At 44.6% G+C, this 144,179-nt stretch overlaps 1 protein-coding gene across 3 annotated transcripts; it reads left to right on the top strand.

The window, feature by feature from the left end:
* The first annotated feature begins 45,786 nt into the window (after positions 1-45,786).
* On the top strand, positions 45,787-112,823 carry LOC140195650 (epiplakin-like). Of its 3 annotated transcripts, none has more exons than XM_072254346.1 (3): positions 45,787-45,964; positions 68,400-68,509; positions 99,179-112,823. In XM_072254346.1, the coding sequence occupies exon 3, from the start codon at positions 99,260-99,262 to the stop codon at positions 105,611-105,613; it is 6,354 nt and encodes a 2,117-aa protein (XP_072110447.1). In that variant the 5' UTR covers positions 45,787-45,964; positions 68,400-68,509; positions 99,179-99,259; the 3' UTR covers positions 105,614-112,823. The 3 variants fall into 3 exon arrangements, with proteins under 3 accessions (XP_072110447.1, XP_072110444.1, XP_072110446.1); XM_072254343.1 differs by having other exon boundaries at positions 68,400-68,522; XM_072254345.1 differs by lacking the exon at positions 45,787-45,964 and adding an exon at positions 66,114-66,252 and having other exon boundaries at positions 68,400-68,522.
* Positions 112,824-144,179: the final 31,356 nt, after the last annotated feature.

The following is a 144,179-nucleotide window of genomic DNA, read 5'->3' as shown; positions in this document are numbered from 1 at the left end:
AAAGGGTTACTGATTGAGGAACGTCAGGCAGCTCTTGGGCTGTGTTCCCTGGAGTTCAGGAGAATAAGGGGGGATCTCATAAAAACATTCCAAATGTTAAAAGGCATGAACAGATTAGATATGTCAAAGTTACTTCCCATGGTAGGAAATTCTAGTAGAAGAGGGCACAACTTCAGGATTGAAGGATGTTAAATATAGAAACACAGAAAACCTACAACACAGTACAGGCCCTTTGGCCCACAGAGTTGTGCCAAACATCTCCCTACCTTAGAAATTACTAGGCTTACCTATAGCCCTCTATTTTACTAAGCTCCATGTACCTATCCAAAAGTCTCTTAAAAGACCCTATCGTATCTGCCTCCACCACCATTGCCGGTAGCCCATTCCACACATTCACCACTCTCTGAGTAAAAAACTTACTCCTGACATCTCCTCTGTACCTACTCCCCAGCACCTTAAACCTGTGTCTTTTAGAACTGAGATGTGGAGAAATTACTTTAGTCAGAGGGTGGTAAATCTATGCAATTTGTTGCCATGAGTGGCTGTGGAGGCCAAGTCATTGGGTGTATTTAGGGTAGAGATAAATAGGTTCTTGATTACCCAGGGCATCAAAGGGTATGGGGTGAAGGCTGGTGAGTGGGGATGACTGGAGGAATTCGATCAGACTATGATTGAATGGCAGAGCAGACTCGATGGGCTGAATGGCCTACTTTTGCTCCTATATCTTATGGTCTTAAATGTGGCAAATGTTCAGGGGATACTTGCGAGGCATTCTGCATAGGTACGTTCCAATGAGACAGGAAAACATAGGGTAAAGGAACCGTGGTGTACAAAGGCTGTTGAAAATCTAGTCAAGAAGAAAAGAAAAGCTTACAAAAGGGTCAAAAAACTAGGTAATGATAGAGATTTAGAAGATTAGGAGAGCCAGAAGGAGCCATGAGAAAGCCTTGGTGAGCAGGATTAAGGAAAACCCCAAGGCATTCTACAAGTATGTGAAGAGCAAGAGGATAAGACGTAACAGAATAGGACCAATCAAGTGTGACAGTGGAAACGTGTGTATGGAACCACAGGAGATAGCAGAGGTATTTAATGAATACTTTCTTTTGTATTCACTAAAGAACAGGATCCTGGTGACTGCAGGGATAACTTACAGCAGATTGAAAAGCTTGAGCATATAGATGTTAAGAAAGAGCATGTGCTGGAGTTTTTAGAAAGCATCAAGTAGGATATGTCTCTGGGACCATATGAGATGTACCCCAGGCTACTGTGGGAGGCGAAGGAGGAGATTGCTGAGCCTCTGGCAATGATCTTTGCATCATCAATGGGGATGGAGAAGGTTGCAGAGGGTTGGAGGTTTGCAGGTTTTATTCCCTTATTCAAGAAAGGGAGTAGAGATAGCCCAGGAAATTATAGACCAGTTAGTCTTACTTCAGTGGTTGGTGAGTTGATGGCAAAGATCCTGAGAGGCAGGATTTATCAACATTTGGTGAGGCATAATATGATTAGGAATAGTCAGCATGGCTTTGTCAAAGGCAGGTCGTTCCTTACCAGCCTGACTGAATTTTTTGAGGATGTGACTAAACACATTGATGAAGGTAGAGCAGTAGATGTAGTGTATATGGATTTCAGCAAGGCATTTGATAAGGTACCTCATGCAAGGCTTATTGAGAAAGTAAGGAGGCATGGAACCCAAGGGGACATTGCTTTGTGGATGCAGAATTTGTTTGCCCACAGAAGACAAGGAGTGATTGTAGATGGGTCATATTCTGCATGGAGGTTGGTCACCAGTGGTGTGCCTCATAGAACTGTTCTGGGACCCCTTCTCTTCATGATTTTTATAAATGATCTAAATGACGAAGTGTGGGGATGGGTTAGTAAATTTGCTGATGACACAAAGGTTGAGGGTGTTGTGGATAGTATGGAGGGCTGTCTGAGGTTACAGCGGGACATCAGTAGGATGCAAAACTGGGCTGAGAAGTGGCAGTTGGAGTTCAATCCAGATAAGTGTAAGGTGGTTCACTTTGGTAGGTCAAATATGATGGCAGAATATAGTAGTAATGGTAAGACTCCTGGCAGTGTGGAGGATCAGAGGGATCTTGGGGTCCGAGTCCATAGGACACTCAAATCTGCTGCAAACATGAGAAAATCTGCAGATGCTGGAATTTCAAGCAACACACATAAGAATTGCTGGTGAACGCAGCAGGCCAGGCAGCACCTATAGGAAGAGGTACAGTTGATGTTTCGGGTCACGACCCTTCGTCAGGACTCAAGTCTGCTGCGCAGGTCGACTCTGTGGTTAAGAAGGCATATGGTGCATTGGCCTTCATCAACCATGGGATTGAGTTCAAAAGCCGAGTGGTAATGTTACTGCTGTATAGGACCCTGGTCAGACCCCACTTGGAGTACTGTGCTCAGAATTGGTCAGCTGACAAAGGAAGGATGTGGAAACTATAGAAAGGGTGCAGAGGAGATTTACAAGGATGTTGCCTGGATTGGCAAGCATGCCTAATGAGAATAGGTTGAGTAAACTCAGCCTTTTCTCCTTGGAGCGACGGAGGATGAGAGGTGACCTGATAGCGGTGTGTAAGATGATGAGAGGCATTAATCATGTGGATAGTCAGAGGCTTTTCCCCAGGGCTGAAATGGCTAGCACGAGAGGGCACAGTTTTAAGGTGCTTGGAAGTAGGTGCAGAGTAGATGTCAGGGGTAAGTTTTTTTTTTACACAGAGAGTGGTGAGTGCGTGGAATGGGCTGCTGGCAACAGTGGTGGAGGTGGATATGATAGGGTCTTTTAAGAGACTCCTGGACAGGTACATGGAGCTTAGAAAAATAGAGGGCTACGGGTAACCATAGTAATTTCTGAAGTAACTACTTGCTCAGCACAGCACTGTGGGCCGAAGAGCCTGTATTGTGCTGTAGGTTTTCTATGTTTCTATGTTTCTGAGAATGAATCTGATAGGAGAGGACAGTGGAAGGTGCTCGAAAGAGAAATGAGGCAGGTCACCAGAAAGAGATGATGGGCGAATGAGGGGTAGAGAAGAGGTGAGTGGAGAGATGGAATGGGGAATGCAAAAAGAAGGTATTGAGAGGGGCAGAAATTACCAGAAGCTAGAGAAATTTATGTTCATTCCCTCAGATTGCAGGCATTGTTAAAGAAAACTCTAAAAATATAGGATTTAAGTTCATTTGGAAAGCCAGGAACTGACCAGGGATTATCTTCATAAAACCACAAGACACAGGAGCAGAATTAGACCATTCAGCCTATCAAGTCTGCTCCGCCATTCTATCAAGGCTGATCATGGATCCCATTCAACCCCATACGCCTGCCTTCTCACCATATCCTTTGATGACCTGACTGATCAGGAAATGATCAACTTCTGCCTTAAATATACCCACGGACTTGGCCTCCACTGCAGTCTGTGGCAGATCATTCCACAGATTCACTACTCTCTGGCTAAAAAAAATCCTCCTTACCTCTGTTTTAAAAGGTCACCCCTCAATTTTGAGGCTGTGCCCTCTAGTTCTGGTTACTCCCACCATAGGAACTATCCTCTCCAAGAGCTGGACAGGTGATTGGCAAAAGGGATATGAGAGGATCATGGGACAGGAGGCCAGCTCTTGGCTCCATCACTCCCCCTCCTGTCTTCTCCTATCATTTTGGATCTCCCCCTCCCCCTCTCAAATCTCTTACTAGCTCTTCCTTCAGTTAGTCCTGACGAAGGGTCTCGGCCCAAAACGTCGACTGTACCTCTTCCTAGAGATGCTGCCTGGCCTGCTGCGTTCACCAGCAACTTTGATATGTGTTGCTTGAATTTCCAGCATCTGCAGAATTCCTGGTGTTTACGATTAGCCCTGGGGTGGGCTGAGACCGGTGATGTGTGAGCAACGATTGTTCGCACAGAGAGTAACCTAGAGAAGAGATCAGCATTGAACGTCAGGGTGAGCTCTGCTTGGGGAAGAAGCCTGGAGCCAAGACTGCTCTCTCTCATATCGGGTGGGGCAGCTCTTGATATCTGATACCAAAAAAAGGTGCAGCACTTTAACTTTCCTTTCAGCAGATGACAGTGATTTGAATGGAGCAAATGATGTTTATGTGGTGCCACTCCAGAGAATCTGAGAGGGTGTGGCCAGCTACAGGGAGTGGAAGCCGCAAAGTCTATTTGCCTGTCTGAATTCACGAGCACAGGTTTAAAGAACCTTGTTTTTCAAGAGATATTGAAGCCCTGGTTAAGGATTAAAGGAGATGCATAGCAAATACAGGCAGGTGCACAAATGGGGTGCTTATGGAGTATCGGAAATGCAAGAGAACACTTAAGAAAGGAATCAAGAGAGCTAAAAGAAGGCATGAGGTTGCCTTAGCAACATGTGAACGAGAATTCTAAGGGATTCTACAGAAATGTTAAGAGCAAAAGGATTGCAAGGGGCAAGATTGGTCCTCTAGAAAATCAGAATGGTAATCCATGTGTAGATCCAAAAGATATGGGGATTGTCTCAAATATTTTTATTGCATTCGCTTTTCCTCGAGACGGAGACAGACACAAAAGAAGTGAGCTATAGCGCCATTAACTTCATGGACCCTACACAGCCAACAGAGGAGGAGATGTTTGCTGTCCTGAGGCAAATTAGGGTGGATAAATCGCCAGGGCCTCACAAACTATTACCTGAGATCCTGTGGGAGGCAAGTACCAACATTCTAGGGGCCCTAGCAGGGATATTTAAAGCACCATCACTACCGCTGAGGAACGGGAGGACTGGAGGAGAGCTAACGTTGTGCCGCTCTTTCAGAAAAGTTCTAAAAAGAATCCAGGAAATGATAGGCCAGTGAGCCTGATATCATGATGGTAAAGTTTTTGGAAGGTATTTTGGGGGCTGGATATGTGAGTATTTCAATATAAATGGTCATATTTCCATCAGAAGTTGCCTTACAGAGAGCAACTAAAATAATCACTTGGAAGAAAAGATGAAATATGAAGGCAAGCTAGCAAATGATAGGAAAAGCTTTTTCAGGTATATAAAAAATGAGAGAGAAATGAGAGTGGATATAGAACTGTTAGAATATGAGGCTGGAGAAATAATAACGGGGAAAAAGAAGATGACGGATAAACTAAATGAAGGCTTTTGACAAGGTGCCACACATGAGGCTGCTTACCAAGTTGTAAACCCATGGTACAACACATGGTTAGAGCACTAGCTGATCAGCAGAAAACAGAGTGGGAATAAAGGGATCCTATTCTGGCTGGCTGCCGGTTACCAGTGGAGTTCCATAGGGGTCGGTGTTGGCACCACCGCTTTTTACAATACTGTATATACCAATGATTTGGACTATGGGATTAATGGATTTGTGGCTAAATTTGCCAATGATACAAAGATAGGTGGAGCAGTTATTAGTGTTGAGGAAACAGAGAGCCTGCAGAGAGACTTAGATAGTTTAGGGGAATGGTCTAAGAAGTGGCAAATGAAATACAATGTTGGAAACTGTATGGTCATGCACTTTGGTGGAAGAAATAAACGGGCAGACTATTATTTAGATGGGGAAAGAATTCAAAATGCAAAGGGAGTTGGGTGTTCTTGTGCAAGATATCCTAAAGGTTAACCTGCAGGTAGAGCCAGTGATGAAGAAGGCGAAAGCAATGTTGGCATTCATTTCTAGAGGTATAGAATATAGAAATTACTTTAGTCAGAGGATGGTAAATCTGTGGAAGTTGTTGCCACGAGCAGTTGTGGAGGCCAAGTCACTGGGTGCATTTAAGGCAGAGATAGATAGGTTCTTGATTAGCCAGGGTATCAAAGAGTATGGGGAGAAGGCAGGGGAGTGAGGATGACTGGAAGAATTGGATCATAGAAACATAGAAAGATAGAAAACGTACAACACAATGCAGGCCCTTTGGCCCACAAAGCTGTGCCGAACATGTCCCTACTTTAGAACTACCTAGGCTTTACCCATAGCCCTCTGTTTTTCTAAGCTCCATGAATCCATCCAGGAGTCCCTTAAAAGACCCTATCATTTCCATCTCCATCACCGCCGCCGGCAGCCCATTCCACACACTCACCGCTCTCTGAGTAAAAAACTTACCCCTGACATCTCCTCTGTACCTACTTCCAAGCACCTTAAAACTGTGCCCTCCCGTACTAGCTATTCAGCCCTGGGAAAAAGCCTCTGTCTATCCACACGATCAATGCCTCTCAATATCTTGTACACCTCTATCAGGTCACCTCTCATCCTCCGCCACTCCAAGGAGAAAAGGCCGAGTTCACTCAACCTATTCTCATAAGGCATGCTCCCCAATCCAGGCAACATCCTTGTAAATCCCCTCTGCACCCTTTCTATGGTTTGCACATCCTTCCTGTAGTGAGGCGACTAGAACTGAGCACAGTACTCCAAGTGGGGTCTGATCAGGGTCCTATATAGTTGCAACATTACCTCTCCGTTCTTAAACTCAATCCCACGATTGATGAAGGCCAATACACCGTATGCCTTCTTAACCACAGAGTCAACCTGCGTAGCTGCTTTAAGTATCCTATGGACGCGGACCCCAAGATCCCTCTGATCCTCCACACTCCCAAGAGTCCTACCACCAATGCCATATTCTGCTACCATATTTGACCTACCAAATTGTACCACCTCACACTTACCTGGGTTGAACTCCATCTGCCACTTCTCAGCCCAGTTTTGCATCCTATCAATGTCCCGCTGTAACCTCTGACAGCCCTCCACATTATCCACAACACTCCCAACCTTTGTGTCATCAGCATATTTACTAACCCATCCCTCCACCTCCTCATCCAGGTCATTTATAAAAATCATGAAGAGTAGTGGTCCCAGAACAGATCCCTGACACACACCACTAGTCACCGGCCTCCATGCAGAATGTGACCCGTCTACAACCATTCTTTGCCTTCTGTGGGCAAGCCAGTTCTGGATCCACAAAGCAATGTCACCTTGGATCCCATGCCTCCTTACTTTCTCAATAAGGCTTGCATGGGGTACCTTATCAAATGCCTTGCTGAAATCCATATACACTACATCTACTGCTCTACCTTCATCAATGTGTTTAGTCACATCACATGATTGATTGGTGGACCAGACTCGATGGGCTGAATGGCCTACGTCTGCTCCTATTTCTTATGGTCTTATTGAGTTTCTGGGAAAAATGAGGAAGGTGCAGAATGGATGTATCACAAAAACAAAGAAATACTCAAATGGAAAATAGTACAAACGTGGCTGACAAGTTTAGTCAAAGCTAATGTAAAAGCAAAAGAGAGGACATACAACAAAGCAACAATTAGCAGGAAGACAGAGGATTATGAAGCTTTTAAAAACCTACAGAGAGCAACTAAAGGAATCATTAGGAGGGAAAAGATGAAATATGAAAGCAAGCTAGCAAACAATATCAAAGTGGATAGAAAAAGCTTTTTCAGGTATATAAAAAATGAAAGGGAGATGAGAGTGGATATAGAACTGCTAGAAAATGAGGCCGGAGAAATAATAACGGGAGACAAGAAGATGACTGATAAACTAAATGAACGCCTTTGACAAGGTGCCACACATGAGGCTGCTTACCAAGTTAAAAGCCCATGGTATAACACAAAAGTTGCTAGCAAGGTTAGAGTATTGGCTGATTGGTAGAAAACAGTGAGTGGGAATGAAAGGATCCTTTTCTGGTTGGCTGCCAGTGACTGGTGGTGTTTCACATTATTCAGTGTTGGGACCACTTCTTTTTATGCTGTACAGTATATCGATGCTTTAGGTGATGGAATAGATTGCTTTTTGTCAAGGTGCAGGTGATATGAAGATTATTGGAGGGGCAGGTAGTGTTGAGAAAACAGGTAGGCTGTAGCAGGACTTGGACAGATGAGGAGAATGAGCAAGGAAGTATTATTGGCAAAATTAGCTACAAATCCATTAATCCCATAGTCCAAATCATTGGCATATACAGTATTGTAAAAAGCAGTGGAACTCCATTGGTGACCGGCAGTCAGCCAGAATAGGATCCCTTTATTCCCACTCTCTGTTTTCTGCCAATCAGCCGATGCTCCACCCATGCTAGTAACTTCCCTGTAATTCCATGGGTTCTTATCTTGCTACGCAGCCTCATGTGTGGCACCTTGTCAAAGGCCTTCTGAAAATCCAAGTACACCACATCTACTGCATCTCCTTTGTCTATACTGATTGTAATTTCCTCAAAAAATTGCAGTAGATTAGTCAGACAGGATTTTCCTTTCAGGAAACCATGCTGGCTTTGGCTTATCTTGTCACAGCCCAGAACACCAAGGCAGTCTTCCATGTGGTGGTGGTGGCATCCATTAGTCTTGCGAGACCATGGATCTGCGCCTGAAAAGTCTTGCCAAGGCTATTGTTCATTTTGTTACATGTTGACTTTTTCCACCTCTAACAGCACTCACCAGGGGAAATCATTCCTGTTCATCAGAGAACTGCCTACACTAGATTATCCCTTTCCCTCCCCTGCTGCAGGCATTCAGCTCAGTCTCTGTGGCTGATGCCCTGAGTAGCCAGGTCACTTCGATCATTCAGCACTCTCACTCCTACCAACCCCTGCTCTCCCGAGAGAAGTCCAGCAGTGAGTGGGCTACGAGCCACACCTGAAGCAAAGGGCCCTTTTGTCATGAGTCTGAGCTGGGAGCAGGCAGACGTGGTCGGGTTGTCAGAGGAGAGGGTGTGGAGAGAAGTAACGTGTGCTGGTATGACATGTGGGACAAGTGATTTGTTTTCCAGAGTCAGCCTTGGGCTGTTAACCTTTCTTTCTGCTGATACTGCATTTATACAGGTGGGAATTTGCTAAATAGGGCCGAGTGATCAGCAGAGGATTCAAAAGAGGTGAAATAATTGAGGAATATTGGTAGCTTGGTTTGACTATTTGGAAGTTTGGTGATTAATGAGCTTGGCAAAGTGTTTGTAGATGGTTTGGCTCCAATCCAGAAGCCATCACCAGTGCACAGTTGAGGGTGTTGTCTCCTCAGATTGTTGGCTTGCATACACCTCCACGGGAGTCTGCAACATTTTGCCAAGCTCAGCAAACAACCAAACGTCCAAGCTGAAATCATTGCTTGCAAAAACTCCACAACTCCATTGTGTCAGATTGCAGCTGATAAGATTACAATAAGCGTAGACTGGCAGCCAATGTCTTTTTCCCCCAAGTTAGAAAAGTCTAAAGCCAGAGGAAATGTATTTATGTTGTGAGGACAAAAGTTCAAAGGAGATATGAGGTGCAAGATTTTCTTTATACAGAGAGTGATGGAGATGGGAATGCTCTACAAGGGTTGGTGGTTGGGGCGGCTACAATGTAGGTGCTTAAGAGGTTGCTTGGTAGACACATGAATCTGCAGAGAATGGATAAACATTGTGCAGGCAAAGGGATTCGTTTAGTTAGGTATTTTTGCATGTAAATCCCAGGAGAGAGCAATTTCTGAGATTCTCAAGCCACACTATCTGGCACCATCAACTATTCCCTGGTCAAAGTCACTTAGATCACATTTCTTCCCCATTCTGATGTTAGTCTGAACAACAACTGAACCTTTTGACCGTGTCTGCATGCTGCCACGTGATTGGCCAATTAGATAATTACATTATCAAGCAGGTGTGCAGGCGTACCTCATGAAGTAGCCACTGAGAGTTAGACATGGACCATCGAGTGGCAGAGCATAGTGCAGGCCCATTGGTCCATAATATCAACCTATGCAAACCTACCCCACGATGAATCTGCCCTCTTTCACTCCATCCCTGATGAAGGGTCTCAGCCAGAAAGGTCAACTAGCCATTCTCTTCCATTAATGCTACTGACTTGCTGAGTTCCTTCAGCATTTTGTGTGTCTTTGCCTTCCCTCCTGCACAGCACAAAACCCTGACTTTTCTTGCATTCATGTGTCTATCTAAGGGTCTCAAAGTGTCCTTAACATATCTGCTTCTACAAAGGTTCAAGGTTCATTTATTATTAAAGCATGTATACAACTTGAAACACACACAAAATGCTGGAGGAACTCAGCAGGCCAGGCAACATTTCTAGAAAAGAATACAGTCTGAGACCCTGTGGCAAGACTGGAGAAAGAAAGATGAGGAGTAGATTTAAACAGTGGGAGAGGGGAGAGAGAAACACAAGATGATAGGTGAAACTGGAAGGCAAGGGTGGGGTGGGGCGAAGTCAAGATCTGGGAAGTTGATTGATGAAAGAGATACAGGGCTGGAGAGGGAAGAATCTAATAGAAGAGGACAAAAGGCCCTGGAGGAAAGAAGAGAAGGGAGGAACACCAGAGGGAGTCAATGGATAGGCAAGGAGATGAGGGAAGGAAAACGGGATGGGGAATGATGAAGGAGAGGGGAGGCCATTACTGGAAGTTTGAGAAATCTATATTCATGCCATTAGGGTGGAGGGTACCCAGATGGAATATAAGGTGTTTTTCCTCCAACCTGAGTGTGGCCTCATCACAACAGTGGAGGAGGCCATGGACAGACATATCAGAATGGGAATGGAAAGTGGAATTAAAAAGAGTGGCCACTGGGAGATACTGCTTTCCCTGCTGGACAGCGTGCTGGTGCTCAGCGAAGCAGTCTCCCAATCTGCGTCAGGTCTCCCCGATATACAGGAGGCCACACTAGGAGCACCAGACACGGTATATGACCCCAACAGACTCACAGGTGAAGTGTCACCTCACCTGGAAGACTGTTCAGGGTGCTGGTTTGTAGTGAGGGAGGAGGTGTAGTACTTGTTCCACTTGCAAGGATAAGTGCCAGAAGGTAGATCAGTGGGGAGGGACAAATGGACAAGGGAGTTGCATAGGGAGCAATCCCTGCGGAAAGCAGAAAGTGCTGGGAGGGAAAGATGTGCTTGGTGGTGGGAGTACGTTGGAGATGGCGGAAGTTGTGGAAATTATCCGCTGGATATGGAGGCTGGTGGGGTGGTCGGTTGACTGTGCTATTTTCCATAGATGCTGCCTGGCCTGCTAAGTTCCTCCAGCATTTTGTGTGTGTTGCTCAGATTTCCAGCATTTGCAGACTTTCTCTTGTTTGTGATTGGTATACAACTTTAAATTTGTATTCTCCTGATAGACACGAAAACAAGAAAAAACATGATCATCATTCAGAGAGAAATATGAAACCCACACCCCATACAAAAACAAACAATATCCCGATCATACCTACCCTAAAAACAACCTTCCCCCACACAAAACAAAACAGGAGCATTGTCCCCCAAAAAAGAAACCCTCCCCTGCTTAAAAAACTAACAGAACACAACACAAGTGAAAGTTGGCTACAGGAGGGGCAGGACTGGCAGCTTAATATTCCAGGGTTCCGATGTTTCAGATGTGATCCAGGCATAGGAATGAAAGGTGGGGGAGTAGCATTGCTTGTTAGGGAAAATATTACAGCAGTGCTCAGGCAGGACAGATTAGAGGGCTTGTCTACTGAGTCCTTATGGGTGGAGCTGAGAAACAGGAAAGGTATGGCCACGTTAGTGGGATTGTATTACAGACCACCCAATAGTCAACGAGACTTGGAAGAGAAAATCTGCAGAGAGATAGCAGGCAACTGCAGGAAACATAAAGTTGTGGTGGTAGGGGATTTTAATTTTCCATACATTGATTGGGACTCCCATACTGTTAGGGGTCTAGATGGTTTAGAGTTTGTAAAATGTGTTCAGGAAAGTTTTCTAAATCAATATATAGAGGGACCAACTAGAGGGGATGCAATATTGGATCTCCTGTTAGGAAATGAGTTAGGACAAGTGACAGATGTCTGTGTAGGGGAGCACTTTGGTTCCAGTGATCATAACACTATTAGTTTCAACTTGATCATGGACAAGGATAGATCTGGTCCTAGGGTTGAGGTTCTTAACTAGAAGAAGGCCAAATTTGAAGAAATGAGAAAGGATCTAAAAAGCATGGATTGGGACAGGTTGTTCTCTGGCAAGGATGTGATCAGTAGGTGGGAAGCCTTCAAAGGGGAAATTTTGAGAGTGCAGAATTTGTATGTTCCTGTCAGGATTAAAGGCAAAGTGAATAGGAATAAGGAACCTTGGTTCTCAAGGGATATTGCAACTCTGATAAAGAAGAAGAGGGAGTTGTATGACATGTATAGGAAGCAGGGAGTAAATAAGGTGCTTGAGGAGTATAAGAAGTGCAAGAAAATACTTAAGAAAGAAATCAGGAGGGCTAAAAGAAGACATGAGGTTGCCTTGGCAGTCAAAGTGAAGGATAATCCAAAGAACTTTTACAGGTATATTAAGAACAAAAGGATTGTAAGAGATAAAATTGGTCTTCTTGAAGATCAGAGTGGTCGGCTATGTGCGGAACCAAAGGAAATGGGGGAGAACTTAAGTAGGTTTTTTGTGTCTGTATTTACTAAGGAAACTGGCATGAAGTCTATGGAATTAAGGGAAACAAGTAGTGAGATCATGGAAACTGTACAGATCGAAAAGCTGTCTTGAGGAAAATTAAAGTGGATAAATCCCCGGGACCTGACAGGGTGTTCCCTTGGACCTTGAAGGAGACCAGTGTTGAAATTGCAGGGGCCCTGGCAGAAATCTTTAAAATGTCGCTGTCTACAGGTGAGGTGCCGGAGGATTGGAGAGTGGCTCATGTTGTTCCGTTGTTTAAAAAAGGATCGAAAAGTAATCCGGGAAATTATAGGCCAGTAAGTTTAACGTCGGTAGTAGGTAAGTTATTGGATGGAGTACTAAGAGACAGAATCTACAAGCATTTGGATAGACAGGGACTTATCAGGGAGAGTCAACATGGCTTTGTGTGTGGTAGGTCATGTTTGACCAATCTATTGGAGTTTTTCAAGGAGGTTACCAGGAAAGTGGATGAAGGGAAGGCAGTGGATATTGTCTACATGGACTTCAGTAAGGCCTTTGCCAAGGTCCCACCTGGGAGGTTAGTTAGGAAAATTCAGTCGCTAGGTATACATGGAGAGGTGGTAAATTGGATTAGACATTGGTTCAATGGAAGAAGCCAAAGAGTGGTAGTAGAGAATTGCTTCTCCGAGTGGAGGCCTGTGACTAGTGGTGTGCCACAGGGATCAGTGCTGGGTCCATTGTTATTTGTCAATCTATATCAATGATCTGGATGATAATGTAGTAAATTAGATCAGCAAATTTGCTGATGATACAAAGATTGGAGGAGTAGTAGACAGTGAGGAAGGTTTTCAGAGCCTGCAGAGGGACTTGGACCAGCTGGAAAAATGGGCTGAAAAATGGCAGATGGAGTTTAATACAGACAAGTATGAGGTATTGCACGTTGGAAGGTCAAACCAAGGTAGAACATACAGGGTTAATGGTAAGGCACTGAGGAGTGCAGTGGAACAGAGGGATCTGGGAATACAGATACAAAATTCCTTAAAAGTGGCGTCACAGGTAGATAGGGTCATAAAGAGAGCTTTTGGTACATTGACCTTTATTAATCAAAGTATTGAGTATAAGAGCTGGAACGTTATGGTGAGGTTGTATAAGGTATTGGTGAGGCCGAATCTGGAGTATTGTGTTCAGTTTTGGTCACCAAATTACAGGAAGGATATAAATAAGGTTGAAAGAGTGCAGCAACACACATCAAAGTTGCTGGTGAACGCAGCAGGCCAGGCAGCATCTGTAGGAAGAGGTGCAGTCGACGTTTCAGGCCGACACCCTTCGTCAGGACTAACTGAAGGAAGAGTGAGTAAGGGATTTGAAAGTTGGAGGAGGAGGGGGAGATCCCTCCCCCCCCTCTGCATTCCGCAGGGATCGCTCCCTACGCGACTCCCTTGTCCATTCGTCTCCCCCATCCCTCCCCACTGATCTCCCTCCTGGCACTTATCCGTGTAAGCGGAACAAGTGCTACACATGCCCTTACACTTCCTCCCTTACCACCATTCAGGGCCCCAAACAGTCCTTCCAGGTGAGGCAACACTTCACCTGTGAGTCGGCTGGGGTGATATACTGCATCCGGTGCTCCCGATGTGGCCTTTTATATATTGGTGAGACCCGACGCAGACTGGGAGACCGCTTTGCTGAACACCTACGCTCTGTCCACCAGAGAAAGCAGGATCTCCCAGGGGCCACATATTTTAATTCCACATCCCATTCCCATTCTGACATGTCTATCCACGGCCTCCTCTACTGTAAAGATGAAGCCACACTCAGGTTGGAGAAACAACACCTTATATTCCGCCTGGGTAGCCTCCAACCTGATGGCATGAACGTCGACTTCTCTAACTTCCGCTAATGCCCCACCTCCCCCTCGTACCCCATCTGTTACTTATTTTTATACACACATTCTTTCTCTCACTCTCCTTTTTCTCCCTCTGTCCCTCTGAATATACCCCTTGCCCATCCTCTGGGTCCCCCCCCCCCGCTTGTCTTTCTTCCCGGACCTCCTGTCCCATGATCCTCTCGTATCCCTTTTGCCAATCACCTGTCCAGCTCTCGGCTCCATCCCTCCCCCTCCTGTCTTCTCCTATCATTTTGGATCTCCCCCTCCCCCTCCAACTTTCAAATCCCTTACTCACTCTTCCTTCAGTTAGTCCTGACGAAGGGTGTCGGCCTGAAACGTCGACTGCACCTCTTCCTAGAGATGCTGCCTGGCCTGCTGCGTTCACCAGCAACTTTTATGTGTGTTGCTTGAATTTCCAGCATCTGCAGAATTCCTGTTGTTTGAAAGAGTGCAGAGAAGGTTTACAAGGATGTTGCCGGGACTTGAGAAACTCAGTTACAGAGAAAGGTTGAATAGGTTAGGACTTTATTCCCTGGAGCGTAGAAGAATGAGGGGAGATTTGATAGAGGTATATAAAATTATGATGGGTATAGATAGAGTGAATGCAAGCAGGCTTTTTCCACTGAGGCAAGGGGAGAAAAAAACCCAGCGGACATGGGTTAAGGGTGAGGGGGGAAAAGTTTAAAGGGAACATTAGGGAGGGCTTCTTCACACAGAGAGTGGTGGGATTGTGGAATCAGCTGCCAGACGAGGTGGTAAATGTGGGTTCTTTTTTAACATTTAAGAATAAATTGGACAGATACATGGATGGGAGGTGTATGGAGGAATATGGTCCGTGTGCAGGTCAGTGGGACTAGGCAGAAAATGGTTCGACACAGCCAAGAAGGGCCAAAAGGCCTGTTTCTGTGCTGTAGTTTCTATGGTTCTATGGTTCTATGGTAACAGATCATCAGCCCCCAGTCCCCCTCCCCTCACACAGCAGAACAGAATAGGAATGGGCTATTAATACGAAAACCGTAAGTCTGCAGTCCATAAGTCCATAAACACAGAAGCATGATAGCAGCCTACAATATCACCGGCATGCTTCGAAAGAGGTGGGCACTACATGAGGCCGAGAGGCCTACCTGTCTGTCACAGAAGGCCACACAGCTTTACACTCCTTCTCCAGCAGCGATCAAAACGAAGACAGTTGATGCGGAAACTCTCACTTGCTTCCTCTTTCGCCTCGATGTCTCAATATGCTTCAGCCACTCATGGATGCTTTAAATGGCAAAATGGAATTGAACATCGGCTGATGCCCCATCTCAAAGTTTCTTTGCCTCGAGGCCATCCAAGTACACGTTTGTTTCACAGAGACAGCAAAGCGCTGGAGCACTCAAGTAATCTCCAATCAGACCCTAGTTCTAACAATCCCGGAAACACATTTAAGGTGAAAGACAGGCTTAAGAGAAGTGAAAAGGATATTTGTGTGGGCTTTCTGGAAGATATTGAGCATTGCTCACTGGCACCAGCTTGGCACCAACACCCCAGTGAGACATAGTCATAGTCATAGTCATAGTCATACTTTATTGATCCCGGGGAAATTGGTTTTCATTACAGTTGCACCATAAATAATAAATAGTAATAGAGCCATAAATAGTTAAATAGTAATATGTAAATTATGAAATAAGTCCAGGACCAGCCTATTGGCTCAGGGTGTCTGACCCTCCAAGGGAGGAGTTGTAAAGTTTGATGGCCACAGGCAGGAATGGCTTCCTATGACACTCTGTGTTGCATCTCGGTGGAATGAGTCTCTGGCTGAATGTACTCCTGTGCCCAACCAGTACATTATGTAGTGATGGGAGACATTGACCAAGATGGCATGCAACTTAGACAGCATCCTCTTTTCAGACACCACCGTGAGAGAGTCCAGTTCCATCCCCACAACATCACTGGCCTTACGAATGAGTCTGTTGATTCTGTTGGTGTCTGTTACCCTCAGCCTGCTGCCCCAGCACACGACAGCAAACATGATAGCACTGGCCACCACAGACTCGTAGAACATCCTCAACATCGTCCGGCAGATGTTAAAGGACCTCAGTCTCCTCAGGAAATAGAGACGGCTCTGACCCTTCTTGTAGACAGCTCAGTGTTCTTAGACCAGTCCAGTTTATTGTCAATTCGTATCCCCAGGTATTTGTAATCCTCCACCATGTCCACACTGACCCCCTGGATGGAAACAGGGGTCACCAGTACCTTAGCTCTCCTCAGGTCTACCACCAGCTCCTTACTCTTTTTCACATTAAGCTGCAGATAATTCTACACACACCATGTGACAAAGTTTCCTACCGTAGCCCTGTACTCAGCCTCATCTCCCTTGCTGATGCATCCAACTATGGCAGAGTCATCTGAAAACTTCTGAAGATGACAAGACGTTTGGTTTCAAAGTGGAGACCGCTGTAATACTAAAGGCAGATGAACATTAACAAGTATCCTAAGAGGCTAAAGATCTTAAAGGTTTTAAAGATTAGCTTTATTTGTCATATGTACATCCAAACGTACGGTGTAATATGTCGTTTGCGTCAATTCAATCTGAAGAAGGATTTGAGCTGTCCACAGGTGTCATTATGCTTCTGGCACCAACGTCGCCTGGCCACAGGCAGCTAATCCCACCCGTGCGTCTTTGGAATGTTGGAGGAAACTGAAGCATCCCGAGGAAACCCACGCATTCACGGGGACAACATACAAACGACTTGTAGACAATAGCGGTAATTCAAACCCCTGTCTTATAGCTGGCACTGTACACCACCGACAAGAGTATCTAGACAGAAAATGGCACCCCTCAAAGAGCAACTTGGCTATCTTTGTATAGAGCTGCAGGAAATAGGCAAGTTCCTTAATGATAATTTGTCCTCAGTTTTTACCATTAAAGGGCTGGTCATGGAGATAATCTGCATTACAGCAGAGGAGATACTGGATGCCTTAAAATGGAATTGAGGTACATATCCCTTTAAAGACATCCAGTAACTCCTCTGCTGCAATGCCGAGAGAGCAGAGAGACTCAGAAAGGATGTACTGTACTTATATCTCAGAAGGATGCCCCATATCTCAGAAAGCAAGTGTTGTCACTGGAAAGAATCCAGAGGAGGTTTCCGTGGATGATTCTGGGAATGAAGGGGTTAATATATAAGGAGCGTTTGGCAGCTTTGGGTCTGTACTCACTGGAACTTAGAAAAATGTGTAGGGATCTCCTTGAAACCTACTGAATGTTGAAAGGACTGGATAAGGTGGATGTGGAGAGGATGTTTCCTATGGTGGGGGTATCCAGAACTAGAGGACACAGCCTCAAGACTGAGGGGCGACCTTTTTAGAACAGAACTAAGGAAGAATTCTTTTAGCCAAAGAGTGGTGAATCTGTGGAATGCTCTGCTACAACCATGGTGGAGACAAAGTCTGCAGGTATATTCAAAGCAGAAGTTCTTTGTTTCCTGATTGGTCAGGCATCAAAGGATATGGCGAGAAGGCAGTTGTATGGGGTTGAGTGGGATCCAGGATCAGCCTGGCAGAGCAGACTTGATGGGCTGAATGGACTAACTCTGTCCCTATGTCTTATGTTCTTATGGATCTACAAGGGCCTCAGCTGTGCAAACAGGTTGAGCAGATTGGGACTATATCCATTAGAGTGTAACAGAATGGGGGATGCACATAGAGAAATAGTTACAAGAGGCAGAGATAGAGTGTATGAGTACAGCTTTTTATCCCAGGGTTCGGCAGACTAGAACTTTAGGCATGTGATGAAGGGGAGAAAATTAATAGGAACCTGAGGGGCATATTTTTCATCTAGACGACAGTCATTAGATGAGACTCCAGAGGAAGTGGTTGAGCTGAGTACAGTAAAAATATTTAACAAATACTTGGACATGTACACGTTAAATGCCGATGTAGCAGTATTTCAGTGGAGTAAAGGATATTACAGTGGTGTGAGAGAGGAGTTTCCCAAATTAAATTGGAAGAAGATGCTGGTAGGGATGTCAGCAGAGTAGCAATGGTGTGAGTTTCAGGGGAAATTAGGAAGGTGAAGGATAGATGTATTTCATGAAAAAACAAATAATCAAATGGTAAAATAGTACAACTATGGCTGACAAGGGAGGTCAAAGCTGACGTAAAAGCAAAAGAGAGGGCATACAACAAATCAAAAATTAGTGGGAAGATAGAGGACTGGAAAGCCTTCTGTGGGCAAGCCAGTTCTGGATCCACAAAGCAATGTCCCCTTGGATCCCATGCCTCCTTACTTTGTCAATAAGCCTTGCATGGGGTACCTTATCAAATTCCTTGCTGAAATCCATATACACATCTATTGCTCTACCTTCATCAATGTGTTTAGTCACATCCTCAAAAAATTCAACCAGGCTCGTAAGGCACGACCTGCCTTTGACAAAGCCATGCTGACTACTCCTAATCATATTATGCCTCTCCAAATGTTCGTAAGTCCTGCCTCTCAGGATCTTCTCCATCAACATACAAACCACCTCATTAAGACTTACTGATATATGCTGCTATTTGCTAACTCCCCACTGATTGAGGAAGAGATTCCCAACACTTCTTACACTGAGTCAGGTGAAATCGGTGGGGGGGGGGGGGGTAGGAGTGCTATCTGTGGACAGCCTGGGTTTCAGAGGGACCTTGCAAGGGATGAAACAGGGCTCAGCCAAGGGACAGAGGGGTCCGAGTTGCAGGAGGGCACCAGAGATAGACCGGGGGAGGCCTCACCAGGTAGACCAGAAGTAACCCCAGTAGTGTCAGAACATGAAGATGAGATGAGGGGGTACAGAGGTCACAAAGAATCAGGAGGCCACTGGATAGGCTGGCCTATGTAGCACTAGGGGGACAGAGTGTGGCCCCTACCATTTTGGGGAGCTATGTCACTGCCTTTTACACCTGAGTTGGACTTTGTGCTTTGCATGAAGGGTTGGCAAATTATCTCAATGTCATGAGAACATGACTAAATTTGGTGGGGGAGAGTGTAACACCCTGGGAAAGGTTTCACTGCTAATGTAATGGTCTTTCTGTAGTAGCACTGCTAATGTAATGGTTTTCTGTAACAGCAGTGTTTGGGTTATGGTTAGAGATAACGGGAGCTTTGGAATGTGCGCCATCCAATGAAGGGAGTGTTTTTTTCTTGTGCGCCTGAGACCAAGGTGATCTGGGTCTTTTGTTCATCCAAAGATGGGGAGAGAGGATGCCAGAAAGGAGAGGTCATATTTACCAGAAAGGAATGGACTGGGAGTGGGGCCGGGAGTCAACAAAGCCTGGGGAAATCAATGGAGTACCAACGGAAGGGAAACCGTCAGCTCCAACTTGTGCACATTAGACTGTTTCATTAAAATGAGCCCTTTTCTTTTTGTTTTTCTTTACTAACCCTTTAGCCAAATTAAGAATTATAAAGCTAAATTGTTTAATTGAATGTGGTGTATTGTCTGTTATTTCGTGGTACTGATTTGTCACGGGGACAGATCACACGGTATCCACACAACAGGAGGTTTTGCACCTCAGATTCCACACATCACATATGTTATTATTTTCTTATTGTAACATCTGACATTTTTTTTATGATTTACACAATACTGTTGTATTACTGCCGCTGTCACTGAGAGGCAAAGAACTCACACAAAGCAGCTCTGCTCCCTGACTACGGCTGACAGCAATGAAGCAGTCAGTTCTGCAGTGTTCTGTCGTTCAGCTTCACGGAGAAGGACCACATCAAAGGCAGGTTTCCCTTTAAACCTGGTTGACTTGCATGTTCTTGCTAAGTAAATATTTCAGATCTTTGCACTGATCATTCTGCCCCATTTAACAAGTACTCACCTGTGATAATGCAACAACAGCGGAAAGGTTACCAGCACTGACAAGTAAAGTTATTTGTCAAACATATCAATCAACAGCACGTCTTTGAGGAAGGTTGCTCCTTGCCAGAACAACTCCTCCCTCAGCTGGACAACACCTGCCTGCTCCAAGCTCAGACCATGAAGAAAGGCCAATTACAAATAAGACCATAAGCGCACATGACATAGGAGAAGAATTAGGCCATTCAGTCCATCAATTCTGCCATACCACTCCATCATGGCCGATCGAGGTACTTGGAGACTAATGGTAAAGTAAGTCAAAGTCAGCATAGTTTCTGTGAAGAAAAATCTTGCCTGACAAATCTGGTAGAGTTCTTCGATAACAAGCAGGGTGGACAAAGGAGAGACAGTGGATGCCAGTGACTAGTGGCGTTCCTCAGGGGTCAGTATTGGGAATGCTGCTTTTCACATTGTTTGTGAATGAATTGGATAATGGAATTGATAATCAATTTGGGCCCCATATCTCTGAAAGAATATATCGCCAATGGAGAGAGTCCAGAGGAGGTTCACGAAGATGATTCCGGGAATGAAGGGGTTAGAATATGAAGAGCATTTGGCCTCTTTGAGCCTGTACTCACTGGAATTTAGAAGAATGTGTGCGGATCTCATTGAAACCTACTGAATGTTGAAAGAACAAGTTAGGGTGGATATGAAGAGGATGTTTCCTATGGTGGGGGTATCCAGAACTAGAGGACACAGCCTCAAAACTGAGGGACAACCCTTTAGAAAGGAGGTGAGGAGGATTTTTTGTAGCCAGTAAGCAGTGAATCTGTGGAATGCTGTGCCACAGACTGCGGTGGAGGTCAAGTCCATGGGTATATTTAAGGCAGAAGCTGATCATTTCTTGATTGGTCAAGGCATCAAACGATAAGTGAGAAGACAAGTATACGGGGTTGAGTGGGATCAAGGATCAGCCATGATGGAATGGTGGAGCAGATGCGATGGGCTAATTCTGCTTCTATGTCATATGGTCTTATGGTCTTATCCCAGATCCCACAAATTCACTACTCCCTGGCTAAAAACATTCCTCCTTACCCCTGCTCCAAAGGGTCACCCCTCAATTTTGAGACTGTGCCCTCTAGTTCTGGATAACCCCACCATAGGAAACATCCTCTCCACATCCACCTGGTCTAGTCATTTCAACATTCAGTAGGTTTCAATGAGATCTCCCCGCATTCTTCTAAATTTCACTGAGTACAGGCCCAAAGTTGCCAAATGCAATTCATATGTCAACCCCTTCATTCCCGGAATCATCCTTGTGAACCTCCTCTGGACTCTCTCCAATGAAAACACATCCTTTCTGAGCTATGGAGCCCAAAACTGTTGACAATACCCCAATTGCAGCCTGACTGTGTCTTATCAAATCTCAGCATTATCTCTTGTTTTTAATATTCTTTTACCCTTGAAATTAACGTCAACATTGCATTTGTCTTCTTTACCACGGACTCAACCTGTGAATTAACCTTCGGGGATAAGCTCTCCTAAGTCCCTCTGCCCCTCTGATGTTTGAACCTTCTCCCCATTTAAAAAACAGTCTGCACTATTGTTCCTTTTACCAAAATGCATGATCATACATTTCCCAACACTGTATTCCATCTGCACTTTTTTTGCACATTCTTTAATTTATCTGTCCTGCTGAAATTGCACTGCTTCCTCAGCACTACCGATCTCTCCACCAATCTTCATATCATCCACAAACTTTGCTACAAAGCCATCTATTCCATTACCTAAATCAATGACAAACAATGTGAAAAGCAGGGGTCCCAATACTGACCTCTGAGGAAGACCACTATTCACTGCAGCCAACCAGAAAAGGCCCCTTTTATTCCCACTCGCTGCCTCCCGCCTGTCAGTCATTCTTCTATCCATGTCAGTATCTTTCCTGGAATGCTGTAGGATTTTAACTTGTTAAGCTGCCTCATAGAAACATAGAAACATAGAAACATAGAAAATAGGTGCAGGAGTAGGCCATTCGGCCCTTCGAGCCTGCACCGCCATTCAGTATGATCATGGCTGATCATCCAACTCAGAACCCTGCACCAGCCTTCCCTCCATACCCCCTGATTCCTTTAGCCACAAGGACCATATCTAACTCCCTCTTAAATATAGCCAATGAACTGGCCTCAACTGTTTCCTGTGGCAGAGAATTCCACAGATTCACCACTCTCTGTGTGAAGAAGTTCTTCCTAATCTCGGTCCTAAAAGGCTTCCCCTTTATCCTCAAACTGTGACCCCTCGTTCTGGACTTCCCCAACATCGGGAACAATCTTCCTGCATCTAGCCTGTCCAATCCCTTTAGGATTTTATACGTTTCAATCAGATCCCCCCCCAATCTTCTAAATTCCAACGAGTACAAACCTAGTTCATCCAGTCTTTCATCATATGAAAGACCTACCATCCCAGGAATCAATCTGGTGAACCTTCTTTGTACTCCCTCTATGGCAAGGATGTCTTTCCTCAGATTAGGGACCAAAACTGCACACAATACTCCAGGTGTGGTCTCACCAAGGCCTTGTACAACTGCAGTAGTACCTCCCTGCTCCTGTATTCGAATCTTCTTGCTATAAATGCCAGCATACCATTCGCCTTTTTCACCGCCTGTTGTACCTGCATGCCCACTTTCAATGACTAGTGTATAATGACACCCAGGTCTCGTTGCACCTCCCCTTTTCCTAATCAGCCACCATTCAGATAATAATCTGTTTTCCTGTTTTTGCCACCAAAGTGGATAACTTCACATTTATCCACATTAAATTTCATCTGCCATGAATTTGCCCACTCACCTAACCTATCCAAGTCACCCTGCATCCGCTTAGCATCCTCCTCACAGCTAACACTGCCGCCCAGCTTCGTGTCATCCGCAAACTTGGAGATGCTACATTTAATTCCCTCATCCAAGTCATTAATATATATTGTAAACAACTGGGGTCCCAGCACTGAGCCTTGCGGTACCCCACTAGTCACTGCTTGCCATTCTGAAAAGGTCCCGTTTACTCCCACTCTTTGCTTCCTGTCTGCCAACCAATTCTCTATCCACATCAATACCTTACCCCCAATACCGTGTGCTTTAAGTTTGCACACTAATCTCCTGTGTGGGACCTTGTCAAAAGCCTTTTGAAAATCCAAATATACCACATCCACTGGTTCTCCCCTATCTACTCTACTAGTTACATCCTCAAAAAATTCTGTGAGATTCGTCAGACATGATTTTCCTTTCACAAATCCATGTTGACTTTGTCCGATGATTTCACCACTTTCCAAATGTGCTGTTATCACATCTTTGATAACTGACTCTAGCAGTTTCCCCACCACCGATGTTAGGCTAACCAGTCTATAATTCCCTGGTTTCTCTCTGCCTCCTTTTTTAAAAAGTGGGGTTACATTAGCCACCCTCCAATCCTCAGGAACTAGTCCAGAATCTAAAGAGTTTTGAAAAATTATCACTAATGCATCCACTATTTCTTGGGCTACTTCCTTAAGCACACTGGGATGCAGACCATCTGGCCCTGGGGATTTATCTGCCTTTAATCCCTTCATGAGTGACACCTCATCAAATTCCTTCTGAATACAAGTAAATGGCATTCACCGCCTCTCCTTTGTCCACGCAAACACGAGGAAATCTGCTGATGCTGGAAATTCAAGCAACACACACAAAATGCTGGTGGAACACAGCAGGTCAGGCAGCATCTATAGGAAGAGGTACAGTCGATGTTTCGGGCCGAGACTCGCCCTGCTTGTTACTTCCTCGAAGAACTTAAACAGATTTGTCAGGCAAGATTTCCCTTCACAGAAACTATGCTGACTTTGACTTATTGTATCATTAGTCTCCAAGTACCCCAGGACTCTTAATAATAGACTCCAACACCTTCCCAACCACTGAGATTAGGCTAATTAGCCTATAATTTCATTTCTTTTGTCCTCCTCCCTTCTTAAAGAGCGGAGTGACATTTGCAACTTTCCAGTCCTCTGGGACCATGCCAGAATCAAGTGATTCTTGAAAGATCATAACCAATGCATTGGTTATCTCTTCAGCAACCTCTCTCAGGACTCTGGGCCAGGTGTCTTATTCACCTTAAGACCTCTGAGTTTGCTTAACACTTTTCCCGTTTTAATAGCGGCGGCACTCACGCCTGCTCCCTTACACACATGGACCTCCGGCACACTGCTAGTGTCTTCCACAGTGAATTTGAATTGAATTGACTTTATTTCTTACATCCTTCACATACATGAGCAGTAAAAATTTTTACATTACATCTCCATCTAAATGTGCAATGTGCAATCATAGTAATTTATAATAAATAGAACAGTCAATGTAATGTAGAGTACACTCAAGTCAGCATGAGTTCATCAGTCTGACGGCCTGGTGGAAGAAGCTGTCCTGGAGCCTGTTGGTCCTGGCTTTTATGCTGCAGTACCACTTCCCGGATGGTAGCAGCTGGAATGGATTGTGGTTGAGATGGCTTGGGTCCCCAGTGATCCCGCAGGCTCTTTTTACACACCTATCACTGTAAATGTCCTGAATTATGGGAAGTTCACAACTACGGATGCACTGGGCTGTCTGCACCACTCTCTTCAGATTAAAGGTGGTACTGTTCCCATACCAGGCAGTGATGCAGCCAGTGATGCTCTCAATTGTGCCCCTGTAGAAAGCTCTTAGGATTTGGGGGTCCATACCAAACTCCCTTAACCTTTTTCACTACACAGTCGGTACGTACAGACCACATGAGGTCCTCGGTGATGTGGATGCCAAGGAACTTAAAGCTTTTTACCCTCTCAACCCCAGATCCATTGATGTCAATAGGGGTGAGCCCATCTCCATTCCTCCTGTAATCTACAACCATCTCCTTTGTTTTTGCAACATTGAGGGAGAGGTTGTTTTCTTGACACCACTGTGTCAGAGGGATAACTTCTTCCCTGTAGGCAACCTCATTATTGTTTGAGATAAGGACAATCAATGTAGTGTCGTCGACAAATTTAATTAGCAGATTGGAGCCGTGGGTGGTGACACAGTCATGGATATCCAGGGAGTAAAGGAGGGAACTCAGTACGCAGCCCTGAGGGGTACCTGTGTTGAGAGTCAGAGGGGTGGAGGTGAGGGAGGCCACTTTTACAACCTGCATGCGATCTGACAGGAAGTCCAAGATCCAGCTGCACAAGGCAGGGTGAAGGCCGAGGTCTCTGAGTTTCCTGTCAAGCCTGGATGGAACTATTGTGTTGAATGCTGAACTGTATTCCAAGAACAGCATTCTCATATAAGCATCCTTCTTCTCCAGATGTGTAAGGATGGTATGTAGAGCAGGGGCTGTTGTGTCATCTGTCAATCAGTTGTGTCGGTAGGCAAATTGTAGGGGGTCCAGTTTGGGTGGTAGCAAGACTGATGCAAAGTACTCATTAAGTTCTTCTGCTATTTCTTTGTCTCCCATTACTACTTCATGAGCATCGTTTTCCAGTGGTTCGATATTAACTCTCAGCTCCCTTTTACTTATTATATAACTGTAGTATTATCTTATTTATATTATTGGCTAGTTTGCCCTCATATTTAATCTTTTCCCTTTTAGATTTTTAGTTGCCTTTTGTTGGATTTTAAAAGCTTCCCAATCATCCAACTTCCCATTCACTTTTGCTACATTAAATGCCCTTTCCTTGGCTTTATGCAGTCCTTAACTTCCCTTGTCAGCCATAGTTGCCTACTTCTTCTGTGGGACATACCTATCCTGCACCTTGTGAACTATTCACAGAAACTTCAGCCATTTCTGCTCTGCCATCATCCCACCAATATCCTTCCCCAATCACCTGTGCAAGCTCCTCTCTCATGCCTCTGTAATTCCCTTTACTCCATTGTGATACTGATTTATGTGACTTGTGCTTCTCCCTCTCAAACTGCAGCATGAGTTCAATAATATTACAATCGCTGCCTCCTGGGTGTTCCTATACGTTAAACTCCCTAATAAGATCTGGGTTATTGCACAACACCCAATCTAAGATAACTTTTCCCTGAGTAGGCTTAAGCACAAGCTGCTTGAAAAAGTCATCTTGTAGGCATTCAAGAAATTCCCTCTCTTGCAATCTGACACCAACCTGATTTGTCCCAGTCTCCTTGCATATTGAAGTCCCCCATTACAATTGTGACATCACACTTATCCAGATCCCTTTGCAATCTCAACCCCACATCTTGGCTACTATTTGAAGGCCTGTATATGATCCCTCTACTGGCCTTTCTAATCTTGCAGTTTCTTAATTGCACCCACAAAGGTTCAACATTCCCTGATCCTATGTTACCACTTTCTAAAGATGTAATTCCATCTCTTACCAAAAGAGCCACACCACGCCCATGCCTTCCTGCCTGTCCCTTTGATTCAAACTATATCCTTCGATGTTAAGCTTCCAACTATGGCCTTCTAGCCATGACTCACTGATGGCCACAACATCATACTCAGCAATCTTTAATTGCGCCACAGGTTTGTCCACCTTATTCCAAATGCTACACGCATTTAAATACAGCACCTTCATTTCTACATTCTTTGCCCTTTTGAATTTTGCCTTTGTGATACAATTTAACTCTTTGCATTTGTGCCCAATCACTGGCTTTACCTTCATGTTACATCCATCATCTAATTGTAAACCTGCTGGCTCATCCTCAGCTCTATCATACTGGTTCCTATCAACCTGCCATATTAGTTTAAATCACTCCCAATCGCTCTACTAAACCTGCCCACAAATATATTGGTCCTCCTCGGATTCAAGTGCAACCTGTCCCCTTTGTACAGTTCTCACCTCCCCCAGAAGAGGTCCCAATTACTCAGAAATCTGGATCACTGCCTGCTGCTCCAATTCTTCAGCCACTTCTACCACCTCACTCTATTCCTATCCTCGCAGTCGCATGGCACAGGCAGCAATCCTGAGATTACTACCCTTTAGGTCCTGCTTCTCAGCTTCCTTCCTAACTCCCTGTAATCTGTTTTCAGGACCTCCTTCCTTTTTCTACCTATGTCATTGGTACCAATATGCACCACGATTTCTGGCTGCTCACCCTCCCTTTTCAGGATATTGTGGATGTGATCAGAAACATCGTGGGTCCTGGCACCTGGGAGGCAAACTACCACTCATGTTTCTTTTTTGCGTCCATAGAATTGCCTGCCTGTCCCCCTGACGAAAGAGTCCCCTGTTACTGTTGCCATCCTCTATCAGGAACCACCATCGGGTACAACTGATATGTGGATTTTTGCCAAGCAATTATTTCAGTTTTTTGCATCCCCTGCCAATCACTCAGCCCCGTATATCAAGTTCCCACCATTGTAAATGCAGCATCAGCAGGAGGGAAGGTTATCAACCCAAGGCTGATTCTTGTAAATGAATCACTTGTCCCACGTCATTCCAGCACACAGCTGCTCTGCGGAATGTTACTTCTCTCCACACCCTCTCCTCTGACAACCCGACCACGCCTGCCTGCTCCCAGCTCAGACTCATGACAAAAGGGCCCTTTGCTTCAGGTGTGGCTCGTAGCCCACTCACTGCTGGACTTCTCTCGGGAGAGCAGGGGTTGGTAGGAGTGAGAGTGCTGAATGATCGAAGTGACCTGGCTACTCAGGGTGTCAGCCACAGAGACTGAGCTGAATGCCTGCAGCAGGGGAGGGAAAGGGATAATCTAGTGTAGGCAGTTCTCTGATGAACAGGAATGATTTCCCCTGGTGAGTGCTGTTAGAGGTGGAACAAGTCGACATGTAACAAAATGGACAATAGTCACATGGAAGAGTGCCCTGGTGTTCTGGTGCTTGAGCACAGCCCATTCCTGTCATCTCATGGAATCAGCTGACCAGTTGGGCCTCCCTTATCAGCAATGAGACAGCCTGATCTGGATAACTAAGGTCAGAGGTGTACAATTCCACAGCACATAACATGCTCTTCAGCCCAAACCCTGTGCGGAACTAATTAAACTGGTAATTGAATGTCACCTAAACTAATCCATTCTCCCCATGGCATGTCAATAACGTTCCATTTATTGCACATTAATGTGCCAATCCATGAGGCTCCTGAAAGTCCTAATGTTGCCTAATTCCATCATAACCCCTAGCAGAGCATTCCAGGCTTTAACCACTCCGTGTGTAAAAAAATACATATGATTTCTAACCTACCACCCCACCAGCCTCCACGTCCGGCACATAATTCTCCAGCATCTTCCACCATCTCCAATGGGATCCCACCACTGAGCACTTCTTTCCCTCCCCGCCCCATGAGCATCATTTTCCACACATCCACATGGATCGATCCATACACAACTCCCTTGTCCATTCATCCCACCCCACTGATCTCCCTCCTGCCACTTATCCTTGCAAGTGGAACAAGAGCTTCACCTCCTCCCTCGCTACCATCCGGACCTTAAACAGTTCTTCCAGCTGAGGCAACACTGTGTCCGGTGCTCCTGGTGTGGACTCCCGTATATCAGTGAGATCCGATGTAGATTGGGAGACCATTTTACTGAGCACCTATGCTCCGTCTCCCAGCACAAGCAGGATCTCCCAGTGGCCACCCATTTTAATTTCACTTCCCATTCCCACCCAGAAATGTCCATCCATGGCTTCCTCTACTGTCGCGATGAGGCCACACTCAGGTTGGAGGAACAACACTGTATATGGGTAGCCTCCAACCTAATGGGATGAACATCAATTTCTCGAACTTCCGGTAATGGCCACCCTTTTTCACCATTCCCTCTCTCTTTTTCCCTCTTTCACCTTACCTCCTTGCCCGCCCATCACCTCCTCTGGTGCTCCTCCCCCCTTTTCTTTCTTCCATGGCCTTCTTTCCCCTCTGATCAGACTCCCTCCTTTTCCAACCTTGTACCTCTTTCACCAATCAACTTCTCTGCTCTTTACTTCACCATCCCCCACCCCAGCTTCCTGGTTTCACCTGTCACCTTGTGTTTCTCCCTCCCCTCCCACCACCATTTAAATCTACTCCACAGCCTTTTTTCTTTAGTCCTGCCAAAGGGTCTTGACCTGAAATGTCGACAGTACCCTTTTCCATAGATGCTGCCTGGCCTGCTGAGTTCCTCCAGCATCTTGTATGCACTGCTCTGGATTTCAAGCATCTGAAGATTTTCTCTTGTTTGTAGGTGATTTCTAATTCAGGAAGCATTCTATTAAACCTCCTCTGCCCCCTTTCCAAAGCCTCTGTATCCATCTTATATTTGGGTGACCAGAATGTATAAAATAGCTCATTACAAAGCCAGAGCTTTATAAAGCTGAGACATACTTTCCCAACTCTTGAACTCAGTCCCTCTAAATATTAAAGATGAACATGCCAATGCTTTTGCAACCAATTTATCAACCTGCATATGCAGCCACTTACAGGGATCTATAATCTTAGAACATGGGGTCCCTCTGCATATCAACTCTGTGAAGGACTTTGCTATTAACATGGAACAGTCTCTCTGCATCTGATCTCCCAAAGTACAACACTGCACACCTAGCTGGGTTAAACTCTGTCTGCCAGATCGCCACCCATATCCACAACTGATCTCTATCCCACTACATCTTTTGTCTGTCTTCTAAGTATGGAGAACATCTCCCAACACAGAGCTCCTGCTGGATTAGGTCTCATCGACCAGTACCCTGCTTTCTATAAGCAAGCCATTCCTGAGCCAACAGCCAAGTTACCGTGCAAACCACACATTTAGATTTTATGGATGAAGGAGCTTATCAAATACCTGTCTAAAATCCACATCGACAACATCCACAGCTCTACCTTCCTCAATTAACTCTGTCACATCCTCAATCAGATTGTGCAAGTTTCCAACACCATCCAAATTTCTTGCCTAGTTTAGAACTTGAACCTGTGGCCCAAATCCGTCCCTTTCCACAACTAATTTAAAACTAATATAAATTTGACCATCAGTCCCAAGGTGCTTCCCCCACTGTCTTCTCAGTCACCCAGCCCCATTACTCAAGAGTAGGTCGAGCTTTGCCCACGTCCCCGTACAGCCTGAGGAACCTGCCTGCATACAAGATATTGCACCCCATCTAAGCCCTGAGCACTATGGCGGTTGCAGTCTACATTAGTAGAGTTAAAATCCCCTATTATGACAACCATATAATCCCGTATCTTATTGCATTCTCTCTGCATATGTGCTCTTCTAATTCCAGTTTGGGGGTCTATTGTATTATGGTGGTGATGTTCATCACGAAGGCATGGTGATGTCATAACACTCTCCTGAGTGAATAATTCCCTGTTGCTTGTACGTTATCCGTACCCTTGCATTCCCTGCACATCTGTATAGTTTATAAACTACCTCGTAAACACCACCGATGCATTCGAATCTACCACCAGTACCGAGCCCCTTTCTAGCGTAATAAGCAGACTGAAAGGATTCATCTAATTAGCTGTCGTTAGCTCAAGTAGTTCAGCAAAATCGAGTAGGTCATAGGCCTATTGGTGGGCCGTCCTGTTGTGTGTTCTATATGCTATAACCCATCCAATGTCCTTCAAGTGTTCCAACTGTACCCGGACACTTCCGTCTGACAGCTCCGTCCATGTAACAAATATGGATTGTTTATTCTGGAATATCGTAGGCTGAGGAGAGGCCTGATTGAAGTATTTAAAGTTATGAAAGGCGCTGCTAGGGTAGATAGTCAGAATCTTCTTCCAAGAGTAGCAATTTCAGAAGCATTTCCAATGAGAGGGGAGATGCTTCAGGAAGATATGCGATGTACATCCCCAAAGGCTGTCGCAATTTTATATACGGAGATACGGTGGAGAGTACACTGAGTTTTTGCTTCGAAAACAGGATCGCAAGACCTGCTGTTGATTCAAACAAAAAAAAAAAAGCACACACACTTGATGCTCCTGGCCTGGAGCAGCGGGTCCTGAATGTACAGTCGGTGCTCCTGGCCCGGATGGCAGGTCCTGAATGCGGTGATCGTCTTGTTCGGGTTCTCACCCCGAGCTCCGCTCCAATGTACAACACCATCTCCCGTTGCAATTATCTTCCTCAGCCTGCTTGAAGGATAGTTGGGGGTGCGTGGCCTTTCTTACGTTAGTTCTCGCCGTTCGACACCTGACATCGGATTATTATGATCGTTTCCTATCATTTCTGCACTGTTATCCCTTGGTTCCGTTGAGCTGACTCTCATTTGTTCGCGTGGCTATGGGTATGATGACGATACAGTGAGGAGTAGTTTCTGATGTCATTCCCCTGCATTTTCCCAAGTAAGGCCAGTTTCAGCCTGATGCAACTGTCACAGACTGGGCCCGGGTTACTTCAGTTCGGACAAGGAGTTGTCTTCTGTTCATTCTTCTACCTCGTCAAAGGACATCATCGGAATAACTTCTGATGGAGAAAAGATCTCTGTTTTAGCAGATCAGTGAGAGGTGTTGATTACTTTAATCGAGCTGTGGTTAGTTCAGAAAACCAGTTCACAGCGTGGTGGCCACAAAACCAACGTCACAGATCGCCTTCCACCGCCTGACAGTAACAAAGTTATTTGTCTGCTCGTCCACTTCTCTCGACTTCTTCCAGTTCGTTATTGATTCAGCAAGTCAAACAAGATGGCAGCGGACCCACTCGTCTACGTAGTCTGTGTTGCCCGGCGAGCTACTCCCATCTGTCCGTGTTTGAGCCTCTGTGCCCACCCCGACCCCTATTTAGAGCCATAGAACCATAGAAACTACAGCACAGGAACAGGCCTTTTGGCCCTTCTTGGCTGTGCCGAACTATTTTCTGCCTAGTCCCACTGACCTGCACACGGACCATATCCCTCCATACACCTCCCATCCATGTATCTGTCCAATTTATTCTTAAATGTTAAAAAAGAACCCGCATTTACCACCTCGTCTAGCAGCTCATTCCATACTCCCACCACTCTCTCTGTGTGAAGAAGCCCCCCCTAATGGTCCCTTTAAACTTTCCCCCCTCACCCTTAACCCATGTCCTCTGGTTTTTTTCTCCCCTTGCCTCAGTGGAAAAAGCCTGCTTGCATTCACTCTAAATATACCCATCACAATTTTATATACCTCTATCAAATCTCCCCTCATTCTTCTATGCTCCAGGGAATAAAGTCCTAACCTATTCAACCTTTCTCTGTAACTGAGTTTCTCAAGTCCAGGCAACAACCTTGTAAACCTTCTCTGCACTCTTTCAACCTTATTTATATCCTTCCTGTAATTTGGTGACCAAAACTGAACACAATACTCCAGATTCGGCCTCACCAATGCCTTATACAATCTCAACATAACATTCCAGTTCTTATACTCAGTACTTCGATTAATAAAGGCCAATGTACCAAAAGCTCCCTTTACGACCCTATCTACCTGTGACGCCACTTTTAGGGAATTTTGTATCTGTATTCCCAGATCCCTCTGTTCCACTGCACTCCTCAGTGCCTTACCATTAACCCTGTATGTTCTACCTTGGTTTGTCCTTCCAATGTGCAATACCTCACACTTGTCTGCATTAAACTCCATCTGCCATTTTTCAGCCCATTTTTCCAGCTGGTCCAAGACCCTCTGCAGGCTCTGAAAACCTTCCTCGCTGTCTACTACACCTCCAATCTTTGTATCATCAGCAAATTTGCTGATCCAATTTACCACATTATCATCCAGATCATTGATATAGATGACAAATAACAATGGACCCAGCACTGATCCCTGTGGCACACCACTAGTCACAGGCCTCCACTCGGAGAAGCAATTCTCTACTACCACTCTTTGGCTTCTTCCATTGAGCCAATGTCTGATCCAATTTACCACCTCTCCATGTATACCTAGCGACTGAATTTTCCTAACCTCCCATACGGGACCTTGTCAATGGCCTTACTGAAGTCCATGTAGACAATATCCACTGCCTTCCCTTCATCCACTTTCCTGGTAACCTCCTCGAAAAACTCCAATAGATTGGTCAAACATGACCTGCCACGCACAAAGCCATGTTAACTCTCCCTAATAAGGCCTTCTCTATCCAAATGCTTGTAGATTCTGTCTCTTAGTACTCCCTCCAATAACGTACCTACTACCAATGTTAAACTTACCGGCCTATAATTTCCCGGATTACTTTTCGATCCTTTTTTAAACAATGGAACAACATGAGCCACTCTCCAATCCTCCGGCACCTCACCTGTAGACAGTGACATTTTAAAGATTTCTGCCAGGGCCCCTGGAATTTCAACACCAGTCTCTTTCAAGGTCCGAGGGAACACCCTGTCAGGTCCCGGGGATTTATCCACTTTAACTTTCCTCAAGACAGCAAGGACCTCCTCCTTTTCGATCTGTACAGTTTCCATGATCTCACTACTTGTTTCCCCTAATTCCATAGACTTCATGCCAGTTTCCTTAGTAAATACAGATGCAAAAAACCTATTTAAGATCTCCCCCATTTCTTTTGGTTCCGCACATAGGCGACCACTCCGATCTTCTGACAGTTTATTCCAAATCCGCACCATCCTTTGTGTGAACAAGAGGCCCCTGATGCCTCGTTAAAGGGCGGCACTGTAACATAATGGTGAGCGTAACGCTGTTACAGCACCACCGACCGTGCTCAGTTCTGCCGTAATCTGTAAGGAGCGCGTACAATCTACCCGAGACCCATGCCCAGGGTTCCTCCGACATTCCAAAAATGTACCAGAAGATTCATTGGTCCTTTGGTTGTAATTGGTGGCGCGGGCTCGTTGGGCCTGCTATCGTGCTGTATCTCTAAACTAAACTAATTCCCTCACCTCTGACCTTCAACCTCCACCCTCTTGTTTTATCGCACCCCATCTCTTCGGGAAAAGAACCCTTCAGACCACACCTAATTCTCCCTCTTGGCTCTTTAAACAGGATTAATCTCACACTCCTCTCCCTCCTTCTCAGAGCATTCACTGTCCCAGGTAGTGCTATCCCAGTCGGTCTCTCTCTCTCTCTCTCTCATTCTGCCTTGCCCACAGATCGACTCTGCTGGCCCGAATAAAGTAAAAATCCGCCAAACAACTTCGAATGTCGGCCATGTTTAAGGCAGATACCAAGCAGATGCAGGAAGCTGGGGTGCATAATAATAATACTAACTTTATTTATAGAGCACCTTTCATACAGGCGATGTAGTTTACAATGAGATAAAAGTACTAACATGAAAATAAAAGATAAAAAGAAACATGAAAATAAAAGACAAAAACATTACAGTTAAAAGCAAGATTACATAAATAGCGTTTGCACTGGTCTTTGTAAGTGTCAATAGAGTTTGCATCTCTTTTATTTATAGGCTTTGAATTCCAGTTCGGGGCGTAGTTCAAAAAAGCTCTATTGAGGGAGGATTGTTTAAAATTTAAGGTACCGGCAGAAGAATACCTGACTTGGAGTACTGTGTCCAGTTCTGGTCACCTCACTATAGGAAGGATGTGGAAGCATTGGAAAGGGTACAGAGGAGATTTACCTGGATGCTGCCTGCTTTAGAGAGTATGCATTATGATCAGAGATTAAGGGAGCTAGGGCTTTAATCTTTGGAAAGGGGGAGGATGAGAGGAGACATGATAGAGGTATACAAGATATTAAGAGGAATAGATAGAGTGGACAGCCAGCGCCTCTTCCCCAGGGCACCACTGTTAAGTACAAGAGGACATGGCTTTAAGGTAAGGGGTGGGAAGTTCAAGGGGGATATTAGAGGAAGGTTTTTTACTCAGAGAGTAGTTGGTGCGTGGAATGCACTGCCTGAGTCAGTGGTGGAGGCAGATACACTAGTGAAGTTCAAGAGACTACTAGACAGGTATATGGAGGAATCTAAGGTGGGGGCTTATATGGGAGGCGGGGTTTGAGGGTCGGCACAACATTGTGGGCCGAAGGGCCTGTACTGTGCTGTACTATTCTATGTTCTATGTTCTATGTTCTAGGGCTTTAAAAGAAAGTAAAAGAACTTTAAAATCAATTCTAAAAGATATAGGAAGTGAACGCAGAGCATCTAGTTTGGGAGTGATATTTTCCCTCATCCAGATTTTGGTTCAAAGTCTAGCAGTGGCATTCTGATTACTTTGGATTGGCCCTGGGATAGGCACAGACAAGATGGGCCGAGGGGCCTATTGCTGTGCTCCACCGTTCAATGCTCTCTTTCTGCTTTGCAGAATCTACTATTCTTCTTACCTGTTTCTGGACTAAAATGTGGACTGCAACCTCCGGCGCTGTAGCCACCATCTCCCTTTCGAAAATGCTGCAATTGTTCTTTGCAAAACAAAACCTTCAATTCGTATCCACATGTATCTAGTCTGGCAAGACCTCTTGGAGTATTCGGGCAACACACACAAAATGCCGGAGGAACTCGGCAGGCCAGGCAGCATCCAGGAAAAGAGTGCAGTGGACGATTCGGACCGAAGTACTCTTTTCCATAGATAGACAATAGACAATAGGTGCAGAAGTAGACCATTCGGCCCTTCGAGCCTGCACTGCCATTCTGAGATCATGGCTGATCATCTACTATCAATACCCGGTTCCTACCTTGTCCCCATAACCCTTGATTCCCCTATCCATAAGATACCTATCTAGCTCCTTCTTGAAAGCATCCAGAGAATTGGCCTCCACTGCCTTCTGAGGCAGCACGTTCCACACCTCCACAACTCTGGGAGAAGCTCCTCCTCAACTCTGTCCTAAATGACCTACCCCTTATTCTTAAACCATGCCCTCTGGTACTGGACCCTCCCAGCATCTGGAACATATTTCCTGCCTCTATCTTGTCCGATCCCTTAATAATCTTATATGTCTCAATCAGATCCCCCCTCAATCTCCTTAATTCCAGCGTGTACAAGCCCAGTCTCTCTAACCTCTCTGCATAAGACAGTCCGGACATCCCAGGAATTAACCTAGTGAACCTAGGCTGCACCTCCTCCACAGCCAGGATGTCCTTCCTTAACCCTGGAGACCAAAACTGCACACAATACTCCAGGTGTGGTCTCACCAGGGCCCTGTACAAATGCAAAAGGATTTCCTTGCTCTTGTACTCAATTCCCTTTGTAATAAAGGCCAACATTCCATTAGCCTTCTTCACTGCCTGCTGCACTTGCTCATTCACCTTCAGAGACTGATGAACAAGACTCCTAGATCTCTTTGTATTTCTCCCTTACCTAATTCTACACCGTTCAGATAATAATCTGCCTTCCTGTTTTTGCTCCCAAAGTGAATAACCTCACACTTATTCACATTAAACGCCATCTGCCAAGTTTCTGCCCACTCAGCCAGCCTATCCAAGTCACCTTGAATTCTCCTAACATCCTCATCACATGTCACACTGCCACCCAGCTTAGTATGATCAGCAAACTTGCTGATGTTATTCACAATGCCTTCCTCTAAATCATTGACGTAAATCGTAAACAGCTGCGGTCCCAATACCGAGCCCTGTGGCACCCCCCTAGTCACTACCTGCCATTCCAAGAAACACCCATTCACTGCTACCCTTTGCTTTCCATCTGGTAACCAGTTTACTATCCACGTCAATATCCCCCCCTCCCCCCCAATGCCATGAGCTCTGATTTTACCCACCAATCTCCTACGTGGTACCTTATCGAATGCCTTCTGAAAGTCAAGGTACACCACATCCACTGGATCTCCCGCGTCTATCTTCCTGGTTACATCCTCGAAAAACTCCAATAGATTAGTCAAGCATGATTTGTCCTTGGTAAATCCATGCTGGCTCGGCCCAATCCTATCACTGCTATCAAGATATGCCGCTATTTCATCTTTAATAATGGACTCTAGCATCTTCCCCACTACTGATGTTAGGCTAACAGGGCGATAGTTCTCTGTTTTCTCCCTCCCTTCTTTCTTAAAAAGTGGGATAACATTAGCCTTTCGCTAATTCTCAGGAACTGATCCTGAATCTAAGGAACACTGGAAAATGATCACCAATGCATCCGCAATTTCCAGAGCCATCTCCTTTAGTACCCTAGGATGCAGACCATCTGGACCTGGGGATTTGTTAGCCTTCAGTCCCATCAGTCCATTCATCACCATTTCCTTCCAAATGTCAATCTGTTTCAGTTCCTCTGTTACCCTATGTCCTTGGCCCATCCACACATCTGGGAGATTGCTTGTGTCTTCCCTAGTGAAGACAGATCCAAAGTACTTATTAAATTCGTCTGCCATTTCTATGTTTCCCATAACAATTTCTCCCAATTCATTCTTCAAGGGCCCAACATTGTTCTTAACTATCTTCCTTCTCTTCACATACCTAAAAAAACTTTTGCTATCCTCCTTTATATTCCTAGTTATCTTGCATTCATACCTCATTTTTTCTCCCCGTATTGCCTTTGTAGTTAAGTTCTGTTGCTCCTTAAAAATTTCCCAATCATCCATCTTCCCACTCACCTTAGCTCTGTTATACTTCTTCTTTTTTAATGCTATGCTATCTCTGACTTCCTTTGTCAACCACTGTGGCCACCTTCCCCCCTTTGTATCCTTCCTTCTCCGGGGGATGAACTGATTTTGCACCTTGTGCATTATTCCCAAGAATACCTGCCATTGCTGTTCCACTGTCTTTTCTGCTAGGATATCCAACCAGTCAACTTTGGCCAGCTCCTCCCTCATGGCTCCATAGTCTCCTTTGTTCAACTGCAATACTGACACTTCTGATCTGCCCTTATCCCTCTCAACTCGCAGATAAAAACATCATATTATGCTCACTACCTCCTAATGGCTCCTTTACTTCAAGATCGCTTTCAAATCCTGTTCATTGCACAACACTAAATCCAGAATAGCCTTATACCTGGCCGGCTCTCGTACAAGCTGCTCCAAAAATGCATGCTGGAGGCACTCTACAAACTCCCTATCCTGGGGTCCAGTACCAACCTGATTTTCCCAGTTCACCTGCATGTTGAAATCCCCCATAACTACTGCGACATTTCCTTTGCCACGTGCCATAAGACCATAAGACCATAAGACAAAGGAGCAGAAGTAGGCCATTCGGCCCATCGAGTCTGCTCCGCCATTTTATCATGAGCTGATCCATTTTATCCTATTTAGTCCCACTCCCCTGCCTTCTCACCATAACCTTTGATGCCCTGGCTACTCAGATACCTATCAATCTCTGCCTTAAATACACCCAATGACTTGGCCTCCACTGCTGCCCGTGGCAACAAATTCCACAGATTCACCACCCTCTGACTAAAAAAATTTCTTCGCATATCTGTTCTGAAAGGGCGCCCTTCAATCCTTAAGTCATGCCCTCTCGTACTAGACTCCCCCATCATGGGAAACAACTTTGCCACATCCACTCTGTCCATGCCTTTTAACATTCAAAATGTTTCTATGAGGTCTCCCCTCATTCTTCTAAACTCCAAGGAATACAGTCCAAGAGCGGACAAACGTTCCTCATATGTTAACCTTCTCATTCCCAGAATCATTCTAGTGAATCTTCTCTGTACCCTCTCCAACGTCAGCACATCCTTTCTTAAATAAGGAGACCAAAACTGCCCACAGTACTCCAAGTGAGGTCTCACCAGCACCTTATAGAGCCTCAACATCACATCCCTGCTCCTATACTCTATTCCCCTAGAAATGAATGCCAACATTGTATTCACCTTCTTTACTACTGACTCAACCTGGAGGTTAACTTTAAGGGTATCCTGTACGAGGACTCTCAAGTCCCGTTGCATCTCAGAACTTTGAATTCTTTCTCCATTTAAATAATAGTCTGCCCGTTTATTTTTTCTGCCAAAGTGCATAACCATACACTTTCCAACATTGTACTTCATTTGCCACTTCTCTGCCCATTCTTCCAATCTATCCAAGTCTCTTTGCAGACTCTCCGTTTCCTCAGCACTACCGGCCCCTCCACCTATCTTCGTATCATCAGCAAACTTAGCCACAAAGCCATCTATTCCATTATCTAAATCGTTGACGCACAATGTAAAAAGAAGCGGCCCCAACACAGATCCCTGCTGAACACCACTGGTAACCGGCAGCCAACCAGAATAGGATCCCTTTATTCCCACTCTCTGTTTCCTGCCAATCAGCCAATGCTCTATCCACATATGTAACTTTCCCGTAATTCCATGGGCTCTTATCTTGTTAAGTAGCCTCATGTGTGGCACCTTGTCAAAGGCCTTCTGAAAATCCAAATATACAACATCCACTGCATCTCCCTTGTCTAGCCTACTGGTAATTTCCTCAAAAAATTGTAATAGGTTTGTCAGGCAGGATTTTCCTTTAAGGAATCCATGCTGAGTTCTGCCTATCTTGTCATATGCCTCCAGGTACTCTGTAACCTCATCCTTGACAATCGACTCCAACAACTTCCCAACCACGGATGTCAAGCTAACAGGTCTATAATTTCCTTTTTGCTTCCTTGCCCCTTTCTTAAATAGCGGAGTGACATTTGTAATCTTCCAGTCCTCCGGAACCATGCCAGAATCTATCGACTTTTGAAAGATCATCGCTAATGCCTCCGCAATCTCCACAGCTACTTCCTTCAGAACACGAGGGTGCATTCCATCTGGTCCAGGAGATTTATCTACCTTTAGCCTATTCAGCTTCCTGAGTACTTTCTCTGTCGTAATTGTGACTGTGCACACTTCTCTTCCCTGCCACCCTTGAGTGTCCAGTATACTGCTGTCTTCCTCACTGAAGACTGATGCAAAATACTTGTTCAGTTCCCCTGCCATCTCCTCATCTCCCATTACAATTTCTCCAGCATCATTTTCTATCGGTCCTATATCTACTCTCACCTGTCTTTTACTCTTTATATACTTGAAAAAGCTTTTAGTATCCTCTTCTATATTATTTGCTAGCTTCCTTTCATAGTTAATCTTTTCTCTCTTAATGACCTTCTTGGTTTCCTTTTGTAAGATTTTAAAAACTTCCCAATCCTCTGTCTTCCCACTAATTTTTGCTTCCTTGTATGCCCTCTCTTTTGCTTTAACTTTGGCTTTGACTTCTCTTGTCAACCACGGTTGCATCCTTTTTCCACTCGAAAATTTCTTCTTTTTTGGAATATACCTGTCTTGCACATTCCTCATTTCTCACATAAACTCCAGCCACTGCTGCTCTGCTGTCTTTCCCGCCAGTGTCTCTTTCCAGTCAACTTTGGCCAGTTCCTCTCTCATGCCACTGTAATTTCCTTTACTCCACTGAAATACCGACATCTTCAGATTTCAGCTTCTCTTTTTCTAATTTCACAGTGAACTCAATCATGTTATGATCACTGTCTCCTAAGGGTTCCTTCACCTCAATCTCTCCAGTCACCTCCAGTTCATTACACAATACCCAATCCAGTACAGCCGATCCCCTAGTAGGCTCAACAATAAGCTGTTCTAAAAAGCCATCTCGCAGACATTCTACAAATTCTCTCTTGAGATCCAGTGCTGACCTGATTTTCCCAATCTACTCGCATGTTAAAATCCCCCACAATTATCATAACACTGCCCTTCTGACAAGCCTTTTCAATTTCCAGTTGTAATTTGTAGTGCACATCCCTGCAGCTGTTTGGAGGCCAATAAATAACTGCCATCAGGGTCCTTTTACCCCTGCTATTTCTTAGCTCAATCCATAAAGATTCTGCACCTTCTGATCCTATATCACCTCTTTCTAATGATTTAATATCATTTCTTACCAATAAAGCCACGCCTCCCCCTCTGCCTACCTTCCTATCCTTCCGATACACCGTGTATCCTTGGACGTTCAGCTCCCAGAGACATGCATCCTTTAGCCAGGTCTCAGTGATGGCCACAATATCATACCTGCCAATCTGTAGCTGTACAACAAGATCATCCAACTTATTCCTTATGCTGCGTGCATTTAAGTACAACACCTTAAGACCAGTATTTGATACTTTTTGCTTTGATTTCACTGCAACTTTATGCCATTGTTAACTCCCTATTCAACTTGCACCCAGTATCCATGCTACTGTTTGGGGGCCTGTAGATAACACCTATTAGGGTCTTTTTGCCCTTACTGTTCCTCAGTTCTATCCACACTGACTCTACTTCTCCTGATTCTATGTACCCCCTTGCAAGGGACTGAATCTCATTCCTCACCAACAGGGCCACCCCACCCCCTCTGCCCACCTTTCTGTCCCTTCGATAGCACGTATACCCTTGTACATTCAATTCCCAGGTCTTATCCCCCTGCAGCCATGTTTCCGTTATCCCAACAACGTCATAGTAACCCATTCGCACCTGAGCTTCAAGCTCATCCGCCCTGTTTCCGACACTTCATGCATTCAAATATAGAATTTTTAACCCATTTCTCCTCTCTCTGTTTAAATCACTGCCTATTGTGCATAACCCAGCTCCCCAAACTCTCACCGGGCTCTACGCCCCTTGAGTTTTGTTGTCCTTCTTAAATTTACTTACTCTTTCTGCACATTTAACTCCATGCTCCGTCAGACCATCCCTCCGCACATGTATCCTCCTTATCACTTGTTCCGCCTCACCTTTCTCTACTTCACACTTAATATTCCAGAACCGTGTGCTCCCCACCTGTCCTTTATACTTCATCTCGCTATCCTCTCTCACATTCTGGATCCCTGCCCCCTGCAAATTTAGTTTAAACCCCCCCAAGCAGCACTAGCAAACTTTCCTGCAAGAATGTTAGTACCCCTCCAGTTCAGATGTAAACGATCCCATCGGAACAGATCCCACCTTCCCTGGAACAAAGCCCAATTATCTAAAAACCTGAAGCTCCCTCCTGCACCATCCTCTCAGCCACGTATTGATCTGTATAATCCTTCTGTTCCTCGCCTCACTCGCTCGTGGTACAGGTAGCAATCTTGAGATTGTTACCGTGGAGGTCCTGCCCTTCAGCTTCGCACCTAACTCCCTGAACTCACTATGCAGGACCCCCTCACTCTTCCTACCCACATTGTTGGTCCCTACATGGACCACAACATCTGGGTTCTTGCCCTCCCTCTCGAGAATAACCTGCACCCGATCTGAGATGTCCCAGACCCCGGCACCAGGGAGGCAACATACCATCCGAGACTCCCGATCTCCCCCACAAAATCTCCTATCTGCCCCCTGACTATAGAATCCCCTATCACTACCGCTGTCCTCTCTTCCCTCCTCCCCTTCTGAGTCGAGGGTCCAACCTCAGTGCCAGAGACAGGACCACTGCAACTTGATCCTGGTAGGTCATCCCCACCAAAACGGTATCCAAAACAGTAGACTTATTGTTGATGGAAATGGCCACAGGGGTGCTCTGCTCTCTCTGCCTGCTCCCCCTCCATCTCCTGACAGTCACCCAGTTGCCTTCCTCCCGTCTTTTCGGTGTGACTACCTCCCGATAACTCTTATCTATCTCTGTCTCTGCCTCCCGAATGATCCATAGTTCATCCAGCTCCAGCTCCAATTCCCTAACTCGCTCTGATAGGAGCTGCAGTTGGATGCACCTTTTGCAGGTGTGGTCATCAGGGACAACTACGTTGACCCTGACCTCCCACATTCTGCATACGGAGCACACCACTGCTCTAACTATCTCCCCCATTAACTGATCCCAGATTAATCAGAATAAATGAAAAAGTACCTACCGACCTTACCTTTTTTCCTCAGCAAGCACATACTCAGGCTCACTGATTACCTCTCACCGAAGACCCCCTTACGCCGAAGCCCACTGAGCCAAAGCCCAGCACTCTGCTCCCGTGCACTCCACTGCCCGCACCTGAAAGTGGGCCTCTTTTTAAACTCCGCGCTCGCCGCTGACGTCTCCCGCGCCTGCGCAGTTTTACCTTCCTTCTCAGGCAATGCCTAGGTAGTCCCGATCTTCCTCGGCCTACCTACAACGGCTGATCCTGCGATCCTCCAATCTCCAGTCATCCATCGACCTCGAGCACTCCTCGCTCCCACACCGATGTTTTCTGACCTGCTGAGTTCCTCCAGCATTTTGCATATGTTGCTCTGATTTTCAGCATCTGCAGATTTTCTCTTGTTTGTGATTGGAGTATTCTATATTCGAATCAGGTCCTGGAAGAAAGGCAGTTCAAGGAAGATTACAGAGATGCCTGACACATTGACACTACGAAGAATGAGATCTTGAGGCACATTAAGCTGGATAATGGCCCGAGCTGACCAGTTGACATGTGACATGAGTGTGTTCGTCCATCGTCAACGTCGACGAGGACCTTGACACCATTATATGATAGTAACACACATCAAAGTTGCTGGTGAACGCAGCAGGCCAAGCAGCATCTGTAGGAAGAGGTATAGTCGACGGTTCAGGCCGAGACCCTTCGTCAGGACTAACTGAAGGAAGAGTGAGTAAGGGATTTGAAAGTTGGAGGGGGAGGAGGAGATCCAAAATGATAGAAGACAGGAGGGGGAGGGACGGAGCCAAGAGCTGGACAGGTGATTGGCAAAAGGGGATACGAGAGGATCATGGGACAGGAGGTCCGGGAAGAAAGAAAGACAAGTGGGGGGGGGGACCCAGAGGATGGGCAAGAGGTATATTCAGAGGGACAGAGGGAGAAAAAGGAGAGTGAGAGAAAGAATGTGTGCATAAAAATAAGTAACAGATGGGGTACGAGGGGGAGGTGGGGCCTAGCGGAAGTTAGAGAAGTCGATGTTCATGCCATCAGGTTGGAGGCTACCCAGACGGAATATAAGGTGTTGTTCCTCCAACCTGAGTGTGGCTTCATCTTTACAGTAGAGGAGGCCGTGGACAGACATGTCAGAATGGGAATGGGATGTGGAATTAAAATGTGTGGCCACTGGGAGATCCTGCTTTCTCTGGCGGACAGAGCGTAGATGTTCAGCAAAGCGGTCTCCCAGTCTGCGTCGGGTCTCGCCAATATATAAAAGGCCACATCGGGAGCACCGGACGCAGTATATCACCCCAGTCGACTCACAAGTGAAGTGTTGCCTCACCTGGAAGGACTGTTTGGGGCCCTGAATGGTGGTAAGGGAGGAAGTCTAAGGGCATGTGTAGCACTTGTTCCGCTTACACGGATAAGTGCCAGGAAGGAGATCAGTGGGGAGGGATGGGGGGGACGAATGGACAAGGGAGTTGTGTAGGGAGCGATCCCTGCGGAATGCAGAGAGGGGGGGGAGGGAAAGATGTGCTTAGTGGTGGGATTCCGTTGGAGGTGGCGGAAGTTACGGAGAATAATATGTTGGACCCGGAGGCTGGTGGGGTGGTAGGTGAGGACCAGGGGAACCCTATTCCTAGTGGGGTGGCGGGAGGATGGAGTGAGAGCAGATGTACGTGAAATGGGGGAGATGCGTTTAAGAGCAGAGTTGATAGTGGAGGAAGGGAAGCCCCTTTCTTTAAAAAATGAAGACATCTCCCTCGTCCTAGAATGAAAAGTCTCATCCTGAGAGCAGATGCGGCGGAGACGGAGGAATTATATGATAGTGTCGAGACTACCGTGTGATTTAGATTTAAGTGAGGGAGAGTTGCGCAGCGTCAGCCTCACTCTCTCTTCCCAATTCCCATCTGGATCCAGTGGCAAGACAGAGTCAAGACGGCTGGAGATGGGACCAGGCGCAGTGGATGACCAGGACGTCTTCTGTGTCTTGTCCTGCTCTACACGTTCCACGATGCTTGCAGAGACCGCCTTATTGACCGTTGGACCTTCCATTGGTCTCGTCCGCTCAATCCGCCGGAGCCTGTCTTCATATGCTGGGATAGACAACTCCCTATCTCACCGAGGGTTTGAGACCCGGCGGCTACCCTCAGCTGGTTTAGCCGGCTTGTCGAAGCCGTTGCCCAGGGTGTGGCCGCTGTCGCATGCAAACAGCTACGGGGAGCCACAGGTGAGAGCTGAGTGCCAGGTGGGGACCAAAGGTGGACTAACCGCCCTGAAAAGGACGCGACATGTTCCCCCACCAGAGGTGCTACCCCTCCCTGTCACCCCATGGGACGTGGGAAGCAAGTGAAGAATTACTGGCGCCCTGCCGATATATCGGTGCCGGAAAGTGAGGTACCGGAAGACTAGAGGCTGGGTAACGTGGTGCCTTGATTTCAGGGCTGCAAATGACAAGCTAGAGCCCTGTCCTGTCGAAGGGTTTCAGCCTGAAAGGTCGACTGTATTCCTTTCCTAGATGCTGCCAGTTCTCCTGAGTTCCTCGGCATTTGCGTGTGCGTGGTGTAGAACAGTGAGCCGAACATCAGCGGTTGGAGTGTTACTGGAGAGGGTTGTTAGAGCTGGGCTTTAGTAGAATTAGAAGAGTATTGACATCAGAGGATTATGGAATTAGAAAATTAAAGGATTGTGGGACAAATGCAAGTAAATTGGATTTTGATCGAATTTTGACAGCTACTTAAATTAATTTTGACTGCTGCTACAGCCATGTATCCGTTCTGGGAGCCGTCAGCTATTTCCCCGCCCTGATCGAATCTTGTTCCGTTTAGAAGATTTGAGCCGAAGAGCTTGTTTCCATGCAGTATCAATACATGAATCACAGCAAAACTTGAAATCAGTACGGGGGGGGGGGGGGAATCCCTGCTGCCCCGTGATCAAGAATCGTTTTCGCTGCCGGGTGAAGACAAGATCAGGTGAAGGCTGGAACTTAGCTGGGAAGTACTGGGATAATGTGAGAAGGAGTGCGCACGAATTGGGTGAGATTTTGGGAGAATGGAGAGAGAGGGATGTATAGAAATGGACTGGCTGGCTGGGATGTGTTGGATAGAGTCTCTGGAAAAGGAACCGGGGGTGTGGAGGCCAGTTGGTGGGGCCCGGCCGGCTAATGGTTAAAGCTAAGGTGGGGGGGAGCGTTCTGCATTCCTCGACAGGGATGGGCCGCTGGGTGCGGCGCCGCTCGCCTACCGGAGTTTCCAGAAGGGAAGTGCTGACTGCAGTTGTTACCGCCAGGGTGTGGAAGCCGCTCACTAGAAAAGGCGCTGCGTGCACGCGGAGGCAGAGACCGGAGATGAGAGCGGCTGCAGACTTGCTGTGAATCCCATGGCAGCCTGACCGAGCGACCGTCCGTCCGTTCTTCCGACCCCACTCTGTAAGTCAGTCCCAGGAGCAGGCGCCGAGTCGATCTGTCTGCCAGGCAGAGAGTGAGACCGACTGGGATAGCACTACCTGGGCCAGTGCATGCTCTGAGAAGGAGGGAGAGGAGTGTGAGATTAATTTTGTTAGAAGAGCCAAGGAGCGTTAGTGATTAATCCAGGGTAACGGTTCTGCAAAGTGAGGTGGGATTTGGGTTAAACCGGGTTAAGCATCAATGGTGTGTGCAATTAATCCAGGTTGGACGGCAGGACGGGGGCGGGGCGTGAATTTAATTTCGAAAGTAAGGAGGCATAGGATCCAAGGGGACATTGCTTTGTGGACCCAGAACTGGCTTGCCCACAGAAGGCAAAGAGTGGTTGTAGACGGGTCGTACTCTGCATGGAGGCCGGTTACCAATGTTGTGCCTCAGGGATCTGTTCTGGGACCCTTACTCTTTGTGATTTTTATAAATGACCTGGATGAGGAAGAGGAGGGATGGGTTACATAGAAACATAGAAAACCTACTGCACAATACAGGCCCTTCGGCCCACAAAGTTGTGCCGAGCAAGTCCCTACCTTAGAAATTACTAGGATTACCCGTAGCCATCTATTTTTCTAAACTCCAGATACCAATCCAAAAGTCTCTTAAAAGACCCTATCGTATCTGCCTCCACCACCGTTGCCGGCAGCCCATTCCATGCACTCACCACACTCTGAGTAAAAAACTTACTCCTGACATCTCCTCTGTACCTACTTCACAGCACCTTAAACCTGTGTCCTCTTGTGGCAACCATTTCAGCCCTGAGAAAAAGCCTCTGACTATCCACATGATCAATGCCTCTCATCATCTTATACACCTCTATCAGGTCACCTCTCATCCTCCGTCGCTCCAAGGAAAAAAGGCCAAGGTCACTCAACCTATTCTCATATGGCATGCTCCCCAATCCAGGCAACATACTTGTAAGCCTCCTCTGCACCCTTTCTATGGTTTCCACATCCTTCGTGTAGTGAGGCAACCAGAACTGAGCACAGTACTCCAAGTGGGGTCTGACCAGGGTCCTATATAGATGCAACATTACCTTTCGGCTCCTAAATTCAATTCCACGATTGATGAAGGCCAATACACCGTATGCCTTCTTAACCACCGAGTCACACTGTGCAGCTGCTTTGAGCGTCCTATAGACTCAGACCCCAAGATCCGGTTAGTAAATCTGCTGATGACACAAAGGTTGGGGGTGTTGTGGATAGTGTGCAGGGCTGTCAGAGGTTACAACGGGACATTGGTAGGATGCAAAAATGGGTTGAGAAGTGGCGGATGGAATTCAACCCAGATAAGTGTAAGGTGGTTCATTTTGGTAGGTCAAATATGATGGCAGAATATAGTATTAATGGTAAGACTCTTGGCAGTGTGGAGGATCAGAGGGATCTTGGGGTCCGAGTCCATAGGTCACTCCAAGCAGCTACGCAGGTTGACTCTGTGGTTAAGAAGGCATACGGTGCATTGGCCTTCATCAACCATGGGTTTGAGTTTAAGAGCTGAGAGATAATGTTGCAGCTATATAGGACCCTGGTCAGACCCCACTTGGAGTACTGTGCAGTTATGTTCGCCTCCCTACAGGAAGGATGTGGAAACCCTAGAAAGGGTGTGGATTGGGGAGCATGCCTTATGAGAATGGGTTGAGTGAACTCGGCCTTTTGTCCTAGGAGCGACGGAGGATGAGTAGTGACCTGATAGAGGTGTATAAGATGATGAGAGGCATTGATCGTGTGGATAGTCAGAGGCTTTTCCCCAGGGCTGACATGGCTAGCACGAGAGGGCAGAGTTTTAAGGTGCTTGGAAATAGATACACTCTCACACTATTTTTCTCTTCATATGTATGAAAAAACTTTTCAGTGTCCTCTTTTACCGTATATTGTTGGCAAGCTTACCTTCATATCTCATCTTTTCTCTCCTTACTGTTTTTCTAAGTTGACCTGTTGGTTTAAAAGCTTCCCAATCCTTGAACTTCCCACTTCATTTCACTGTACTGTATGCCTTCTCTTTTTGTTTTTACGCATTTTTGGAATTCTGCATGGAGGGAGCAATAGTTTGATCAAAAACCAGGGTATTTTGCCTAAACAATGGAGACTGCAATGGGATGATGGAGGATTTGGTTAGTGTAGACTGGGAACACAGGCTATATGGTGAGATATTTGAGGAACAGTGGAAAACTTTCAAATAGATTTTTCACAGTGCTCGACAAGAATATATTCCAGTTAAAAGCAAGGACAGTAAGGGTGGTGAAAGCCAGCCTTGGGTAACTAAGGAAGTGAAAGAAGACATCAAACTAACAGCTCATGTGTACAAAGTCACCAAGAGTAGTCGGAAACTGGAAGATTGGGAAAACCTTAAAAAAGAACAAAAACCACTAAACGAGCAATAGAGAAAGGGAAGCCGGATTATGAAAATAAACAAGCACAAAATATAAAAATGGATAGTGAAACTTTTCATAATTATATATTAAGCGGAAAAGGGTGGCTAAAGTGAATGTAGGTCCCTTGGAGGATGAGAAGAGGGAATTGCTATTGGGTAATGAGGAAATGACAGAGGCTTTGACTATTTTGTGTCGGTCTTCATATAGAGGACACATCTAACGTGCCGAAGAAAGATAATATGGATGCAATAGGAGGTGATTATCTCGATACAATAGCTATCACTAAAGAGGTGGTGCTGAGCAAACTTGTGGGCCTGAAGATAGATAAGTCCCCTGGTCCTGATGGAATGCATCCCAGAGTCCTGAAAGAAATGGCAGACAGGGCCGGATTAACCTAGTAGCAAAAGTAGCATATGCTATGGGCCCTGCATTTTCGAGGGCCCTGCCCACACTAAATGCTTGCAAGCTGCAGTCTGGTGAAATCAGCATCCAATCTCACCGTATTCTCACGACGGTTAGTGAGTTTTGGGTAGATGATTCATTTACACTTAAACAAATGGCTTCAGCCATTGGTCTTGTGTTCTTTGACAAAGTACTGTGCATTGATTTCAAAACAATGCATTTCCTAAAAGCTGTGAACCCACTTTCATTTGTAACATTGCGTCTCTGGCGCGGCGCCTCTGAAACAAGAATGCTAAGTTTACAGGTAGTGCGAAGACACCATATCTATGCTTTTTGAATATGAATTGTCCTCTATGTTAGCATGTAATGGAATGTATTATGCATTTTAACTTGCATTCCTAAAGGCCATGAATGCCAGCTTCGGCATACTGGCACTAGTAGAATTAATTTAATCAAAAGATATGAACACGTCAAAGAATTGTCTATACTTGTAACTATGAACTGTCGTTTGTGTTTAGCAAATAAATATCGAGCCTCAGTCACATGCCAGTTAGACCTGTTGTGTCAGGGGTCTCTGCCTGCTGTAACCTTGTTTTGTCGAATAAAGAAACTGTCTTGTACCTACCAGCAACACAACGCTCTGTGATTTCATCCACGCCACAACGACGATGATCTGGGAACATTGTTGTTTTCATGTAGATAGCAATGAGCAATAGAGCCAGAGATACTGGACATTATTATGCTTCTGGAAGTGCAAAACGTAAAGTGAAGGAAGAAGAAGAAAGAAGAGAAGAACTTGTGACATCAAAAACACGTAAGTTGACAGAATATTTTGATGTTCATGGAGATGGTGATGGTGCTATAATGGCTGAAGCTGGAAATATAGGAACAACTAGTACTAATGCAGCAGAAGGCATGATACAGCAACAGCTAGCACCCTTTTAATGCCAAAGAACAAGTGAAAAGAACAAGTACTCTAATGATATTGGTGAATGGCCAAACAATCTAGATAATGAGATCGTGAGTATTGGATAGCCAAGGGAAGTGATGAGCGTCGACACGCTGCGAGTGACCTCTCTTCATCCATGCGATTGTATGACAATAAAAGAAACCCCGGCACTGTCAGAAATCTTATTTTACATATGTTCATAAACCTACAAACAAGCAACATGTTATGCTATTCAGAAAGCAAAGGAAGCCTATACTGTTTCCCATGCAAGGTTATGACTTCAAGATAGAAACATAGAAACATAGAAAATAGGTGCAGGCGTAAGCCATTCGGCCCTTCGAGCCTGCACCGCCATTTATTATGATCATGGCTGATCATCCAACTCAGAACCCCCCCCCAGCCTTCCCTCCATACCCCCTGATCCCTGTAGCCACAAGGGCCATATCTAACTCCCTCTTAAATATAGCCAATGAACTGGCCTCAACTGTTTCCTGTGGCAGAGAATTCCACAGATTCACCACTCTATGTGTGAAGAAGTTTTTCCTCATCTCGGTCCTAAAAGGCTTCCCCTCTATCCTCAAACTGTGACCCCTCGTTCTGGACTTCCCCGACATCGGGAACAATCTTCCTGCATCTAGCCTGTCCAATCCCTTTAGGATCTTATACGTTTCAATCAGATCCCCCCTCAATCTTCTAAATTCCAACGAGTACAAGCCCAGTTCATCCAGTACTTCTTCATATGAAAGTCCTGCCATCCCAGGAATCAATCTGGTGAACCTTCTTTGTACTCCCTCTATGGCAAGGATGTCTTTCCTCAGATTAGGGGACTAAAACTGCACACAATACTCCAGGTGTGGTCTCACCAAGGCCTTGTACAACTGCAGCAGTATCTCCCTGCTCCTGTACTCGAATCCTCTCGCTATAAATGCCAGCATACCATTCGCCTTTTTCACCGCCTGCTGTACCTGCATGCCCACTTTCAATGACTGGTGTATAATGACACCCAGGTCTCGTTGCACCTCCCCTTTTCCTAATCGGCCACCATTCAGATAATAATCTGTTTTCCTATTTTTGCCACCAAAGTGGATAACTTCACATTTATCCACATTAAATTGCATCTGCCATGAATTTGCCCACTCACCCAACCTATCCTCCTCACAGCTAACACTGCCACCCAGCTTCGTGTCATCCGCAAACTTGGAGATGCTGCATTTAATTCCCTCATCCAAGTCATTAATATATATTGTAAACAACTGGGGTCCCAGCACTGAGCCATCAAAGTTTAGTGAAGAGGGGTTTAATGACTGGAAGAGTGCAAGCAATCTATTAAGTCGACATGAAGAAAGTTCCTCAAATAGACAAGCTTTAATTTCACTGTCGATGCGCAAAAACAAAGCTAAACGTGTCGATTCCCACCTTGTGAAAGAAATGGAGACTGAACAGAAGTATTGGCGCACACTTCTAGAGCGAATAATTGAAGTAAAATTTTTAGCAGAACGAGGCCTTTCAGTTTAGATTATGAGGGCACTCAGTCCTCCTTTATTGTCATTTAGAAATGCATGTATTAAAAAATGATACAATATTCCTCCAGAAAGATATCACAGAAACACAGGACAAACCAAGACTACAACTGACAAAACCACATAATTATAACATATAGTTACAACAGTGCAAAGCAATGCCGTAACTTGATGAAGAGCAGACCATGGGCACGGTAAAAAAAAAAAGTCTCTTCCCAATAGCCCCATCATCTCACACAGACGGTAGAAGGGAAAAACTCTCCCTGCCCCTCCAAGCACCGCAAACTTACTGATGCATTGGAAGCAGCCGACGCTGAGTTTGTTCGAAAACTTTGAGCCTCTGACCAGCCCTCCAACAGCGAGCATCGAGCACCATGCACCATCTCTGCCGAGCGCTTTGACCCCACCCTGGCCGCTGAGCAACAAGCAAAGCCGAGGACTCGGGACCTTCCCCTCCGGAGTTCTGGATCACACAGTAGCGGCAGCAGCGAAACAGGCATTTCAGAAGTTTCACCAGATGTTCCTCCGTGCTCTCACTTCTGTCTCCATCAAATCAGGATTGTGCACGGCACCCTACCTGACAGATAACAGATATCATTCACCGGAGTGGCTGCTGCAAGCTGCGTCGTGTTGCCATCTTCTCCTCCCTCACGGTAGTGGTGAAACTGTCAGCTCTCCTCATAATGGAAATTACTTGGGGTTGTCAGAACTACTGGCCAAGTTTGACCCTTTTCTGGCAGAGCACATAAATGCTCACGAAAACCAAGGAAGGGGACATAAACCATATCTATCTAAAACAACATGTGAGGAATTCATTAATCTGATCGGATCCAGCATACTGGATCACATTATTAGTGAAGTGAAGAAATACATCTATTATTCTGTTTCATTGGATTCTACTCCAGATATATCTAATGTGGACCAGCTGACTTTGACTGTGCGCTATGTTTTGCTGTCTGGACCAGTTGAAAGGTTTGTGAAGTTTTTGGATATGAAAGGTCACAGTGCTGAACAGCTCCCTCAAAGTTTACTTGACTTTTTAAAGGGAAATGACATTGATATAAAAGACCGCCATGGTCAAAGTTATGACAATGCCAGCAACATGAGTGGCAAGTATAATGGCTTACAAGCATGAATTAAACAGTTGAATGAGTTTGTGGATTACATTCCATGTTTTGCACATTCACTAAATTTGGTTGGAAAATGTGCTGCTGAATGTTGTCAAGAAGCACTATTTTTCTTTCAATTTGTAGAAAGTCTGTACACACTTTTTTCTGCATCTACTTATCAATAGACAATAGGTGCAGGAGTAGGCCATTTGGCCCTTCAAGCCAGCACCACCATTCACTGTGATCGTGGCTGATCATCCACAATCAGTACCCAGTTCCTGCCTTCTCCCCATTACCCTTGACTCCACTATCATTAAGAGCTCTATCTAACTCTTTCTTGAAAGTATCCAGAGAATTGGCCTCCACTGCCTTCTGAGGCAGAGCATTCCATAGATCCACCATAGATCCACAACTCTCTGGGTGAAAACTCTCTGGTTTCCTCAACTCCGTTCTAAATGGCCTACCCCTTATTCTCAAATTATGGCCTCTGGTTCTGGACTCCCCCAACATCAGGAACATGTTTCCTGCCCCTAGCGTGTCCAATCTCTTAATAATCTTATATGTTTCAATCAGATCCCCTCTCATCCTTCTAAATTCCAGTGTATACAATCCCAGTCGCTCCAATCTTTCAACATATGACAGTCCCGCCATCCCGGGAAGTAACCTCGTGAACCTCCGCTGCACTCCCTCAATAGCAAGAATGTCCTTTCTCAAATTTGGAGACCAAAACTGTACGCAATACTCCAGATGTGGTCTCACCAGGGCCCTGCACAACTGCAGAAGGACCTCTTTGCTCCTATACTCAACTCCCCTTGTTATGAAGGCCAACATGCCATTAGCTTTCTTCACTGCCTGTTGTAACTGCATGCTTACTTTCAGTGACTGATGAACAAGGACACCAAGATCCCGTTGTACTTCCCCTTTTCCTAACTTGACACCATTCAAATAGTAATCTGCCTTCCTGTTCTTGCCACCAAAGTGGATAACCTCACATTTATCCATGTTAAACTGCATCTGCCATGCATCTGCCCACTCACCCAACCTGTCCAAGTCATCCTGCATTATCTCAACATCCTCCGTACATTTCACACTGCCACCGAGCTTTGTGTCATCTGCAAATCTGCTAATGTTACTTTTAATCCCTTCACCTAAATCATTAATTTATTTATTTATCGGTGGGATCTCCTTTCTGCTGCATTATCTGATGGTGGTGCTCATTTGCTCGTTGTGAAAAGAATGTCAGATACCAGGTGGTCAGCTCGTGCAGATGCAACAAAAGCACTTTTACACAGCTTTTCTGCAATAAAACAAGTCTTGGATAACATTTCAAATAACAATGATCAGAAGGCAGAGTGTCGACAACAGGCTCGTGGACTACTTTCAACCTGATAAAGTTGGAAACAGGAATAATGGTCATATTGTGGGATCAAGTATTACAGCGTTTTCAAATGACCAGTGCTTCTTTGCAATCTTCCGGCCAAGACTTGAACACAGCCTGTGCACAATATGAATCCTTGCATAGATATATTCAAGCTATGTGATCTACTTTTTCAGACATTGAGCAAAAAGCCAAGGATCTAAGTGTGAAGATTATCAACAGCAAACTCGAAGAAAACACAAGCAAAATCGTGCGTATGATGATTTCAGTGGTTCCAGCACTCTTGATCCACTTGTTGAATCTCAAACGCCTTCTCAGTTTAAAAGCCGAACATTTCTTGCCATTATTGACAGCTTGCTTTCTGCCCTGTCAAAAAGGCAGAAAGCTTATCTAAAGGTGAATGGTGTTTTTAGATTCCTTCATCAGTTACAGTCGTTTAGACCTGAAGAGATTGTAAAGAGGTCATCAAATCTTATTAAATCATATCCGGAAGATCTGGAAGAAAGTCTTAACGAAGAATTTGTGCAGTTTACTGAACTGTTGAAAACTGATCTTGCTTCTCATATTGGCGCCAAACAAGACCTTGTAGAGTTACAGTTGTACTGTTTGATAACTGACAATTCTTTGGAGTCATGTTTTCCAAATGTGGAAAATGCCTTGCGCATCTATTTGTCACTCATGGCTACCAATTGCAGTGGCGAACGCTCATTTTCAAAACTGAAAAGGATTAAAAATGAACTAAGGAGCACCATGGGTCAAAACAGATTGAACAATCTCACTCTAAAGAGCATTGAACATGAACTTCTGCGTGAAACAGACATTTCCAGCAACAAATTTGCTCATGCTAAATCTAGAAAATCTAACTTTTAAATTGTAGTTTTGTAACTTTTGACATTTGAAATTGATACCTACATGCAAGTAATACTATTACTGAAGTGTCAGACATTTGTCATATTACCTGGCTGTATAGCAAATGAAAAAATGGAATTACTTTACTATGCAAGTAAATAATTTATGTTTTAATACTTACGTGCATTTTTTAAATTTAGGGCCCCTTTATAACATATGCTACAGGCCCCGCACCAGCTTAATCCGGCCCTGATGGCAGAAGTTATAGTAGAGGCTTTGGTGATAATTTACCAAAATTTGCTGGACTCGGGGCATGTCCCGGCAGATTGGAAGACAGTTTAGAATGTCACGCCACTGTTCAAAAGAGGATGCAGGCAAAAGGCAGGTAACTACAGGCCCGTTAGTTTAACATCTGTAGTTAGGAAAATGCTTGAAGCTATCATTAAAGAAGAAACAGCGAGGCATCTGGAAAGAAATGAATCCATCAAGCAAATGCAACATGGATTCGGCAAAGGCAGACTTACCGAAGTTCTTTGAGGATATAACAAGTGCAGTGGATAGAGGGGAACAGATGAATGTTCTTTACTTGGATTTCCAGAAGGCGTTCGATAAGGTACCACATAAAAGATATCCATTAGATAAGGATGCATAGAGTTGAGGGTGATATATTAGCATGCATAGAGTATTGGTTAACTAATAGAAAGCAGAGAATTGGGGTATATGGATGTTACTCCGCTTGGCATTCAGTGGTGAGTGGTGTGCCTCGGGTTGGTGCTAGGCCCACAACTGTTCATGATATACATAAACGATCTGGAAGAGGGGACCGAGTGTAGTGTATCTAAATTTGCTGATGACACTAAATTGAGTGGAAAAATAAATTGTGCAAAAGATACAGAGAGTCTGCAGAGAGATATAGATAGGTTAAGTGAGTGGGCAAGGGTCTGGCAGATGGAGTACAATGTTGGTCATTCAATTGGGCAGGAAAAGTGGAAGAGCAAATTATTAATTAAATGATAAAAAAAAATTGCAGCATGTTGCTGTGCAGAGGGACTAAGAGTGCTTGTGCATGAATCACAAAAGGTTGGTTTGCAGGTGCAGCAGGCTATCAAAAGACAAATGGAATGTTGGCCTTCGTTGCTAGAGGGATTGAATTTAAGAGCAGGGAGGTTATGCTGCAACTGTACTGGGTACTGGTGAGGCCGCACCTGGAGTACTGCATGCAGTTCTGGTCTCCTTACTTGAGTAGGGATATACTGGCTTTGGAGGCGGTGCAGAGGAGGTTCACCAGGTTGATTCCAGAGATGAGAGGATTAGACTATGAGGAGAAATTGAGTCGCCTGGGACTGTACTCACTGGAATTCAGAAGAATGAAAGGAATTCTCTAACCAATGAAGCAGTGGAGGCTACCTCAGTAAATATGTTTAAGGCAAGGTTGGATAGATTTTTGCATAGTTGGGGAATTGAGGGTTATAGGAAAAAAGCAGGTAGGTGGAGATGAGTCCATGGCCAGATCAGCCATGATCTTATTGAATGGTGGAGTAGGTTCGATGGGCCAGATGGCCGACTCCTGCTCTTATTTATTATGTTCTTATGTTGCTTTATCCTCCCTTTGGAATAAGTCAGTCATAGTTATTCCGCAAATTAATTCTCTTGGGATCCAGCACAACCTGATTTTCCCAATCTACCTGGAAATTTAAAAATCCCATGACTATTGTAACATTGCCCTTTTTACATGACTCATTTTATAAGCTGTACCCTGCACTGTCCTATCAACATAGTGTGTATCATTAGATATTGAGCTCCCAATTCTGGTCCTTCAGTCACAATTCAGCAATCCCCTCAACTTCATACCTGTCATCCGTAACTGCGCTAGAGGATCATTTACCATATTCCGCATACTGTGTGCATTCAAATACAACACTTTTCCTCCTGCACGAGGAAATCTACAGATGCTGGAATTTCAAGCAACACACATCAAAGTTGCTGGTGAACGCAGCAGGCCAGGCAGCATCTCTAGGAAGAGGTACAGTCGACGTTTCAGGCTGAGACCCTTCATCAGGACTAACTGAAGGAAGAGCTAGTAAGAGATTTGAAAGTGGGAGGGGGAGGGGGAGATCCGAAATGATAGGAGAAGACAGGAGGGGGAGGGATGGAGCCAAGAGCTGGACAGGTGATTGGCAAAGGGATATGAGAGGATCATGGGATAGGAGGCCTAGGGAGAAAGAAGAGGGGGAGGAGGGAAAACCCAGAGGATGGGCAAGGGGTCGAGTGAGATGGACAGAGGGAGAAAAAGGAGAGAGAGAAAGAATGTGTGTATAAAAATAAGTAACAGATGGGGTACGCGGGGGAGGTGGGGCCTTAGCGGAAGTTTAAGAAGCCCATGTTCATGCCATCAGGTTGGAGGCTACCCAGACGGAATATAAGGTGTTGTTCCTCCAACCTGAGTGTGGCTTCATCTTTACAGTAGAGGAGGCCATGGATAGACACATCAGAATGGGAATGGGATGTGGAATTAAAATGTGTGGACACTGGGAGATCCTGCTTTCTCTGGCGGACAGAGGGTAGGTGTTCAGTGAAATGATCTCCCAGTCTGCGTCGGGTCTCGCCAATATATAGAAGGCCACATCGGGAGCACCGGATGCAGTATATTACCCCAGCCGACTCACAGGTGAAGTGTCGCCTCACCTAGAAGGTCCGTCTAGGGCCCTGAATGGTGGTAAGGGAGGAAGTGTAAGGGCATGTGTAGCACCTGTTCCGCTTACAAGGATAAGTGCCAGGAGGGAGATCAGTGGGAAGGGATGGGGGGGACGAATGGACAAGGGAGTCGCGTAGGGAGCGATCCCTGCGGAAAGCCGAGGGGGGGGGGAGGGAAAGATGTGCTTAGTGGTGGGATCCCGTTGGAGGTGGCGGAAGTTACGGAGAATAATATGTTGGACCCGGAGGCTGGTGGGGTGGTAGGTGAGGACCAGGGGAACCCTATTCCTAGTGGGGTGGCAGGAGGATGGAGTGAGAGCAGATGTACGTGAAATGGGGGAGATGCATTTGAGAGCAGAGTTGATTGTGGAGAAAGGGAAGCCCCTTTCTTTAAAAAAGGACATTTCCCTCGTCCTGGAATGAAAAGTCTCATCCTGAGAGCAGATGCGGTGGAGACGGAGGAATTGCGAGAAGGGGATGGCATTTTTGCAAGAGACAGGGTGAAAAGAGGAATAGTCTAGATAGCTGTGAGAGTCAGTAGACTTATAGTAGGCATTGGTAGATAAGCTGTCTCCAGAGATAGAGACAGTAAGATCTAGAAAGGGGAGGGAGGTGTCGGAAATGGATCAGGTAAACTTGAGGGCAGGGTGAATCCAGATAGCTGTGAGAGTCAGTAGGCTTATAGTAGACATCAGTAGATATGCTGTCTCCAGAAAGGAAGGGAAAAGAAAGGGGCTTCCCTTCCTCCACCATCAACTCTGCTCTCAAATGCATCTCCCCCATTTCACGCACATCTGCTCTCACCTCATCCTCCCGCCACCCCACTAGGAATAGGGTTCCCCTGGTCCCCACCTACCACCCCACCAGACTCTGGGTCCAACATATAATTCTCCGTAACTTCCACCACCTCCAACGGGATCCCACCACTAAGCACATCTTTCCCTCCCCGCCTCCCTCTGCTTTCCACACGGATCACTCCCCACTCGACTCCCTTGTCCATTCGTCCCCGCCATCCCTCGCCACTGATCTCCCTCCTGGCACTTAGCCTTGTAAGAGGAAAAAGTGCTACACAACTTAGCCTTGTAAGAGGAAAAAGTGCTACACATGCCCTTACACTTCCTCCCTCACCACCATTCAGGGCCCCAGACAGTCCTTCCAGGTGAGGCGATACTTCACCTGTGAGTCGGCTGGGGTGATATACCGTGTCCGGTGCTCCCGATGTGGCCTTCTATATATTGGTGAGACCCAACGCAGACTGGGAGATCGTTTCACTGAACACCTACCCTCTGTCCGCCAGAGAAAGCAGGATCTCCCAGTGGCCACACCTTTTAATTCCACATCCCATTCCCATTCTGATGTGTCTATCCACGGCCTCCTCTACTGTAAAGATGAAGCCACACTCAGGTTGGAGGAACAACACTTTACATTCCGTCTGGGTAGCCTCCAACCTGATGGCATGAACATTGACTTCTCAAACTTCCGCTAATGCCCCACATCCCCCTCGTACTCCATCCGTTATTTATTTATATATACACATTCCTTTTCTCTCTCCTTTTTCTCCCTCTGTCCCTCTGAATATACCCCTTGCCCATCCTCTGGGTTTTTCCCCCCTCCCCCTTTCCTTCTCCCTGGGCCTCCTGTCCCATGATCCTCTCATATCCCTTTGCCAATCACCTGTCCAGCTCTTGGCTCCATCCCTCCCCCTCCTGTCTTCTCCTATCATTTCGGATCTCCCCCTCCCCCTCCCACTTTCAAATCCCTTACTCACTCTTCCTTCAGTTAGTCCTGACGAAGGGTCTCGGCCTGAAACGTCGACTGTATCTCTTCCTAGAGATGCTGCCTGGCCTGCTGCATTCACCAGCAACTTTGATGTGTGTGGCTGTAAAGATTTGATTTTTTTACCAACAGGGCCACATCAACTCTTCTGCCTACCCACCAGCCCTTTCAATACAATGTGTATCCTTGGACGTTAAGCTCCCAGCTATAATCTTCTCCCAGCTCCAAACTGTAACTGTGCTACAAGTTCATCTACTTCATTCCATATACTGCATGCCTTCATATACAGAACCTTCAGTCCTGCATTCATCATCCTTTTCGATTTTTGTCCCCTTTTACATTGCAAGTTATCCGTGGACTGTAATTTTGCCCTATCTTTTTTTTAATATTTTAATTTTTTAAGAAGAAATATAAGGACTCAATTAATACAATTTATACATATTAATGTAATTGAATTAATTTTTTCAATAAGTCCAAGAGAGAAAATAGAACACCTATCCCAACACCATCTCCCCGCATTTAGAAAAAAGGAGGGAGAAAAAAACATAAGACAGAGGAAAGAAAGGAGAGAAGAAAAAAGAAGAGGAAAAAAAAGAAAAAGAAGAGTAGGCATCCAGCTCTCAGAGTCAGTTTAAAATCCAAATTAAAGAAACTAGCTTATAATAAGGGATGTATTAATTTAAAAAAAAATAAAGTAAATAGATTAAACAATTTGGGCATTTAAGTAATCCAAATATAGTTGCCAAATCTCAATGAACATAGTGTGTCCATTCCTAAGGGTATAAGTAATCTTCTCAAGGGGTATACAACTTAGCATTTCTTTATTCCAACGATCAATATCTACAAGGGAATCGGATTTCCATGCTACAGCTATACATTTCCTGGCCACTGACAACGCAATTTTAATAAATTTGGATTTATTCCTGGGGAGGTTAACTTTCAAAACTGATAAGTTCCTCAGGAGAAACAATACTGGGTCTGGAGGGAAATCCATTCCCAGAATCTTTCCCAGTACCTCCCCCAGATCCATCCAAAAAGATCTCAGTTCCGTGCACAGCCAGGTGGAATGCAAAAAGGTACCAACATCTGTGCCACACCTGAAACACTTGTCAGAAATTTCTAGTTTATTTTTATGCATTTTTTCAGGTGTGAGATACATTTTAATTTTTTACATCAGTTGTATCATTCTGTATCTGGAGTTGATAAGAGTGATAACACTATCCAAACATAGATGTGACCAACATTGATGATCAATTACAATGCCCAAATCTGAGCCCCATCTCTCCCTCAATCTGTATATACCAAGCTTTGGCCATTGGTCTTGGAATAAAGAATACATATTAGAAATAAGTTTAGTTGTATTCCCCTTTTGAATTAGAATCTCCATGTTTGATCACCTTGGTAGGGCCAGTGATGGACCCAAATAGTCCCTGAAAAAAGATTGTAATTGGAGATAGCAGAAGAATGTGTTATTAGACAAATTATATTTATTCTTAAGTCCCTCAAAAGACATAAATTGCTTCTGCTGATTATAAGAATCTTCAATGCGCCTGATACCGTGTTGATACCAGGTGACTAGAAATTTATTACCCAGAGTCATGGGTATTAATCTGTTCTGAGATAGAGGCATCTTTGAGGATATTCCTTTTTTTAGACCCATAAATTGTTTAATTTTTTTCCCAGATATAAATTACATGTCTCAGTAGAGGATTGTTTGTTTTCTTTTTAATTAATTTGCAGTCCCATTTATATATAAATTCTTCTGCCATCTCTTCTCCTACCATATGTAAGCCAATCGTAACCCAAGAAGGAATAGTTGTTTCATCAAAAAAAGCAATAAAACATGCTTGTGCAGCTAAATAATATTTTTTAAAATCTGGTAATTTTAACCCTCCCAATTTATAGTTCCAGGTCAATCTTTCCATGGAGATCCTAGATATTTTACCTGACCATAAAAGTAGACAAATATGTCCATTGAGAATCTTTTAAAAATTATTGGATAATGGGATAGGTAAAGGCTGAAAAAAATACTGAAGTCTTGGCATTATCTTCATTTTTATAGTTTACCCTGCCCAGCAGTGTGATGGGAAGCTTTATCCACCTACATAGGTCCTCCTCAACATTTTGCAACAAGGGGAGATAATTAAGAATATAAAGGTCATCCAAATTACAATTAAACTTAATCCTCAGATATCTCATGTTGAATTTAACCCATCTAAACTGAGTGCATATTGATATGGGCATAGTCTCCTCTATCTAAAGGTAAAATTTCACTTTTATTCCAATTTATTTTATATCCCGAGACTATACCATAATTGTCCAGCAAGGCCCTCAGTCTTACCAAAGAGCCGGCCGGGTCTGCCAAATATACTAAAATGTCATCAGCAAATAAATTAATTTTATATTCTTCCTGGGCCACTTTAAACCCCTTTATGTCTGGATCCCATCTAACAGCCTCAGCCAATGGCTCTATTGCCAGAACAAATAGAGCTGGAGATAGTGGGCAACCTTGTCTACTAGATCTATGTAGAGAGAAAACTGATGAAATCCGCCCGTTTGTAATTATTTTGGCCTTAGACTGATGGTAAAGTGCTCTTATCCAATTTAGGAATATTTGGCCTAGACCAAATTTTTCCATTGTTTTAAATAAAAAATCCCATTCAAGTCTATCAAAGGCCTTTTCAGCATCTGAAGCCACTGCTACAGTCGGGTCCACCTTCATCCTAGCTAAATGTAATATAGTCAATAGTCTGCCAATATTATCAGATAATTGTCTATTTTTAATAAATCTGTTTGATCGGATTTAATCAATTTTGGCAGATATTGAGCTAATCTATTAGCCAATGCCTTTGCTATAATTTTATAGTCCGCATTTAAAAGTGAGATAGGCCTATAAGATACTGGTTTTAGCGGATCCTTATCCTTCTTATAGTCATAGTCATAGTCATACTTTATTGATCCCGGGGGAAATTGGTTTTTGTTACAATTGCACCATAAATAATAAATAGTAATAGAACCATAAATAGTTAAATAGTAATATGTAAGTTATGCCAGTAAATTATAAAATAAGTCCAGGACCAGCCTCTTGGCTCAGGGTGTCTGACCCTCCAAGGGAGGAGTTGTAAAGTTTGATGGCCACAGGCAGGAATGACTTCCTATGACTCTCTGTGTTGTATCTCGGTGGAATGAGTCTCCGGCTGAATGTACTCCTGTGCCCAACCAGTACATTATGTAGTGGATGGGAGACATTGTCCAAGATGGCATTCTTAAGAATTAACGTAATAATTGCTGTTGAAAAGGATTCCGGTAGAGTATGGGTCTCCTCAGCCTGAGTCACAATCCTCATAAAAAGGGGCATTAATTGATCCTTAAATTCTCTATAAAATTCAGGGGGGAAAACCATGATCTGCCGGCAATTTATTAGCCTGTAGTAAGCCTAGGGCTCTTTCAGTTTCATCCCTAGAAAAAGGGGGCAGTCAATTCTTCATGATCTTGTTGACTCAATTTGGGAACTTGTAAATTAGACAAAAAATCATCAATTTTCAGTGAGTCACCCACTGATTATGATTTATATAGTTCTGAATAGAACTGCTTAAAAGTATCATTTATTTCTTTTGGCTTATATGAAATCTTACCTTCCCCTGTTTGAATCGCATTTATTGTTCTGGAGGTTTCTTCCACCCTCAATTGCCAAGGTAGTACTTTATGGGATCTCTCTCCTAATTCATAATATTGTTGTTTTGATTTTAGTATCATTTTTTCTATTCTATAGCTTTGTTTTGTGTTATACCCTGATTTTTTATTTATTACTTTTTTATGATTTTCCTCTGTTGTTAAATTCTGACACTTTTTCTAATTGTGTTATTTCTTTCTCCGATTTATTTAATTCTGTTACATATTTATTTTTTATACCCTGAACATATCCAATTATCTGTCCTTTTAAGTATGCTTTTAATGTGTCCCATAATAAGAAATTATTGGCAGTAGAGGGTGAGTTTGTCTCACAGAACAATTCTATTTGAATTCTAATAAAACTGCAAAACTCTGGTCTTTTCAACAGCAAAGGATTAAAACGTCATCTATATTTTTGTTTATCAGGTATTTCAATTGATAAAATGAAAGGTGAGTGGTCGGATAGTAGTCTGGTGGCATATTCTGTTTGAATGATCCTACTTTCTAATTTTACTGACATTAGAAATAAGTCAATTCTAGACTAGGAATCATATTGCTTTGAATAGAAAGAGTAGTCTCTTTCCCTTGGGTGCTGCCATCTCCAAGCATCTATTCAAGTCCTTCATGAAGGCCAGGGTGGTTTTTGCTGCCCTGACCTTCCCGACTTTTTTAACTGATCTATCTGGAATTGGATCCAGACAAAAATTGAAATCTCCTCCAATTAAGATATTTTCACATCCTTGAACAACTTTCAAAAAAAATATTTTGGATAAATTTCTCGTCATCATAATTGGGGGCATATAAATTCAAGAGTGTCCAGGATTCTGAATATATTTGACAATTGGCCATAACAAATCTCCCAGCCGGATCTATGATTGTACCCTCCACCTTCACTGGCAAATTCTTCCCTATCAATACCGCCACTCCTCTGGCTTTAGAATTAAAGGAGGATGCTATTACTTGACCAACCCATCCTCTCTTTAATTTGTTATGTTCTGTCACTGTAAGATGAGTTTCTTGAAGAAAGGTAATATCAATATGATTTTTTTTAAGATATGCCAGGACCTTTTTCCTTTTTATCGGTCCATTTATCCCATTAACATTAAAACTTAAAAATTTAATTGCTCTATTCATAGTTATCAGATTTTATTGGTTGATAAATCCTGCCCACAAAAAAAGTATAAATTAATCCTACTTCTTTGAGTGACTCTGAGATATTTGATGCCATTCTCAATAGAGTATAGAAAATAGAGAGGAAACCAAAGAGGAAAGAAAATAAAAGAAAAAAAATTAAAAAAATAAAAAGAAAGGGAGAAAAACCCTCCCAACTGACGCTCCAAGTCCACGGCGCTTTAATCCCTTTTACTGTGGGGTCTGATAAACATCGCGCTAAAGATGAACATTCTTTAACTTGTAACATAATTAATCTTTTTTTAAAAAAAGATCAAAAATTATCCACTCCCCCAATAACTCCTTAATTAAACATCTGTAAAAATAAATTATATTCCACACCCGTTATTACTAAATATCTAACATAATCTATAATATTGAAAGTATCATTAATATAGAACATAGAATAGTACAGCACAGTACAGGCCCTTCGGCCCACAATGTTGTGCTGACCCTCAAACCCTGCCTCCCATATAAGCCCCCACCTTAGATTCCTCCATATACCTGTCTAGTAGTCTCTTAAATTTCACTAGTGTATCTGCCTCCACCACTGACTCAGGCAGTGCATTCCAAGCACCAACCACTCTCTGAGTAAAAAACCTTCCTCTAATATCCCCCTTGAACTTCCCACCCCTTACCTTAAAGCCATGTCCTCTTGTATTGAGCAGTGGTGCCCTGGGGAAGAGGCGCTGGCTATCCACTCTATCTATTCCTCTTATTATCTTGTACACCTCTTTCAAGTCTCCTCTCATCCTCCTTCTCTCCAAAGAGTAAAGCCCTCGCTCCCTTAATCTCTGATCACAATGCATACTTTCTAAACCAGGCAGCATCCTGGTAAATCTCCTCTGTACCCTTTCCAATGCTTCCACATCCTTCCTATAGTGAGGTGACCAGAACTGGACACAGTACTCCAAGTGTGGCCTAACCAGAGTTTTATAGAGCTGCATCATTACATCGCGACTCTTAAACTCTATCCCTCGACTTATGAAAGCTAACACCCCATAAGCTTTCTTAACTACCCTATCCACCTGTGAGGCAGCTTTCAGGGATCTGTGGACATGTACTCCGAGATCCCTCTGCTCCTCCACACTACCAAGTATCCTGCTATTTACTTTGTAAATATAGCAATATATCTGAATAAAGAAGAGAATTCAAAAAAAACTTCCTAAATATAACCCTAAATATCGTAACTTAATACATATCCGGCATACCAAAAATTAAACATATCAAGAGATGACATCTATATAATCAAAGCTATTCATACTAGTTATAACAAAATTAGATGAACTATATCGTTCCTAAGTAGTATAATTCAAAAAGACCATCCATAATCAATATTTTAAATCGTAATAGTCTTCCTCCATAATCATATAGATTCAAAGTTCAAGATTATAATGTTGTTAAAATTAAACTATATTAATGAAGACAATCAAATAATTTTCTTCATATATTTTGTCCAAAATACCTCTTTCTAGGCCTTTTGTTCCAGAAGAATATTCCGAATCACGATGTCTCAGTTATTTTTTGAATAAAGTTTATCGCCTCCTGGGGGTTAGTAAAAAATTTCCTCCCTCCATCCAACAGAGTAATTCTCAGCTTTGTTGGATATAATAAAGAATATTGAAGACTTTTATTCTTTAATAACCTCCTTGTTAAGTCAAAGTCTTTCCTTTCTCTTAACAAGGCCACACTAATATCTGGAAAAGAATATCTTTCCCCCTTCAAACTCTAGTAGGCCATTTCTCTCTCTGGCCTCTGTTGCTGCAGCTCGTAATACTTCTTGTTTATCTTGATACTTCAAAAAGTGTGTAAGTGTAGAGCGCGGCCTCTGCCCTGGAGATGGTTGGGGGATTAAAGTCCTGTGGGCTCCTTCTATAATTAATGCTTTTTCCCCAGAACTTTGGGGATCTATTCTTGAAAGAAAGATATTATTTCTTATTACTTCAAGGGAGTCCAGTTTATCCATTATTTTTAATTTCTCAGTCCTCCAGGAATCTTTTTTTCTTTTTCCAGGCTTCGTAATCTATTCACAACATCCTTCGTATTATTTTCTAAATCCTGGGTTCGCAAATTTCAAGATTCCAAAGTCTGCTTCATTCCTTAGATTCCTGCATGATAAGGTCCAAAATGACGCTCGAATTTGTCCATCCTACCGGTTAAAGTCCGGACCGCATCGGCCAACTGGTGAATCGCGGCCGCGAGGTCACTGCCCGAGCCGACACCGCGCTCCGCCACCGCCGTCCCCGTCCCCGGACCCGGACCCTCCGCAGGCTCAGGGGAAACATCCGCCGAGCAGATCTCATCTCCATTTCTCCCGCGTCCCTCAACTCCACACGATCCCGGGAGCGCAAGGCCGGCAGAGACAGCGCCAGTAGGATTTCTCCTTTTAACCATTGCTTTTATTAAGGTTACACGAGAGCCTTATAAACAGGTTGTAAGAAAAGTTTGTGTAGGAGTTACTCAGGGAAGCACCCGAGCAATGGCACGACATCACGTGGCCTCCCCAATTTTGCCCTGTCTTCAGCCTCTCCTTGCCGGCAGTCTCATTGCCCGCTGCCTCTGTTTGCCAACCAACTACCCCATCCTCACCCCTGTCGCTCCGGTTCCCGTCACCCTGCTAAATCAGATTAAACTCTCCAGAACAGCTCCAGCAAATGTGCCCATAAGGATGTTGGTTCTCTTTGGGTTCAGGTGTAACCCACCCCTTTTGTACAAGTGGTACTTCCCCAGAACGGATCACAATGACCCAGAAATTGAAGCTCTGCCCCCTGCACCAGTTCCTCAGCCACACATTGTCCTATTCTTACCCTCACTGATTTGTGGCACAATCTAGGATGTCCTGCTGTTCAGCTTTCAACCTAGCAGCCTATAATCCCTCTTCAGGTCCACTGGGCTGTGTTGGGACTGCTTCTTGGCATGTTAAATGCCAGTGATTGGGGGGATGATAGAATTAATGGCCTTGTGGCCAGGTTTGCAGACAATACCAAGACAGCTGGAGTGGCAGGTAGTTTTGAGGAAGCAGGGAGCCTGCGGAAGGACTCAGACACGTTAGGAAAATGGGCAAAGAAGTGGCAGATGCAATGTAGTGTAGGGAAGTGTGTGGCCATGCACTTTGGTAGAAGGAATAAAGGAGTAGGCTATTTTCTAAATGAGAAAATTCAAAACACAGAGGTGTAAAGGGATTTGGGAGTGCGGGATTCCCTAAAGGTTAACTTGTAGCTTGAGCCGGTACTAAGGAAGGCAAATGTAGTGTTAGCATTCATGTCAAGAGGACTAGAACATAAAAGCAAAATTGTAAACTGAGGCTTTTGTAAGGCAATTGGCAGACTGTACTTGGTGTATTGCGAGCAGTTTTGTGCCCCATATCTTAAAAAAAGACGTGCTGGTGTTAGAGTGGGTCCAGATATAAGCAAAATCGATTCTGCTAATCAAAGTATTAACATATGAGGAGCGTTTGATGGCTCAGGGCCTGTACTCGTTGAAGTTTAGAAGGAGAGGGTGGGGGGGTGGGACAAAAGACATCCCACCCTGCAAAAACTGATTTCAGGGAGGTAGCACCATCAATTTGCGGGAGACTTCAGGGAGAGGTGGGATGTCTGCAATAGAGTAGCTCCTTAGCAGCTGGCCAGCTAGTTTAAATAATGTTAGCTATGCTAATGAATGAATGACACCTGTTAAACTCACCTCAACATGTCTTTTACAGTCTTAACCCACCATGGGCAATAGAAAAGTCAATGTTGCAAACAGTGCAGCAAGCAACACTGTCATTATTTTTGGCCCCTATTAGGCAGGGGTATACTTTAGTGTTGTCTGGGCTGACGTACTTTTATATTTTTTTGGAACACTCTGCCATGGCGCGCTCTCTCTCTCTTGCTTTCTCTCGCTCGCTTGCACTCAAAAAAATTGATTTCCGTGATATTGTATATAATTTGCAGGCATCAGGGAGCCACTATTCATATGTGGGAGACTCCCGGAACTTCCGGGAGAGGTGGGATGTCTGGGACAGGGGAGTCACATCAAAATCTATCTAATATTGAAAAGTTGAGAAAGAGCGGAGGTGGAGAAGACATGAGGAGTCTAGGATTGGGAGCATACCTCATAATATAGGGAAGTCCATTGAGAATGGAGATGAGGAGAAATTTCATTACCTGGAGGACGGTGTATCTCTAGAATTCATTCCCACAGACAGCCAAGGAGGCCAAGTCTTGGGTATATTTGAAATAGAGGTTGATTGGTTCTTGATTAGACAGGATATCAAAGGATATGGAGAGCAGCCAGGAGAATTCCAGTGGCCCAGTGACAAGACCAGGCCACTGTGACAAGGTTTCCCGCAGGTCAGTGAGACTTGTTTAAAAGTGCAGAAGGGACAAGTGAGGTGGCCATTGCTGGTGGTAGGCCAGTGATGAGAGTAGCAGTGCTAGGTTTTGGCTCAAAGAAGGCTTCAGCTGAAAAGATGCCTTGGCTCTGGGAAAGCTTCTGTTAAGATTCCTTTTTTTCTCTCCACTGTACCTACCTTAGCAAGTGGCTGTTGTGTGTTCTTCCTGCTGGATGTCGGAGTTCTGGAGACCAGGCATCTCTCAGGTTTTGGCTCAAGGGAGGCTTCAGCTCTGAAAAAGCATCGACACTGAGTAAGTTGTCGGGGTAAGTTTCTGTTAAGCTTCATTTTTTTCTTACTGTGTCAGAGGTTCCTAGCGTAATATAAAAACATAGAAACATGGAAAACCTACAGCACAATATAGTCCCTGTGGCCCACAAAGCTGTGCCGAACATGTCCTTACTTTAGAAATTACCTAGGGTTACCCATAGCCCTCTATTTTTCTAAGCTCCATGTACCTGTCCAGGAGTCTCTTAAAAGACCGAATCGTATCCACTTTCCACCACCGTCGCCGGCAGCCCATTCCACACACTCACCACTCTCTGCATAAAAAGGTACACCTAATATCTCCTCTGTACCTACTTCCAAGCACATTAAAACTTTGCCCTCTCATGCTAGCCATTTCATCCCCGGGAAAAAAACCTCTCACTATCCACATGATCAATACCTCTCATCATCTTATACACCTCTATCAGGTCACCTCTCATCCTCCATCCAAGGAAAAAAGGCCAAGTTCACTCAACCTATTCTCATAAGGCATGCTCCCCAATCCAGACAACATCCTTGTAAATCTCCTCTGCACCCTTTCTATGGTTTCCACATCCTTCCTGTAGTGAGGCGACCTGAACTGAGCACAGTACTCCAAGTGGGGTCTGACCAGAGTCCTATATAGCTGCGACATTACCTCTCGGTGTTACAAGGAGTGAAGGAAGTGGACCCAAGTGTGGAACGCAGACACCCAGGTAGCACATGAAGTGGCAAATGGCCGGCAATCACTTAGCTGAACACGAAGAGACAGAATTCCCGAAGCAACCCCAGGCACCGAAGCCACTTACAATGCACCATTCTCGGTGGCCCCGGATCATGCATTACCGCACGGGCTGCGGTGTGACGGTCCAGCACTAAGTTTTTATGCTGCCGATTCAGATGAGGATCAGGTGCCCTAATCAAGGAGCCTGGTAGAACACAGGGAAAAGGAAATTAACTGGAATGAGGAGTCAACGGACCGGACCATGACACTCGGCTCCTAAATGCAATTCCACTATTGATGAAGGCCAACACACCGTACGCCTTCTTAACCACAGAGTCAACCCGCGCAACTCCTTTGAGTGTCCTATTGACTTGGACCCCAAGACCCCTCTGATTTTCCACACTGCCACGAGTATTACCATTAATACTATATTCTGCCATCATATTTGACCTACCAAAATGAACCACCTCACACTTATCTGGGTTGAACTCCAACTGCCACTTCTCAGTCCAGTTTTGCATCCTATCAATGTTCCGCTGTAACCTCTGAAACCCTCCACACTATCCACAACACCCCCAACCTTTGTGTCATCAGCAGATTTACTAACCCATCCCTCCACTTCCTCATCAAGGTCATTTATAAAAATCACAAAGAGTAGGGATCCCAGAACAGATCCCTAGGGCACCCCACTGGTCACCAACCTCCATACCAAATATGACCCGTCTACAATCACTTTTTGCCTTCTGTGGGCAAGCCATTTCTGGATCCACAAAGCAATGTACCCTTGGATCCCATGCCTCCTTACTTTCTCGATAAGGCTTGCTTGGGGTACCTTGTCAAATGCCTTGCTGAAATCCATATACACTACATCTACTGCTCTACCTTCATCAATGTGTTTAGTCACATCCTCAAAAAATTCAATCAGTCTCGTCAGGCACAACCTGCCTTTGACAAAGCCGTGCTAATTATTCCTAATCATATTATGCCTCTCCCAATGTTCATAAATCCTGCCTCTCAGGATCTACTTCATCAACTTACCAACCACTGAAGTAGGATTCACTGGTCTATAATTTCCTGGGCTATCTCTACTCCCTTTCTTGAATAAGGGAACAACATCCTTAAATAGCTGAAATGGTTGTTGTGTATTGTTCATGCCGGATGTTGGAGTCCTGGGAGACCCAGAGTCTCTCAGTGAACGACATCTGTGTGAAGTGCATCCGGCTACAGCTCTTTGAAGACCGTGTTAGGGATCTGGAGCAGCAGCTGGATGACCTTCAGCTTATATGGGAGAGTGAGGATATAATCCATCAGAGTTACAGAGAAGTAGTCACCCCAAAATTACAGGAGGCGAGTAGCTGGGTGACTGTCAGGAGAAATGGAATTGTGAATAGGCAGTTAGCACAGAGCAGCCCTGTAGCCATTCCACTCAATGATAAGTAAACCACTTTGGATACTGTTGTGGGGGATGATCTCCCAGGGGAACGCCACAGAGACCAGTTTACTGACACTGAGCATGGGTCGGTGGTACAGAAGGGAAAGAGGGAGAAAAGCAGAGTGGTAGTGATAGGGGACTCGATAGTGAGGGGAACAGACAGGAGATTCTGTGGATGTGAACTGGATACCCAAGTGGTACGTTGCCTCCCTGGTGCCAGGGTCAGGGACGTCTCAGATTGCATCCACAACATTTTGAAGAGGGAGGGCAAGCAGCCAGATGCCTTAGTACATATTGGTACCAATGACATAGGAAGGAAATGCAATGAGATCCAGAAAAGAGAATTTAGAGAGCTAGGTAGAAAGCTGAGAAGCAGGACCTCTCAGGTAGTAATTTCCGGATTCCTGCCTGTGCCATACACCAGTGAGGGTAAAAACAGGATGATTTGGCAGATTAATACATGGCTTCAGATTCTTGGATCATTGGGATTTCTTCTGGGCAAGCTATGACCGGTTCAAAAGTGACAGGTTGCACCTGAAGCCGAGGGGGACCAATATTCTCACAGGCAGGTTTGTTAGAGCTGCTGAGAAGGGTTTAAACTAATTCAACAGGGGAATGGGAACCAGAGCGATGGGACTCTGCATAGGACGGGTGGTAAAAAAGCAAAGATAGTGTCCTGTCCGACTGTTCAGAAGGGCAGCTAGATGATAGGACAAAATTGCAGCCAGCCGGGTGAATATCAGTGCATTAGGGATGCAGAATCAAAAAGGGTAGGAAATACAGTACTCAAAAAAGTGTTATATCTCAAAACACAGAGTCTAAGAAATAAGGTGGATGATCTTGTTACACTTTTACAGACTGTCGGGCATGATGTTGTGGCCATCACTGAATCGTGGCTGAAGGATAATTGTGGTTCGGAACTGAATGTCCAAGGTTACACGTTGTGTCAGAGAGATAGGAAGGTTGGCAGAGGGGGTGCTATGGCTCTGCTGATAAAGAATGGCATCAAATCAGTAGAAAGTTGTGACATGGGTTCAGAAGATGTTGAATCCTTGTAGGTTGAGCTAAGAACCTGTAATGGTAAAAGGACCCTGATGGCATTTATCTGTAGGCCTCCCAACAGTAGCTGGGATGTTGTCCATAGATCACAGCGGAAAGTAGAAAAGGCATGTCAAAAGGTAGACACGGGAGATTTCAAAATGCAGGTTGGTTAGGAAAATTAGGTTGGAAATGGATCTCAGGAGAGAGAGTTTGTTGAATGCTTAGATGGCTTTTTAGAGCTGTTTGCCACTGAGTCTACCGGGGGTCAGCTATACCAGATGTAATAAACCAGAGGTGATTAGAGAGCTTAAGGTAAAAAAAAATCCTTAGGAAGCAGTGATCACAATATAATTGAGCTTAGCTTGAAATTTGACAGGGAGAAAATATTTCAGTGGAGTAAAGGAAATTACAGTGGTATGAGAGAGCAGCTGGCCAAAGTAAATTGGAAGGAGATGCTGGCAGGGATGACAGCAGAGCGGCAATGGTGTGTATTCCAAAAACAAAGAATAACAAACTAGTACAACTGTGGCTGACAAGGGAAGTCAAGACAAAAGAGGGCATACAGCAAAGTAAAAAAATTAGTGGTAAGACAGAGGATTGTGAAGCTTTTAAAAACTTACAGGGAGCAAATAAAAGAAGCATTAGGATGGAAAAGATGAAATATGAAAGCAAGCTAGCAAATAATATCAAAGAGGATAGTAAGAGCTTTTTCAAGTACGTAAAAAATATAGAGAGGTAAGAATGGATACAGGACTACTAGAAAATGAGGCCAGAGAGACAGTAATGGGGACAAGGAGATGGCAGATGAACTAAATGAGTACTTTGCACCAGTCTTCACAGTGGAAGACATTAGCAATGTGCCAGATGTTGAAGGGTGTGAGGGAAGAGTAGTGAGTGCGATTACTATTACAAGGGAGAACGTGCTCAAAAAGCTGAAAGACCTAAGACTACAAAAGTCAACCAGACCAGATGAACTGCACTCCAACGTTCTGAAAGAGGTAGCGGTAGGGATTATGGAGACATTAGTAATGTTCCTTCAAAAATCATTGGACACTGGCATGGTGCCAGAGGACAAGAAAATTGCAAATGTCAGTCCATTCTTTAAGAAAGGAGGGAGGCAGCAGAAAGGAAAGTATAGACCTGTTAGCCTGACCTCACTGGTTGGGAAAAAAATTAGGTGCAAAGGGACTTGGGAGTCCTTGTGCAGAACACCCTAAATGTAACTTGCAGTTTGAGTCGGTGATGAGGAACGCAAATGCAATTCATTTCAAGAGGTCTAGAATACAAGAGCAGGGGTGTGTTGCTGAAGCTTTATAAGGCATTGGTGAGGCCTCACCTTGAGTATTGTGAACAGGTGTGGGTTCTTTATCAAAGGAAAGATGCGCTTGCATTGGGAGTGATCAGAGGAGATTCACAAGGATGATTCGGGAATGAAAGGGTTATCATACAAGGAACATTTGAAAGCTCTGGGTCTGTACTTGTTGGAATTCAGAAGGCTGAGGGGATTCAGAGGCTTTTTCCCAGGGCTGAAATGGCTAGCACAAGAGAGCATATTTTTAAGGTGCTTAGAGGTAGGTACAGAGGAGATGTCAGGGGTAAGTTTTTTATGCAGAGAGTGGTGGGTGATGGAATGGGCTGCCGGCAGTGGCGGTGGAGGCGGAAACGATAGGGTCTTTTAAGAGACTCCTGGATGGATACATGGAGCTTAGAAAAACAGAGGGATATGTGTAAGCCTAGGTAGTTCTACGGTAAGGACATGTTCGGCACAGCTTTGTGGGCCGAAGGGCCTGTATTGTGCTGTAGGTTTTCTATGTTTCTGTCTCTCATTGAAACTGTTCGAATGTTGCAAGACCTAGACAGACTAGTTGTGTAAAGGATGTTTCTAATGGTGGGGGAGTCTAGAACAAAAGGACACAGCCTCAGGACAGAGGGGTATCCATTTAAAACAGAGATGTGGAAAAACTTCTTTAGCCAGTCGGTGGTGGTGATTCTATGGAATGTATTCCCAGAGGCAGCTGTGAAGGCAAGGTCATTGGGTGCCTTTAAGGCAAAGCTTGATAGGTTCTTGATTGGACACAGCATCAAAGGTTACACGGAGAAGGCTGGGAAGTGGGGCTGTAGAGGGGGAGAAAAGTAACGGCTATGATTGAATGGCAGAGCAAACTCGATGGGCCAAATGGCCTAATTCGTCCTCTATATCTTACAGTTTTATGCAGAATGTGGTTGAAAGGGTTAATAAATCAAACATCATGGATTGGTGGTGCAGAGTCGATGGGCCAAATGGCATTATTCTTGTCCTATTCTTGTTGTCACATGGTCTTGGTCCCACACTCTCCTGTCTGTACTTACTCTCCTCACGGCTAGGATGGGCTCCAATACAAGCAGAAGTTTCATTTTCCTCAGACTAGTCTACACTCCAACAGCATAAAATCATTTCCTCTTTTTATCTCCCCTTTTACATAACATAAGAACATAACAAACAGGAGCAGGAGTAGGCCATCCGGCCCATCGAGTCTGCCCCGCCATTCAGTAAGATCATGTCTGATCTGTCCGTAAACCCTGTTCCATCTACCTACCTTTTCCCCATAACCCTTAATTCCCCTACTGTGTAAAAACCTATCTAACTGTTTCTTAGATATATTTAGTGAAGAAGCCTCAACTACTTCCCTGGGCAGAGAATTCCACAGGTTCACCACTCTCTGGGAAAAACAGAAATGTTGGCCTTCATTGCTAGAGGGATTGAATTCAAGAGCAGGGAGGTCACGCTGCAACTATACAGGGTACTGGTGAGGCCGCACCTGGAGTACTGTGTGCAGTTCTGGTCTCCATACTTGAGGAAGGATATACTGGCTTTGGAGGTTGATTCAGGTTGATTCCAGGGATGAAGGAGTTAACCTATGAGGAGAGATTGAGTCGCCTGGGACTATACTCTCTGGAGTTCAGAAGAATGAGAGGGGAGCTCAGAGAAACATACAAAATTTTGAAAGGGATAGATAAGATAGAAGTAGCAAAGTTGTTTCCATTGGTAGGTGAGACTAGAACTAGGGGACATTGCCTCAAGGTTCAGGGGAGAAGATTTAGGACGGAGATGAGGAGAAACTGTTTTTCCCAGAGAGTGGTGAATCTGTGGAATTCTCTGCCCAATGAAACGGTTGAGGCTTCTTCACTAAATATATTTAAGATACAGTTAGATAGGTTTTTACATAGTAAGGGAATTAAGGGTTATGGGGAAAAAGCAGGTAGATGGAGCTGAGTTTACGGACAGATCAGCCATGATCTTATTGAATGGCGGGGCAGGCTCGATGGGCCGGATGGCCGACGCCTGCTCCTATTTCTTAGGTTCTTATGTTCTTATGTCACCTCTTTGTAAAGATACAAAAATGAATCAGATCATAATGTAAAGTTTGAAACAGGAGACACCATTGTCCTTCCACCTCACGACAGCGTTTGATGTGACACTGTCGATGTTGCTTTACTCCAACTTGTCGTGTGTGAGATGTCATGCCAAGAGGAGAGATAACGTCATTCTCTTCTTCAAGACAGTCAAAATAAACATGGAAACTACAAGCTGGTGGGTCTTACATCAGTGCTCAGGAATTTGTTGGAGAAGATCCTGAGAGGCGGCATAGAAAGATGGGGACTGATTAGTGTGGTTTCCTGTCGTGCAGGTCTTGGCTCTGAGAAGAGGGACACTAAAAATAAGATGAATGAGGGGCAGTAGATGTAGTCTATGTAGACTTCAGGAAGGCTTCCGGCCAGGTCCCGCGTGGTAGGCTGGTCCGCAAAGTTATACCAGGTGCGAGTTGCAGGCTGTCAGCAATCTGAATCCAAAATGGGATTGAAACCATAGAAATCATAGAAACTACAGCACAGAAACAGGCCTTTTGGCCCTTCTTGGCTGTGCCAAACCATTTTCTGCCTAGTCCCACTGACCTGCACACGGACCATATCCCTCCATACACCTCCCATCCATGTATCTGTCCAATTTATTCTTAAATGTTAAAAAAAGAATCCGCATTTACCACCTCGTCTGGCAGCTCATTCCGTACTCCCACCACTCTCTGTGCGAAGAAGCCCCCACTAATGTTCCCTTTAAACTTTTCCCCCCTCACCCTTAACCCATGTCCTCTGGTTTTTTTCTCCCCTTGCCTCAGTGGAAAAAGCCTGCTTGCATTCACTCTATCTATACCCATCATAATTTTATATACCTCTATCAAATCTCCCCTCATTCTTCTACGCTCCAGGGAATAAAGTCCTAACCTATTCAACCTTTCTCTGTAACTGAGTTTCTCAAGTCCCGGCAACATCCTTGTAAACCTTCTCTGCACTCTTTCAACCTTATTTATATCCTTCCTGTAATTTGGTGACCAAAACTGAACACAATACTCCAGATTCGGCCTCACCAATGCCTTATTCAACCTCATCATTACATTCCAGCTCTTATACTCAATATTTTGATTAATAAAGGCCAATGTACCAAAAGCTCTCTTTACGACCCTATACTTGAGGCCACTGTGACGCCACTTTTAGGGAATTTTGTATCTGTATTCCCAGATCCCTCTGTTCCACTGCACTCCTCAGTGCCTTACCATTAACCCTGTATGTTCTAGGTTGGTTTGTCCTTCCAACGTGCAATACCTCACACTTGTCATATTAAGCTCCATCTGCCATTTTTCAGCCCATTTTTCCAGCTGGTCCAAGTCCCTCTGCAGGCTCTGAAAACCTTCCTCACTGTCTACTACATTGGTGGTGGAAGGCTGCTGTTTTTTCCCTGATTGGAATTCTATACCCCAGGGATTGATGCTGAAAACTTAATTGTTGTTTCGTGTATATAAATGAGTTGGATGAGATGCGTTTAGTCAGTTTTCCAATGACATTAAATTCTGAAGGGATCTATCAGCTGGAGGGTTGGGGAGAGAAGTGACAAATTGTGGAATGGCAGGTACAAAGGCAGCTGCATGAAATGTTAGTTAGGCCGCTCAGAGTAACATAGTCATAGTCATAGTCATACTTTATTAATCCCGGGGGAAATTGGTTTTCATTACAGTTGCACCATAAATAATAAATAGTAATAGAACCATAAATAGTTAAATAGTAATATGTAAGTTATGCCAGTAAATTATAAAATAAGTCCAGGACCAGCCTCTTGGCTCAGGGTGTCTGACCCTCCAAGGGAGGAGTTGTAAAGTTTGATGGCCACAGGCAGGAATGACTTCCTATGATGCTCTGTGCTGCATCTCAGTGGAATGAGTCTCTGGCTGAATGTACTCCTGTGCCCAACCAGTACATTATGTAGTGGATGGGAGACATTGTCCAAGATGGCATGCAACTTAGACAGCATCCTCTTTTCAGGCACCACCGTCAGAGAGTCCAGTTCCATCCCCACAACATCACTGGCCTTACAAATGAGTCTGTTGATTCTGTTGGTGTCTGCCAGCCTCAGCCTGCTGCCCCAGCACACAACAGCAAACATGATAGCACTGGCCACCACAGACTCGTAGAACATCCTCAGCATCGTCCGGCAGATGTTAAAGGACCTCAGTCTCCTCAGGAAATAGAGACAGCTCTGACCCTTCTTGTAGACAGCCTCAGTGTTCTTTGACCAGTCCAGTTTATTGTCAATTCGTATCCCCAGGTATTTGTAATCCTCCACCATGTCCACACTGACCCCCTGGATGGAAACAGGGGTCACCGGTACCTTAGCTCTCCTCAGGTCTACCACCAGCTCCTTAGTCTTTTTCACATTAAGCTGCAGATAATTCTGCTCACACCATGCTAATGCATCCAACTATGGCAGAATCATCCGAAAACTTCTGAAGACGACAAGATTCTGTGCAGTAGTTGAAGTCTGAGGTGTAAATGGTGAAGAGAAAGGGAGACAAGACAGTTCCCTGTGGAGTCCCAGTGCTGCTGATCACTCTGTCGGACACACAGTGTTGCAAGCACACGTACTGTGGTCTGCCAGTCAGGTAATCAAGAATCCATGACACCAGGAAAGTATCCACCTGCATCGCTGTCAGCTTCTCCCCCAGCAGAGCCGGGTGGATGGTGTTGAATGCACTGGAGAAGTCAAAAAACATGACCCTCACAGTGCTCGCTGGCTTGTCCAGGTGGGCGTAGACACAGTTCAGCAGGAAGACGATGGCATCCTCAACTCCTAGTCGGGGCTGGTAGGCGAACTGGAGGGGATCTAAGTGTGGCCTGACCATAGACAGGAGCAGCTCCAGAACAAGTCTCTCCAGGGTCTTCATGATGTGGGAGGTCAATGCCACCGGTCTGTAGTCATTGAGGCCGCTGGGGCGCGGCATTTTCGGCACAGGGACAAGGCAGGACGTATTACTCTAACATTACTCTATTCACAATAGCTAGAGTAGGAGCATGGATTGTCTAGGTTCGTTCTCACTGGGACATGAGAGGCTGAGGTTGACGGGATAGGTTAAAGGTGAAAAGGGGATATTCAAAGGGGTGCTGGAGAGTTTGACCTAGAGGCTGAGGATTTATAACATCAGAGAATACTACTGCACAGAAACAGGCCTTTGGGCCCACCTTGTCCGTACCAAACAATTATTCTGCCCTGTCCTGTCAACCTGCATGCAAATCATAGTCCTACATACCCCTCCCATCCAAGTACCTATCTAAATTTCTCTTAAACCACTTCCACTGGCAGGTCATTCCTTACTCTCAGCACCCTCTTATTGAATCTCCCCCTCATGTTCCACTTTCACCCTCAAACTATAACAGCTAGTTCTCGTCTCACCCACACTCAGTGGGGAGAAAACTGCTTGCGTTACCCGATTTATATCGTCAGAATTTTGTACACCTCTATCATGTCTCTCTTCATGCTTCTACCTGCTTTAGGGAATAAAGTCCAAAACTAATCAATCTTCCCCTGCAAGTCATGTCCTCAAATCCGGACAACATCCTTAAAATTTTTCTCAGCATCTCTTCAGTCTTATTTACATCCTCCCTGTAGGCAAGTGACAAAAGCTGGACACAAAACTCCAAATTAAGCCTCACCATAATATCTTAACTCCTGTGCTTAATATCTTGACTTTCATAAACCAATTTATCAAACGCTCTTTACAACTCATCTACATGTGATGCCACTTTCAGGGAACTTTGGAACTATATTGTCAGATCCATCTGCTCTACTCGACTCTGCAATGTCTTACTGCTCACCATGCAAGCCCAACTTGGGTTTGACCTCTCAAAGTGCAAAATCTCATACTTGTCTGCATTAAATTCCACCTGTCATTTTTTAGCCCATTTTCCAGCTGGTTCAGATACCGCTGCAAACTTTGATAGTCGTCCTCAATGACCACTGCACCCCGAACTTTTGTGTAATCTGCAAATTTGCTGATCCAGTTTACCACATTATCATCCAGATCATTGATGTACAGTAGATGACAGAAGAACAATGGACCCAGCACTGATCCCTGCTGAACACTACTAGTCACAGGCTTCCAGGCAGAGAGGCAGCCATCTATTACCACCCTTGGCTTCTCTGAAGAAGCCAATGTCTAATCCAATACTTCACCTTGAATGCCATGATTGAACTTGCTTGACTAACGTCCCATGCAGGAGTTTGTCAAAGGCCTTGCTAAGATCCATGTCGACAACATTTACTGCCTTTCCATCAATTTTCACAGCAACTTCCTCAAAAAACTCTAAAAGATTGGTTAAACATGACTTACCATGCAAAAGGGCATATTGTCCATCCTTAACCTGTCCCAGTCTATCCCAATACATATCCAGTTCTTGGAATACTTTCCAATAATTTACCCTCTGTGATATCAGGCTCACTGATCTATAATTTCCCCGACTTATTCTGAGACACTTTCTTAAATAATGGAAAAACATTAGCTATCCTCCATTCCTCCAACACATCGCCTGTGGTAAAGGAAGTTGTGAGCATCTCTGCTAGGGTCCCTGCAATTTCTACATTAGCCTCCCACAGGGTCAAAGGACCTCATCGGGCCCTGAGAGGCTCATGTCCCCCGTAAACTGAGTCTACCGGCAAGTAATTAAAAGATGCAAAAAAAATCATTTAAGATCTTCCCCAACTCATGCATAGATTATCATTCTGATCTTCTAGACGACTGGTTTAGTCCTTAAATATCCATTTGCCCTTCATATCCCTTGGGACTCTCTTTCACTTGTCTAATGGAGCAAATGCATGCATTCTTTTAGCCCTCTGGATTTCCTTCTTAATTGCTTTCTTTCACCTTTTATCCAACTCAAGTATCTCATTTGTACCATAAGGCCATAAAACATAGGAGCAGAATTAGACCACTTGGCCCATCAAGTCTGCTCCACCATTCAATCATGGCTGATCCTTTATTCTCCCCTCCTCAGCCCCACTTTCTGTCCTTCTCCCTGTAACCTTTGATTCCATGGCCAAGCAAGAATGCATCAAGCTCTGCCTTAAATACACCCAACGACCTGGCCTCCACAACCACCTGTGGTAATAAATTCCACAAATTCACCACCCTCTGGCTAAAGAAATTTCACACATCCATTTTAAATGGACGCTCCTTTATCCAGAGGCTGTGCCCTCTTGTCCTAGACTCTTCCACCGTGAAAACATCCTTTCCACACCTGCTTTGCCAAGGCCTTTCAAATTTCGAAAGGCTTCAATGAGATCCCCCCTCATCCTTCTAAATTCCAGTGAGTACAGACCCAGAGCCATCAAATGTTCCTCCTATGGTAACCCTTTCATTCTTGGAATCATCCTTGTGAACTTCCTCTGGATCCTCTCCAATGCCAGCACATCCCTTCTAAGATGAGGGGCCTAAAACTGTTCACAATACTCAAGGTGAGGCCTCACCAGTGCCTTATAAACCCTCAGCATCACATCCTTGCTCTTGTATTCTAGACCTCTTGAAATGAATGTTAACATGGCTTTTGCCTTTCTCACCACTGACTCTCCCTGCAAGTTAACCATTTGGGTGTTCTGCACAAGGACTCCCAAATCCCTTTGCATCTCAGATTTTAGGATTTTCTCCCTGTTTAGAAAATAGCCCGCACATTTATTTCTACTACCAAAGTGCATGGCCATGCATTTTCCAACATTGTGTTTCATTTGCCACTTTCTTGCCCATTCTCCTAATCTGTCTAAGTCCTTCTGCATCCTACCCGTTTCCTCAACACTACCTACCCCTCCACAAGTCTTTGTATCGTCTGCAAACTTGGCATCAAAGCCATCTACTCCATCATCTAAATCATTGATATACGAGGGGTGATTGATAAGTTCATGGCCTAAGGTAGAAGGAGTCAATTTTAGAAAACCTAGCACACTTATTTTTCAACATAGTCCCCTCCTACATTTACACACTTAATCCAGTGGTCGTGGAGCATACGGATTCCTCCTTTGTAGAAGTTGGCATCCTGGACCTCCAGAAGTGGTCCACAGCAGGGGTGATTGCTAAGTTTGTGGCCTAAGGTAGAAGGAGATGAGTTATACAGCTGTCATTACATGCACGTGCAGTTCAACTCATTGAGTGATCATGCAGAAAGTTTGAAGTTAATAACTCATCTCTATCTCTATCGATGTTCCCTATCATTTTATAAACATCCATCAGGTCTTGTCAAGCGCTTCAGTGAAAACTCCACATTTGTCCATCCTCTCCTTACAGCACATACCCTCTAAACCACAAGAGGTTGATGAGGATGTATCCTAGGAGAGTGGGGCCATTAGAACTGCACACAATATTCTGACCATGAAATCCTGACTCTTATCCCTGATCTTTTGGCATGCCACATGCCTTTTTTACCACCCTACCTACGCATGTAGTCATTTTCAGGGAATCGTGAACTTTACCTTTAGAAACAAGAATGAGATGAAAGTGGCAATGGGTGTGGTGAGGTGTGTTGGCAGGCGCATTAGGTCATATATCAATGTTCAGTGAAAACACAGCACAGAGCCTAGGCTCAGATAAGGGAGGGTTGACAGCAGTAGTGATAAATTGGGCAGAACAAACTCTGGAGAAAATCATACACATCTTATGTTTGTAATCTTCCATTGGGGCATGGGTTTGGAGTCAAAGCAGATAAATTGTTGTTGATTATTGCAGGTCCAAAGTCCGGACCTGCTCTTCAGAGAGATAGTGATCAAATTAATAATGTAGTAAGCCCTTTGGATCCCCACCTCCATATTAATCATCAAGCACCCGTTGTCACTGTAATATCACGTCTTCCAGTTTCTGCAGCATTCTTCTTAACCCCACCCAGCTTCTCATTGTGTCTTATCAGTCACCTTGTGTACAGCCTGGTGTCACCTTATGGACATTCAATCAGTAAACTATCTTGTGTATTTGTCATATGTTTTTTTATTACTGTGCTGCATTAGATCCAGAGAAATAACTATTTCATTCTGCTTACACTTGTGTACTGGAAATAACATTAAACAATCTTGAACCTAGAGTTCAGACAAGTGCAGCAATTCACTGTGGCTAGTTAATCCCATAACCTGCATGTTTGTTGGGATTATGGGAGGAAGCCTTTGGGTACAAATTTAGAAATCCAAGTAGTCAAGGAGGTGAGTGATGAAGAATTCCTAGCTTGAGCCATACTAGGCCCTGACCTAAAGAACATTGCCTATTCAACTGCCAGTCCTTTGCCGTGCAATGCAGTCTTCAGTTTCGGCCACTCGGCTCTGCCCATCTGTGACTGAACACATACCCACAGGTAAAGCACAATCTTCCTCATTCCTTCTTTAATTCCTAAGCAAAGGTTGAATTTCTACCACCACAAGTAAGGGTACTCCACTGCCAGCATTGCCTGGATATGATATCTCTTGTAATGCAGGGAATATAGTGGAAAAATGTGGCCATAGAAACCTATGTAGCTGCCTCTCAGCAATATTCAGATAATCCACCCTAAACAAGAGAAAAATCTGCAGACGCTGGAAATCCCAAAGCAACACACAAAATGCTGGAGGAACTCAGCGGGCCAAAAATAGTACAGTCAACATTTCGGGCTGAGACCTTCCAGCAGGATGGGAGAAAAGAAAGTGAGGAGTGGAGTTAAAAGGTGAGGGAAGGGGCAGGAGAAACAAGGTGATTGGTGAAGTAAAGGGCTGGGAAGTTGACTGGTGAGTGATAGAGGTGGAGAAGGGGGAAGCCGATAGGAGAAGACAGAAAGCCATGGCAGAAAAGGGGGAGAGGAGCACCAGAGGGAGGCAATGGGCAGGCAAGGGAGGGAAGAGGGGATGGGGAATGGTGAAGGAGAGGGGGTGGGCCGTCAATGGAAGTTCGAGGAATTGATGTTCTTGCCATCAGGTTTGTGAATACCCAGAATACAAGGTGTTGTTCCTCCAACCTGAGTGTGGCCTCGTCGCAACAGTAGAGATGGCCATGGACTGACATAGCAGAATGGGAATGGGAAGCGGAATTAAAGTGAGTGCTCACTGGGAGATCCCACTTTTTCGGACGGACAGAGAGTAGGAGGGACAGCGAAGCGGTCTCCCAATCTACGTTGGGGCTCACCAATATGCAGGAGGCCACACCGGGAGCGCTGGACACTGAATATGAGCTCAACAGACTCACAGGTGAAGTGTCCCCTCACCTAAAATGACTGTTTAGGGCCCTGAATGGTAATGAGGGAGGAGGTGTAGGGACAGGTGACGCACTTGTTCCGCTTGCAAGGATAAGTGGCAGGAGGGAGATGAGCGGGGTGGAATCAATGGCAAGGGAGTTGCGTAGAGAGTGATCCCTGTGAAGTGGGGGGAAGAGAGGGAAAGATATGCTTGGTGGTGGGATCCCGTTGGAAATGGCAGAAGTTACGGAGAATTATGTGCTGGACCCTGTCTGATTTCCTGTCAGGTTTCTTTAAGGGATAAGTATTTGGTAGACTTTATACAAAAGCGCAACAAAACTCCATTCTGCCCATCAATTCAATGCTTGCTCTCTGTAGAGAGATTGACTGATTCACAGAGTCATACAGCATGGGAACATGCCCTTTGGGCCAATCTCATCTGTGCCGATCAAGATGTCTACTTGATCAAATCCCATTTGGCTGGATTTGGCCATTTCCCTCTAAACCATTCCTATCCATAAAACTTTAAGTATCTTTTAAATGCTGTAATTGTGCCTGCCTCTACCACTTCCGCATACCCACCAGCTGCTTTTGGAAAAGCCTGCCCTCAGGTTTCCCTCACTTTAAGCCAATCCCCTCTCATTTAAGACTCCCCCACTCAGGGCAAAGACTAGCCATCCACCTTATCTGTTCCCTTTCTGATTTTATAAACCACTTTAAAGTCATCCTTCACTCAGGGAAAAAGTCCCAGTCTATTCGATTTCTGTAACTCAACCTCTCCAGTCCAGCAAAATCCTTGTGAAAGTTTTCTGCACCCTTTCAAGCTCAATGACATTCTTTCTGTAGGTAGGGCAACCAGTACTCCATGTGTGGTCTCAATATTATCAAATTACAAATATGTTGTAACTCATACTCAATGTCATGACCAACAAAGGCAAGCATGCCAAACATGTCTACCTGTGTCCCATTTCAAGGAATTATGTACCTGTACCCCAAAGTCTCTCAGTTCCACAATGCTCTCCAGGACCCTGTTTTTCACCAAGTACACCCTGCCCTTATTTAACTTAAAGTGCAACATCATGCACTTGTCTGCACATATCACCAGTTTTTTTTTTGAAGAGTGATTTCAATGGAAGCTTATAAAGTTATGTGAGGCATAAATGGAGATGATCAGTATCCTCTATAGAACACTACAGGCACTTTGGCCCACCATGTTGTGCCAACATTTTGACCTACTGTATGATCAATCTAACCCCTCCCTGCTACATGGCCTTCCATGTTGCTATCATCCACACACGTATGAGAATGATCATTCAGGTTTATTGTCACCTCACTGTACGTATATTCAACCAAACGAAACGACATTCCTCCGGATCAAGGTGCACCCACAAAACAAAAAAAATTACCACTAAGTGAAAATATAGTTCAAAATGCATGTAGTGCGCAGCACAGATAAACAGTAAGCAGCTTGTTGTCCTAGTGATAAGATCACAGAGGTGACAGGGTATTCATTAATCTCTCAGCCTGATGGATAAAGCTGTTACCCAGTCTGGCAGTCCCAGTTCTACTATCATGCACATCCTTCCTGGCAGTCGTGGGTCAAACAGATAATGGCATGGGTGCCAAGATCCTCAATGCTTCTGCCATAATAAGTCTACAATGCCACACATCTACCAATGTAAATGGAGAAACAACTGCTAATGAAATTCCATTGGTCATTCTCTGACCCACTTCCTAATGTGGTCTATATTCTCCACGAAACAGATAACATTCTTCACTATCAATTTTGGTGTCATCAGCAAACTTGCTAGCCATGTTAACAACATTGTCATCCAAATTGTTAATATGCATGACAAAGAAAGTTTGGTTATCAATCTTTGCTGCACGGCATTGGTCACAGGCCTCTGATCTAAACAAGAACCTTCCACTATCCAACCACAAACAAGAGAAAATGTGCAGACACTGGAAATCTGAGCTGACTGTACACTTTTCCATAGATAGTGACTGGCCTGCTGAGTTCCTCCAGCATTTTGTGTGTGTTGCTTTCCACTATCCCCCTCGAACTCTCACCAACAAGCCAATTTTGTGTCCAGTTGACTAACTTATCCTGGATCCCACATGATCTCAAAGTTCAGACCAGCCTACAACTCAGGGCGTTGCAAATAGCCTTGTAAACTAATTAAGTTATGTTGTCAATTCTCTTGCTGAAAGATAACTTGGTCTGCGTCAGAAAAACAAATAAATTTGTGTGACATGATTTCCAATACACAAGGCTCTGCTGAGTATCCCATAGATGGAATGATGTCATTACTCCCACTGTTATCAAAATATTTGAGGTTCAGGTATATGTTGAGTCAATAAATCTGAGAGACTGATTGGGACACACAATGAGCTGCCAGAGGAGATGGTAGATGGAAAGGAGAGTTGGTTTGCTATTAAGCATACTGTGTACACAGATTGAATCATTACACGGTGCATTGAGGTAAGATGGTAGCAATGTGGAATACAGTGCAGCAGCTACAGAAAGTGCCCTGTAGGAAAACAAAGAACAAGATGAAATAGAGGTAGTTTGTGAGCTCAAGTCCATATTCTCATACGAGAAAATATGGCGGGTTGATTGTGAGGTCAAGAGTTCATCTTTTCCTACTCTGGGACTGATCAACAACCTTACGACGGTGAGATAGAAGCTGCCCTTGAGCTAGGTGGTGTGGTTTCATATGTGAGGGAGAGGGGAGAATGTCTGGCTGGGTGGGATTTTTGATTATGCTGGTTGCTTCAATGAGGCAGTGAGAAATACAAACAGAAATTCATGGAGAGGATTTGCAGAATTCCTCATGTTTGCGTTCATGGAGAGGAAGCTGGTTTCTGACGTGCTGAGCTGTATCCACGTCTCTCTGAGGTTTCTTGTCATCACCTGCAGGTCAGTTACCTCAGCAAGCCGTAATGTATCCCAGTAGGACACTTTCCATGAAGTTGGCATTTGGACAGGCACAAGTGAGTGGGGGTTACGGACCATGTGTATGCAGCAATGTCTACTCTAAGACATGCCTTATCAAGTCGCAGTATTACATCCGTGCCTGCATATCCCAGTCTTCTCAAAATGAATGCTAACATTGCATGTGTCTTTCTTACTACGGATTCAAATTGCAAGTTAGTCTTTAGGGAGTCCAGCACTAGGACTCTATTGCCTTTGGATCTCCGATTTCTGAAATTGCTCTCTGTTTAGAAAATAGTCTATACCTTTATTGCTTCTACTGAAGTGCATGACCATATGCTTCCCTACACTCTCTCTCAGCTGCCACTTTGCCCATTCTCCTAATCTGTCCAGGTCCTTCCGCAGACTCGCTGCTTCCTCCTCACTACCTACTGATCCACCCATCCTTCTGTCATCTGTAAACGTGGCCACGGGTGCAGGAGTGGACGCCTGGGCGTGTTCAGTCAATGAATCTTTATGGGAAGGAAATCACATTCAGAAGACAAAGAAAGAAATTAGTCTAAGTAATTTTCTAAATAAGGAAAGAATTCAGAAACCAAAGGTGCAAAAGAAGTGAATCCTAGAGCAGGATTTCCTCAAGGTTAACTTGCCGATGGTGTAAGGAATAAAAAATATTTTAAGGTCATGCAATGTTAGAATTAAGTTTGAGGGGACTTAAACGTAAGTGCAAGGACGTACTACTCAGGCTTTACGAGATGATAGTCACTCTGCATGTGGAGTATTGTGAGCATTTTTGGCCCCATTCTAAGAAAAGATATGCTGGCATTGGACAGGGTTCTGAGGAGGTTAATGAGAATCATCCCAGAAATGAAAAGGTTAACATATGGGGGAGTGTTAGATGGCTGTGGGCGGGTGCAGAAGGGTGATGGAGAATATAATTAAAACCTACCTCATATGGAAAAGTCTGGGTAGAGTGGATGTGGAGAGAATGTTTCCGTCAGTAGGAGAGTCTTGGATCGGAGGGCATCCTATGGAATGGAAACAGAGGAATGCCTTCAGTCAGAGGGTGGCGAATCTGTGGAATTCGTTGCCATGGAGAACTGTGGGGGTCAAATCATTGGGTGCATTTCAGACCAAAAGACTATAGACATAGGAGCAGATTAGGCCATCCGGCCCAACGAGTCTGCTTCGCCATTCAATCATGGCGGATCTTTTATCTCCTCCTCCACCCCAGTTCCCAGCCTTCCCCCCATTACCCTTGATGCCATGTCCAATCAAGAACCTATCAATCTCTGCCTTAAATACACCCAACGACCTGGCCACCACAACTGCATGTGGCAACAAATTCTACAAATTTACCACCCTTTGGCTAAAGAAATTTCTCCACATCTCTGTTTTGAAAGTGTGCCCCGCTATCCTGAAGCTGTGCCCCCTTGTCCTAGGCTCTCCCACCATGGGAAACATCCTTTCCACATCCACTCTGTCTAGGCCTTTCAACATTTGAAAGGTTTCAATGAGAATCACCTCTCATCCGTCCGAATTCCAACGAGTACAGACCCAGAGCCATCAAACATTACTCGTATGATAACCCTTTCATTCCTGGAATCATCCTTGTGAACCTCCTCTGGACCTGCTCCAATGCCAGCACATCTTTTCTAAGATGAGGAGCCCAAAATTGTTCACAATACTCAAGGTGAGGCCTCACCAGTGCCTTATAAAGCCTCAGCATCACATTCTTGCTCTTGTATTCTAGACCTCTTGAAATGAATGGTAAGATGGCATTTGCCTTCTTCACCACCGACTCAACCTGCAAGTTACCTTCAGGGTGTTCTGCACAAGTACTCCAAGTCCCTCTGCATTTCAGATTCCTGGATTTTCTCCCCTTTTAGAACATCATCTGCACATTTATTTCTACTACCAATGTACATAACCATGCATTTTCCAAACATTGTATTTCATTTACCACTTTCTTGACCACTCTCCTAATTTGTCTAAGTCCTTCTGCATCCTACCTGTCTCCTCAACACTACCTGCCCCTCCACCAATCTTCGTATCATCTGCAAACTTGGCAACAGAGCTGTCTATTCCATCATCTAAATCATTTATATACAGCATAAGAAGAAGTGGTCCCAATACTGACCCCTGCTGAACACCACTAGTCACTGTCAGCCAACCAGAAAAGGATCCTTTTATTCCCACTCACTGCCTCCTACCAATCAGCCAATGCTCTAATCATGTTAGTAACTTCCCTGTAATGCCATGAGCACTTAACTTCGTAAACAACCTCATGTGTGGCACCTCGTTAAAGGTCCCAATATACAACATCCACTGCATCCCCTTTATCTATCCTACTTGTAATCTCCTCAAAGAATTCCAACAGGTTCATCAAGCAGGATTTTCCCTTCAAGAAACCATGCTGACTTTGTCCTATGTTGTCCTGCGTCACCAAGTATTCCATCACCTCATCCTTAACAACTGACTCTAACACCTTCCCAACCACTGAGGTTAGGCTAACTGGCCTATAATTTCCTTTCTACTGCCTTCCTCCTTTCTTAAAGAGTGCAGCAACATTCGCAATTTTCCAGTCCTCTGGCACCATGCTAGAGTCCAATTTAAGGCAGAGATACATTCTGATTTGTAAGTGTTTCGGGGTACAGGGAGAAGGCAAGATTGAATTAAATTGAATTGAATTTACTTTATTTCTTACATCCTTCACATACATGAAGGGTAAAAATCTTTACGTTACATCTCCATCAAATGTGCAATGTGCAATCATAGTAATTTATAACAATTTATAATAAATAGAACAGTCGACATAATATAGAGTACACTCAAATCAGCGTGAGTTCATCAGTCTGGCGGTGCTGCCTCGAAGGGCTGAATGGCCTACTCCTGCACCTATTGTCTATTGTCTGATGGCCTGGTGGAAGAAGCTGTCCCGGAGCCTGTTGGTCCTGGCTTTTATGCTGCAGTACCATTTCCTGGATGGTAGCAGCTGGAGCTGTTTGTGGTTGGGGTGACTCGGGTCCCCTATGATCCTTCGGGCTCTTTTCACACACCTGTCCTGAATCATGGGAAGTTCACAACTACAGATGCACTGGGCTGTCCGCACCACTCTCTGCAGAGTCCTGCGATTGAGGGAGGTACAGTTCCCATACCAAGCAGTGATACAGCCAGTCAGGATGCTCTCAATCGTGCCCCTGTAGAAAGTTCTTAGGCCTCTGACTATCCACATGATCAATGCCCCTCATTATCTCGTACACCTCTATCAGGTCACCTCTCATCCTCTGTCGCTCCAGGCAGAAAAGGCTGAGTTCACTCAACCTATTCTCATAAGGCATGCTCCCCAATCCAGGCAACATCCTTGTAAATCTCCTCTGCACCCTTTCTATGGTTTTCACATCCTTCCTGTAGTGAGGTGACCAGTACTGAGCACAGTACTCCAAGTGGGGTCTGACCAGGGTCCTATATAGCTGCAACATTACCTCTCAGCTCTTAAAATCAGTCCCACGATTAATGAAGGCCAATGCACCGTATGCCTTCTTAACCACAGTCAACCTGCGCAGCTGCTTTGAGTGTCCTATGGGCTCAGACCCCAAGATCCCTCTGATCTGCCACACTGCCAAGAGTCTTACCATTAATACTATATTCTGCCATCATATTTGACCTACCAAAATGAACCACTTCACAGTTATCTGGGTTGAACTCCATCTGCCACTTCTCAGCCCAGTTTTCCATCCTATCAATGTCCCATTGTAACCTCTGACAGCCCTCTACACTATCCACAACACAACAACCTTTGTGTCATCAGCAAACTTACTAACCCATCCCTCCAATTCCTCATCCAGGTCATTTATGAAAATCACAAAGTGTAGAGGTCCCAGAATAGATCCCTGAGGCACACCACTAGTCACTGATGGACTTACCAGGGTCTATCTTGAGATTGCCATTAGAGATGATGAAGCCCAAAAAAGAAACAGTGTGTAGATGAAGTTCAGACTTCTCCAGCTTGACATAAAATCCAGGATCTAGAAGCCTCTTTAGGATATCTCCGATGAGAGAGACTTGCTCCTCCAAGGACTTCGAGAATATTAGGATGTCCAAGTAGACAAAGGCATCCCTGTGGAGAGCATCCTGGAGCCCACCATTTATAAAGGCATGGAAAGCTACTGGCATACTCACAAGGCTGAAGGCATGACCAGGTACTCTTGCGGCCCTGTGTCGGTGTGTTGAATGCCATTTTCCACTCATCGCCCTCCTTAATGTGAACCAGGTTGTACACACTCTGCAAGTCCAGCTTCAGGAATACTCTTGCACTTGGAGAATCATGAAAGCAGTGCTCATGAGTGAAGAGGATAATGATTCTTGACTGTTATGTGATTCCGTCTTCTAATGAATGCAAGGCCACAGACCCCCGTCCTCCTCCTGTATTAAGGAGCCAGAACCAGCTGGAGAGGTGGAGGGCCAAAAGAATCCCAGAGCAAGAGCAGTTCCCCAGATGGCTGCGGCTTCTGACATCTGGCCTGCGGGTGACTTGCTTCCCCACAGTAAGAGCAGCAACCTTGACTCTGATCAGTGGACCAGGATCTCATCAGTGGAGAGTCTAGTGCAACCAATCTACAAGGATCCAGCTGGATCTTGAGCGGGTGACAGGTTGTTTGGAACAATGATGCATTGAGTCCAGGCTCAGGGTAGCACTCCTCGACTTCATGTAGTTCCACTTGCGCTCTGCCAGACACTTATCGAGACGGATGGACTGGTCGATGATGGCCTCCAAGCTGTCTGTTGGCTCTCCCAAGGAGAGGACATCCATCAGTTTATCTTAGATCTCTGGGAATATAGCATGGCCAAGGCCTCTCCATTTCCAACCCCTCTCCTGGGCCAAGTTCCAAAATTCCATAGAGTAGTCGGCCGTTGACCGTCCCCTGTCGAACCTTCATCAGGCGGTCTGAGGCTGGGCCTGCTCCGGCGTGGTAATGAAACACCTCCCTTATGGCGGCCACGAATTGCTCTAAGTCCGAGCAAATCTCCAACCTACGTTCCCAATGCACGGTGGCCCAGGCCAGGGCTTTCCCAGTCAGAAGAGGGATAATGAAGGCCACATTTCCGCGCTCTGAAAGGAACCGGGAGGCTGGAGTTCAAATACTAACGAGCACTGGATGAGGAGGCCGTGGAAGGAGCCCAGGTCACTATCGAATATTTCTGGGATTGGAAGTTGTACTGGCTCTGGAGCAGAACTCACTGGTTCTCCAAAATCACTCTGGCCTCCTCCTTGCAAAAGGTGACCCATTGGGTACCTGGAGGTCATGTATCCCCAGGCTCTGTTGGGAAATATCTTCGCTATGGCTGGTCACAGCGGGCAAAAGACTGATACCCTGCTGGGTCCGTACTGGCTCAGTCGTACAGTGACGAGAGTCCTTGATGAGAATGGCTTGGACCCAAATGCTGGAGTATCTGTGGCAAGGATCGAGCCATGCTATCAAACTAGATCAAGAATCTGAGCACAGAAACAAACATCAGACAAAGTCACGAGTCAGCTTACAGGTGAGTAGCGAACCTCCTCCTTCTGACTTTTAATGGTGGTTGGCAGTCCAATTTACAGGTGAATTACTGCCGCCAACTGGACTGGAGTTGTGATGTAGATTTGAAAATAAAACCTTTATTAAAAAAAACTAAATTGCCTCAAAAACCCCTATAGATTGTAAATAATGAAAGACAATGTTGTGAGTTATATTAAAGTCACTCCCATAACTTAGTAAAGTTTCTAAATGAAAACTATCAACCCTCAAAGGTAGCAGTGCAACCTGCAGTTGCTTTCTTTAAACCTCAAATGCTTCACATGGTAAAAGAATGTGCTCAACTCTTTCATAATGATGAAAAAAATCTACACACTCTGATGTTTTCCAAAAAGATACAAGGAATAATTAAGCATAGTATGCCCAATTCTCAACTGAGTCAATATAATTCCTTCCCTTCTTGTCTTACCCCCTTCTCCCATCAATTTTATGTATTCTGTAAAGGTGTCCCCCTTCTGCCAATTAGCCCACAATTCTTGCCATAATCCCTTGATTCTTCACCCACCAAGCTCTGATCAATAAGTGAAATAGCCACATCCACAGCTGAACTTTTAACAGTTTGTTTTTTTGGCCGAACAGTCAATCCATTCATTCCCCTGCACCTCTCTGTACAGGGGCCCATAATAAGCAGACGTACAAGCCAGTATTTTGAATATGAAATGAATTATCGTTTCTCGCACCTCACTGCCGGTGTCTGAGGAGACAGACAAGGACTGGGACTGTGATTTGACTCCTGTTTTCACTGAAGACTCTTGTAGACCTCTGGAGGAGACTCTGAGATCAGCCGAAGCACCCTCACCACCGACGTGGTCTCAGAGGTCACCCTCGGAAGGAGGTTCCGGGGTAGGTATAGCACCCAAGCCAGTAGAAATCCCTACCATTTACAAGGATTTGGAAGAAGTTTTCAGTAAGGGGAAGGCCTCAACTCTTCCACCGCACCGATCCTATGACTATGCAATAGATCTACTGCCAACTACGTGTCCTCCATCGTGCTCTCAGGCACAGTAACGCCGTAGAGTATATTGAGGAAGCTCCTGTCCTGAGATTCATTCAGTCCTCCATCTCTCCAGCCGGCACTGATTTCTTCGTGCAGAAGCATGTGAATCTGTGGCTTTGCACTGATTATAGAGGACTGAATCGCACAACAGTCAAGAATTGTTACCCTCTTCACCTGTAAACACTGCTTTCGTGATTCTCCAAGGGGCAAGTGTATTCAACACACCAACAGGAGTACCTGGTCATGCCTTCAGCCTTGTGAACATGCCAACAGTTTTCCAGGCCTTTATGAACAACGGGCTCTGGGATGCTCTCCACAAGTACGCCCTTGTCAACTTGGATGACGTCCTAATTTTCTTAAAGTCCATGGAGGAGCACGTCACGTGCGTCAGAGATATCCTAAAGAGGCTTCTTGATCATGGACTTTACACCAAGCTGGAGAAGTGTGAATTTCACGTAACCGCTATTTCTTTTTTGGACTTTATCATCTCTAATGGCAATCGCAAGAAGGACCCCAGTAAGATGCAGGCAATCGGAGATGGGCCACTACCATCCACTGTCAAACAGGTCCAGTGATTCCTGGGATTTGCCAATTTTTATCAAAATTTTCTAAGTCTTCAACTCAGTGGCAGCTCCACTGTCAGCACTAACCAAGAGATCCACGGGCCCTTTTATTTGGACTTCCGCCTCGGGGGCTACTTTCGCAGAATTCAAGTGATGGTTCGCAACAGCTCCCATTTTGCTAACACTAACACGGACCTTCCCTTCATCATGGAGGTGAACGTCTCAACCATCAGTGTGGGGGCAATGTCTCAATGGACACCTTCGGGCAGTAAACTGCACCCGTGTGTGTTCTTTTCCAGGGGACTAACCCCATCAGAGGTGACTTACGACATTGGGAATAGAGAGCTGCTCACGGACAGGTTGATTCTGGAGAAATGGCGTCACTGGTTCGAAGGGGCCAAGAACCTTTGTGTCATAGGAACAGACCCCAAGAACCTGGCTTGTATTCAGGAGAGCAAGAGACTTAATTTCAGGCAGGCCAGGTGGTCTCTTCTTTAAGTGTTTTAATTTCATCCCGGCCTGTCGACTGGGATCTAAGAACCAGAAACCATATTCCTACATTGTTTCGCCTCCTCACTTAAATTACCATGGTTACGGATTACATCAAGTGACCGAACCAGTAATCATTTCAGTAAAAATCGTATTACCTTCTTTAATCAATACAATTCTACCTCCCCACCACCACCCTTTTTTCTTATTTTCGAAACACCTCCAAGTTTAATATCTCTTCCAATACCATCTCAAAATGACCTCCAGTGAATCTTTTTTGCAACCTTCACCACTTTCCTCACCGATAAGGTCACTCGGAGACTGATCTTCAGCTTTCCTAAACACCTCACTTCTCTCCCCGTTTGCCTCTGCACACTCCGCAGCCCACCGTGCTACAGCTTTTCCCTTGTTCATGCCCTTTTTAACAGCAGTCACTCCAACCTCTATTTGCTGAATAATGTGACATAACCTTCCATTTCAAAAATCCAGATCATCAACATTCAGCCCTGACAGATGTTCATCACATTAAAGTCCAATTTGCTTTACTAAAATTCCACCTTGTAAAAGTGGCTTCCTATCCCCTACACAAATCCAAGCCCAAGCTTATGAAAATGGGGAACCACCATCTCCCATGCCATCCCACTCACTCAAGCCAGGATGTTCGAAACTGATGTTAATCTATAACAGTTTCAGAACTATTCTGAACATCATATCTCATACCCCTCCCGTCATTAAGCCACACAAGAAGGAAAATATCTAAAAATTATTTTAAAACTGAACCATTAACATCATTCTCATAACAACCCCGCAATGAACCATGTGCATTAAAATCTCCACACCATACAATCCCCAGTGTGCTAGAGCTACATATGCTTTTTAACAAAAGAATCAAAAGCTTTCCACTAGGGTTGTAAAAATTTACAACTTTAATACCCCTACCCATTGAATCAAATACTTTTACTACAAGTGCACCATACTCTTCATTCACTTCCATAACTCCTTACAAAACTTACACCCCTTTACCAATTAACCTAGCACACCTAATTACACAATATGCCTGCAAAGAAAAAACTTAAATGTGGCAACAGGCAGGTTTCCTGAATACATATAACTTCAGGTGGATTTGGTAAATCAGAAATGAACTTTAAGTCTTGACCGTTGGATATCAGGGTTCTCGTTTTCCACTGCAGTATTCTTATGCCCATTCTGTACCTTCACAAAGAGACTGAAATACAGGCATCCCACCCATCAGAGCTTTATTTCCAGCTTCCCACATAACACCAGTTATAACAAGATACTTCTGAGCAGCTTTCACAATCTTAATTTTCACACTATGACTAGATGTCTGAGCAGTACAATTCGCTACATCCATTATAAACATCACAAACTTGATTTTATCAACTAGAAAGGTATCTGTAGTAAGAAAACTATGATACTGACATTTAGCATCCGACTTCAGATTGTTCTCTGACTAGTAATATTTTATCAACATTCGGTTTAACTTTTTGCAAGGCCTGTGCATAAGACACTCCTAACTCTACTTTAACCTGTTGAACTTCAGCTGCCTTCTTCAGCACTTCACATCCTCTATAAGCTGCTCTATGTTCTCCTTTTCAGTCACAACAATTGAACTTTACACCTTCACAATCTTCATACTTATGTTCCCCATCACACTTACTACATCTTAGTTTCCCACAACATACTGCGACAACATGTCAAAACCTCCAACGTTTGTGACACCTAAGTGGGGGTGGAACCTAAGCTCATACATTATAACTAACATACCCCAAGCTAACTTCATCAGGGAGCTTCACCTCATCATGATATGTCAATACAGATAAACTATCCATCCTTTCCCCACTTCTGACTACTTGGGATCTCTACCTCCTTAACCATGCCTCCCAATGAATGAGATTTAACTTCCATCAAAATCTCCACCAGAACACCCGTTATAACACCCCTAACACCTCTATTTTCACTAGGCAACATAAATACTTTTTGCCAGTTAAAGCTTTCAAAAGCAGCGTCTTGTCATACTGCTTCTTATTCTTACAAACGATTAACATATTACCTCTTCTTAAAGTACGAAGACAATCTATATTCCTTTATCTGATTTTAACTCTAGTTAATTTGATAGGATTGATAGGAGGCTGATCGGGGCCAGGTTTAAACAATACCTTTGGAGTCTTCCTTTTTTCAAAGCATCCCACACTTCCTCTCCAGCACTTGAAATTATTGGAAAATTATGTCTTTTTTCATTTTCTAGATCTAGATTCAACTTCACCCCAACCTCCTCCTGCCAACCCGCCCTCACCCGAACCCTCCATTTGTGGATCTTTTTCCAGATCCTCCCTCCTACCTGAATTCCCAATATCCCCACAACCAGCGCCACCAACCACCACTCCTCCAAACCAATGGTTTGAAAACCCTGCGGGTAAAAGTCTGAGCCAAGCGCTGAAACTCCATTCAGGTGCTCTTTAAGTACTCAATCCTTGGCGCCCAAAACAGGATTGCAGGTTAGCGGGACTGTCCTGAACCTTAAAGGGGCTGAGCCAGTTGGAACGTTAGATACTCTAAACCTCGGAGGTTGGTATGGATGGGTGCATGCCGAAACATGTACGTTTCACTACCTCGATAAAGCGGCCAAAGACCCCAACCATATGACATAGGCGCAGAATTAGGTCATTCAGCCCATTGAGTCTTGCTCCGCATTCCACCATGTCTGATCCCGGATCCCACTCAACCTCACACACCTGCCTTCCTGCCATGTCCTTTGATGCCCTGATCAATCAGGAAACGATCAACTTCTGCCTTAAATATAACCAGGACTTGGCCTCCACAGCAGTCTGTGGCGGAGCATTCCACATATTCACCACTCTCTGGCTAAAACAAAAATTCTGCTTAACTCTGTTCTAAAAGTTCACCCTCGATTTTGAGGCTGTGCCCTCTAGTTCTGGATACCCCCACCACAGGAAACATCATCTCCACATCCACCCTACCTAGTCCTTTCAACATTCGGTACACTTCAATGAGATTCCCCCGCATTATTCTAACTTCCAGTGAGTACAGGTCCAAAGCTGCCAAACGCTCCTCATATAGTAACCCTTTCGTTCCCAGAGTCATCCTCGTGAACATCCTCTGGACTCTCTCCAATGCCAACGCATCCTTTCTGAGATATAGGGTCCAAAACTGTTGACAATACTCCAAGTTTAGCCTTATAAAGGCTTAGCTTACCTTCTTGATTTTATATTCTATTCCCCATGAAATAAATGCCAACGTTGTATTTGCCTTCTTTACCACAGACTCAACCTGTAAATTAACCTTCAGAGAGTCTTGCATGAGGACTCCTAAGTCCCCCTGCATCTCTGATGTTGGAACCTTCTCCCCTTTAGATAATAGTCTGCACTATTGTTCTTTCTATCAAAATGTATGATCATACATTTCCCAACACTATATTCCATCTGCCAATTTTTACCCATTCTTCCAATTTGTCTGAATCCTTCTGCAATCGCATTGCTTCCTCAGCACTACCTACTCCTCCACTTAGAAACATAGAAACATAGAGAATAGGTGCAGGAGTAGGCCATTCAGCCCTTCGAGCCTGCACCGCCATTCAGTATGATCATGGCTGATCATCCAACTCAGAATCCTGTACCAGCCTTCCCTCCATACCCCCTGATCCCTTTAGCCACAAGGGCCATATCTAACTCCCTCTTAAATATAGCCAATGAACTGGCCTCAACTGTTTCCTGTGGCAGAGAATTCCACAGATTCACCACTCTCTGTGTGAAGTAGTTTTTCCTAATCTCGGTCCTAAAAGGCTTCCCTTTTATCCTCAAACTGTGACCCCTCGTTCTGGACTTCCCCAACATCGGGAACAATCTTCCTGCATCTAGCCTGTCCTATCCCTTTAGGATTTTATACGTTTCAATAAGATCCCCCCTCAATCTTCTAAATTCCAACGAGTATAAGCCTAGTCGATCCAGTCTTTCATCATATGAAAGTCCTGCCATCCCAGCAATCAATCTGGTGAACCTTCTTTGTACCCCCTCTATGGTAAGGATGTCTTTCCTCAGATAGGGGACCAAAACTGCACACTTGGTGTGGTCTCACCAAGGCCTTGTACAACTGCAGCAGTACCTCCTCCCTGCTCCTGTACTCGAATCCTCTTGCTATAAATGCCAGCATACCATTCGCCTTTTTCACCGCCTGCTGTACCTGCATGCCCACTTTCAATGACTGGTGTATAATGACACCCAGGTCTCGTTGCACCTCCCCTTTTCCTAATCGGCCGCCATTCAGATAATACACATCAAAGTTGCTGGTGAACGCAGCAGGCCAAGCAGCATCTGTAGGAAGAGGTGCAGTCGACGTTTCAGGCCGAGACCCTTCGTCAGGACGACGGGTCTCGGCCTGAAATGTCGACTGCACCTCTTCCTACAGATGCTGCTTGGCCTGCTGTGTTCACCAGCAACTTTGATGTGTGTTGCTTGAATTTCCAGCATCTACAGAATTCCTGTTGTTTGCCATTCAGATAATAATCTGTTTTCCTGTTTTTGCCACCAAAGTGGATAACCTCACATTTATCCACATTAAATTGCATCTGCCATGAATTTGCCCACTCACCTAACCTATCCAAGTCACCCTGCATCCTCTTAGCATCCTCCTCACAGCTAACACTGCGGCCCAGCTTCGTGTCATCCGCAAACTTGGAGATGCTGCATTTAATTCCCTCATCTAAGTCACCTTAATATATATTGTAAACAACTGGGGTCCCAGCACTGAGCCTTGCGGTACCCGACTAGTCACTGCCTGCCATTCTGAAAAGGTCCTGTTTATTCCCACTCTTTGCTTCCTGTCCGCCAACCAATTCTCTATCCACATCAATACCTTCCCCCAATACCGTGTGCTTTAAGTTTGCACACTAATCTCCTGTGTGGGACCTTGTCAAAAGCCTTTTGAAAATCCAAATATACCACATCCACTGGTTCTCCCCTATTCACTCTACTAGTTACATCCTCAAAAAATTCTATGAGATTCGTCAGACATGATTTTCCTTTCACAAATCCAATGTAATAGAAACCCAAGAGTCAGCTTTGCTTTTTTTTTTACAAAAAGGATGGTGGGTATCTGGAATGAGCTGCTAGAGGACGTGGCTGGTGAAATGCATTAACATTTAAAAGACAGTTGGACAGGTACATGGATAGGAATGGTTTAGCAGGTACAGTCCAAACACGGGTAAATGTGACTATATTTGAGGGGGCATTTTGGTCAGCGTGGACCCAAGAGGCCAAATCTTCTGTTTCCGTGTTGTATGATTCTCTAGGAGCTGATCAACAGCCCAGCTATGACCAGTAATGATTTCTTCTGTCTTTGATTGACAGTCTCCACTATCACTGCAGAAGAGGTACTTGATCAGCCAGAGGCAGCACAGGAAACAGACCAAGCGCTAGAGGCAGTTGGAGATGATGCAGGACACAGGATGTCTGGAGGATGCACGCCCTGCCTGCGACGTCACAGGGCCTCACATCTCCGCGGCCAAAGGTGACGAGCTGAGCAAAGGATGCATCACCATGAAGGCTCCCTACACCAGCCCCAGCAGCAGCATTGCCGGGCTCCTCATTCATTCAACCAATGAGAAGATGAGCATCTACCAGGCCTTCAAAAAGAAACTGCTTCCGCCCGGCAGAGCTCTACTTCTGCTGGAAGCCCAAGCTGCCACGGGTTCTGTCATTGACCCGGTGACAGAGCAGAGGCTGCCCGTGGATGAAGCTCTGCAGGCTGGGATCATTGGCCCTGATGTATACGACAAATTGCTGTCTGCAGAGAAGGCCCTATCAGGTTACAAGGATCCCGCCACAGGGAATACCATCTCCCTATTCCAAGCCATGAAGAAGGAGCTGGTGGTGAGCTCCCATGGCATCCGGCTGTTGGAAGCTCAAATAGCCACGGGTGGCATCATCGATCCGACCTCTGGCGATCGGATTTCCGTGGAGGATGCCTATCAGCGAGGAATGTTTGATCAGGAGATGAACAATATTCTCTCTGACCCCAGTGACGACACCAAGGGATTTTTTGACCCAAACACCCAGGAGAACCTCAGCTACCTGGAGCTGAAGCAGAGATGTGTGACTGAGCCAAGCTCCGGTCTCTGCCTGCTGATCATCACAGATAAAGTGGTGAAAGGGATCCAGATTTCCACTGATGAACAAATAAAGAGCATCTTCAGAAAGACTTTGGTTTCAGTGAAAGCTGGCCGGTTCAGAGTCCGAGAAGTGGCATTATGGGAAGTCATCAATTCAGAATATTTCACTGCCGAACAAATCTGTGAGTTTATCAAAGATTTCAAGTCCGGTAAAGCCACCATCGAGAAAATCATCACCGTTGTCACGACAAAAATTGAACAAACAGAGAGGGAGAAAAAGATGGCCACCTTCCGTGGACTGAGGCGCAGGGTGACTGCAGAGCAACTCCTGGAATCAAACATCATTGATAAGGAACTCTACGACAAACTGGAGAAAGGGATCACCACAGTTCAAGAAGTTACCGAACTCCAGTCTGTGGAGCAGTATCTAACAGGAACATGCAGTATCGCTGGAGTCCTGGTGGAGAAAACCAATGAGAAGATGAGCATCTACCAAGCCATGAAGAAACGCCTACTGATGCCTGGAACAGCCCTAATCCTGCTGGAAGCTCAGGCGGCAACTGGCTTTCTCATTGACCCAGTCAATAACGTGAAGCTCACAGTGGACGAGGCAGTTAAGAACGGTCTCGTTGGAAAAGAGCTCCATGAGAAGCTGCTGTCTGCAGAAAGGGCAGTCACTGGATACAAAGACCCCTACACCGGCAACATCATCTCCTTGTTCCAGGCTCTGAAGAAGGATTTGATTATCAAGGAACATGGGATTCGCCTGCTGGAGGCACAGATTGCCACAGGAGGCATCATTGACCCGGTACACAGTCATCGCCTCCCTGTCGATGTGGCGTACAAGAGAGGGATGTTTGATGAGGAGATGAACAAGATTCTGGCTGATGAAGGAGATGACACCAAGGGATTCTTCGACCCCAACACCAAGGAGAACCTGACCTATCTACAGCTGAAGCAGAGGTGTGTAAATGAGGAGGAAACTGGCCTCTGCCTCTTGTGCTTGAGAGACCTCCATTATATAGATAAAAAGACAGAAGTAATTTTCAAACAGACCACCTTCTCCAGCACAATGGGCATATTTCAGGGAAGGACCTTGACAATCTGGGAATTTCTAAATTCTAAATATGTCACAGACAAAAAGAGAAAAGAAGTGCTAGAGCAGTACAGTTCTGGATCGTTGACAATCCAACAGATCATTAGCCTTTTTACCAGGATCATTGAGGAGACTGAAAGACAATCCAGCTGCACAATGACAGTGGATGGATTCCGAAAGAAAGTTTCCGTGCAGGAACTTGTGAACTCTCAGGTAATAGTAAGCGATACGTTCAAGGACCTCAGTGAAGGCAGGACAACAATGCAAGACCTTCTGCAGATGGAATCTGTGAAGAGATACCTGCAAGGATCAAGCAGCATTGCGGGCATAATTCTGGAAAACTCCAATCAGAAGATGGGCATTTACGAGGCACTAAAAAACCGCCTGCTCATGCCCGGAACAGCCTTGATCCTACTGGAAGCTCAAGCAGCGACGGGCTTTCTCATAGACCCAGTCAGGAATCTGAAACTCACCGTGGACCAGGCAGTTGAGAGGGGTCTCATAGGCAAAGAACTGCGTGCAAAGCTGCTGTCTGCAGAAAGAGCAGTCACTGGATACAAAGACCCCTACAACGGCAACATCATCTCCTTGTTCCAGGCTCTGAAGATGGATTTGATCATCAAGGATCATGGGATTCGCCTGCTGGAGGCACAGATTGCCACGGGAGGCATCATTGACCCGGTACACAGTCATCGCCTCCCTGTCGATGTGGCATACAAGAGAGGGATGTTTGATGAGGAGATGAACAAGATTCTGGCTGATGAAGGAGATGACACCAAGGGATTCATCGACCCCAACACCAAGGAGAATCTGACCTATCTACAGCTGAAGCAGAGATGTGTGAGTGACAAGGACACAGGTCTATGCTTACTGAAGATATTAGATGGAAGCGTGAAGAATCGCCAGGGATACACCACTGATGAAATAATGAGCGCATTTCAGAAGGAGACCATGTTTGTATCATGTGGCAAGTTCAAAGGCAGATCCATCTCAATTTGGGAAATCCTGCACTCTGAGGATTTCACAGAGGAGAAGAGGAAGGAGCTGATGGAGATGTACAGATTGAGGCAAGTTGACATAAAGACCATCATAACAAAAATAACGACCATTATTCAGCAAACACAAAGCCAGGCCAATGCCGTCAGTCCCTCTGTTGCTGTGTCGTGTCAGAGCCCTGTGCTCTACACTGCAGAAGAGACTGAAGCCACCTTTCGAAAGACAACTCTCACCTTCACGCTGTGGTGTCTTCTTCATTCTAAGCTCTTCACTGAAGAGGAGCGCATATCATTGATTGACAGGTATAACAGGAAGGAGATTGATATGTCAACGGTGATCATAACCATCACCACAAGAGTTGAGGCAAGACAAAGCCATTTGGACACCTCAGTCACCTTCAGCGGTCTCCGAGCGGATATTTCCCTGCAGGAATTGGTGGAGTCAGAGGTTATTGATGAGGCAATGTTGCTGGATCTGAAGGAGGGGAAGAAGACTGTGCAAGAAGTCAGTGAGTTGGAGTCAGTGAAGATCTATCTCAAGGGATCAGACAGCATCGCCGGCATCCTTGTAGGGTCAACCAATGAGAAGATGAGCATCTACCAAGCCATGAAGAAAGGCCTACTGATGCCTGGAACAGCCCTAATCCTGCTGGAAGCTCAGGCAGCAACTGGCTTTGTCATTGACCCTGTCAAGAACATGAAGCTCACAGTGGATGAGGCAGTTAAGAACGGGCTCATTGGAAAAGAGCTCCATGCGAAGCTGCTGTCTGCAGAAAGAGCAGTCACTGGATACAAAGACCCCTACACTGGCAACATCATCTCCTTGTTCCAGGCTCTGAAGAAGGATTTGATCATCAAGGAACATGGGATTCGCCTGCTGGAGGCACAGATTGCCACGGGAGGCATCATTGACCCGGTACACAGTCATCGCCTCCCTGTCGATGTGGCATACAAGAGAGGGATGTTTGATGAGGAGATGAACAAGATTCTGGCTGATGAAGGAGATGACACCAAGGGATTCATCGACCCCAACACCAAGGAGAATCTGACCTATCTACAGCTGAAGCAGAGATGTGTGAGTGACAAGGACACAGGTCTATGCTTACTGAAGATATTAGATGGAAGCGTGAAGAATCGCCAGGGATACACCACTGATGAAATAATGAGCGCATTTCAGAAGGAGACCATGTTTGTATCATGTGGCAAGTTCAAAGGCAGATCCATCTCAATTTGGGAAATCCTGCACTCTGAGGATTTCACAGAGGAGAAGAGGAAGGAGCTGATGGAGATGTACAGATTGAGGCAAGTTGACATAAAGACCATCATAACAAAAATAACGACCATTATTCAGCAAACACAAAGCCAGGCCAATGCCGTCAGTCCCTCTGTTGCTCTGCCGTGTCAGAGCCCTGTGCTCTACACTGCAGAAGAGATTGAAGCCGCCTTTCGAAAGTCAACTCTCACCTTCACGCTGTGGTGTCTTCTTCATTCTGAACTCTTCACTGAAGAGGAGCGCATATCATTGATTGATAGGTATAACAGGAAGGAGATTGATATGGCGACGGTGATCACAACAATCACCACAAGAGTTGAGGCAAGACAAACCCATTTGGTCACCTCAGTCACCTTCAGCGGTCTCCGAGCGGATATTTCCCTGCAGGAATTGGTGGAGTCAGAGGTTATTGATGAGGCAACGTTGCTGGATCTGAAGGAGGGGAAGAAGACTGTGCAAGAAGTCAGTGAGTTGGAGTCAGTGAAGATCTATCTCAAGGGATCAGACAGCATCGCCGGCATCCTTGTAGGGTCAACCAATGAGAAGATGAGCATCTACCAAGCCATGAAGAAATGCCTACTGATGCCTGGAACAGCCCTAATCCTGCTGGAAGCTCAGGCGGCGACTGGCTTTGTCATTGACCCAGTCAAGAACATGAAGCTCACAGTGGATGAGGCAGTTAAGAATGGGCTCATTGGAAAAGAGCTCCATGCGAAGCTGCTGTCTGCAGAAAGAGCAGTCACTGGATACAAAGACCCCTACACTGGCAATATCATCTCCTTGTTCCAGGCTCTGAAGAAGGATTTGATCATCAAGGAACATGGGATTCGCCTGCTGGAGGCACAGATTGCCACGGGAGGCATCATTGACCCGGTACACAGTCATCGCCTCCCTGTCGATGTGGCATACAAGAGAGGGATGTTTGATGAGGAGATGAACAAGATTCTGGCTGATGAAGGAGATGACACCAAGGGATTCATCGACCCCAACACCAAGGAGAATCTGACCTATCTACAACTGAAGCAGAGGTGTGTGAGTGACAAGGACACAGGTCTATGCTTACTGAAGGTATTAGATGGAAGCGTGAAGAATCGCCAGGGATACACCACTGATGAAATACTGAGCGCATTTCAGAAGGAGACCATGTTTGTATCATGTGGCAAGTTCAAAGGCAGATCCATCTCAATTTGGGAAATCCTGCACTCTGAGTATTTCACAGAGGAGAAGAGGAAGGAGCTGATGGAGATGTACAGATTGAGGCAAGTTGACATAAAGACCATCATAACAAAAATAACGACCATTATTCAGCAAACACAAAGCCAGGCCAATGCCGTCAGTCCCTCTGTTGCTCTGCCGTGTCAGAGCCCTGTGCTCTACACTGCAGAAGAGATTGAAGCCGCCTTTCGAAAGACAACTCTCACCTTCACGCTGTGGTGTCTTCTTCATTCTAAGCTCTTCACTGAAGAGGAGCGCATATCATTGATTGATAGGTATAACAGGAAGGAGATTGATATGGCGACGGTGATCACAACCATCACCACAAGAGTTGAGGCAAGACAAACCCATTTGGTCACCTCAGTCACCTTCAGCGGTCTCCGAGCGGATATTTCCCTGCAGGAATTGGTGGAGTCAGAGGTTATTGATGAGGCAACATTGCTGGATCTGAAGGAGGGGAAGAAGACTGTGCAAGAAGTCAGTGAGTTGGAGTCAGTGAAGATCTATCTCAAGGGATCAGACAGCATCGCCGGCATCCTTGTAGGGTCAACCAATGAGAAGATGAGCATCTACCAAGCCATGAAGAAAGGCCTACTGATGCCTGGAACAGCCCTAATCCTGCTGGAAGCTCAGGCGGCAACTGGCTTTGTCATTGACCCTGTCAAGAACATGAAGCTCACAGTGGATGAGGCAGTTAAGAACGGGCTCATTGGAAAAGAGCTCCATGCGAAGTTGCTGTCTGCAGAAAGAGCAGTCACTGGATACAAAGACCCCTACACTGGCAACATCATCTCCTTGTTCCAGGCTCTGAAGAAGGATTTGATCATCAAGGAACATGGGATTCGTCTGCTGGAGGCACAGATTGCCACGGGGGGCATAATTGACCCGGTACACAGTCATCGCCTGCCTGTCAATGTAGCATACAAGAGAGGGATGTTTGATGAGGAGATGAACAAGATTCTAGCTGATGAAGGAGATGACACCAAGGGATTCTTTGACCCCAACACCAAGGAGAATCTGACCTATCTACAGCTGAAGCAAAAATGTATTAAGGATCCCATGACAGATCTGTGTTTTTTGTTACTGAGAAGATAAATAGTTGAATAATCTTGACATTATTATTATTATGATTAGGTACTACTGTTTAAATGAACTGTATAATTTTAATTAATTCCCTGTCATGCCCCATGCCATAAATCTGCAGTCCTAAGATCTTATCTGCCCCTCTTCAATGGGATGACTGATCCTTCGTCTTTTCCCATGTGCTCTATTGTCTTTAATTTTCCTCTCCTCTCTTTCTCTTTTCATTCACATTGTCCCTCTCACCTGACTCCAGATCTGATATGAGACAGATGAGGACTTTAGCACATTTCATTTAAACCCCCAATATAATTAGCATGGAGATACTTCAATAGTCATTGTCCTGCTGCAATCGCGGAAAGAATTTCCCTCAGAACTGAGAAAGAGGCAAATAAGATGGTTCAGCAGCAGTGAGAGAAGTTGATTGTAATATGACTTCTGTTCATTTTGTGCAGATCTATTCTGACCTTCTGTGTTGTACAGGTCCAGCATGATCCTGTTGGAGTGCAGGGTAATGTGGACAGCTTTGGGGAGTTCAGGCCATTGACATATATCGAGTCTGTGGTCAGCAAAAGAAAGGAGGTATACAGTCAGATTTGGCAATTGGAAGCAAGAAAATCCCGGCTCGTTGAGGTCTTTGGTTATGCTGACTGCTTCAGCAAGTGTAAACAGAGCCTGATTTCCTGCTCCTGCAGTAATTTTCAAAGCCGTCCGAAGCTGTTGTCCATCTTGATCTGATGCTTTCTGTGGTGAACCGTAAGTGACTCAGTGTTGACAGACATGCCAAACTTCTTGAACTTCCTGAGGAAGTAAAGACATTGCTGAGCTTTTCTAGTCGTGGCACTGAGTAATGGACAGGCTGTTGGTGATGTTTACTTGTTAGAACATGAAGCCCTCGACCCTCTCAGCATTAAGATCATTGATGTAGACAGCAGCAGGTGCTCTTCCCCCCACCCACTTTCCGAAGTCAGTGACCAGCTCCTTTTTCATGACAAATGACACTAAGCTATCTGCCTCCTTCCTGTACTCGGAATCATTATTTGAAATATGGTAACTATGATGGTATCATCTGCCAAGTTAGAGATGGGGTTTGAGCACAATATGGCCACGGAGTAATGAGTATACAGGGGACGAGCAGGGGGATGTGACAACACAGCCATATGGGGTAACATTGTTGAGAATAATTGTAGTTGAGCTGTTGCTGCAAATCCTGAATGGTTGTAGTCTGTTGGTCAGGAAGTTAAGGATCCAGTTGCAGAGGGAGGCATTGACACCCCAGGTCTAGGATTTTGGCAGTTAAATTTTTAATTGTAGTACTAAAGGCAGAAGTGTAGTCAATAAACTGTAGAGGCATATGCACTAGCATTGAGAAAGAGGACATTGCCGACTTGATCTTCTGCATTGTCCAATCTACACTGACAAAAACCACACTGCTCAAACCCCCTCCCATCCATGTACCTATCCAAACATTTCTTAAATGATACAACTCAGCCCACAGTTACCACTTCCACTGGCAAATTGTTCCACACTCGCAACAGCCACTGAGTGAAGTTCCCACTCAGACTCCCCATCAAATATTTTGCCTCATAACTCTGTGACTATGACCTCTAGTTTAAGTCCCACCCAACACGAGGGGGAAAGCCCTGCATGTACTTGCCCTGTCTACACCCCTCACCATTGCATATCACCTATACGATCTCCCCTCATTTTCCTGAACTCTAGGGGATTTGGCCCATAATGTTCTACTAAGCTAAATTAATTAGTATTCAAATGTCCAACTAATCTTCTAGTAATCACCTCTTTTAAACCCTCTGTATGGCCTCAACATCCTCCTGTTAATGGGATGACTAGAACGAGATGCAGACTAACCAGAGTTTTATAAAGCTGTAACATAATTACCAACTCTTGAATTCAGTTCAAAGTTCAAAATAAATTTATTATCAATTACAGTCTGTATGACAACTTTCTTGCAGGCAGTTACAGGAAAAATAAAGACATACAGTAGAATTTAGAAAATCAATACATGGAGATCAAAACTGACAAACAACTAATGTGCAAAGCAAGAGAAAGTGTGAACATCCAAATAAAAATAATACTGAGAACTCAAGTTGTAAAGCGTCTTTGAAAGTGAGTGTGCAGGTCATAAAATCAGTCCAGACTTGGGGTGAATTAAGTTATACACGCTGGTTTAAGGGGCCTAAATAAAAAGGCAAGCATGCCATATGCTGAGTCTGGATGAAAGGTCTCAATATGAATTTTATTTTGGTTTATTCCTCTCCAAAGAAATGGCTGACCTCCTGCGTTCATCCAACATTTTGTGTGTATTACTCTGGATTTCCAGTATCTGCAGAATCTCCTGTAATTATTAACACATGCCATATGCCTTCTTTACCTCACTATCAATTTGTGTAGCTACTTTCAGCATGTGAATATGGATGGTGAATGTATATAGTAAGCCCACAGTTGAAACTGAAATAGGTGGAAATCGACAGTGAAAACAGTTATCAAAAATAATAGGGCGATATCGACATGCAGGATAAGTGAGCAGGAGATCCGCAAATTCAGAGAACTGTGAAGTGTTGAATTTTAGTAAGTTAAACCAGATCTCTCTCATACAGTGAATAGTCAATCACTGGGGGTGTTGTGGAATAGAGGGGCATTTAATCTCTCATCAAAGTACATTTGATTGAAGATAAAAGATCTGAAAGATTAACTTTATTTGTCACATGTACATCGAAGCATGCATGAAACGCGTCATTTGCGTCAAATCAAATCAATCAGGATTTTGCTGGCAGCCTGCAACTGTGGCTATGATGTGCTTGAGCCTACTTGGGGAAAGGTTATCTTACATTGGGTGTTGTGTAAAAACTTAGTTCTTATGAGGGAGTCTAACGAAAAGGAACCCTTAGGAGTCAATGATCATAATATGATTGAATTCATACTGCAATTTGAGAGGGAAATGTATAAATCACATGTATTGATACCGCAATGGAATAAAGGGAATTACAGAGGATTCCGAGAGAAGCTTGCCCAAGTGATCGGAGGATACTGGCAGAGATCACGGCAGATCAGAGGTGGCTGAAGTTTCTGGGAATAGTTCACAAGGTGCAGGATAGATAAATCCCACAGAAGAAGTAGTTCTCAAATGGCAGGGCTAGGCAACAAAGAAAGTTAAGGACTGCATAAAAGCCAAGGAAAGGCATATAAGGTAGCATAAGTGAGTGGGAAATTGGATGATTGGGAAGCTTCTAAAATCCAACAAAAGGCAACTAAAAATGCTCTAAGTAGGAAAAAGATAAAATATGAGGGCAAACTAGCCAGTAATATAAAGCAGGATATTAATAGTATTTTCAGTTATGTAAAGAGTGAAAGGGAGGCAAGAGATGATATTGGAACACTAGAAAATGATGCTGGTGAGATATTAATGGGAGACAAAGAAATGGCAGATGAATTTAATGGGTACTTTTCAACAATCTTTACTGTGGAAGACACTAGCAGTGTGCCAGAGGTCTGTGAGTGTAAGGGAGTAGCAGTGAATGCCACTGCTAGGCAAACTCGAAGGTCTTAAGGTGGATGTCATCTGGGCCAGATGGACAACATCCCAAAGTCCTAAGAGAGGTTGCTGAAGAGACAACAGATGCATTGGTCATGATCTTTCAAGAATCACTTGATTCTAGCATGGTCGTGGAGGACAGGAAGATTGTAAATGTCACTCCCCACTCTTTAAGAAGGGAGGAGGGCAAAAGAAAGAAAATTATAGGTGAGTTAGCCTAACCTCTGTGGTTGGGAAAGTGTTGGAGTCTATTATTAAGGATGAGGTTTTGGGGTACTTGGACACTAATGATAAAATAAGTCAAAGTCAGTATGTAAAGGGAAATCTTGCCTCACAAATCTGTTAGAGTTCTTTGAAGAAGTAACAAGCAGGATGGACAAAGGAGATGCAGTGGATGTCATTTACTTGGATTTTCAGAAGGCATTTGATAAGGCGCCACACAAGGTAAAATCCGAAAGCATTATAGGAAAGATACTGGCGTGGATAGTGGAATGACTGCCAGGCAGGAGGCAGCAAGTGGGAATAAAAGTGGCCTTTTCTTTCTTTATTAATCTTTTTATTGATTTAAAAGGAACATAAATACAAACAAGAGGAGAATTATCTCAAATATATATCAATAACCATACAGATTAAAATAGACATTATCAAAATCATAGTGTTAAGCTAGTGTATAATATACAATAAAAGAGAAAACAGCAATTCTCCTCTTATCAGTTCATAAAGAGGAAAGAAAAAAACTTTGAATTTTAAATGAGGAAAAGAAAACCACTGCACTATACAAAAAAGGGACTGGGCAGTCCATTCTGAGGATACGACCAGAAAAGAAAATGAAAGACTTTCTAATCAAATCTAAAACTTTGGAAAAAAAAAATTGGAAGAGTAATAAATCAAATCAAATGAAAATATTGAATAAAAGGTCACCAGATTTGCTCAAATTTAAAGGATGTATCAAATGTCTGACTTCTTATTTTCTCTAAACTTAAACAGGACATAATGGAGGAAAGCCAATAAAAGATTAGAATCCTTCCACTTCAGTAAAATGGCTCTCCTAGCCAATATAGTTGAAAAGGCTATCATACGTTGAGCAGAAACAGGAATATTTCCTGGTTTCGATGGGGTAATCCCAAAGATTGCCTTAAGTAAATTAGGTTGTAGGTCCAGATTCAAGACTTTTGATAATGTTTTAAAAACATCTCTCCAAAAATTGTCTAGTTTTATACAAGACCAAAACATATGAGTTAAAGTGGCCACCTCAATATTACATCTGTCACAAATAGGACTGGTGTTGGAAAAAATACGTGTTAGTTTATCCTTTGACATATGAGCCCGATGCACTATCTTGAACTGTATCAAGGAATGACAGGCACAAGTAGATGAATTATTAACCAAATGAAGAATTTTACTCCATTGATCATCTGAAAATGACTCTTGAACTTCCAATTCCCAGGCGCCTTTAATTTTATCGTTAGATATCATTCGTAAATTCAATATCCATTTATAAATTATAGCTATCAACCCTTGGCCTTTTCTGGTTAGCTGCCAGTGACTAGTGGTGTTCCTGAGGGCCAGTATTGGGAACTGCTACTTATCATTTGTTTGACAATGAATTAGACAATGGGATTTATGGTTTTGTGGCAGAGTTTGTGGATGATACGAAGATAGGTGGAGGGGTAGGTAGTGCTGAGGAAGCAATGTAATTGCAGCACAACTTAATTTCACTATGGATGTCCAGTCCCTGTACACCTCCATCATCCACCAGGAAAGCCTCAAAGCTCTCCATTTCTTTCTGGACACCAGACCCAACCAGTTCCCTCCACCACCACTCCCCTCCCTCTAGCAGAACTTGTCCTTACTCTTAATAATTTCTCCTTTGGCTCCTTCCACTTGTTTCAAATGAAAGGTATAGCCATGGGCACTCACATGGGTCCCAGCCTTGCCTACCTTGTTGTCAGTTACATGGAACAGTCTATGTTCCAAGCCTACACTGGTGTCTGTCCCCCACTTTTCCTACACTACATTGACGACTGCATTGGTGCTGCTTTCTGCACCCATGCCAAGCTCATCGACTTCATCAACTTTGCCTCCAACTTCCAACCTGCCCTCAAATTTAATTGGTCCATTTCTGACACCTCCCTCCCTTTTCTCGATCTATCTCTGGAGACAGTTTATCTACTATTGTCTATTTTAAATGCACAGACTCTCACAGCTACCTGGACTATACCTCTCCCCATCCACTTCTTCTCTCTAATCCTCCATCTCTACCACACCTGCTCTCAGGATAAGACTTTTCATTCTAGGACAATGGAGACCTGTATGTCAATGATTTGGACTATGGGATTAATGGATTTGTGGCTAACATTTGCCAATGACACAAAGATAGGTGGAGAAGCGGGTAGTGTTGAAGAAACCTGACAGGGTGTTCCCTCGGACCTTGAAGGAGACTAGTGTTGAAATTGCGGGGACCCTGGCAGAAATATTTAAAATGTCACTGTCTACAGGTGAGGTGCCAGAGGATTGGAGAGTAGCTCATGTTGTTCAGTTGTTTAAAAAAGGATCGAAAAGTAATCCGGGAAATTATAGGCCAGTAAGCTTAACGTCGGTAGTAGGTAAGTTATTGGAGGGAGTACTAAGAAACAAAATCTACAAGCATTTGGATAGACAGGGACTTATCAGGGAGAGTCAACATGGCTTTGTGCGTGGTAGGTCATGTTTGACCAATCTATTGGAGTTTTTCGAGGAGGTTACCAGGAAAGTGGATGAAGATAAGGCAGTGGATATTGTCTACATGGACTTCAGTAAGGCCTTTAACAAGGTCCCGCTTGGGAGGTTAGTTAGGAAAATTCAGTCACTAGGTATACATGGAGAGGTGGTAAATTGGATTTGACATTGGCTCAATGGAAGAAGCCAAAGAGTGGTAGTAGAGAATTGCTTCTCCGAGTGGAGGCCTGTGACTAGTGGTGTGCCACAGGGATCAGTGCTGGGTCCATTGTTATTTGTTATCTATATCAATGACCTGGATGATAATGTGGTAAATTGGATCAGCAAATTTGCTGATGATACAAAGATTGGAGGTGTAGTAGACAGTGAGGAAGGTTTTCAGAGCCTGCAGAGGGACTTGGACCAGCTGGAAAAATGGGCTGAAAAATTGCAGATGGAGTTTAATACTGACAAGTGTGAGGTATTGCATGTTGGAAGGACAAACCAACCTAGAATATACAGGGCTAATGGTAAGGCACTGAGGAGTGCAGTGGAACAGAGGGATCTGGGAATACAGATACAAAATTCCCTAAAAGTGGCGTCACAGGTAGACAGGGTCGTAAAGAGAGCTTTTGGTACATTGGCCTTTATTAATCAAAGTATTGAGTATAAGACCTGGAATGTTATGATGAGGTTGTATAAGGCATTGGTGAGGCCGAATCTGGAGTATTGTGTTCAGTTTTGGTCACAAAATTACAGGAAGGATATAAATAAGGTTGAAAGAGTGCAGAGAAGGTTTACAAGGATGTTGCCGGGACTCGAGAAACTCAGTTACAGAGAAAGGTTGAATAGATTAGGACTTTATTCCCTGGAGCATCGAAGAATAAGGGGAGATTTGATAGAGGTATATAAAATTATGATGGGTATAGACAGAGTGAATGCAAGTAGGCTTTTCCACTGAGGCAAGGGGAGAAAAAAAAACCAGAGGACATGGGTTAAGGGTGAGGGGGGAAAAGTTTAAAGGGAACATTAGGGGGGGCTTCTTCACACAGAGAGTAGTGGGAGTATGGAATGAGCCGCCAGACGAGGTGGTAAATGCGGGTTCTTTTTTAACATTTAAGAATAAATTGGACAGATACATGGATGGGAAGTGTATGGAGGGATATGGTCCGTGTGCAGGTCAGTGGGACTAGGCAGAAAATGGTTCGGCACGGCCAAGAAGGGCCAAAAGGCCTGTTTCTGTGCTGTAGTTTCTATGGTTTCCTACAGCTTGGCAGCCAGCCAGAAAAAAAGAGAGACTGCAGAGAGACTTAGATAGTGTAAGGGATTTCTTCTTTTATGTTACTGCTAAGGCTAATAAAAATGGCTTCTTTGTTATGTTATAATAAAAATGGCTTCTCTGTGATGTTAACTGCTGAGACAGTGGTTCTCTCTAGCAGCTTGTTCGGGTTATAATTACTAATAACGAGAATTGTATTCATTTGCTATTCAATTGGGATAGACGATATTCTCTCTTGTGAGTCTGTAAGCTATTGTTTTTCGTGGGCTTTGGGGAGAAGGCTCGATGGGGACAGAGAGGGGAGATGTAATGCTGTAAGCTGGGCGATGAAACGGACACCGAGCGGGAGTCCGAGGCCCAGGGTCTTCGGCGAGGAGAGGGGACGAGGACAGATTCATGTGGAGCGTTTGATCAATCACTGAGGGTGGTCCCATTCGAGGGTCAGCAGAGTTCGGCGGACATCGACTGGAGGAAGGGGGACCCGGTTCTGTAAGAGCTCCAATGATGTGTGCACAAACTGCTTAATAATAATGGTGCCTTTTTCTTTTCACAGTTAAACAGTTCCTATTTTGTTCCTTTACTATCTACATAGTCAAAGTATGAGTTATAAAGTGTAATAATTTAATCACATATGGTGTACTGTCTGTTATTTGGCGTGGTGGGGTACATCACACAGCATCCACACAAACTTGATTACCCAGTTTGGCGGGGCCGAAGGCTGCTCCTCCTAGACGAAAGCGAGTTGAGTGAGCCTGAGGCTTACCAGGAGGCTACAATAGTTTGGGGGAATGGGAAAAGAAGTGGCAAATGAAATACAATGTTGGAAATTGTATGCATTTTGATGGAAGCAATAAATGAGCAGGCTGTTATTTAGATGGGGAGAGAATTCAAAATGCAGAGGCGCAATGGTTAATCTCCAGGTTGAATCGCTTGTGAAGAAGGCAAATGCAATGTTGCCATTCATTTCTAGACGTATAGAGTATAAGAGCAGGGATTTGATGTTAAGGCTCTATAAGACACTTGTGAGACCACACTTAGAGTGTTCTGTGCATTTTTGGGCTCCTTATTTTAGAAAGGTTATACTGACATTGAAGAGGGTTCAACGAAGTGTGATTCATGAGAATGATTCCAGGAATGAAAGGGTTACCGTATGAGGAACGTCTGGCAACTCTTGGGCTGTATTCCCTGGAGTTCAGGAGAATGAGAGGGGAATCTCATAGAAACTTTCCGAATGTTAAAAGGCTTGAACAGATTAGATATGGCAATGTTACTTCCCATGGTAGGGGATTCTACGACAAGAGGGCACAATTTCAGGATTGAAGAACATCCATTTAAAACAGAGGCAGAGAAATTACTTTTGTCAGAGGGTGGTAAATCTGTGGAATTTGTTGCCATGAGCAGCTGTGGAGGCCAAATTATTGGGTGTATTTAAGGCAAAGATAGATAGGTTCTTGATTAGCCAGGGCATCAAAGGGTATGGGGAGAAGACAGGGGAGTGGGGATGACTGGAAGAATTGGATCAGCCCATGATTGAATGGCACAGCAGGCTCGCTGGGCCGAATGGCCTACTTCTGCTCCTATATCTTATGGTCTTATGGAGACGTTCTTGTTTTCCAAAGAAAGGTGCTTCCCTTCCTCCACCATCAATGCTGCCCTCAACCACATTTCTTCCATTTCATGCATGTCTGCTCTTACCCCATCCTCCTACCATGTTATCAGGGATAGAGATCCTCTTGCCGTCATCTACCACCCCACCTGCCTCCATGTCCAGCACATAATTCTCTGGAACTTCCACCATCTTCAACAGGACCCCACCACCAAGCACATCTTTCTCTCCCCCAACTTTCTGCTTTCCACAGAGGTCGCTCCTACATGACTCATTGGTTGATTTGTCCCTCCCTACTAATCTCCTTCCTGGCACTTACCCTAGCAACAGAACACCATGCTGCACCTGCCCTGACACCTCCTCCCTCACTACCATCAAGGGCCCTAGATAGACCTTCCCACGTTTCACCTGTGGGCTGCTTGGGTGATATACCGTGTCCAGTGCTTCCAGTGTGGCCTCCTGCATACCAGTGAGACCTGATGTAGATTGGGAGACCGCTTCGCTGAGCATCTACGCTCCATCCGCTAGAACAAGCAGGATCTCCCTGTGGCCACCCATTTTAATTCCACTTCCCATTCCGATATGTCCATCCATGGCTTCCTGCACTGCTGTGATGAGGCCATGCTCAGGTTGGAGGAACAACACCTTATATTTAGTCAGGGTAGCCTCCAACCTGGTGGCATTGACATCAATTTCCTGAACTTCCTGTAATGACCCACCCCCTCTCCTTCTCCATTCCACATCCCTCTTTCTTCTCTCACCTTATCTCCTTGGCTGCCCATCACATCCCTTTGGTGCTCCTCCCCCATTTCTTTCTTCCATGGCCTTCTGTCTTTCCTTTCTGACTCCCCCTTCTCCAGCCCTGTATCTCATTCACCAATCAATTTCCCAGCTCGTTATTTCATCCCTCCCCCTCCCAGTTTCACCTAACACCTTGTGCTTCTCTCTACTCTTCCCCCAACTTTTAAATCTACACCTCATCTTTTTTTCTCCAGCTTTGTTGAAGGGTCTAGGCCCGAAACGTCGACTGTAGTTTTTTTTTCCCCATCGATGCTGCTTGACCTGTTGAGTTCCTCCAGCATTTTGTGTGTGATGCTTGGGTTTCCAATATCTGCAGATTTCCTCGTTTGTGAGATAATGTTGAAATAATAAGACACTAGTCAGGCCGCACTTGGAGTATTGTCAACAGTTTTGGGCCCCATATCTCAGAAAAGATGGTTGTCATTGGAGAGAGTCCAGAGGAGGTTGAAGATGATGATTCCGGGAACGAAGGGAGCATATAAGGAGCACTTGGCAGCTGTGGGTCTGTACTCACTGGAATTTATCATTGAAACTTTCCGAATGTTGAAAGGGCCAGATGACGTGGATATAGAGAGGATATTTCCTATGTGGGCATATTCGGAATTAGAAAGCACGAACTTGAGGGGTGACATTTTAGAACAAAGTTAAGGAGGAATTTTTTTCAGGCAGAGAGTAGTGGAATTCTCTGCCATAGACTGTGGTGGAGGCCAAGTCTGTGCGTATACTTAAGGCGGAAGTTACAGGCACTGATTATGGTTCTGTGGTGCAGAAGGGAAAAAGAGACAAGAACGGGACTTGATAGTGAGGGGAACAGACAGAAGATTCTGTGGAAGTGAACAGGACACCCAGATGGTATGTTGCCTCCTACGTGCCAGGGTCAGGGATGTCTCAGATCGCATCCACAACATTTTGGAGGGGGAGGGCGAGCAGCCAGATGTCTTGGTACATATTGGTACCAATAAGATAGGAAGGAAAACAATGCGGTCCTGAAAAGAGAATTTGGAGAGCCAGGTAGAAAGCTAAGAAGCAGGACCTCCTGGGTAGTAATTTCTGGATTGCTGCCTGTGCCACACGCCAGTGAGGGTAGAAGCAGGATGATTTGGCAGATTAATGCATGTCTAAGAAGCTGATGCAAGGGGGAGGGCTTCAGGTTCTTGGATCATTGGGATCTCTTCTGGGGGAGATATGACCTGTACAAAAGTGACGGGTTGTACCTGAACCCAAGGGGGCCAATATTCTCACAGGCAAGTTTTTTAGAGCTGTTGGGGAACATTTAAACTAATTTGGCAGGGAGTTGGGAACCAGAGTGAAGGGATTCAGGAAAGGACAATGGTAAAAAAATAAAGATAGTGTGCAGTCAGATTGTCAAGAAGGGCAGGCAGGTGATGGGACTTAGCTGCAGACAACCAAATCATTAGGGATGCAGAATCAGAAAGGATAGCAAATACGGTAGTCAAGGTGTTGTATCTAAATGTGCATAGTATAAGAAATAAGGTGGATGCTGTTGTTGCAATATTGCAGATTGCCAGGTATGATGTTGTGGTCATCACTGAATCGTGGCTGAAGGATGGTTGTAGTTGGGAGATGAATGTCCAAGGTTACACATTATTTCAGAGGGATAGGAAGGTAGGCAAAGGGGTTTGGTGTGGATTTACTGGTAAAGAATTACATCAAATCAGTAGAAAGATGTGACATAGGATCGGAAAATGTTGAATCATTGTAGATTGAGTTAAGAAACTGCAAGGGTAAAAGGACATTAATGGCAGTTATATACAGGCAGTTATATGTGGAGTCTAACAGAGTATTTCAGTGGGGTAAAGGAAATTACAGTGGTATGAGAGAACAGTTGGGTAAGTGAAGTGGAAGGGAATGCTGGAAGGGATGTCAGAAGAGCAGCAATGGTGTGTGTTTCTGGGAAAAAGGAGGAAGCTGCAGGACATATGTATTCCAAAAATGAAGAAATACTCAAATGGTAAAATAGTACAACTGTGGCTGACAAGGGAAGTCAAAGCTATTGTAAAAGCAAAAGAAGGGGCAGACAACAAAGCAAACATTAGTGAGATGACAGAGGATTGGAAAGTTAAAAATTAAAAACCTACAGAGGACAACTAAAAAAAAATCATTAGAAGGGAAAAAATGAAATATGGAAGCAGGCTAGCAAATATTATCAAAGTGGACAGCAAAAGTTTTTTCAAGTATGTTAAAAATAAAATGAAAATGAGAGTGGATATAGGACCGCTAGAAAATGAGGCAGGAGAAATAATAATGGGGGACAAGGAGATAGCTGCTGAACTAAATGAGTATTTTGCATTAATCCTCACTGTAGAAGACACTGGCAGTATGCCTGATGTTGTAGTGTGTGAAGGAAGAGAAGTGGGTGCAGTTACCGTTACAAGAGAGAAGGTGCTCAAAAAGTTGAAAGGCCTAAATGTACATAAGCCACCCAGACCTAATGAACTGCACCCTAGGGTTCCGAAAGAGGTAGCATTGGAGATTGTGGTGACATTAGAAATTATTTTTCAAAAATCATTGGACTCTGGCATGGTGCCAGAGGACTGGAAAATTTCAAATGTTACTCCATTCTTTAAGAAATGAGGAAAGCAGTAGAAAGGAAATTATAGACCAGTTAGCCTGACCTCAGTGGTTGGATTGTTAAGGACGAGGTGATGGACTACTTGGTGACACAGGACAAGATAGTACAAAGTCAGCATGGTTTCCTTCAGGGAAAATCCTACCTGACAAATCTGTTGGAATTCTTTGAGGAGATTACAAGTAGGATAGATGAAGAGGATGCAGTGGATGTTGTATATCTGGACTTTCAGAAGGCTTTTGACAAGGTGCCACATGTGAGGCTGCTTACCAAGTTAAGAGCCCATGGTATTACAGGAAAGTTACTAACATGGTTAGAGCATTGGCTGGTTGGTAGGAGGCAGCGAGAGGGAATGAAAGGGTCCTTTCCTGGTTGGCTGCCAGTGACTTGTGGTTTTCTGCAGGGGTCAGTGTTAGGACCACTTCTTTTTTTGATGTAGAAGGACTTAGACAGATTAGCAGAATGGGCAAGGCAGTGGCAAATGAAATACAATGTCAGAAAATGCACTTATGCACTTTGGTAGTAGAAATAAATGTGCAGACTATTTTCTAAACATGGAGAAATTCCAGGAATCTGAGATGCAGAGGGACTTGGGAGTCCTTGTGCAGAACACCCTGAAGGTTAACTTGCAGGTTGAGTCAGTGGTGAGGAAGGCAAATGCCATGTTAGCATTCATTTCAAGAGGTCTGGAATACAAGAACAAGGATGTGATGCTAAAGCTTTATAAGTCACTGGTGAGGCCTCACCTTGAGTATTCTGAACAATTTTGAGCCCCTCATCTTAGAAATAATGTGTTGTCATTGGAGAGGGTCCAGAGGAGGTTCACGAGGATGATTCCAGGAATGAAAGGGTTGTCATACGAGGAACGTTTGATGGCTCTGGATCTGTACTCATTGGAATTCTGAAGGATGATGGGGGGGATCTCTTTGAAATCTTTCAAATATTGAAAGGCCTAGACAGAGTAGATCAGGAAAGGATGTTTCCCATGGTGGGAGAGTCTAGGACAAGTGGGCACAGCTTCAGGATAGAGAGGCACCCTTTCAAAACAGAGATGAGGAGAAATTTCTTTAGCCAAAGGGTGGTGAATTTGTAGAATTTGTTGCCACATGCAGCTGTGGAGGCCAGATCGTTGGGTGTATTTAAGGAAGAGATTGATAGGTTCTTGATTGGACATGGCATCAAAGGTTACAGGGAGAAGGCCGGGAGCTGGGGTTGAGGAGGAGATAAAAAAAAAGGATCAGCCATGACTGAATGGCAGAGCAGACTCGATGGGCCAGATGGCCTAATTCTGCTCCTATGTCTTACGGTCTTGTGGAAGTTGATCATTTCCTGATCAGTCAGGGCTTCAAAGGATATGGCAAGAAGGGAGGTGTTTGGGGTTCTGGGATCAGCCATGATGGACTGGTGGAGCAGACTCGATGAGCTGAATAGACTAATTCTGCTCCAATGTCTTATGGTTTTAAGATGTTACGCCCACCACTCGCTAACCCTGAGCCGTATGTCTTCAGAAGGTGAGAGGAAAGCTGAGCTCCTGACGGAAACTGACGCGGTACTGCAGAGCACATACACACTCCTTTCAGGCAGCTTCGGGAGTTGATTCCAGAGGCACTAATTCCTACGCTTCTGTGCTGCCCTGAAAGTTCCCTAAAGCCGCACAGATCAACAGGGTGGCGAAGGAGGCATTAGTACGCTGGCCCTCAGTCAGGGTATTGAGCACAGGAGCTGCTGAGACTGCCCTGGAGCACCGTGTATGATTTTGAGAACGATATCACAGGGAAGACTGGAAAATACTGAAAGGACTCGTGAGGAATTTGCCAGTGTCAGATGGCAGGAGCTGTAGAAACGGGATGGGCAGTTCAGAATGTAAGAGATTGAGGGGTGGCCTTCTCGGCATGTTGAAATGCACACAATCCTTTTCCCTGGGAAGGGGAGCTAAAAGCTATAGGCCATACGATTAAGATGACAGAGGGAAGAATTAAAAGGAACATGAAGAGCAACATTTTCACACAGAGGGTTGTGAGCATATGAAATGAGCTACCAGGAGAAATATAAAATAAAAACATTTAATGTATATGGATTTCAGCAAGTATTTGATAAGGTATCCCATGCAAGGCTTATTGAGAAAGTAAGGAGGCATGGGATCCAAGGGGACATTACTTTGTGGATCCAGAATTGGCTTGCCCACAGAAGGCAAAGACTGGTTGGATCATATTCTGCATGGAGGTCAGTGACCAGCGGTGTGCCTCAGGGATCCGTTCTTGGACCCCCGACTCTTCGTGATTTTTTTTTAAATGACCTGGATGAGGAGGTGGAGGGATGAGTTAGTAAATGTGCTGATGACTCAAAGGGCTTGGGTGTTGTGAATAGTGTGGAGGGCTGTCAGAGGTTACAGTGGGACATTGCTACGATGCAAAACTGGGCTGAGAAGTGGCAGATGGAGTTCAACCCAGATAAGTGTGAGGTGGTTCATTTTGATAGGTCAAATATGATGGCAGAATATAGTATTAATGGCAAGACTCGTGGCAGTGTGGAGGATCAGAGGGATCTTGGGGTCTAAGTCCATAGGACACTCAAAGCTGCTGTGCAGGTTGACTCTGTGGTGCATTGGCCTTCATCAACCATGGGATTGAGTTTAAGAGCCGAGAGGTAATATTACGGCTATATACAGTAGGACCCTGGTCAGACCACACTTGGAATACTGTGCTCAGTTCTGGTCACCTCACTACAGGAAGGATGTGGAAACTATAGAAGGGGTGCAGAGGAGATTTACAAGGATGTTGCCTGGGTTGGGAAGCATACCTTACGAGAATAAGTTGAGTGAACTTGGCCTTTTCTCCCTGGAGCAACAGAGGATGAGAGGTGACCTGATAGAGGTGTATAAGATGACGAGAGGCTATGATCGTGTGGATAGTCAGAGGCTTTTTCCCAAGGCTGAAATGGCTAACATGAGAGGGCACAGTTTTAAAATGCTTGGAAGTAGGTACAGAGGAGATGTCAGGGGTAAGTTCTTTTTTTTTTTTTATATAAACGCATAGTGTGATGAGTGCGTGAAATGGGCTGCCGGTGATGGTAATGGAGATGGATACGATAGGGTCTTTTAAGAGATTCTTGGGTAGGTACATGGAGCTTAGAAAAATTGAGGGCTATGGGTAACCCTAGGTAATTTCTAAAGTAAGTACATGTTTGGCACAGCATTGTGCGACAAAGGGCCTGTATTGTGCTGTAGTTTTTCTTTGTTTCTATGTTATTTTTGGGCAAATACATATATGGGGGGTGTTTAGAAGGTTTTCAAGATGAGGAGTTTATTGTCCAGTGCACAAGTACATGTATGAACTGGTGCATTATAAAACTTACTTGCTGTAGCAGCATCACAGACATTAAACATCACGTAAACGGCTTTCAGAAGAAAAAAAACTTACTTCAAATACAAATTATATGCACTCTTTACAGAAAAAAAAACAAAACCAAAAAACAAAGTCAGAAAGGATTGGCAAGTGTGGTTTTCTAGCAAAGGTGTACTTGGTAAGTAGAAAGCCTTCAAAAGTGGAAACTTGAGAGTGAAAAGCATTTATCTGCCTGTCAGAATAAAAGGCAAGGATAACAGACTTGGGAAACCTTGGTTTTCAAGAATGATTGAGGCCCTGTTTAAAAAAAAAAGGATGCACAGACTTTGACCAAATGAGATACCTGACGAGTCTACCAGATGTGGAGGGCTCAGAGAAGGTGTTTAGTTGCCCAAGCAGACAAGGTGCAGGACAACCTTCAGGAGTTCTACAGAAATGTTAAGAGCAGAAGGATACCATGGGACGAAGCTGGTCCTCTGGGAGAACAGAATGGAAATCCATGCAGGGAGACAGAAGAGACAGGGGTAATCTTAAACTGATTTGTATTTTTTGCAGGAGACAAACACGGGGTCTATAGAAGTGAGGCAAAGCAGCAACGAGGTCATGGACCCAATACAGATTACAGAGGAGGAAGTGGTGGCTATCTTGAGGCTAATTAAAGTGGACAAATCCCCCAGGCGTGACCTTGTGTTCCCTTGGGCTCTGGGGGAGGCAACTGCAGAAATTCTAGGAAGCCTGACAGAGATATTTAAAGTATCCTTAGAGACACGTCAGGTACTAGAGGATTGGAGGACAGCCAATGTTGTTCTGCTGCTTAACAAAAGCTAGAAGAATAATCCAGAAATTATAGGCCGGTGAACCGGACATCAGTAAAGTTACCAGAAGGTATCTTAAAGGACCAGATACAAGACCATAAGACATAGGAGCATAATTAGGGCATCTGGCCCATCAAGTCTGCTCCGCCATTCAATCATGGCTGATCCTTTTTTCTCCTCCTCAACCCCAGTTCTCAGCCTTCCCTCCATAATCTTTGATGCCATCTCCGATCAAGAACCTATCCATCTCTGCCTTAAATACACCCAATGACCTGGCCTCCACAGCTGCAGGTGGCAACAAATTCCACAAATTCACCACCTTTCGGCTGAAGAAATTTCTCCACATCTCTGTTTTGAAAGGGCACCCCTCTATCCTGAGTCTGTGCCCTCTTGTCCTAGACTCTCCCACCATGGGAAATATCATTTTCACATTGGCTCTGTCTCGGACTTTCAAAATTCGATAGGTTTCAATGAAGTCCCCCCTCATCCTTTTAAATTCCAGCAAGTACAGACCCAGAACCATCAAACGCTCCTCGTATGATAACCCTTTCATTCCCAGAATCATCCTTGTGAACCTCCTCTGGACTCTCTCCAATGCCAGCACATCTCTTCTAAGATGAGGACACCAGAACTGTTCACAATACTCAAGGTGAGGCCTCACCAGTGTCTTTTAAAGCCTCAGCATCATATCCCTGCTCTTGCATTCTGGACCTCTTGAAATAAATGCTAACGTTGCATTTTCCTTCCTCACCACTGGCTCAATTTGTAAGTTAACATAGAAACATAAAAACATAGAAAACTTAAAAGCACAATACAGGCCCTTCAATCCACAATGCTGTGCCAAACATGTACTTAATTTAGAAATTACCTAGGGTTACACATAGCCCTCTATTTTTCTAAGCTCCATGTACCTATCCAGGACTCTCTTAAAAGACCCTATCGCATCCACCTCCACCACCGTCGCTGGCAGCCCATTTCATGCACTCACCACTCTCTGCATAAAAAAACTTACACCTGACATCTCCTCTGTACATACTTCCTACCACCTTAAAACTGTGCCCTCTTGTACTAGCCACACGATCAATGCTTCTCATCATCTTATACACCTCTAACAGGTCACCACTCATCCTCTGTTGCTTCAAGGAGAAAAGGCTGAGTTCACTTAAACTTATTCTCATAAGGCGTGCTCCTCAATCCAAGCAAAATCCTTGTAAAATCTCCTTGTTAACCTTCGGGGTGTTCTGCACAAGGACTCTCAAGTCCCTCTGCATCTGAGATTCCTGGATTTTCTCCCCGTTTAGAAAATAGTTGGCACATTTAATTCTACTACCAAAGTTCATGACCTCGCACTTACCAACATTGTACTTCATTTAAGGTTTCAAAGGTTTCTAAGATACATTTAATGTCAGAGAAATGTATACAATATACATCCTGAAATGATTTTGCTTCACAACCATCCATGAAAAACAGGAGTGCCTCTAAAGAATGAATGACAGTTAAATGTTAGAACCCCAAAGTCTCCCCCAGCTCCCCTCCCTCCTATGCATCAGTGGCAGCAGGCAACGATCCCCCCCCCCACCAGCAAAAAAAAAAGCAAAGGCACCCGCCACCGAGCGCTCAAGCGTGAGCAAAGCAACAGCAAAGACACAGACCTGCAGTACCCCAAAGACTGCTTGTTCATCCGGTATTCAACACACCACAGGCTCTCTCTCTCCCTAACAAGGGAGAAAGAGATATCTCTGTTTCACAGTGAGAGGGGAGAGATAACAAACAACTCGCTGGTTTATGAAATTAAAACTCTGTTAAAACAGGTCTCTGGCCACACAGCCTTAGATTTACCATCTTCCGTGACACACCGATCTCCTGCCTGGATACCAACCTCTGAACTCCCCGTCTCCAGAGCCACGAGATCTCAAACCTAAGGCGAGTGAAGCTCTTAGGCCGAACCCTTGGTGTGCCGAATAACAGCCAGTCATGAAACCCCAAGAGCGAGTCCTACTACCGCAAAGAACTGTAGTCAGTGTGTAACTCCAGGTCAGGGTCTTCAAAAGAACCCTGAAAGGGAAAAATAGAGATATTAAAGATGGAAATAGAGCTGTTTCCAAAGATGCAACAAAGTAGTCGCCGTTAGGCACCATTGAATCTCCTTTCTCCACTCTTTTGCCCTTTCTTCTAATCTGTCTATATCGTTCTGCAGCTTTTCTGTTTGCTTAATACTACCTGCCCCTCCACCAATCTTTGCATCATCTGCTAAGTTGGCAACAAAGCCATCTATTTCATCACCTAAATCATTGATATACAGAATAAAAAGCAGCCCCAACACCGAACCCTGCAGAATATCACTAGTCACTGGCAGCCAACCAGAAAAGGATCCTTTTATTCCCACTCACTGCCTCCTTCCTATTAGCCAATGCTCTATGCCAGTAACTTTCCTGTAATATCATGGGCTCTTAACTTGGTAAGTAGCCTCATGTGTGGCACCTTGTCAAAGGCCTTCTGAAAGTCCACTGCAACCCCTTTATCTATCCTATTTGTAATCTCCTCAAAGAATTCCAACAGGTTTGTCAGATAGGACTATCTCTGAAGGAAACCATGCTGACTTTGTACTATTTTGTCCTGTGTCACCAAGTGCTCCATCACCTCATCCTTAACAATTGACTCCAACATCTTCCCAACAACTGAGGTCAGGCCAATGGGTCTATAATTTCCTTTCTACTGCCTTCCTCCTTTCTTAAAGAGTGGGGTCACATTTGCAATTTTCCAGTCCTCTGGAACCATGCCAGAGTCCAATAATTTTTGAAAAATCATTACTAATGCTTCCATAATCTCTACCGCTACTGCTTTAAGAACCCTAGGGTGCAGTTCATCTGGTCCGCGTGACATGTATCCTTAGGTCTTTCAGCTTTTTGAGCACCTTCTATCTTCTGCCTTCTGCCAGGTCGTTGGGTGTATTTAAGGCAGAGATTGATAGGTTTTTGATTGGACACAGCATCAAAGGTTACGGGAAAAAGGCTGGGAACTGGGTTTGAGGAGGAGAAAAAAAAGGATCAGCCATGATTGAATGGTGAAGCAGACTTGATGGGCCAGATGCCTAATTCTGCTCCTATGTCTTATGATAATACTAACTGCACTCACTTCTCTTTCCTCACCCCCTTCAAAATCTGGCACACTGCTAGCGTCTTCCACAGTGAAGTCGTGCAAATTAGTAATTTAGTTCATCTGCCATCTCTTTGTCCCCCATTATTATTTCTCTGGCCTCATTTTCTAGTGGTCTTATATCCACTCTCATCTCTCTTTTATTTTTTATGTACTTGAAAAAGCTTTTGCTATCCACTTCAATATTGTTTGCTAGTGTAACTGCATACTTACTAATCCAGTTTACCATCCCATCATCCAGATCATTAATATATATGACAAACAACATTGGACCCAGTACAGATCCCTACGGCACACCACTAGTCACTAGCCTCCCATCTGACAAACAGTTATCCACGACTACTCTCTGGCATCTCCCATCCAGCCACTGCTGAGTCCATTTTACTACTTCAATATTAATACCTAACGATTGAACCTTCCAAACTACCTTCCATGTGGAACCTTGTCAAAGGCCTTACTGACGTCTACATAGACAACATCCACCACTTCACCCTCGTCAACTTTCCTAGTAACCTCTTCAAAAAATTCAATAAGATTTGTCAAACATGACTTTCCACGCACAAGTCCATGTCGACTGTTCCTAATCAGACCCTGTCTATCCAGATAATTATATATACCATCTCTAAGAGTACGTTCCATCATTTACCCACCACTGATGTCAAACTCACAGGCTGATAATTGCTAGGTTTACTCTTAGAACCCTCTTTAAACAATGGAACAACATGAGCAATATGCCAGTCCTCCGGCACCATCCCCATTTCTAATGACATTTTAAATATTTCTGTCAGAGCCCCTGCTATTTCCACACTAACTTCCCTCAAGGTCCCAGGGAATATCCTGTCAGGACCCGGAGACTTATCCACTTTTATATTCCTTAAAAGCACCAGTACTTCCCCTTCTTTAATCATCATAGTTTCCATAACTACCCTACTTGTTTCCCTTACTTTACACAATTCAAAATCCTTCTCCTTAGTGAATACTGATGAAAAGAAATTGTTCAAAATCTCCCCCATCTCTTTTGGCTCCGCACATAGCCATCCACTCTGATTCTCGATGGGACCAATTTTATCCTTCACTATCCTTTTGCTATTAATATAACTGTAGAAACCCTTTGGATTTATTTTCACCTCACTTGCCAAAGGAACCTCATATCTTCTTTTAGCTTTTCTAATTTCTTTCTTAAGATTCTTTTTACATTCTTTATATTCCTCAAGCACCTCATTTACTCCAAGTTGCCTATATTTATTGTAAATCTCTCTCTTTTCCTTAACCAAGTTTCCAATATCCCTTGAAACCATGGCTCTCTCAAACTTTTAACCTTTCCTTTCAACCTAACAGGAACATAAAGATTCTATACCCTCAAAATTTCACCTTTAAATGACATCCATTTCTCTATTACATCCTTCCCATAAAACAAATTGTCCTAATCTACTCCTTCTAAATCCTTTCGCATCTCCTCAAAGTTAGACTTTCTCCAATCAAAAATCTCAACCCTGGGTCCAGTCCTATCCTTCTCCATAATTATATTGAAACTAATGGTATTATGATCACTGCACCCAAAGTGCTCCCCAACACACACCTGACCTATCTCATTCCCTAACAGGAGATCCAACATTGCCCCTTCTCTAGTTGGTACCTCTATGCATTGTTGCAAAAAACTATCTTGCACACATTTTACAAACTCCAAACCATCCAGCCCTTTTACAGAATGGGTTTCCCAGTCTATGTGTGGAAAATTAAAATCTCCCACAATCACAACCTTGTGTTTACTACAAATATCTGCTATCTCCTTACAAATTTGCTCCTCCAGTTCTCGCTCCCCATTAGGTGGTATATAATTCACCCCTATAAGCGTTATTACACCTTTCCCATTCCTCAATTCCACCCAAATAGCCTCCCTAGACGAGTCATCTAATTTATCCTGCCAAAGCACCGCTGTAATATTTTCTCTGACAAGCAATGCAACATCTCCCCCTCTTGCCCCTCCAATTCTATCACACCTGAAGCAACGAAATCCAGGAATATTTAGTTGCCAATCACACCCCTCCTGCAACCATGTTTCAGTAATAGCTACATCATCATATTTCCTGGTATCAATCCATGCTCTAAGCTCATCCACCTTTCTTACAATGCTCCTAGCATTAAAATAGATGCATTTAAGAAACACTCTACCTCTTACTCTGTTTATCCCTAGTGGTGCAAACAACTTTGTTATCTTTTTCTTCCTTCTCCCCTACATCTTCGGTCTGAGCACTCCCGTTCTCTGTCCCCTGCCTATCCTCCCTCACACATTGTCTACTAGCTTTCTCTATTTGTGAACTAACCTCCTCTCTCCTAGTCAATTTGATTCCCACCCCCCAACCATTCTAGTTTGAAGTCTCCCCAGTAGCCTTCGCAAAGCTCCCCACCAGGATATTGGTCCCCCTAGGATTCAAGTGCAACCAGTCCTTTTTGTACAGGTCACACCTGCGCCAAAAGAGGTCCCAATGATCCAGAAACCTGAATCCTTGTCCCCCGCTCCAATCCCTCAGCCACGCATTTATCCTCCACCTCATTCCATTCCTACTCTCACTGTCGCATGGCACAGGCAGTAATCCTGAGATTACTACCTTTACAGTCCTTTTTCTCAACTCCCTATATTCTCCTTTCAGGACCTCTTCCCTTTTCCTACCTATGTCATTAGTACCTATAAGTAACACGACCTCCGGCTCCACACCCTCCCACTTCAGAATATCTTGGACGCGATCAGAAACATCCCGGACCCTGGCACCAGGGAGGCAAACTACCATCCGGGTCTCCTGATTGCGTCCACAGAATCACCTATCTGACCCCCTTACTATCGAGTCCCCTATTACAACTGCCCTGCTCTTCCTTTCCCTACCCTTCTGAGCTACAGGGCCGGACTCTGTGCCGGAGGCACGGTCACTGTTGCTTCCCCCAGGTAAGCTGTCCCCCCCCCCCCCAACAGTACTCAAACAGGAGTGCCTATTGTCAAGGGGCACAGCCACTGAGGTACTCTCTATTACCTGACTCTTCCCTTCCCTCTCCTGACTGTGACCCATTTGTCTGCCTCCCGTGGCCCCAGTGTGACCACCTGCCTGTAACTCCTCTCTATCAACTCCTCACTCTCCCTGATCAGACGAAGGTTATCGAGCTGCAGCTCCAGTTCCCTAACATGGTCCCTTTGGAGCTGCAGCTCAGCACACCTGGCACAGATGCAGATGTCCGGGAGGCTAGGAGACACCAAGAACAGCAAGCTGCCCTCACACTTATACTTCCCTCTTTCCTCAAATAACAGGAAATATTGAAAACCAAACCTACTTTGCCTCGCCCGTTTCCGCCTAAGCCCGTTGAGCCAAAGCCATTAAGCCTTCACTCTGCTCCCGGCTCACTCCGCTGCCTGCAAAACGACACTGCCCGCTGTAAGTATGTAGATGATACTAAGATAGGTGGAGTTGTGGATAATGAAGTAGGTTTTCAAAGCCTGCAGAGAGATTTAGGCCAGTTAGAAGAATGGGCTGAAAGATGGCAGATGGAGTTTAATGCTGATAAATGTGAGGTGCTACATTTTGGTAGGACTAATCAAAATTGGACATACATGGTAACTGGTAGGGAATTGAAGAATGCAGTAGAACAGAGGGATCTAGGAATAATGGTGCATAGTTCCCTGAAGGTGGAATCTCATGTGGATATAGGGTGGTGAAGAAAGCTTTTGGTATGCTGGCCTTTATAAATCAAGAGCATTGAGTATAGGAGTTGGGATGTAATGTTGAAATTGTACAAGGCATTGGTAAGGCCAAATTTGGAGTATTGTGTACAGTTCTGGTCACCAAATTATAGGCAAGATGTCAACAAAATTGAGAGAGTACAGAGAAGATTTACTAGAATGTTACCCGGGTTTCATCTCCTAAGTTACAGAGAAAGGTTGAACAAGTTGGGTCTTTATTCTTTGGAGCGTAGAAGGTTGAGGGGGGACTTGATAGAGGTATTTAAAATTATGAGGGGGATAGATAGAGTTGGCGTAGATAGGCTTTTTCCATTGAGAGTAGGGGAGATTCAAACAATAGGACATGAGTTGAGAGTTAAAGGGCAAAAGTTTAGGGGGAACTTCTTTACTCAGAGAGTGGTAGCTGTGTGGAATGAGCTTCCAGCAGAAGTGGTTGAGGCAGGTTTGATGTTGTAATTTAAAGTTAAATTGAATAGCTATATGGACAGGAAAGAAATGGTGGGTTATGGGCTGAGTGCAGGTCGGTGGGACTAGGTGAGAGTAAGAGTTCAGCACGGACGAGAAGGGCCAAGATGGCCTGTTTCCGTGCTGTAATTGTTATATGGTAACATGCAGTAGGGTTTCACTGCTGTGTAGCATGCTGTAAGGTTTCACTGATAATGTAATAGTTTTTCTGTAGCAGCAATGTTTGGGTTATGACTAGAGATAACAGGGTTTGGAGTGTTGTTCTTTCTTGTGAATTGGAAGACAGATTTTCACAGTCTTTTGCCGGGGAGAGATGAGGAGAGAAGACATGAATGGAGAGAGTTGGTAGATCGCCAGACTGGGTGGACTTGGAGCGAGGGCCTGAAGGGCAGCGACCATCGGAGGTCGAGGGTGGACGAACAGCCTTATCAGTGAGCTCCAACATGCGCAACAGACTGCTTAATAAGATTAGGCCCTTTTTCTTTTTTTTTCCCCCCCATTTACTAACCATATCGTCAAAGTAAGGATTATAAAGCTTAATCGTTTAATCATATATTGTGTACTATTTGTTATTTCGGGGTACTGATTTGTAACAGGGGACACATCACGCAGCATCCACCCAAACGAGATTTCTTAAGTTTGGCCGGACCGGGTGCTATCAATCCCTATATTTAGCCGCTAGCCAAAGCGAGAGTTACACTAGCTTGCTTTCATATTTCATTTTTTCCCTCCTCAGGATTATTTTAATTGCTCTCTGTAGGTTTTTAAACCCTTCCCAATCCCCTCTCTTCTTGCTAAGCTTTGCTTTGTTTGTCCTCTCTTTTGCTTTTACATTTGCTTTGACTTCCCTTGTCAGCCACAGTTGTACAATTTTGCCATTTGAATATTTCTTTGTTTTTGTAATACATCTGTTCTGCACCTTCCCCATTTTTCCCAGAAACTCACACCATTGCTGCTCTACTGTCATCCCTGCCAGCATCTCCTTCCAATTTACTTTGGCCAACTGCTCTCTCATACCACTGTAATTTCCTTTACTCCACTGAAATACTGCTACATCAGACTTTACTCTCTGCCTATCAAATTTCAAGTTGAACTCCATCACTGGGTCCTAAGGGTTCTTTTACCTTAAGCTCCCTAATCACTTCCAGTTCATTACATAACACCCAATCTAGTATAGCTGATCCCCTAGTAGGCTCAATGACAAACTGCTCTAAAAAGCTATCTCTTGGACATTCAGCAAACTCACTCTCTTGAGATCCATTACCAACCTGATTTTCCCAATTGACCTACATTTCTTGTTGTAACCTGTGGTCCACATCCCAGCCACTGTTGGGAGGCCTGTATATAATTGCCTTCAGGGTCCTTTTAGCCTTGCAGTTTTTTTAACTCAACCCACAAGGATTCAACATCTTCTGATCCTGTGTCACAGCTTTATATTAATTTGATGGGTGTTCTTCACCAGTGGAGCCATGCCACCCCCTCTGCCTACATCCCTATGCCTCTGATACAACATTTCATGGTTGTCTGTGGAGAAGATCAATGTCAGGATTGTATACTGCATACATACTTAGATAATAAATGTACTTTGGATCCTTTGTTAGATGGAGACATTTCCCTAAAGCCTGAAAGGAGTCCAGATATTGTTTCCATGATCCTATCACTTATCAAGGGCCGACACGCAGGAAAAACATCCCCATTTCTCAGAACTGACTTGCTGTAGATGATAAGATGTGTGACATGTCAGCTTGTTCCCAAACTGTCCCTCCTGTTGACAGGTGGGAACATTGTAAACTGGGCAGTGTGATCAGTGGATGATGGAGAATGCTGAGGAAGGGCTCTGGAAAACATCCACAAGTCAATTAGTCTTAATGGCTCCCTTCACATTGTTTTAGCATGCAACCAACAGACCTCATAATGACAGATGCTCGATACTCCTGCAGAGGGGTCAATTCATGGGCAGCTTGTGTTTGTGCAGTTACAGACAGTGAAGAAATTGCCCATGTAGGCTACATCAACAAAAATCAGCACACGTCTAGTTTTGATCGTCACGGCACAGTTATTCCATTATAAGTATCAGCAATTTGATGGCTGAGATTTTACTCGGACCCAGTGGCAACTGTTGATACATTTTGGGAGGACAAGTACAGCTGAGACATATAAAGGAATGCTAGGACCTATGTAGTATTGAGGAATGGGACAACTTTAGTGGATTTGGCCCATGATCCCCAAAGCTGCTAGCACAGCTGGAGAAGTTAATGAAGAAAGCAGACGTCATTTTTCATTCCACTGAGCAGGACACAGCATGTAAGAGCAAGGACATGGTGGGGCACAATTCCATAATACTGGCTAGAACACCATGGACACTTTTGCAAACATTAAAATGGCAAATAGCTGTTAGCTGAGACAATGCCCTCATCCGAGATGGACCAAAGGATTGGATCCTCTTTGCACAAGTTCAGCATTTTTCGCATTGTTTGGTGTTTGCCGGTGTTGGCACAGATGCATCGAACCCTGCCCACAGGGCAGATACTTGTTTCATGGTGCAAAGACGGAAGGCAAACCAGATGGAGGGGCAGATTATTTTACACAGACCATTTCCGCCCATAATAAACAAGGACATATCTAACACTATCTTAAATTTTAAATGCAAGCACGCTATACAAGGAGGAAAGTCAGAAATCAGGGCTAATGTGTCAGCTGGCCTGGGAGATGCTGAATTCTTAAGGTTTGTAAAAACTCACTCAGAACGTAATGATAGAATTGGCCAAAGAATCACAAGAAGTTGCAGAGGATTGTGACTCATCCAGCCACGTAACGGCATAACCTTCCCCACAATCGAGGACATAGAGTCAAAGAACACTACAGCACACAAACAGGTCCTTCATCCTATTTAGTCCATGCCAAACTCTTAATCTGCCTAGTCCTATCAATCTTCACCTCAGCCATCTTCGTCTTTATCTTCTCTCTTCAGTTGTCCATTGAAATCCGATGACAACTTCTACTCCTTTAACGGTGAGATCTTTGATGACTACACAGTCCTATCCTGGACCCACAAGCTCTACTGGAGGTGGAACATGGTATTGGTGGCAACCATGGCTGCATTTCTCCTGGCTCTCTTCTGCTGTCTTCTGGTTGTTCTTTCCATCTTCAGAATACGAACCCCCTCCCTACACAGCTGTCGCCAAGTGGTACGGTCAGCAGCAACCTCCTCCAGGTCCTTGAGTCTGATCTTGCACTTCCTTAAAACATTCTTCATCTGATCCTTATAGTGGCCATACCCTTATATAACCCTCCCATCCATGTACATTCCCCCCCTCCACCCCCCCCCCACAGCACGAGCAAACCTTCCCACTCTGATATTAGTCTCTCTCCAGTTCAGATGCAAACCATCCTTTCTGTACAGGTTCCACCTTCCCTGAAAGAAAACCCAATGATCCAAAAACCTGAAGCTCTCCCACCTGCACCAACTTGTCACATACCCCGTGATGGGTTAAAGAACCAGCAGAAATGGAAAACACCTGGGAGTCTGGTATTGCTGTTAACTAATGGTATTTATTAGTAACTATGCAATACAGTAATATAAATGCAGATAAATCAAACAAGTTAGCAATGAGTGAGTGTGTGTGTGTGTGTGTGTGTGTGTGTGTGTGTGTGTGTGTGTGTGTGTGTGTGTGTAAAAATATAAAACCAAGCTTCTTCAAGTCTAGGGGTAAATGGATACAGTCTTACAGTGATGGGTAAAGTTCAGTTCAGTTCGTGGTATTGAGTTGAGTAGTGATGGAGAGAAAGAGGTGTTGTGGTTGTTCAAGTAAGCCGATGCCGTTGATTCTTCCCGTTGTTCTCTGAAATCCTTTAGAAGTCACCAAATGTGACCACAACAAGGGGACCGTTTTCTGTGGTGGAGTTATCAACCCAGGCAAAGGTTGGCCACACTAATAACTTCCCACCAGTCACATCTTTTCCACACTGCGAGAGCCACTGATTGATTATCCTGATCGATCCTCCAAAAACCCACCTTTCTGTGGGCACAACAAAGCTGATCCAGTCCAAAATCATGTGTCTGCAGGTCTACCAGCTGAACTTCTATTTATCTCAGCACGCTGAACACCAGCTGTCCATCAAGTAGCTCCTCCCTTCTCTCTCTGTAGGAACTCAGAAGCTGGCAGTGTCCTTGCAGAAATTCCAAACAAACTATAAGCAGTCTTCGCCTCTCTCTTACTAACAAGGTGTTTGTGCTGTACGCTCTCTCTCTCTCTTTTTAAAAGCACAGTCGATAGGGATAACCCAGGATCCCGTCACACAACTCCTTAGCCACATGTTAAACCATATGAATTTCTTATTCCTGGCCTCGCTAGCATGTAGCATTGGTAGCAATCCTTAGATTAAAAGCAAGGACAGTAAGGGTGGGGAGAGCCAGCCTTGGGTAACTAAGGAAATAAAAGACAGCATCAAACTAAAAGCTCGTGCATACAAAGTCACCAAGAGTAGTGAGAAACTGGAAGATTGGGAAAACTTTAAAAAGCAACAAAGAACCACTAAGCGAGCAATAAAGAAAGGGAAGCTAGATTAAACTAGCACAAAATATAAAAACAGATAGTAAGAGTTTTTATAATTATATAAATGAGAAAAGAATGGCCAAAGTGAATGTAGGTCCTTGGAGGACGAGAAAAGGGAATTGATATTGGGTAATGAGAAAATTGTAGGGGCTTTGAATGACTATTTTGTGTTGGTCTTCATGATGGAGGACATGTTCAACATACCAAAGAGGGATATTATGGATGTGATGGGAAGTGAGGACCTCGATACAATAGCCATTACTAAAGAGGTAGTGCTGAGCAAACTTGTGGGCTTGAAGATAGACAAATCCCCTGGTCCTGATGGAACGCATCCCAGGGTACTGAAAGAAATAGCAGAAGTTATAGTAGAGGCTTCGGTGATAATTTACCAAAGTTCTTGGGACTCTTGGCAGGTCCTGGTGGATTGGAAGATGGCGAATGTCACGCCACTGTTCAAAAAAAAATTATGTAGGCAAAAGGCAGGTAGCTATAGGCCAGTTAGTTTAACATCTGTAGTTGGGAAAATGCTTGAAGCTATCATTAAAGAAGAAATAGCGAGGCATCTGGAAAGCAGACAGAAAGAAGAAAATGGATGTTACTCCGGTTGGCAAACAGTGCTAAGCAGTGTGCTGCAGGGCCCACAGTTGGTCATGCTATACATTAATGATCTGGAAGAAGGGACCAAGTGCAGTGTACCCAGTAAATGTACTCTTTTCCCAAATATAAGCTGTTGCTTCTCCAACTTGTGTGGCCTCATTGTCGCCTCCATGCAGGAGAAAGGACATATTCCATTCTCGTCCTTAAGTGCTTCTGGATTTTTGTCTATGCTGCTGTCTCCATCCCCAAATTGATGATCCCATTATGGGATGCAGAGGGCTGTCTGGGCAGGTTTCAGCAATGTGGCCATTAGCGTTGAACTTAGACCAATCGTATTGCTCTCGCTTGGTATGTTTGTTGAGGTTACAATAATGGCAGCAAAGGCAAAGGTGAGTGGTCATGGGGTGGCACAGTAGGCAGAGGTGAGTGGTCACGAGGTGGCGCAGATGGCATCCATTAGTCTTGCAAGACCATGGTTCTGGAAAGTTGCTTCAGTCTCTCCAGGGTGCAGGCCTGGGTAAGGTCATACGGAAGACCAACAGTTGCCCAAGCAGCAAGTCTCCCCTCTCCACAACACCAATGTTGTCCAAGGGAAGGGCAAGGGCTGATACAGCTTGGCACCATTGTTGTCGCAGGAGTTGCCAGAACAAGGTTGAAGGCAACGTCGGACTGCCTCAGGGACTCCAGCTCCAGATTTGTCCTCAGGGTTTACTCCCAAAGCCTTTCCCATGAGTGGGTATGGCCGCAAGGCAGCAGAGGTTTGAAATCAGAGTTTTCCCTCTCTTAGGTGGACTGTCTTCCCAGGCTGACAAGTTCCATCTACCTGAAGCACTGGTGTTAAGGCGCCAGGACCCACCTTCGCCCCTTCTCCTGCCAGTAGAAACAGTTCCGCTGGGCTTAGAGAAGGCCAGGAGATGGACTTGGTTGTCAGAGGCTACTTGAGGCACATGCCATGAGGAGCACTTTTAGGTAGTGGGAGCTTGTCCCCACTACTACCCCTCGGCTTGACAACCATGGAGCAGGAGGCACAGTATTTAAGTCAGAGTTTGCTGTGGCTAATCTCATTGGGCTGGTGTTTCCGTGTCCTTTACCAAATCTTTAAAAGTCGTTGTACCTACCTTAAACGGCTTGTTCCATTGCTTTTTACGAAGTAAGAGAGGACAGAATAAGATGGATGCCGTCTGTTGGAGGCACCTCTTGAACATGTCCTCTGGCACACAAATCTACAGTCATGAAATCCTTTGAGAGGTTGGTCATGGCTAGGATGACCAGACACATTGGCTAGACGCAATCTCAGTGGCTCTTCACACGGCCTTAGATCTCCTGGATAATACAAACACCTATGTCAGGATGCTGTGCGTTGTCTATAAATCAACATTTAACACCATCATTCCCACAGTCCTGATCGACTAGCTGCAGAACCTGGGCCTCTGTAGCTCTGGTACACACAGGGGTGTGTGCTTAGCCCAGTGATATGCTCTCTCTATACCCATAGCTGAAATACCATCTATAAATTTGCTGATAATACAAACATTGTTAGTAGAATCTGAGATGATGATGAGAGAGCATACAGGAGTGAGATAAGCCAATTAGTGGAGTGGTGCCGCAGCAACAACCTGGCACTCAACATCAGTGAGATGAAAGAGCTGATTGTGGACTCAAGGAAGGGTAAGACGAGGGAATACATACCAATCCTCATAGCGGGATCAGAAGTGGAGAGAGTGAGCAGTTTCTGGTTCCTGGGTGTCAAGATCTCTGAGGATCTGACCTGGTCCCAACATATCGATGTAGTTGTAAAAAAAAAAAAAAGGCAGGACAGCTGCTATATTTCATTAGGAAGTTGACGAGATTTAGTTTGTGAACTAAAACACTCGAAAACTTCTATAGATGTACTGTGGAGAGCATTCTGACAGGCTGCATCACTGTCTGGTGGGGGTGGGGGGGGGGGTTGCGACTGCACAGGACCGAAAGAAGCTGCAAAAAGTCGTAAAATTAGTCAGCTCCATCTTGGCAAGCAGAGTGATCCCCCTTGTCAGGAAGGACATTATCCCACAAGAGTAGGCCTGCATGGGGCAATTTAAAGTTTACTATGCTCTGGATGTCTAGATATAGATGAGTTGAGATGCATTCTATTTTGAGTTAGAGTTTTTTCAAGTTTTTTTATAGCTATAAGCAGGGAGGAGTGGTGTGAATTTAGTATTTCAGTAATATTGGAGTAATATTGTAAATATATTGTTTTGTTAAGTATTCTTCATTCTTTAAATAATTCAGTATGGGTTATATTTAAAATATGTGCATGGCATAAGTTATCCCAGCATTGTGTCATACACACATGCCTCACTAAGAGTAAAAACAACGTTAAGCTCGCATTCCAGACCCCCTTGGTTTTTTTTTCGGATTAGTTTTATATTTTGGAGTTACAAACCATAATTCGCCCCCACCCCCTGCTCATCTTTCCCCAGTATTTTGCCAACTTACCTGTGCTTTGGGTTTTCTTTTCCCAGACAAGCGTGTTTTCCACCTCCGGTGCTCCCGATGCGGTCTTCTATATATTGGTGAGGCCCGACGCAGTTTGGGAGACCGCTTCGCTGAACACCTACGCTCTGTCCACTGGAGGTAGCAGGATCTCCTAATGGCCACACATTTTAATTCCACATCCCATTCTGATATGTCTATCCATGGCCTCCTCTACTGTCAAGATGAAGCCACACTCAGGTTGGAGGGACAACACCTTATATTCCATCTGGGTAGCCTCCAACCTGATGGCATGAACATTGACTTCTCAAACTTCTGTTAATGCCCCACCTCCCCTTCACACCCCATCCCTTATTTATTCATTTATTTTCTCTTTCCTTCTCACAATAATTCCTTGCATGTTCTCCATCTTCCTCTGGTTCTCCCCTCCCCCTTTCTTTCTTCCAAGGCCTCCCGTCCCATGATCCTGCCCCTTCTCCAGCCTTGTATCCTTTCTGCCAATCAATTTCCCAGCTCTTGGATTTATCCCTCCCCCACTTGTCTTCTCTTATCATTTCGGGACTCCCTCTCCCCCTCCCAAATCTCTTACTATCTCTTTTTTCCGTTAGTCCTGACAAAGGGTCTCAACCCAAAACGTTGACTGAGCTTCTTCCTATAGATGCTGCCTGGCCTGCTGCGTTCCACCAGCATTTTGTGTGTGTTGTTTTCCATCATTGTCTGCTCTCACTGTTAGGGACTGGAACTCTTGCCCCCCAAAAAAGGATTGAATAAAAGCCAAGGAAAGGGCATAGAAGGCAGCAAAAGTGAGTGGGAAGTTGGATGATTGGGAAGCTTTTAAAATCCAACAAAAGACAACTATAAAAGCTATAAGGAAGGGAAGGAGGGACTAGGAGAGCTAACTAGCCAATAATATAAAGTGGGACAATAAAAGTATTTTCAGTTATATAAAGAGTAAAAAGGAGGTGAGAGTTCATACTGGACCACTGGAAAATGATGCTGGTGAGGTAGCATTGGGGGACAAAGAAATGACAGATGAACCTAATGGGTAGTTTGCATCTGTCTTCACTGTGGGAAGACACCAGCAGTGTCCCAGAGGTCCGTTGAGTGTCAGGGAGCAGAAGTGAGTGCCATTGCTATTACAAAGAAAAAAGTCCTAGGCAAACTCAAAGGTCTGAAGGTGAATGAGTCACCTGAGCCAGATGGACTACATCCCAGTGTCATAACAGAGGTTGATCAAGAGATAACAGTTGTATTGGCCATGATCTTTCAAGAATTTGATAAGATAGGCATTTGATAAGGTACCCCATGCAAGGCTTACTGAGAAAGTAAGGAGGCATGAGATCCAAGGGGACATTGCTTTGTGGATTCAGAACTGGCTTGCCCACAGAAGGCAAAGAGTGCTTGTAGTCGGGTCATATTCTGCATGGAGGTCGGTGACCAGTGGTGTGCCTCAGGGATCTGTTCTGGGACCCTTACTATTCGTGACTTTTATAAATGACCTGGATGAGGAAATGGAGGGGTGGGTTAGTAAGTTTGCTGATGACACAAAGGTTGGAGATGCTGTGGATAGTGTGGAGAACTGTCAGAGGTTACAGCGGGACATTGATAGGATGCAAGACTGGGCTGAGAAGTGGCAGATGGAGTTCAACCCAGATAAATATGACGACAGAATATAGTATTAATAGTAAGACTCTTGGCAGTGTGGAGGATCAGAGGGATCTTGGGGTCCGGGTCCATAGGACACTCAAAGCTGCTGCGCAGGTTGACTCTGTGGTGAAGAAGGCATACGGTGCATTGGCCTTCATTAATTGTGGAATTGAATTTAGTAGCCGAGAGGTAATGTTGCAACTATAGAGGACCCTGATCAGACCCCACTTGGAGTACTGTGCTCAGTTCTGGTCGCCTCACTACACAAAGGATATGGAAGCCATAGAAAGGCTGCAGAGGAGATTTACAAAGATGTTGCCTGGATCGGAGAGCACGCCTTATGAGAACACATTGAGTGAACCTGGCCTTCTGTCCTTGGAGCGATGGAGGATGAGAGGTGACCTGATAGAGGTGTATTAGATGATGAGAGGCATTGATCCAATGGAGAGTCAGAGGCTTTTTCCCAGGGCTGAAATGGCTAACACGAGGGGGCAGAGTTTTAAGGTGCTTGGAAATAGGTACCAAGGCGATGTCAGGTGTAAACTTTTCACATAGAGAATGGTGGGTGCGTGGAATGCACTGCCAGCAAAGGTGGTAGAGGAGGATACAATACGGTCTTTTAAGGGATTCTTAGATAGGTACATGGAGCTTAGAAAAATAGAGGGCTATGTGGTCGGGAAATTCTGGGCAGTTTCTAGATTAAGATACATGGTCGGCAAAACATCGTGGGCCGAAGGGCCTGTAATGTGCTATAGATTTCTATGTTCTGTGTTTCTATGTTCTTTGAGGAACTAACAAGCAGGGTGGACAAAGAAGAGGCAGCGAGTGTCATTTACTTGGATTTTCAGAAGGCATTTGATAAGGTGCCACATATAGGGCTGCTAAACAAGATAAAATGCTGTGGTGTTACAGGAAAGATACTGGCATGTATAGAGGAATGGCTGACAGGCTGGAGGAAGTGAGTGGCAATAAAGGGGGCTTTTTCTGCTTGGCTGCCAGTGACTAGTGGTGTTCCTCAGGGGTCAGTATTGGGTCCGCTACTTTTCACATTGTTTGTAATGGGATTGATGGTTTTGTGGCAAAGTTTGCAGATGAAACAAAGATGGGCGAAGGGATAGGTAGTGCTGAGGAAGGAATGTGATTGGAGACAAATTGAAAGAATGGACAAAAAAATGGCAGATGGAATACAGTGCTGGGAAATGTACGATATTGTATTTTGGTAAAGGGAACAATAGTGCGGACTATTATGTAAATGGGGAGAAGTTTCAAACATCAGAGGTGCAGAGGAACTTAGGAGTACTCATTCAAGACTCCCAGGTTAATTTACAGGTTGAGTCTGTGGTAAAGAAGGCAAATGCAATGTTGCCATTTATTTCAAGGGGCATAGAATATAAAAGCAAAAAGATAATGTTGAGGCTTTATAAGACACAATCAGGCAGCGCTTGGAGTATTGTCAACAGTTTTGAGCCCCATATCTCATAAAGGATGTGTTGTCATTGGTGAGAGTCCAGAGGATGTTCATGAGGACGACTCCGAGAATGAAGGGGTTAACATATGAGGAGCATTTGACAGCTTTGGGTTTGTTTTCACTGGAATTTAGAAGAATGTGTGGGGATCTCATTGAAACCTACTGAATGTTGAAAGGACTAGATAAGGTGGATGTGGAGAGGATGTTTCCTGTGGTGGGGTTATCCAGAAATAGACAGCACAGCTTCAAAATTGAGGGGTGACCCTTTAGAACAGAGGTAAGGAGGAATTTTTTTTTTTTAGCCAGAGAGTAGTGAATCTGTGGAATGCTCTGCACAGACCATAGTGGAGGCCAAGTATTTAAGGCTGAAGTTGATCATTTCCTGATCAGTCAGGGTATCAAAGGATATGGTGAGAAGGCAGGTGTATGGGGTTGAGTGGGATCTGGGATCAGCCATAATGGAATGGCGGAACAGATTCGATGGGCTGAATGGCCTAATTCTGCTCCTATGTCCTTCGGTCTGTTCCAAACTTTCTCTCACAACCACCAGTTTGTCGTACACACTTATACATTTCCGTGCACACCAAGGAGAATCAAATAATTGCTGTGGGCAAATTTAACTCATTGCTTACAGCTTAACAGAAGCAATTGGGGTTAAGCATTCTGACCCAAGAGTTCAGTTGAGTTTGGTGGGTGGGAGGGTGGTGGGAGGGAGGGGGTTTGTCGGCACAGGGAAACAGAGAGCCTTGTGGTTTATTCCCGGGAGATGCATAGAGTGACACCAAAGTAGTCGTCCTTCCAGAAATGGCATCCATTAGTGAAGTTTCAGTTATAACACAGGTGACTATCGTATTTCACTACGTGCATGACACATCTGTCCTTGTTGGCGTCAAAATACTTTGCAGCCTCTCTTATATTATTCTTTTCTGAAGTAAACAATGAATCTACTGGGCACTGCAGAACGGAAGTCCAATCTCTCCTTCATTAACTGTCTGATGCGGGTCACATCAACTGGCTGTGGGCTGGGACTGTAGGAGACAACAATATTAACATTATTCAGCCTGAAATAGTGAAAGTACTTACGGCCAGTAACACAGTGATTGCTGAATCCACTGATACCATCATAGACCCGCACTGACCAAGTGACCCAGTCATACTTGTTGGCCAAAGCTTCCAGTATGTAACGTGAGGTCTCCTTGTTACTTCTCTCTGCCTTCTCCTTTACCATCCTCTTTACATCTATCTTCGCCTGCTCCACAAACTCACTGATACCCCGATCTATCATGGATTTCATTTTGGCCTCCATTTCAGCCTGTTTCTGGCTCCAATCCGACACCAGAGCCGTGACATCATTTCCGGTGATGCCAGCGTGTCCCAGTAGGGCGATCAGGCCGATACAGAACAGATATTTCAGTCGGGCGCAGAGACTCTCCATCAGGCACCGGTTCCTCTGGTCACAGTTCATGGCGGTGTCCAGGATGGGATTTGCAAAGATGGCAGTGTTACCCATTACCCCGTCATAGAGAGTGTGGAGGTTCTGGTCTCTCTTGGTCGCATCGAAGTGTTTGAGGAACTCTTCCTTTTCCTCGTGTCGAAATGCTGGCGCTGCGTTGAGAATGCCCATGTACTTCCTGAACTGGTTCTTCAGATTTTCTTCAATGGGGAAATACTGGCTGTTGATGGTGCTTCACTCAATTTCCCAAAGGACTTCTGAAATCTGCTGGAGAGGACATCCAGCCAGTTCCTAATGATCTGGAACTGCTCCTTCATGAAGGCCAGCTCTGGGCTGTCCACGTTACTCAAAGATAGCTTAACAGCATGGAGGCCACCCCAATGACGGGGCCCAACACCCCGAGTGTGGAGGCCAGGTTCCTTGTAGACTGAGAGAATATCACAGCAGCTTGTACAGCCTCCACAGCCGATCGGGACAGTTGCAGGACATCTTCAGCTGTTATAGACATGATTCAGACAACTGCTCAGGCTCTGAGGTCAATTCCTTCTCTGGAATCTAAGCAGAAAGGACAACTCTGATTGAAATGTCCACAGATTGTTTGTCAAGGTTCAGACAGATTCAGAGAAGGAAATGAGAGGACTTGTGGGTGGAGCAGGTCAGGTGATGTAGTGGTTTGAGTATCACTTAGTGTCAGCAACCCAGCCACTGCCTTTAAGAAGCTTCTACCTTCTCCGCATGACTACGTGGGTTTCCTCTCACAATAGAGATTCATATGGGTTAGAAAGGATTCATAAATGATGGGCATGCGATGCTGGCACTGGAAGCACAGCAATGTCTATGGGCTGCCAAGTACATACCCCGTCTGTGGTGGCCTTTGACACATTTAACTATAAATTCTGATAAACATATGACAAATACAGTGAATTTTTAAGAAAAATAAGGTAATGTGCCTGTTGGCTCTGACACTCTCCGTGATGAACTGCACTGAGAGACAGGTCATGGCACACTTCAGCTCCAGTCCAGACAACATTGACCCACTAGAATTTACCTGCCACTGAAACAGGTCTGCAGCAGATGCCATCTCCCTGGCCCGACATGCATCTGAACTGTAGAGATACCTCAGCTTTTTTCTGACTACAGTATCACGGGAGATGGGATGCTATGTTGAAGTTGTGTAGGAAGTTGATGAGGCCTAATTTGGAGTATTGTGTCCAGTTTTATTCACCTACCTACAAGAAAGATGTAAATAAGGGTGAAACAGTACAGAGAAAATTTACAGGGATGTTGCTGGGACTGGAGGACCTGAGTTTTAGGGAAAGATTGAATAGGTTCGGACTTCATTCCCCAGAACGGAGAAGATTGAGCGGCAATTTGATGGCGGTATACTGAGGTTGGGCGAGAAGTCATGAGTTGAGGGTGAAAGATGAAAAATGTAAGGGAAAAGTCTGAGGGGAAACTTCTTCACTTATAGGGTTGTGAGAGTGTGGAACAAGCTGCCAGCAGAAGTAGTGCATGCAAGCTTGATTTCAACGTTTAAGAGATGTCTGGATCAGCACATGGATGACTGAGATATGAAAGGCTATATTCATTTAGTTCATCTGTCATCTCCTTGTCCCCTGTTATTATTTCTCTGGCCTCATTTTCTAGCGGTCCTATATCCACTTTCATCTCTCTTATTTTTTTACATGCTTGAAAAGCTTTTACTATCCACTTTGACATTATTTGCTAGCTTTTCCCTTTCATCTTTTCCCTCCTAATAATCATTTTAGTTGCTCTCTAGGTTTTTAAAAGCTTCCCAATCATCTATCTTCTCACTAATTTTTGCTTTGTTGTATGCCCTCTCCTTTACTTTGGCAACTCCCCTCTCATACCACTGTAATTTCCTTTACTCCACTAAAATACTGCTACATCAGACTTTATTTTCTCCCTATCAAATTTCAAGTTGAATCAAACATGTTGCGATCACTGCCTTTTAAGGGTTCTTTTACCTGAGGTTCCTTCATCACCTCCGGTTCATGACTTAACACCCAATCCAGTATAGCTCAACGTCAAACTGCTCTAAAAAGCCACCTCATAGGATTTCAACAAGCTCACTCTCTTGAGATTCATTACCAACCTAATTTCCCCAATCGACCTGCATGTTGAAATCTCCCATGACTATAATTACACTGCCTTTTGACATGCCTTTTCTATTTCCTTTTGTAATCTGTGGTCCACATCCCAGCTACTGTTGGGAGGCCTGTATGTACAGTATCTGCCAACAGGGTCCTTTTACCCTTGCAGTTTCTTAACTCAACCCTCAAGGATTCAAGGATTTTCCTTCGTATCTCATTGGAACCGATATGTACCAAG

The sequence above is a fragment of the Mobula birostris genome, chromosome 3, assembly GCF_030028105.1.
Source record: "Mobula birostris isolate sMobBir1 chromosome 3, sMobBir1.hap1, whole genome shotgun sequence".
NCBI lineage: Eukaryota > Metazoa > Chordata > Chondrichthyes > Myliobatiformes > Myliobatidae > Mobula > Mobula birostris.
The sequence above is the reverse complement of the archived record's forward strand: the minus strand, read 5'-3'. Positions and strand labels throughout refer to the sequence as shown.

Excerpts from the sequence above, each read along its gene's own strand:
- LOC140195650 (XM_072254346.1), top strand. The coding sequence starts at position 99,260 with ATGATGCAGGACACAGGATGTCTGGAGGATGCACGCCCTGCCTGCGAC.